Consider the following 114,086-nt stretch of genomic DNA (forward strand, 5'->3'; position numbering starts at 1 on the left):
TTGTAAGATTTATTTCATTAACTAATTATTTAAAGGTTATTGTAATGATCGGGGAGCCTCAACTCAAAAGAATTAAGCGAACACGTTAAAATATACTGTACGTTTGATCACAAATGAAACATTTAAGTTATAAATCTTTACTTATATACATGGTGTAATTTGTTGAAAATAAAATGATGTGACAATGGTCTAATAAAGTATGGAAATTAAAGCAAAATCTAAATTACATGAAATTCATGATGGCAACTTATCATGGAAGTCAGTAGTATGTATGGCCACCATGCTGTACGTACTTCTGACAACTTCTGGGCATGCTACTAATCATGCGGCGGAGCTGGTTCAAGTCATCAGTGAGCTCCTGTACAGTCTGTGGTACTTCCGATAATCTGATGCATAACCTCACCGAGATTCTCAGTTGGATTCTGGACAGCTGGGGAACGTGAGGACCAGTCAATGGCATCAATGACTTAGTCATCCAGAAACTGCCTCCGCAGTCTGGCTACATGAGGCCAGGCATTCTCATACACCAGCACAAGGTCTGACAATAGCTCTGAGGATATTTGTCTCAGAGGATCTTTACACCGTCAGCAGTAAGGGTATGTTGGCTAACATGTGGAGCTCTGTGCAACCTTCCAAGGATATTCCTCCCCAGACCCTCACTGACCCACCACTCAATGATGTTGCAGGCAGCATAAAGTTCCCCACAACATCTCTAGACTCATTCACGTCTGCTCATTGTGAACCTGCTCTCATCTGTGACAAGAACAGGGAGCCAGTGATGGATCTGCTAATTCTGCTGTTCTCTGTAAAAGGCTAATTGAGCTGTATGGTGCTGGGTTGTGACCACGGGTCCCAATAGGACATGCCACCCTCATGAAGTCAATATCTGACAGTTTGGTCAGAAACATGCACACCAGTAGCTTGCTGGAGGTCATTTTGTAGGGCACTGGCAGTGTTTCTCCTGCTTCTTGATAAACAAAGTGGGAGACTAGTCCTGCTGATGAGTTGTTGTCCTTCCTCAACCGCGTCCAGCCCTCCTCCTGTAATAGCCTGTCTCTTAGTACCTCCTCCATGCTCTTAAAACTGTAGTGTGAGACACACCAAACCTCCTTGTGATGGTAATAGATGTGACATCCTGGAGGAGCTGGACTACTAGTACTAAGACTACTTGGGTAAAAATCCAAACAAAATTAGACTAGAGACAATCAGTCAGGAAGGACAAAGAAAGACAACTGTCAAGGGCCACCACCTGCAAAATCATTCCCTCATTGGGAAAAGATGTAGAAGATTAATAATCCTAGACTAAGTGAACAGTGAAACGTGTACATATCTTGGACACATAGACACAAAATGCTATCGTATGTACCGTATAATGTTTGTATGGTATGTTTTGTGTGTGTGTAGTTTTTATGCGTCACTATATGCTGAGACACTCTTCCACATCAACTGTCACACAACAGCTGGACTGGTGAATGTGAAAACTGCCTTTTCAAGGGACTGAAAAATAGTGTGTTCTCCTGAGCAGCAAATGAAATAAAGGCAACAAAAGGGCTGGTGACTTGAGTAAATTCAACACCATTAAATCACAAAAGGCTTTCAATTTGGACTCATTTATCTGCGGCTGGAGGGGTTGGAGATGAATGGTTCCCTCTCAGCCGAGGGGAAAAGATGTAGAAATTGAAGTGTGATACGGCAGGACGACTGCAGGACAGAAGGTCATGACACTCTCAGAGCTGTGCAGTAGATTAGGTCTGATGGCAGTCTGTAGACCTCTTTCTGTTGCTCGAAGAAATTTCCTTTGGCTTCAGGGTCAGAAGTAAATGATATTATTGCAGGGAAAGTCTGCGTGTACAGAGCTGTGCTCAAAACCTTATCTTATACATTCCATTGAGATCCAGTATTCTGGAGCCAAGGAATGGGCTAAAAGAGCACAGTGGTTTAAAAGAATGTGAGAAATCTACTCTATGGTACAGGACAAGAACTTGAGGAAAATTGGGTCATTTTTAGACAGTTTAAGACACTTATTAAAAGAATCAAAATTCAGATAATGTGGACAGAATTCAGATTATATGTTCACTGGACTAACGATACATCGTCTGATAATGAATGAAAGAATCACAGGTAAACCATCTTGTAAGTAACTGATTCAGTACAGTCTACTGGAAGCAATGCAGTCTAGCCTAGCGTTAGCAAATAATCAAGCTATTATTCATTCATTCATTCATTCATCTTCTACCGCTTATCCGAACTACCTCGGGTCACAGGGAGCCTGTGCCTATCTCAGGCGTCATTAGGCATCAAGGCAGGATACACCCTGGACGGAGTGCCAACCCATCGCAGGGCACACACACACTCATTCACTCACACAATCACACACTACGGACAATTTTTCCAGAGATTCCAATCAACCTACCATGCATGTCTTTGGACCGGGGAAAGAAACCGGAGTACCCGGAGGAAACCGCCAAGGCACGGGGAGAACATGCAAACTCCACACACACAAGGTGGAGGCGGGAATCGAACCCCCAACCCTGGAGGTGTGAGGCGAACGTGCTAACCACTAAGCCACCGTGCCCCCCTAATCAAGCTATTATACTGTAGATAAATATAGCCAGTTACAATTGGCAAATTAGCAAAACTTACCTAGCTTTGACATATTGGATAGAGTTAATGGCTTTTAATCACATTATTTCATCGTATTATAAGTCTTTGCCCATGCCAGCATATTGAAACACTTTACTGAGACATGAGAAGGTCATCAACATTCACAATTGACATTTTTCTTGAGAGTTTTTTCTGCATTCATTAACTAAACTGAAAACAACTGCCATTGTTAGAGGGATAGACCATAAGTAGTTAAGTAGTTTTGGCTAAAATCTACAGAGCTGCTGAGGTGACCTGGTGAATATTTTTACTAAGGTGTAGCCACAAGTTAACATTTGGAGAAGACAAGCTAAATATCTTCTAGTCATGAATTATTAGGTTGTGGCTAGGTAAAGGTGCAGCCATGAATGTGAGATTGGCCATGAGACGGTTATATTGGCTAGAAATAGGTGAAAATCTTGTCTACTGCTTTATAATTATAGCTAATACACTGCAACATGTCTTCATACGTTATTTCAAGACCGTAAATGTGAAGTTTAATATCATCAATCATCTTCATGCTTAGCTTCCTGAGCTAATTCAGTTGATTTCTGCTTTCTATCTGACTCCGGTTATAGAAAGAAAATCGCTATCAGGAAAGAGAAATCTCTAACACATACTGTACTGTTCTTTATGTGTTCATCGGTGCATAAACAGGCACGTCAAAGGTCTAGTTCGACTTGTAGCACTCCGAGTGCATGAGAAGCTGTTAGAACGACAGAGTCTGCATTCTGCATGGAAGGAGAAGCAGCTGGGCCTGATCGCCTTAGAAAGCAGCAGCCTGCAGAAAAACAGCTTGGCTCTGCACTCGGCCCATGAGAGGTGACACTGGCGATTTCCAGCCCATTAGGCAATGAGGGTAGAATGAGGCTGAGCAAGCAGGTGGAGCGTGTGTGAAGGCAGCAGTCAGGGGAGGACAGCCCAAGCTGGGAGAAAATCTGCTCACAGTAAACAGTGTAAATGACAGCTAAACTCAGTCAACGTCAGGCCTCAGTGGTGAAACTATTAGTTTTGTATTAATAGCAAAAGTCACAGGAGGCTATGTTGGAGGTTCTGTAGTGTGTGTGTGTGTCATTCACCACACATACTGTATGATTCAAAGGGTTCTTAGCTAGTGATTCCTTTCTTGCTGAAGAGATATTTTGAATTTTTTCAGATGGCAAAACACTCTGTTGTAAGGTTTGACAAGGAACCTTCTAGAAATTCACCAGAAGCACAAACCAAATCTTTCAGGCTTCTAAATTTACCACTTAAAGGCAAAACAAACCAAAACAGTGTGTATTTATAGATCATGTGCCAAAACTCTAATAAGGCAAGAAATAAAACCAACGGTGAAGGGAAAAATGTAATTTCATTCATCCGTCCATCCATCAATCCACCCATCCATCCATCCATCCATCCATCCATCCATCCATCCATCCATCCATTCATTTATCCATCCATCCATCCATCCATTCATCCATCCATCCATTCATCTATCCATCCATTCATTTATCCATCCATCAATCCACCCATCCATCCATCCATCCATCCATCCATTCATTTATCCATTCATCCATTCATCCATTCATCCATTCATCCATCCATTCATCTATCCATCCATTCATTTATCCATCCATCCATTCATCCATTCATCCATCCATCCATCCATCCATCCATTCGTCTATCCATCCTTCCATCGATCCCTTCATCCATCCATTCCTTCATCCATCCATGTCACTAACTACTTTCTCAGAGTTTCGTGGTCAGAGTTGCAGTGGTTTTGGGGCCTATCCTGCAAACACTAGGCATGCCAGAGAAATACATCCTCAAGGGACATCTGTCCATCTACAGCAGGTATGTGTGTGTGTGTGTGTGTGTGTGTGTGCGTGTGTGTGTGTGTCTGTGTCTGTTGTGTGTGTATAAAACTCGATGCTCCTGGTACCACAGCTGAATGCAGACATCCCATAATAAACCCATGGAGATGTCCTTCCAAAGAGACAAAGCCTAACTGAGGAGTAATGAACAGCAAACCTGAGGCTGTGAAGAAAAGGACGTCCTGACGTTTCCTCATTCCTCTAACCGCTCATTTATTTACGCTCCGTAAACTGAAACCTAAGCCTTGTCTCTAGTGTTTGTTATTAGAATATCCTACTGTATGTTGAAAGTCATTCCCATATCTTCTGTTTCAGTAATAATGAACCTTCATGCAGTTCAGATGATTCAGTCACAGGTTAATTCTCATGACTGATGTTCAGCACTAGATGAGTTTTTTTAGTATTAGATGATTTTAAGTACATGATATTTTTCAGTTGTAGTTGATTTTTCCTTGAGTACTTTTCAGTACTAGTTTATTTTCAGTACTAGACAAATTAGATGATTTTTCAGAACTCTGTGATTATGCAGCACAGACTTCTCAATGTAAGATTATTATTCAGTTCTAGATGATTTTTCATTCATTTTTCATTAGTGAATTCTTAGTACAAGATGATTTTCCAGTACTTCAGTACTAGATGAGTTATAACTCATTTAACTAAATGATTTTATAGCACTAGATTATTTTTTCAATACCAGATGGCTATTCAGTATTAGATGATTTTTCAGTACCAGTACCAAATTGTATTAAATTATTTTTCAGTACTATTACAGAGTGAATTACAGTATGTTTTTAATACTAGATGAATTTTCATAGAAATAACTGATTTTATAGTATTAGAATATGTTTTTTTAATGCAAAAGTTTGCACACCCCAATGTAAAATAAAAATACAAAAACTATAAGAAATAAAAATATTTAGGGTTCCTTCATAATTTCAAGTATACCAATATAACAAAAGTGGCCATGTAAGATGTTTTCTTCTTGTTCTTGTTCTTGTTCTTCTTCTTCTTTTATTATTATTATTAAATTGCTATCTTGATGCATGACATTTCACGTGATGTTCAAAAAAACCCCAAGGGATAAAAACATTTGCACTTGATGACTAGCCAATAAGAAGGTCTCATAGACAGTGACAGTACTGAGGCAATCAGTTTTATTGTTTGTCTGTTTCCAGTTTAATAAAGAACAAAACACAGCAACGAGGAGTCATAAGAACACCAAATAGTGGACACATTAAATATCTCAGAGACCAAATCCAACCTCTCACATTCATCTCACCATCATCCTCAATTACTCGACAGTACATTCAAAAAATATCTCACAATGTAGCCTGCTTTAAATGAATTTATTTAAAGAAAACATTCCACAAGGCAAGCCTTTGTCAGGTGGTACTGAGACATTGGTTTAAAACTTTCCACCCAATTCATTAGGGAGAGTTTTTCAGATTGTGAGCTCTGAGGTCGGCACAAAAAAGTTCCTTCAGAACGAAAGTACAAGAAGAGATCACGTTGTACAAACCAAAAGTCAGTCTGAGGAATTAAAAACGCAACATGGATCAATAACAGCTCTAATATGTCGTTTTTTTGTCTAACATGTTATAAAGAAACACATAGAATCCAAGAAAAAAGACAACAAGCTAATTTTAGAGAATAAATCACTCACATGTAGAGTTTATGAACAGATACTCGGAAACAGAACATCCACAATGTGTTAGGTTATGAAGTTACTATCTGATGAATGCTAATGTTATAAAGTGTGGGTTTAAATGAGTTAAGTCGAAAACACACACACACGCACACTCGCACACACACACACACACACACAGGGTAGCATGAACCCAAATGAAACACAACACACACAAACTGGTGCATGCTAAAAGCAAACTGTTAAAATTTCATAGGAAAAAAAAGGATACAAAAGTGAAAAAGTGTAAAAGTGTTTTCTAATATCTTTTAGTACGAGATTAGAATAAATGAATTCTGTTCCCAGATTTGCTGCTCTCTAGCATGTGTGTCTAGAAAGTGGCAAATTTTATCTGACAACGCTGTACCATTCTGTATTACAATTTCAAGCTTGATTAGTCAATAAGTCTAGAAATGGCTTCAATGCGCTTCTAATTTCTTCTGATAATCTCTGAAGAAGAAACGTTATAGAAGTTCACCGATATTTAAGATGTTTTCATGTTTTTTATCCGCAGTAAGCATGGCCAATATACACTGCCACTATCTACTTTAACAACGGTCTGGAATCGCACACTTCTAATTACACACTGCCTCAATCCCATATGGCTCACAAATACACATATGCTGCACAACATAAGGTGGAATAAGAAATGCACCTCTATGGTTGGAATTTAAACATGTACCCATTGGTAGTTTTAGGCTGGATGAGTATTTTAGAAATCTCTTGGAATTTCCACGCATAAAGATCTCAAGAAGTTATATAAATGATGCAAAAAAACAAAACACCAAAAAAAACACCCAGCGAACGTCCGTTCTTCTGGTGCAGATGAATTGTTAGCGACAGACGGAGGCTACGGTAACTCAAATAAGCACAAGCGTGGTGAGCTGAAAAGCATCTCATGATATATGATATGAGGCGGATGTGCTACGACATGCAGAAAACCATATCGTTTTCCAGAAATCTGGAAGTCTGACGCTATAGTGAAATCTACAGTCACTAGAAAAAACTGGACTGTCTTCCACTGAAACTTGACTTGTCTCTGCATGAGATTAGGTTTTGTGCTGCAAGCCATGTGATTGGCTGATTAAACAGCTGCAGGAATAAGAATGCATAAACTACATATACAGTAGAGTGACTAAATACCAGCTGGCTATTAGACAAAGGTGTAGAAGCTGTTATTTCACACAATAAGAGAGAATAAGGAACCATCTGTGATTCAGCATGTGCTGTAATGATCAAACAGGAAGGCATCTATTTCCAAGAAAGCTCCTTTAATCTAAGTCTGGCTCACATATCTGGAAAATCACCATGCTCATTACATCCCTTGGAGGTTAGTTTGCATAATGTCTACACTGTCAAATCATACGATAGACTAAGTAAGTAAGTAAGTAAGTAAGTGAAAGTCTCAATATAGCTGCAGGATATGCAAAAAATGATTAAAGCACTGTCAAAATTTTGACTTACCTCAAAGGTATACAATCTGCCAAGACGAGACTAGCGCTCAGATTTAGATTAAGTGTAAATGTACTAAGAGAATAAAACCACCGAATGATGGAGTGTATGAAGAAGATGTACCTTATATGTGGAGATTTTTATATAAGATCAGGATTATTCAACCCTCTATCTAAACCGGTCCTAAAACTATGACATGATTCTGGGTTTAAAACGTCTGAGATAAATTTTAGTCAAATGGCTCACTCTGGCTCATCAGCTTTTGTCGCACAATCAGGTCAACCTCCACATTTATCACAACGTTGGTCATACAACGTCAAAATCCTCATGTAAACGGTGGCCATAAGCGCCCACTACGTGTTAGCTACATTAGTCTCACAGCAAAACTAAAGCGTCGCCGAGACTAGCTGAGAGAATATGTACAGTTTCCCATGGTACAGGTGGTGGACAAATCATAAATTCAGTAGCTAGCCCACTAGAGAAGATAAATGTTCAGGCTTGAATGTAATAGTGTATGGAGAGATAGTTAGCTAGATACGTGCATTAATACCTAGGAAAGGAATATGGCAAGGCTATTAATTGAGTCATATTTTCGAGATTAGCTTTACAATGGAGTCCAAAAGTCTGAGAAGCTCGAGTGAAAATGATCCTGTTTCGCACTCGTTTCTAATTGAATGACTCCCTTCAGGATTTCACAGAGTTTTTATGTGAATGTTTAAGCCAAACGTGCTTGATTTTGCCGCAGTTTTTTCTAAATTTGTGTTTTTTTTTTCTTTTTGTTTTGTTTTTCTACTTAAAATTGGTACAACTGCGAGCACAGGATTCTTCTTTAAAACTCCTACCAGTGAAGACACATACTGTATACTGTATGTAACGGCTTCCTATGATATCTGCACTCATGTGAATCAAAGACGGATGTGGCCGAATGCGTGTTGCGATGACGTCACACGACACGTCTCGGCTCAATTCTGCGGAATATTTTGAAAAAATCGCAATTTTAAAATACCACAGAGTTTGCTTGATACGTTACAAATGATATCCCTGACTCCAATTTAAGTGGTAAGTAGAACATTCTTCAAGTTTTTTAGTATTCAGTACGTCACTTTTTTGCTTTCATGACAACCAGCACTCAAGCTGGTAAAACCGGAAGATCCATTTTAGATCAAATTAATAGTTTGATTTGATTTTCAGACTAAATATCGTATGAACACACGCTTCAACACAAGAGATCAGACATGAGGAAAGTCTGACCTTTTGTACACAACTGTTTAAACACTGAAACGTTTCATATCTAAATAGGGACCAAGAAATAGTGCAGAATCCTGATATTTAGGAGACTGAACACTTTTTTTTGTTTTTTTTTTTAATTTTCAGGACAAAAATCCTAGATATTCAGTGTAGTTTCAGACTTTTGGACTCTAGAAGGATTTAAACCTGTACTTATCATCCTTGATTTTCCTCATTTTTGAAGCTTTTATTCATTCATTCATTTTCTACCGCTTATCCGAACTACCTCGGGTCACGGGGAGCCTGTGCCTATCTCAGGCGTCATTGGGCATCAAGGACGGAGTGCCAACCCAGGACACACACACACACTCTCATTCACTCACGCAATCACACACTACGGACAATTTTCCAGAGATGCCAATCAACCTACCATGCATGTCTTTGGACCGGGGGAGGAAACCGGAGTACCCGGAGGAAACCCCCCGAGGCACGGGGAGAACATGCAAACTCCACACACACAAGGTGGAGGCGGGAATCGAACCCCGACCCTGGAGGTGTGAGGCGAACGTGCTAACCACTAAGCCACCGTGCCCTTGAAGCTTTTAAATCTTTTGAAACAAGAAGGTCATTCCTCGCTATGCCTTTATCCATAAAACAAAGTGCTAACTCATAAAAAATACATGCCAGGATACATTCATTATATGTAATGTGCTAAACTGATGTGCCTTCTTTTCTTTAAGTTAACGACTTTTTAATTAACACATGAAGTTGAAAGAAAGGGTGTTAAATACTGCGATTCCAAAAGAGGAACTTAAAATAATCGTGTATTTATAGAGCTTCCTTTCTGTCTGTTGTTTCTTTTTTTTTATTTTACAAATTTCTGAATACTTCTCCATCTGTTTGGGGGCAGTTCTAAAAAAAAGGGGGAAAAAAAAAAGAAACAACCAAAAAGCATTAGAAAAAAAAAAAAGAGCAAAAGCAATATCTTTTTTTTCTTCTTTTCTTCTTTACACCTATGCAGCTTTACACCCACAAGTTCTTGTTGAAAAACTCAAAAGAGAAATCATTTTATTGTGCCATAACAGGGACTGATTATGTTTACTGTAATATGTACAGACGTGACCGATAGTGTAATATGATGTGAGTGTGTCATTTTTGGGAAGTTTTAGACCACATTCATTAAAGAATTTATTATTGCACTACGAAGTGGATATAGAGAAGTCTAATCAAACAGATACTCAGCAAGACCTATGAGAACATTCTGCCCCTACAACAATAATGAATACAAACGTCCTATCAAAGCATAAACCTGCTTCTTCAAATCCACAGGTTAATGACTTTCTCAGGAGAACCTGACCTGCGCTCATCATCTCATCATCCAGAACTTTTCTTAAACACCCACAGTTAGGTTGTATAGTGGCACTGAAGCTAGAAGAACCAGTTTACTTTTTGAAACGGGATGGAAATGAAAATCCGAAGCGGAGAAAAACACGTACAGAGAAAGGATGAGTCAGAACACACTCTTTGAAAGAAGAGAAAGACTCTAGATTAAGAAATGAGGGAAAAACAAAAAGGATGTATGACCATTTCTGTCCTTGAAGGCTCTCTCACTTCCAGCAAAGGAAGTGATATCACACAGGGACCTGTGGGAGGAGAATGGCGGCTCTAATCCCGCCCCCTGTGGCCCAAGCCGTGTCTGCGGTGTCGCCGGTGCTCGTGGTGATATCTGTGATGTTGCCGGCGGTAACGGTGAGACCTCCGTGCTGGGGTGGGAGAGAGAGAGAGAGAAAGGTGGTGAGTGTAATGAGAACACTCTGCTGAAGATAAACAGCAGTAACAGTAACAGTGTGCAGTGGAGCGTAGGAGATGAAGTGAAATTTTTCAGGAAGGGACTATTACCTGTCAAAGCGGTTCTGAACCCTGACTCATCTTCTGGTTAGGTTTTATAAGAAATATTAACAGGAAATGATATGAAGAATTAGGAAAAAAATATTACAGGCAATATTACAGGCAATGGGATGTGGTAGCTCAGTGGTTAAGGTGTTGGGCTACTGATCGGAAGGTCATGGGTTCGAACCCCAGGTCCACCAAGCTGCCAATGCTGGGCCCCTGAGCAAGGCCCTTAACCCTCAGTTGCTCAGTTGTAAGTCACTCTGGATAAGGGTGTCTGCTAAATGCCATAAATGTAAATGTATTAGACTAAAAATGGACCAGATTTCAGAGTAAATATTTACTACTAAATGATATGGCTGTGGATGTGAGAGGAATAAACCTCTGCAGGGTCGGGTGTGCTGTTTCAGGATAATAATCAAGCACTACAGGGAGATGTGATGGATTCTGACTCATACTCACACTTAGTGCAGACGATCTTGGGTCTCTCCCAGGTGCCGTTGGGTCGGCAGTGCACCGTTGGGACGTGTCTCTGGAAGAAGCCATCAGCGCACTGGTAACGCACCACTGAGTGGATGTCGTAGTGCGCCCGCCTCCGACCCACAAGATACGTGTTTCTCACAGCAGGAGGAGTGCCACACATCACTGATAACACACACACAAGTTATACTTTAATTGTAGTTTAATAATAGTAAATAGTAATAATATAATAATAATAATAATAATAATAATAATAATAATAATAATAATAACAACAACAATAATAATAATAATAACAACAACAACAACAACAACAACAATAATAATAATAATAATAATAATAATAATAATAATAATAATAATAATTCTAACATGACACATGCCTCTCGGATGACATTAATCAGCATCAAAGTCAAGAAAAAAGATTTGTTACTGTTCTTTCAGAAGCTACTGAAATTCTGTTACACTCTATGGAAATTGAAAAAAGTGTGCAAGGCATTCCAATGATTTTTCTAAAGAATAATATTGGGAATATTGGACACTTCATGCACACAAGTCACATATTTGCTTATGTAGTGAAAGAGGGGGGTGGACAACCAGGTGCTGTCAATGGACGAGAAAACATCTTCAAGATGGCCGACGACACTCTGGTGGACAAGACGTCTTACAAACGTCTTTGCTATTAGCCCACATTATTCTGTTAGCGTTGCCACTTTACGTGCATTTGACATTGGTCATTGGTTAGACATTGGTTAGTGTTCCACTTGAGAAGATACGACCCTTCCATGCTAGATGACAGAATACGTAGTTCATATTGTAAGTGCATAGTGTGTGGTATGTCATTTGGGACGCAACTTCTGATCCTGAAAACCTCCCAGGATGTTACGCCTACACTCGACTAAAAGTATGTTTGCTACTAAAAGTATGTTTGTAGAATAAAAAGATTGTAGTATCATAGTAAGAACACAGGGAAACTTGAGTTATAATGTATCACCAAAATGTTTGTTCCAAATATACACTGTACTGTCCCAGTGGAACTTTAAAGCAGAAACTAGTTCAGCATGATCAGACAGTGTCTCACCTGTGCCCTTCTTGCAGATGTAGGGCAGGTTGTAGTTACAAGGCACATCGTTCCACTTGCCGTCCTCTCGAGAGATCATCACCACACAATCTTCTCCACCTGCAAAGAAATTATCCGGCTGGTTCTCACGCCAGTTCTCATAAACCTGTTACAGCAGAGAGACACAGACGTCTAATGGTCAGAGATTACACTGTGACTGGACAGGGTTTGGAGAGATCTGATCTTTTCTAATCTGATCTGTCAGTGTAACGGGCAGTGAGACGCAGGATGCAAGGGAGTAAACTTTGAGCGTATCTGAGTATTAAAATTAAGGTCTATATACTGTAGGGTCAAACACAGGCAGGCTTGGACATAAAGTAACAATAATGCATGCAATGTTTTGGTACAACAGGGACCAGAGTATACAGTGACTAAATATCAAGGTGAACACAAACCACAAACCGATAACAAACCAATGACAGGACTGGTGTAGAGTCAGGAATAGATCAAAAACCAAAACAAATAAAAGCACAAATAAAAGGAAGAAACTATGACAGTCAGAGTGAGCGTAGACAAATTAGACTCTGGTCACAGTGAGGATGGAAACAGACTCTAGACTCTAGTTTAGAATAAGCATGGACAAATCCGAGTCTGACTGCTAAGTATGAGCATGGAGAAATCAGTCTGATTGGTTAGTATGAGCATGGAGAAATTAGTCTGATTGGTTAGTATGAGCATGGAGAAATTAGTCTGATTGGTTAGTATGAGCATGGAGAAATTAGTCTGATTGGTTAGTATGAGCATGGAGAAATTAGTCTGATTGATTAGTATGAGATTGGACAAATCCGAGTCTGACTGCTAAGTATGAGCATGGAGAAATCAGTCTGATTGGTTAGTATGAGCATGGGGAAATTAGTCTGATTGGTTAGTATGAGCATGGAGAAATTAGTCTGATTGGTTAGTATGAGCATGGAGAAATTAGTCTGATTGATTAGTATGAGATTGGACAAATCCGAGTCTGACTGCTAAGTATGAGCATGGAGAAATCAGTCTGATTGGTTAGTATGAGCATGGGGAAATTAGTCTGATTGGTTAGTATGAGCATGGAGAAATTAGTCTGATTGATTAGTATGAGATTGGACAAATCAGAGTCTGACTGCTAAGTATGAGCATGGACAAATCAGTCTGATTTGGTAAAATGAGATTGGAGAAATCAGAGTCTGATACAGTAAGTATGTGTTTAAAGAGAAATCAGAGTCTGATACAGTAAGTATGTGTTTAATGAGAAATCAGAGTCTGATACAGTAAGTATGTGTTTAAAGAGAAATCAGAGTCTGATACAGTAAGTATGTGTTTAAAGAGAAATCAGAGTCTGGTACAGTAAGTATGTGTTTAAAGAGAAATCAGAGTCTGGTACAGTAAGTATGTGTTTAATGAGAAATCAGAGTCTGGTACAGTAAGTATGTGTTTAATGAGAAATCAGAGTCTGATACAGTAAGTATGTGTTTAAAGAGAAATCAGAGTCTGATTTGTTAGAATGAGATTGGAGAAATTTGAGTCTAGTTTAGATTGGTCAGATAAAATCAATGATTTTATGATAATGATAAGATCAGAGTCTGATTGGCCAAAGTGACTCAATCAGACTGCAATGGGTAAGTCATGAGAGATCAGACTTTGACTTGTGAGAATGACTCCAGTTCAGACATCAATATCAATAGAATTCAGCTAAAGCTAAAAGCAAGCTTGTTCTCAAAGCACTCACCAGGTCCATGTTGTCAGTCCACTGAAAATCTTCCTCCACTGTTCTGTCGTTCAGCCCAATCCACACGTTTTCATGACCCAGGCCTGCCAGATGGAGATTAACATGTTAGCCATCATCAAGCACAGTAATAATCCATGAGACACAAGCAGTCTGTATCCGGCATCGATGCTAGCTTGACGTATTAAAGGCCTCACCGTTGAGGAAGTCCTGCTCCATGCTGGATGTGACGCTGGTCAGATGGCCGCTGAGCTCTCTACAGTCCTTCTCAGCATCCTCCCAGGTGTGCCGGCGGCTGAAAAGTTTGTAGCAGTGACCGTGGAACTTCTTCCAGCCATGGTCACAACCTTCAGTGTCTACAAAAGAGAGAAACACAGAGGTAGAGACTAAGAGAGTGGTTTAAAACACGCTACAGCACAATAAAGTGTTTTTCTTTGCGTTAAACGACAAGAACAGATTTGATTCACTGGACTAATCTGGAACATTCACAGAGGTAAGACGGAAAGCTATCGAATCCTAATTACAGTCTGTTGCAATTTATTATTTGCACTTGTATTGCTCTTAAACAATGCTAAATGTAAAGTTACAATTTAGTGTTGCTTTATGTTTATGATCATTTGTTGTTTACCTCAACATTTGTTTAAACAACTACATTTCCCATGAGCATCAGCTCGAGAGATGTCGGCAGTGAATGCTGGGGATTGAGGGGACTCGCGCGCTAATATTATTATTCGGTTTTTTTCTGCCTGAAAACTTGCGCAGCTTTTTTGTCTCTTATGCAAATTTGTTCAATAAAGGTTCACGCAAAGGATGAGATGCCTCCCGTCTCTTTATTTTAACCCAAACTATTTCACAGTGAGAGTTAAAGTGAGTACAATATTTTAAGAAATCATGACAATAAAGTTCTTTGACAACAAATTAAAAATAAAAATAAATAAATAATCATTTAAATGTCGTTGTATGAACCTGAACTATTCTGGTGAAAAGATGCAACAACAACAACATCATAACGACATTATCACCACACTTGCCACTTTTCTACAGTCGAACAAAAGCTGTCTGTCTGTTTCTGTTTCTTTGAGTGTTCGTTTGAATGATGATGTCTCATGTCACAAATATGCCGGATCACTAACACACACTGCTAGCTCTAGTTGATCCCAACATGTGAGGGAAGTCGTGGCCTAATGGTTAGAGAGTTTGACACCTAACACTAAGGTTGTGGGTTCGAGTCTCGGTCCGGCCACGGCTGAGGTGCCCTTGAGCAAGGCACCAAACCCCCCCCCAACTGCTCCCCGGGCGCCGCAGCATAAATGGCTGCCCACTGCTCCGGGTGTGTGTTCACTGCTCCGGGTGTGTGTTCACTGCTGTGTGTGTGTTCACTGCTGTGTGTGTGTGTTCACTGCTGTGTGTGTGTGTTCACTGCTGTGTGTGTGTTCACTGCTGTGTGTGTGTGTTCACTGCTGTGTGTGTGTGTTCTCTGCTGTGTGTGTGTGTTCACTGCTGTGTGTGTGCACTTTGGATGGGTTAAACACAGAGAACAAATTCTGAGTATGGGTCACCATACTTATCCGTATGTCACATCACTTTCACATTCAGATTTCAGCTTCCACTACTGAACGCATGTAACTAGAACATCTGGAAACATCAGATGCTCCTGCTACTTGATGAGATGGAGAGGTTCTAGATCGTGTCTTCTGCTGCTGTGACTCGGCTTTCCTTTCGGTTCTGTCTGATTCATCCTGATGCTCAGAGCTTTAAACTTTTGCCCTCTTATATAAAAAAGTATCTTAAATATACTTGTCCAGTACATCCTTCTAGAAAAATGGTTTTATGTCGAACTCTTGGAGAGCGATGAACCTCTTAGATGAAAACACTTCTTTATCTCGATGTAGATAATGCTGTGAGATGATTGGAAGTGTCATGTTTAGAATTTAGACAATTTAGAAAAGAAGAAATAGTTCATGAAATACTTCAAAACGAAAGGAAAGAAACACTTCAGTAAGAGGGAGAAGTTTCGCTGATATTTACTATAAACAATATTTTCATAATATTTTTTAGGGTAGCTTTTAATTTGACTAATTGTAATTTTACATAGTGCTTGTTTTATTGTCTATTTTTGTTGCTTTAATTGTAATCTTTATATTATGTGTGTAATTTTGTTGCTTTTATTTTGCATTTGTAAAGCGCTTTGAGATGTTCTTTTAAAGGCGCTATAGAAAATAAAGGTTATTATTATTATTATTATATTATTATTATTATTATTATTATTATTATTATTATTATTATTATTATTATTATTATTATAACACAATGTAGTATTTGTTGAAATAAATGTATAGTGTCTTTTTTCTAAAAAAAAAAGAATAATTTATTATTATTATTATTAATTCTACTACTATTACTACTACTAATAATGATAATTATAATAAATTATAATAAATAAAAAAGATACACTCAGATACAAAGAAGCCCATTCGATTCTTGCCAATGAAAACAGCCCTATATACAGAACCAATTTTAGGTTCCATACACTTTGGGAATTTTTTCACATTCATGCCATAGCAGAACTATTTTAATTTCCCCCAAAAGAACTTTTTAGTAAATGGTTTTTCAAATAAGCCTTTTTATCTTAGTGCCATAAAAAATAGAATAAAGAATCTTTTTCCACTACGAAGAACAATGGATCCATGGATGTTAATTAAAGATTCTTCAGAGAACCATAGACCCTGAGAAAGAACCATTGAAGAACCTATCTGTTTAAGAATGGGTTGAATCCAGTCAAACATGGAAACCCTAAAACATTTGCACTTCGGTGAAGCGGTTCATTCGCAATCTCAGCCTGGCTTCAGTGGATAATCTGTTCTGCACTCTGTAGCATTGTACTGTAAATGTCTACTGTAATGATTTATAATCCTACAGTCTTCTATCATCCACAAGAGTTTCCTTTGGTGTCTGGTTCTTCTCAAGGTTTCTTTGCGATACGAAACTGAATGTTGGATCTGTGTCCATTAAAAAAAAAAAGCACAATTCCAGTTTGATGCTGAAAAGTCCAGGACATGTTGCCTACAGTTTCCAAAATGTCATTGTCCTAAGAGTGTTATAACATAGTCCTAACATTGTCCAGTCAAGTGAGGAACTTTTTAAAGCAGCAAGTTCTAGCAGCATTTTAATATCTACTGTAAGGTCTGAATTGTCCAAGCAATAAATCTCCTTATAAATGTGCTGACATCGATCAGTCACGCAACGGGGCTAATAGGATTCCCATTGACAAAAATGCGTTTCCGTGACATTCTGCTTTCTTTGCTAGCCTTTTGTAATCAATCACCTTAACCGAGTTAGAGCAGGATGCTTTAACAGAGTTACAGCAACATGAAACCTTTATGTGTGAAATCGTGTGCGTGTGAGACAGACACAGAAACAGGAAAACGGCATGTGCAACGCTCAAACGCTAACCACACGGTCACCGGTTTCTGCTGTACGTCGTGTGAGTGCAATGAGGGACCTGCGATTAGAAGCGCACCGGGTGCTAATTAAGACCCCATCAGTACAAAGGCACGCTGTGAATTCTAATGAAGCTCTGCATCATTTCGTCTTCACCACCCCGATGCAGCTCGAGACACTCACGCTACTAACTCACATCACTGGACTCCCAGCTCAATGTTTCAGTATCATTTGTTAAATGGACCTTTGTAGAAAAAAATATCCAGGACACCGGAATGAGCGAAGGGATAAAAGATCGATGTGTTTTGTTTCTTTCGTATCACCGCAATTTATAGACGTTAACGGTGTTTATTTATTAAACACTAACCTCCTAAGTAAGTAAATAAATAAGTAATAGTTACGCTTAACATTGTGGAACATCTCTGAGAAAGGTTAGTACTTTATAGCAGTTAGAAGAACTTGTTCTCTGTCATGGAGAATTTCCTGTATCAGAACACTAAGCACATTAACCACCGACACTGGAGACTCCTTCTAAAAAAGCTTTTGTTTCCTCCTCACCAAATCACATATTTTGATAAAAATCCATTCCTGTAGATATTCCACCATACATGTTTTTATAAAACAGCTCTTACTATAGAAACGATAAAGGATTTGAACAAACGCATTATTATAAATTTGTTTGAGAGCTGATGTTATAGAGTTTTATTAAACACCCATTGACCAATCAGATTTGAGAACTGATTCAACAGCGCTGTATACAGTTTCATCCCCTTTATCATAGATAAAGCCTTTACATTACAGCACAGTGAAATTCTTTCTTTACATATCCCATCGTTGGAGGTTGGGTTCAGACATGATACAGCACCCTGGAGCAGAGAGGGTTAAGGGCCTTGCTCAAGGGCCCAACAGTGACAGCTTGGCAGTGCTGGGGCTTGAACACCAATCCTTTAATCAACAACCCAGAGCCATAACCACTCGATCCAACACAGCCTTCTGATCACTACAAAGATCAGTTCATAGAGATTAAAAAAAGTGTACCATCACAAGGTCGTGCCCAAGTGTGTGATCTCCCTCAAACTCTCCTGTTAGCATCGTTACATCATCTTTATCCTGTTCCACAGCAGCTGCATTATTACAATTCATAAATCATCGTTTTATGCATATGTTTGTGTGTGTGTGTGTGTTCCTATACGTATATGTATATATGTGTGTACATGTGCCTCCCGAGGATTCAAAAATTGAATTGTTGCGAGAGTGTAAAGCTGTTGAGATTAATGGCAGTGTGGACGGTGGGGAGCTGGAGATGAATGTCACACAGACTACAGAGTCAGCCAGCCCTGTAACAGCCACGACCCTAGCAAGCGTTTCAGATTAATACCATCCCCGAAATGTTTCCATAATGCAGAGAGCGGGTATTAAAATTCTGGATAATGCATTATCGTGCGTCAACCCTATTGACTCATGCGAGGTGCTGTTAAGTGCAGTGGCCCAGAGGTGCACGAAACAACATTAGCCCGAATGAAACACTTCTGAGTGTGCGGCGTTTGAGGAAACAATCAAGCGCTTACAGCTATGCAATTAAATGAGAACACGGCAACATAAATCAAAAGAAAACACCACCAAAGTTGCTTAGAACAAAAGTAATCCAGACCACTAGGGGCAGCGCAGTGAAGCGGTGGTGCTTTTTTTAAATGTTTTTTTTTTCTTGTCATGTTTGTGTTTCGTCAAGTTTGCGTTGTCTGCTAATATTATGCTATTGAGCACTGTATGATCACTGGGTTTTTTTTTGGACTTTGAAGCTTTGAAAAAATGTATTTATTTATTTATAGAAATATTGAGAGATTTCACTGTGAAATATTACATATTCATTTTTTTAAAACTTTTTTGTGGTAAAATATTGTAACTAGCACAAAGAAATGAAAAGTCCATATAAATTTCTATTTCTATTTCTTATCCTTTCTAAAAATAAAGAAATAAATATAGATTTGAAATAAAGTGTACAAACAAAACAGATTCTCGCATCATAATTTTTATTTATTTATTTAAATGAATATATTCATTTCCCCTTATTTTGGACCACTTCTGGAACCAGATCATATGTACAGTAGATCATACATCTTCCAGCTCTGAAGGCTAACACCTGCAACCACTGAGACACCTGAAGCAAACCTCCTGCTGCATCACAGGCAGAATAAAACACTCCAATGTAACACTTTCTTTAGTTTTCATTATAACCACTAACACTGACGTTCATTTTCATCTCAAAATGCAACCTTTCTTATGGCGTTTCATCAGACCTCGCTGAAGGAGGTGGGAAATAATGTTTGACTGCACATGCTGAGACACCAAGGAGTGTCAGTAGTTCATAAATTGCATAACTGACTACAGCTGCATTGCTAAAGCCTTAAACCGAGCATTCTGAGGTAAAATCCTACAATATACATGGATAAAAGAATACAGTTTACTGTTTTTACCAGTACACTGGCGTTCCATTCTACTGGCATAATGGAAATCGACTTTTTCAATCAGTATAAACAAATAAATTATTTTATCAATATAAAATGAGCCAGGACTCAGTGTGAGACGTGCGTTTTCCCTCTGTTGATAATCTTACACAGAATTTTAATGGTTGAAGATAAACGCCTTCAGATTTTAACTGTTTATGAACAAGTCATTGGGACTCAGAGAGCAGAAATGAATTTAAGATCAGTTTACTTTGAAGGTTAGCAAAAAAACGAACAATTTTTGGCCTTTTTTGGAACTTTTCTATGAATATATTGCCCCTCGTTGGATAGGAGAAAAACAGAAATACTGCTGAAAAACTATAAGTTTTAAAGTCCGGAGTGTCTACTATGATATGAGTCATTAAGCAGCACTGTGCAGTGAGACATAACAAAGATATTAAATGCCGAACACAGACACAACAAAGACAGGCATAAATTCTATTTATTGTTATCATTGGTGTCTGAGAAAATAAAGAAAACCTGCACATTTTCTGATTTGCGTATGTATAATGAGATCTTCATGGTGCTCTCTTATGGTTGTGACTGCACTATTTTGTGTGTGTGTATGTGTGTGTGTGTGTGTGTGTGTGTGTGTGTGTGTGTGTGTGTGTGAGAGATAATAGATTCAGCTCTGATCTTCTACCTTTCTCACACATGTCTCCACTGTAGCTGGGTAAACACAGGCAGATGAAGGAGTCCACTTTATCGATGCAGGTTCCTCCGTTCTCACATGGGTTGGACAGACAGTCATCTACATCTACAAGAAAACAGAAGTAACAGTGTTAGTCTTAGTATAAGTGTTAGTGTGTGTTAACATCAGTACTGGAATCCTGTGAGATCGAACAAAACAGCTGCAGACACGGGATGTTTTACTCATCAGTACAACAACACAACATCTACTTCTGGCTTCCAAGGTTAATAAATCTGCAGAGGCAATTTTAATTTTCCATTCAAGACCTTTTTTTATATGCATGTATGATTTGACCATTCCAGTGCTTGCAGAGTGAGATTGAATTGCATGAGCTGCAGTTTTTACTAACATTGATTTTATAACTTGGCAAGAAATCTCATCGCTTTAGGGAAGATACTTTACTACCAACTTGTGAGATTTATACCCAGACCCCAGTAACTTGCCTCCTGGTTCCTGGCTGTTCAGTCGAGCATGAACGAGAGTCTTTCTTCCTTAAACTCATAAACCATTTAATCGTTATCATTAACACACACAATGTAAAGTCTTTAACTCTTTAATCAACCACATACCCCAAGGGGAACCATGTTGCTTTTGGAGACAAAAAAAAACAAGCCAGGTGAAAATTGTGAGTTTTTTTTTAAAAAGCATGTCTTAATTGACATTTTAGAGCCATTTTAATTAAACTTTTAGCCAGAATTAACACCTGTACCCAGATTGAATCAGTGAATTAATTATTCCCCCATACAGGTCCAAGGCAATTATTTCAGCAAAGGCGCTTTCTGCTGCATGAATATGTCGCATAATAGCCTCCTGCAAGCTTGTTTAAACTGTCGTAGTGTTTCGCCCGAAGACACTTTAATTACAAAGCAAGCTGAAGTGAATGCCAACACAGACAGTGAGCCTTTGTGTAGCCCATAATGCACAAATGCTACTTTAGTTACGCTTCACGTCTTAATCACTGGTGTTGAAAGGTATAATAATGCTTGTAATGCCTTATTACATTCAAAACAATCATTTATTAGCTGTTTAGTTGGGGATTAGGGCAAAAAGTAGTTAAAAATGGAAAACACACACAAGCACACACACAGTAACCTCAGGAGGACGTTTTTTTTATTTTTTTTATCAACACCAATCTGCTGTTGTTTACCATGATGTCAGCTCCTGCAGGGGGCAAATAATTTATCACATTCATGGAGGATATTAAAATGACTAGGATAAAGGTTCATTGCACTAATGCTACAGTTCCTAGCAACACAACTCACCACAATTCCCATAACGGGAATTTATGAGCCTCCTCTATCCGTCGCTTTAACAGAGTGCTGCTTTGGAAATGAACAGCGAGGTAAACACAGTGACTTCCCAGCAGCTCTGAGCAGAAAGACAGATTTATGGCTTCTATTGGTCTGCTGCCAATCACAGCCAGAGGGTTTAAATCTCTGCTAAATGGAGCTCACGTCTATAAGAAAAGCAAAGCAACCAGAGCTGCAGCGTGAGGATCTCATCCAGGAGGAAGATGATATTAAAAGGGTTTGGAGATGATGAAGTCCTGAATGCAGATATTTAAGTCTGAAGAAATGTCCGGATTTGTGACGAATGATGAGGAGCGATGAGGAGCGATGAGGAGCGATGAGGAGCGACGAGGAGCAAGTTTCAGCTGCAACAATGAAGAGATATTAATCTTCACTAGCATAGAAAAGGTTGCTGTTTGAACAATATATAAGTTATGCTAGTTATATATAATATTAGTTGGGACTGATCGATCTGCCTGTATTCATTCATTCATTCATTCATTCATTCATTCATACTGAGAAACACTTTGTGGTCAGCATCAGTGTGGATCCAAAACCGATCCTAGAAACAGCGGGTGTGGAAGAACATTTTGGATGTGACACCAGTTCATCAAACATTCACACACCTTCGGGAAATTTAGCGGGAAGCACAGTGGCTTAGCGGAGAGCGTGGTTCCCTCACATGTACAGGTTTGGGGTTTTGATTTCTGCTTCTGTGCTGTGTGTGGAGTTTGCATCTTCTCCGTGTTCTTTAGGGATTTCCTCAGGGTTCTTTGATTTCCTTCTCGGTCCAATAGGCTGACTGGCATTTCTAAACTGTCTCTAGTGTTCTAGAGAGTCCCTAGTGATAGACTCAGAGATAGACTGTCATGGTGCTGTGAATGCTAGTGAAATGGTGGTGTGTCCAGGAACTTGCTAGAAGTTTAATATTTCTCAATGACGGTACTTCTCATAATGTTTCAGTTCCCTTTATAAGGTGACAATTTGCAAGCGATTTGCAACCTATTTATTAATTAAAGAATGACCAAATAGTTTTTTATCTATTACGAAACTATTTTGTTCGTTATCACTTACATTATAACAGCTATAAACAGTCTTTTATAAACATTCTTTTCCTTATCAGCATTGTTCCTCATTGTTCATGACAATTCTGTCATAACTCGTGCTTTTTCAGAGTCTGACAGGGTCACGGCAAAACTTTTTAATCCTTGAGGATTCAAACTATTTTTTTCGGAACGTATTTGGCAACAAAGTCTGTTTAAAATTTCTAAGCTGTGCCGGCAGTTTACGGAGGCAGAAGGTCAAAGTGTTAAAGCTGAAAACGTTGTCCAAGCAACACTAAACATATGGTACCATGAATGTAAGACAAATAACTTTACAGTACATTACAAATGTCAAAACACTTCTGTACCGTTTATCCTACACAGCGTCGCAGGGAACCTGGAGTCTATTCTGGACAAGGTCCCAACCCATCACAGGACACAATCGCACACACACTCAATCACAAGCACACGCAATATGGGCATCTTAGAGATGTTAATCCGCTTATAACACATGTTCGTTTTTTAGTGGGGGGGAGATAACCGAAGAACCCAGATGAAACGCTGAAGCATGGGTGTTTGTGCAGAACTAAGCCATCGTCTCCATGCCTTAAAGCGTATATGTAAGGATTTATACATGACAGGGCGTGCGGTTATAGGAAAATAATCACGCAAGGGGTTAGAAGCTAACACTGTGAGGCTATTATCCTGTAAGCCAACAGTGTTTAATTCCTCAAAAACCATGGTTTTTCTCCAAATCTGTTATAACAGCTTGTTATTTATTAAGGGCAGACTATAGATTTATGTCTCATGTTGTTTGTGAGGTAAACATGCTCACCACTAAGTCACCTGTAAAAAAATCATTCACTTACTGTAACTTTCCATCGCCAAGACTTAAGACTTTAAGACGGCAAAATCGCATACAGGACATCGTCTGATGAAAAGCCTAGGAGTAAAGCTGTTGTGTCTCCAGATGGATTTTTCTTTGAGATCACCTCTGGACTTTAAAATGCCAGTTTTTTGTTTATAAAATTGTAAAATTAGCAGCACATTTTTCCTTTTTATCGCCGTAAAATTACACCGAATGCAGATTTCTTTCTCTTTTTTTTTGCACTCTACTGCATTCTAACCCAAAAATGACTCCCAGGGCAAACAGCGCTCTTTTAAATGGGGCATCAATGATCTCTCACGCTGTGCCTCAATCACTGTTTCTGCAAATCTGCTGAAGCATGGCTTGGAAAGAGGGCTAGATTAAGCAAAGAGGTCTTCAGTGCCCTTCTCAGTCCACTGAGCAAGCAATTTTACGTCAGCCAGTCCACGCTGTTGATTAGTACCTATTATTTGTGTGTCTCCAAGCTCCACTATAGCTTAACACTCTAAATATGATGGCCCTCTGAAACGGTCCCTGCTATGAGCAAAGAGATTAGAGCAGCAGGTACAATTTTCCTAATACGAACGCTCAGTGCTGGAATTAGTCTGCCGGGGTGTGTGAGCAGCATGGCGAAATGTTTACTGAAGCAAGCAACGCTGTCACATTATATTAGAACCTCGACACAGCAGGAGCACAAAAAAAAAAAAAACATCACATGCTTTCCGTTCTATATATAGATCAGATTATGTTGTTGATTCACGTCAAACGCTGACCGACTCTGAATGTTCATTCGTAGCCTTATTGGCAAAGGATTAATTTTGCTATAAGAACTGAAATAGTTCCATGATTTCCCTCCCATTCCTGACAAAACTACACACCAAATGATCTTTGTTATTCTTTCAGTGAACTCTCTGTTCATCTGATAACAAATCCATATAATAATAATGAACGTTACGTTTCTAACATCCCATCTGAAGCTCTGGCGTAAAATCCTCTACATACTGAATTAATGCCCAAGGATTCGAATCATTAAATCGTAACCGTAAATTACGTCGCGCTGTCCATGGAATATGCTTCTTCATTTGTGTTCGTTATGTTGCCTAGCAACCAAAGCTTTCTCTTGAGAGACTAGCTTTCAAAGGCAGAAGAGCTGTTTATAGGCAATATTGTTAATAATAAATGATTTCTTAAACACTGGAAAGCAATAATCTAAAAAAAAGAAAACGAAAAGAGAAAATACACAAAAATATGTGGATACAAATATTAGCAGGAAAATGTAAAAATAAATAAATAAATAAATAAATAAATAAAAAACCCCTTTAACTACAGTCACAAAATTGGTTGATTTATTTTGCAAAAGAAAATTATTTTATAAAGTGCAGAACCAACAACCTGTGAAGAACAAGAACCATAAACAAAAATCACAGACTATGAGCACACACACACACACACACACACACACACACACACACACAACAGCAGGTGAAAGTGATCAGTGGGACATGTGACATGTTCAGGCTGATGGCTAACAGAGTTCAGTTTCAGTTCCAGCATAACCAGGACACAGATATAACACAGCCAGTTTATATTCACGCATCATGCAGCCTGTTAATAGAAATAATGAAATATCAACTAATGTTAAATCCTGCCAAATAAATACACATCTGTAAATGCTTTGACTGCTGTTTCTTTCCCAAGGCGGAACGGAAATTGACATAGCAGACATTTTCAATCAGTGTAAACGAACGAATTATTGTACAGCCGCAACGTATCAACTTCTGAGGCATTTTCAATCAGTATGAATAAATAAATAAATAAATAAATAAATAAATAAATAAATAAATAATTTTATCACCAATCACGAGTCTGATATGAAATAGCTTTCGGTCTGAGACGTGCATCTTTTCCTCTGTTGATAATCTTACACAGAATTTTAGTGGTTGAACATAAACACCTTCAGATTTCAGATGATTATGAACAAGCACTTGGGCGTCTCAGGGAGAAGAAATGGGTTTGATATCAACATTTACTTTGAAGATACAAACATCTGTGTAGAAAAATGAGGTATTTCACAACCCCCAGTGCATGTGTTATACTCTAAAAAACAATCTATCAACCAACCAAATATAAAACACAACATTTTCTTAACCAGTTCCCAACTGACATTAAGAGCCGTTTTATTATTTATGACTGTTCAAATCAAGAAAAGTACAAAATACTGAACAAAATAAGGGAATAAAAAAGTTTGTGTTCAGTCTTGTTTAGGGGCGACTTTAAGGACATTCGTGGCATGATAAATAGTAGATATTTCCATAGAGAACACGAGGAATTGAATTGTTCTTGATGCCAGCTGAGATTAAGGGAAAAAGAGTGGAAAAGTGTTGTGTGGTCGTGAGTCGGGAAGTTTTCATTTCAGCACAAAACAAAACAAACAAGTGGAGAAAAAAAAAGTGAAAGCAGTTTAAATCAGTTTAAAAGTCTGATCTGAGACGCCGAAGCCGTACACACGATCCTGCCGGGAAGCCGTATAAGAAGAAAAGATGGATTTGATCAGCGGGATTCTGAACCTGTTCCTGCCTAAGTCACATTTTAGCCTCCCGTGTCAAGGAAGCTAAGATCATTTTCCTGGATTTTCTTAAAAGTATGATTGACGGCTTCTGTCACATCTGTTTCTGAATGTGTGTGTGTGTGTTGCTGGGATTACTACAACACAGGGAGGCTTGCAGCTGTAAACAGCTTTCTTTACCACCTGCTCCTGTCACCAGTGATGCTCTGTAAAAGGATATCTCAGCTACAGAGACCCGATGCCATTAATCAAACATAGAGAAAGGAGAAAAAGACATTTCTGGAATTAATTTGCCATTTTTTGAACCGACTAAGACAGTTAATTGTTTGCTCTGGTAAAGGAAGCTGTGAGAAGATACATCGAGATGTGTGTGTGTGTGTGTGTGTGTACGTGTGTGTGTGTTGGATATAATATAAATGTTCTGCATTTTATGTTGTAAAGCTGCTTTGAGGCGATGTTCATTATTAAAAGCGCTTTACAAATAAATTTTTATAGAATTGAATTGATTTGAGGGGGGCACGGTGGCTTAGTGGTTAGCACGTTCGCCTCACACCTCCAGGGTTGGGGGCTCGATTCCCGCCTCCGCCTTGTGTGTGTGGAGTTTGCATGTTCTCCCCGTGCCGCGGGGGTTTCCTCCGGGTACTCCGGTTTCCTCCCCCGGTCCAAAGACATGCATGGTAGGTTGATTGGCATCTCTAGAAAATTGTCCGTAGTGTGTGATTGCGTGAGTGAATGAGAGTGTGTGTGTGTGCCCTGCGATGGGTTGGCACTCCGTCCAGGGTGTATCCTGCCTTGATGCCCAATGACGCCTGAGACGCCTCCCTGTGACCCGAGGTAGTTCGGATAAGCGGTAGAAGATGAATGAATGAATTCATTTGAATTTTGAATTCTGTTTTGATTTGTCCAACGAATAATAGTAAAACTACAGTTTATGTTTAAATCGATGGCCCATGGTTTTGAAGGATAAAGCTCAGTAGCTCATCAAGCTACAGCTCATCTAAAGTTCATTCGTAACTTCTCAGGTTAAGACGCTCCTCCTCTGATGTCCTCCATGCGACAGGAAGTAAAAGGTTCTCTGTAATCTCTTTACTCGTCTCTATATTTAGATAGATCCCTAAGCTGCCGTCAGGTTTGTGTAGATGGGGACTCAGTGTGGAGTGACTATTGGGTTTTTGTGTGAGTCGGTCATGCAGTTCAACATGATGTCACTCCGAATTCCTGTTTCAAAAGGAAATAGGTCAAGATACGGAAATAAATCGCAGGTATAAAGCCTTTCTTGTGTGTCTAAAATTTCAGTTTTGGTATTAAATCCTCATGAGCTCATGACTCAAATCTGCTTAGAGCCAAGAAGAGAAAAAGAAGTATTGGTATATGGTTGGAGTAGAGAGAGAGAGAGAGAGAGAGAGAGAGAGAGAGAGAGAGAGAGAGAGAGAGAGAGAGAGAGAGAGAGAGACATCGAGAGAGAAAGAGAGAAAAAGAGAGAGAGACAGACAGATAGAGAGAGAGAGGGGGAGAGAGAGAGAGAAAGAGAGAGAGAGAGAGAGGGAGAGAGAGACAGAGAGAGAGAGACAGACAGACAGACAGAGAGAAAGAGAGAAAAAGAGAGAGAGACAGACAGATAGAGAGAGGGGGAGGGAGAGAGAGAGAGAGAGAGAGAGAGAGAGAGAGAGAGAGAGAGAGGGGGGAGAGAGAGACAGACAGACAGACAGACAGACAGAAAGAGAGAGAAAGAGAGAAAAAGAGAGAGACAGACAGATAGAGAGAGAGGGAGGGGGGGAGAGGGGGGGAGAGAGACAGACAGACAGACAGACAGAGAGAGAGAGAGAGAGAGAGAGAGAGAGAGAGAGAGAGAGAGAGAGAGAGAGAGAGAGAATGACAGAAAAAGAGAGAGAGACAGACAGATAGAGGGGGGGGGAGAGATAGACAGACAGACAGACAGACAGAAAGAGAGAGAAAGAGAGAAAAAGAGAGAGAGACAGACAGATAGAGAGAGAGGGAGGGGAGAGAGAGAGAGGGGAGAGAGAGAGAGAGAGAGAGAGAGGTTTCCAGTGATGTTATTGAGACCCAAATTGCGAGAAGAATTTTTCAGTACTCTTATCTTTTATCTGTCAGTGAAGCAGAGACTCATGGGAAACCCTGTGCGATGCTGCCTTGAGGTCTTGTGTTGACTTTCTCATGAAACCCGATGAGGCCTTTCCTTCACACGCTGCTCACACACTGCTCTTACAAATGACAATGGCTTAAAAAAAACCTAATGGTGAGGCTTGTCAAAACATTTCAACCTTCCAGCACCCCATCACTGGCTTTGCCCCTCTGTATCTTCACCTCTCCTCTCTCTCTATCAGGCTGTCATGCTGCACAGAGCTTTTGCTTTCACTTGCTTCCATGTGCCGTGCTCAAAACAGCGCGTACGTGCCGAGAACCTCGCCGGGGTCTGTCTTTCTCCTGTCAATCTATCAATCGCGGGGTGTCTGAGCACCAGGTGGTACATGGAGCTCAGTGTCGGAATGTTCTGGACCCCCGCCAAGAGCATCAGCGACACACACAACCTGTCAGAGCGGACCAGTACGGCCTCCTTTACAAGGTCTCGACCCTCTGAGCATGAACACAGTGTATACTGCGCTATAAATGCTTCGTAGATAGTTTAACAACGATCCCGCACTCATTTTAACAGGTCTCAAATAAAATATGTGCCAAGAACGTCTCCGCTGCCAGTTACGAGACTTAATACGGCTGTAATGTCAACAGGATGGACGCTACGGCTATCGATAAACTTTCCTCTTCCATTCACAGAGTAAAGGGGAAGCACTGTGAGGGTGAGTTCGACCTGACCCGGGGCCCCGACAGAGCTCAGAAAGCCATCTCACTGTCTGTCTTTCTGCCTGTGTGTGCACAGGCTGAATCATTAATGCCAAAGTGTTTTCAGTCTCAGAACAAACAGCCCGAGGCAACAGAGCTCTGGATACCAGAGTACAACGTGCACAGAAATGAAGACTTTTAATGGTTTATGTTTTCATTCAGATTTTTGTCTGTTCGAATAAATATCTGTTTAGACGCCGGTCAAGTCAGCATTGTTGGATTGTTTTTATCGACGCTGCTTCGGATCCGCATTTGCTGTTCTTCTTTATACCACAGCACCCTTGTGCTCTGTCATCTGATTGGTCAGAAGATTCAGTCATAAAAGTTTTTATATGTGTTTAAAACAGTGGCGGTTCTAGGATTTTTCTGTAACAGGGGCCATTAAGGGGCCACATGTTACATTCAGGGGCCAAGTACAGGGTACATTCAAGCACACAAAATAATTTATTCAGTAAGGTGCAAATACATTTCGGCAGTCATTCCATTTCTAAAGCTCAAGCGCCACCAATTGTTTGGGGGTGGAATTGCACTTGTGATCATTGTGAAAAATTCTCCGGTTGCTCTTTTCATTGACGATTGATAGAACGGGGGGCCAATCAGGGGCCAATCAGGGGCCCCGCCTCTAGAACCGCCCCTGGTTTAAAAGTAGTTGATGGATTACAGATCAGAAGCTTGCGAGTGCAAATCCCAAGACAACTTTACCTGGGGGCCAAAGTGCTAGACTCTTGAGCAAGGCCCTTAACAATCAAACCCTCGGGTTGTATAAATGAGATAAATGTGAGACGCTCTGAATAAGAGCCTGTGCCAAATGATGGAAATGTTAACATAATGTAATCTCACAAAGCACTGCTTTTGTTCTTTAATACGTGCGACGAGTTTTAAAACGTGTTGAGATTTAGCGAATGTCTACTCAGTGATATGGTGACTTTTACCTGTTTAAATAAAGAAAAGCATCTCTATTGTTTTTTGTTATTTTTAACATTTAAGGAAGGAGTCTCCAATCTAGCCATGTGGGTCACAGTCCAGTGACTTCTGTGCCGGTCCCAAGCCCGGATAAATAGAGAGGGTTGAATCAGGAAGGGCATCCGGCGTAAAACATTGCCAAATTTAACCATGCAAATCTTCAGTACGAGAGATGATTCGCTGTGGCGACCCCTGAAAGGAAAAGCCAAAAGAAGAAGAAGAAGCAGAGGAAGAAGAAGGAAGGAGTCTCCAGTGTCAGCCCAAGACTAGCTGAGATTTTTGATATAAAAGCCTGATATAAAATGTAAGACTCTGTTGATAAACTTACACAGAAGCTTAGTGGCTAAACATAAAACCATAACACCTTCAGATTTTAGATTTCCCTTTTTTGTAGAACATTTCTATAAATATACTGCCACAGTACACTGATGGAAAACAGAAATACTTATGAAAAACTACAAATTCTTAAAGCCGTGAGTGTCTACTTTATTATAAACCATTAAACACCGGTATGGAGATGGACATGACAAAAGCCCTATTCGGACGGGATTAGTTTTACGTGGGGGTAAAGTAATTATTACCAGAGCTTCTCGGTGATATTAGTCCCGTCCGAATGTGCCATCTCGGTAATCATTACGGACAATGTCAGTAAAGATTACAGCGACTTTTACCTTCTGTAAAAAGGTCCAGAAAAATTACCTCAGGTAATACTAATCCCGTCCGAATAGACCCGCTGTAAATATGTACGGTAAAATTCCGTCATTTCCTGTTTAAAAGTAGTTTTTGGCTCGTTTTGCAAGCATGGAGGTGCCATGTTGTCTGTTTGCACACGTGATAACAGGAAGCAACGTCATACGCACATGACGACAAGGAGGTTACTGTGGGGCATAAAGCGATATACCCCTCCCACTTCTGCTAGTTTTACTGAGATGTCTTGTCCCGTGCAAATTGGCCAATTAAAATTACAGACGTCCTGAGGTAAAATTGCATTACTCCACGTCCCCACGTAAAACTAATCCCGTCCGAATAGGGCTTTAGACATTCAATGATAAAAATGGAAACAACAAAAACAGGCACAATTCCCATTTTTTGGCCTGTTTCCTAAACACCACATTCAACAATATCTCTTAATGCTTATTGACTCTAAGCTCCTCATGTGTTCGATAAACATCTCCAGAATTCCATTCACGTTTCTAGATTTTTTCCAGAAAGGAATCACGAGTCATTCACGTTCACTTAATATGAGTCTTTGAGTCAGAAAAAACGAGTAACCCAAATGAAGATTTAAGTTTAAATGATGACTGTGCGTTCAGTGCTGCCCAGGTCTGTGTGCATAAAAATAACATCTCTATATGTCACTAGAAGTCAAAAGAAAAAGAGAAACAAGGGATGATTCAGGCCTAGAATCAAGGTTTTCTTGTGAATCTGCATCAAAATTCACCAAAATTCACCAAAGATAATGACTCCAGAGAAAGATAGAACTGCCATATCATGGCCCAGCAGACCAAAACTGACCATCGCGCATAATGTCTGGATTGTTGCCATGGTGATGATGTAAAAATAGAGAGACGGACTGGATATTGGGATTATTTAATTTATTTTTATTTCTCATGCTGAAGTAACTGATCCATCGCAAGTAATCCTACTTAATTAAATCATTTCCTTTTACAAGCTGTATACAGTAACACTGTGAAAACTTTGCGTGACTTTGCGTGACACTTTACGCCACGTGGTTTCCGTGTCCCTAACAAGCCGCATATGCTGTACTTCGCTCCAGTTTCTCCGTAGGAGACGCCAGCTTAGGAGTGGGTCACCCGAGACGGCGACAGTACAGAGGTCATTTTCCATTCCCTCAGCCTCGACGTACTTTTTCTCCTCATGAATATTGATCCGCTTATGCATTATGCAAACAGGTTGGATTCAGTCAGACCGCACAGCTGCAACTCTTTCGACAGGAGCCATAAAGACGCAGCCCTTTTCTGCTTGACGCTCAAAACTCAACACCACATCCAACCATTTCCCTTAATGCTTGACTCTACGCTCCTCCAGAACACCATTCAGTCTGCTAGATGAATGGTTCTCGATCTACAGGCTTCATCATCATCCTGAGATTTTGGGATTGTGTCCCAGATATTTGATTACAACTGTAATATTATTGTACTGTGAAGTCTGTAACCTTAAACAGAGATCTTTTTGTTCCCGGTGGGTTTCTATTTTATCTGAAGTGCAGAAACTTCTAGAAAAGATGCCTTTTATAAAAGGCACCATGATAAAAATGATTTAGGATCAAAACATCATTTCTTTTGTCGTGTCAAAACGGCTTGCATTAAATGGACACGGATGAGTATCCGTGTCCATTTAATGCAAGTCGTTTTGACAGATTCCATTTGTACCACAGCAGTTTTCCACTGTTACAGTTTCCGATTTCTGGTTAAATATGTCATAATGTGTATCCATTTACAGTTACAGTCAAACCTGTTGAATGTCCATGACATGTTCGTAGATTCACTGGATACATAGCTTGTTACAGAGAAACCATCTCGTTCTCCGTGTCGATGCTTTCCAATGACACTGGAGATTCCTTCCAAAAATCCAGAATGGAAAACATTTACTCGAGGAAATTATCGGTGCATTTTTCTTTTTTTAGATTGTTTTATTACCTTTTTTTCTACAGTACTGTGCAAACGTTTTAGGCAGGTGTGAAAAAATGCTGTAAACAAAGAATGCTTTCAGAAATATAAATAATGAGTGTTTATTTCTGTCAATTTACAAAATGCAAAGTGAGCAAACAAAAGAAAAATCTAAATCAAATCAATATTTGGTGTTACTACGTTTTGCCTTCAAACCAGCATGAAGTGATGGCACGACCCCCACAGAGCCCTGATCTCAACATCATCCAGTGTGTCTGGGATTACGTGAAGAGACAGAAGGATGTGAGAAAGCCGACATCCACAGAAGATCTGTGGTTAGTTCTCCAAGATGTTTGGAACAACCTACCGGCCGAGTTCCTTCAAAAACAAGTGTGCAAGTGTTTGCTAGAAGAATTGCTGCTGTTTTTTGAAGGCAAAGGGAGGTCACACCAAATATTGATTTGATTTAGATTTCTCTTTTGTTCATTCACTGCATTTTGTTCATTTTTGAAAGCATTCTTTGTTTACAGCAAAATACAGCATTTTTTTCACACCTGCCTAAAACTTTTGCACAGTACTGTATATACTTTTTTATTTAACTACCTTTGCATTAGAGATCCTTTTTAAAACATCTCTAGACTTGGAATAATCAAAAAACCCTATATATATATATTTTTTAAATGCATATTAAAAGATCCCAACACCAGAATAACTTTATGATGTTTTTATCTTGCTAGATATAAATGAACTGTAGAACCAACACTAATTCATCAGCATTAATACTTCTGTTTGGAGTCTCATCACATGGAGGCTCCTCCTCACTTCTGCTTGTCACTTAGAGACCATAAAGCTGGCTTTAGTCTCTCAAATCTAGATCGTTGAACAGCTGAAAACTTCAAGAAGATAGACTTCATTTTTTAACTAGAATTCGTTCAGAAATTGTGCTGAAGCTCAGGTTAACATGTTCAAAAGCTCCTTGTTACACAACTACACTTGAAAAATATATTTTAGAATTAAAGTAAATGATATAAAACCTCTCTCTGATGTCACCAGATGAGTCTGGTTTCTTCCTCATATCATATCAGGGACATTTTTCCTCACCACCGTCACCTCTGGCTTGCTCCTTTGGGATACATTTAAAGTCACAATTATATCAATTACGTTCTGAATATTTATTTTCCTACTGCTTTTTCTGCTCGTGTCTATTGCTAAAAGTGCTATTAAAATAAAACCGAATTGAACTGAATAATAATATAAACCTGTGATTTGAATCACAGTCAGCTTTACAGTTTAGTCAAAGTGACCTGATCAGAATCAACAATTCAGCTGCGGCATCGCGGTCTTTTCCTGAGGGCTCGAATCAAATTTTCTCTCCAAGATAAGCTGAATAAATTCCGACCAAACAAATGCATCAGCTCGCGTCTGTCCATGCAGCCTGGTGACGCATCAGATCACATGACCAGCAGAGATGAATCATGCTCAGATCTCAACCCTGACCTCTCCACATCCATCATTCATGTCTCTCTCATGATGATCTACTTGAGCTTTGACCTCTGTGATTCAGCGCACGTTGAGCCTTTTCTCTTCCGCTCGCTTAATATATGACCGCGTTAACGGACGACACAGAGATCATCGGTGTCGCATTGACTGCTGTGATTGAAATGCTTTCCAGCTCACGCTACTCGTTAATGCAGAATCTACCGAGGACACAGAAGCGATGGACGGACGCGTGCGGATTTCTGGAACAGACGCTTGATGTTGTGGTGTTGTGCAGCGCGCGCTGCAAATCTCTTTATTTCAGCTGAGGCTTTACTGAAGGCTGTAAGTGTTCAGGATCTGAGGCTGATTTATTCCTGCTGCTGCAGGAGCTCCGACTGAGCTGTAAATAAGCTTCAGCGAGGTGCAAACAGCTGAAGAATCCGACATGGCATCCCTGCTAGGTTAGGCTAACAGAGTAGAGAACTGCAGGCTGATGGAGGTGATGGTATTGTTGTGACGGCTAGTGGAAAGGCTAATGGAATGGATAGATTACACAATACAGCAGATAGCATCATGTTGATAGGCTTATAAACACAGCTATTGTCTTAATAACACAATGGAAAAATCAGCAGAAGGTCAGCTAGCGTAAACATGACTTTTAATGACAACCAAAAACTAGCAGGCGACAGATCCAATCACTGAGGGGTTAAAATCTCAGTGCTGGGTCCAAGCAAAGCAAAATGTTTATAGATGTTATAATTTTAGTTGTGTCACAATGACAATTTTTTCTTAATGTTTTTTCTCATAGTTGCTCACAAAATGACAGAAAAACTTGGACAATTGACAATTGGACAACTCTCCTGAAACGCATAAACTATCCTGTTAGCTGTTTAGCATCATAATGAAAAGCAGGATTGCTCTATACAGATTTCCTGTTTGATTTCTTGCTAGATAAAGAATACACGGTGCATACCTTGAATCAGGAAGCACAGTTTTATTACCAATGCCAACCGTGTCATTTATCCTCTTCAAATACAAACACACACTCAGTCAATGTGGAGAGACGATGAAGCAGTGGGCAATGCAGGGGCCTTAGGAGATTCTGTGAGCCCTGAGCAATGTACATGGTTGTAAAGTGTGTGCTCGTGTGTGTGTGAGTGAGTGTGTGTGTGTGTGTGTGTGTATGTGTGTGGGTGAGTGTGTGTTTGTTTGTGAGTATCTGTGTGTAGGTGAGTGTCTGTGTGTGAGTATCAGTGTGTGAGTGTGTGTGTGTGTGCACGTGTGTGTGTGTTTGAGTGAGTGTAAGTGTGTGTGGTACGACTCACCAATCTCACAGCTCTCTCCTGTATATCCCTGTGGGCAGAAACACTGGAAGCCCTCGTCATGAGGGAGACACGTTCCTCCATGCAAGCAACTGCATCTGTCCATAGCTGTAGAGTCTAAAAACACACACACATACATACACACACACACACACAAACAAATGCATTGCTCATTAAGTGTAGTATCTCCCAGACAACACTATAAACACTGTCATGACCCGGTGCTCATAGCAATAAAGACAAAATGGGACGCCGTTAAAACAAACAACGCTTTAAAGGGGCCTCTGACTTCAGCTCATGGACGTCTTTTTTATAATACTGAGCTGTGTGGAAAAGCAGCCATCAGCCATAACATTAAAAGCACTGAGAGGTGAAGTGAATAGTGTTGATTATCTTGTTACAGTGCATGAGGTGGGAGATATCACACAAGTGAACAATCTTTCTGTGTTAAGTCGTTAATTTGTTCATGTTTTGGTCTAGTTGATTTGTTCAGGTCTTGCCACTGTTCCTTGTTTTTTAGAATAGAAATCTCACCAGCTTGATGAGCTTCTCGGCACGAAGCCGAGTGAATTTTGCGGCTTTACTTTAGCTCTCAACGCCGAGGTAAAATAAAGAGGTTAATTGTATCTGGCATGGTGTTTGACTCTCTGCCTCTGTGTATGGAGACGGGTAGGTTTTAGAGAAATAATGTGAACATGGTGCTGTTATCCTAGCAGCCACCGCTAACTGCTCTAAAGTCCAAATGAGTTGATTTCTCGAGAAAAGCAGAGAGTACTTTCTGTCTCAGCGACTGGGTAAGAGCACACACACACACACACACAAACACACATACACAAAACAAGCACACACCAGAGCAGGTCTGGCAGCAGTGCTTACTGGGGCTTGTAATGGCTTTCCAGAGGTTCAGTGCTCTGCTCTCTCTAATGTACCTCTGCGTGTTGGATGAGCTCTGCCTTTGACCTGCGCTGTGACAAACCTGTCTAAACAACTTGAAGTGCAACTACGCAGTTTCTCAGATGCTCTGCTGTACTCTGCACTCTCTACACACATTATTTGTGTGTGTGTGTTTGTGAGAGAGAAAGAGAGAGAGAGAGAGAGAGAGAGAGAGAGAGAGAGAAAGCTTCTTTCAAAACAACTTGCTTTTGAACCAGAAGAACATCTATTCCACTGTCTCTGAGAGGGTTATTTATGGTAGACCACAGATACTGTGGTCACACACACACACACACACACACACACACACACACACACACAAACCCTTCCCCCTTGCACTGCTATTAGATAAACAGCATTTTGAGACACACTCAATGGCAGCAGTGCGCTTTGACTAAATTGCACCAAAACACATTTGCAGATTTTTATAACAACAAAAACACAGTCCACTTTCCTAGCTAACACAAATGACTTTGTTCACAAATGACTTTGAAAAGATTTTGACACAAAAACACACTCCTAAGTCTGGAGCTCACTTTACACTCAAACACACAACATCATCAAATGTGTGTGTGAGTGAGAGAGAGAGAGAGAGAGAGAGAGAGAGAGAGAGAGAGAGAGAGAGAGAGAGAGAGAGAGAGAGAGAGAGAGAGAGAGAGTCAGTATTCAATATTGTATTGTGAAGTAGATAAATAGATACGAAGTAGACAGTAAACTGCAGTGAGGAACACTATATTGAACTGCGATCCTTAAATGAACAATTCATTCCCTCACACTTCCACCTTATGGATCCATGCATTGATGAATCGAGTCTGTTCTCAGAGTAATGACAGCATCCTGACTAGTAACCTGAATGGTCACAGTCTAAAATGTTCAGTAGAGTGAAGGCTGTTATTGTAGCAAGTGAAGGATCTAGCTGAGATGCTCCAAGTGCTTGCTCATAATCATCTAAAATCTGAAGGAGTTTACCTTTAACCACTAACATTCTGTGTAAGGTTATCAACAGAGGGAAAACACATGTCTCACTCTCAAAAGCTAACAGAGTCCTGACTCTTATGTTTATATCAGATTTGTGACTGCCGATAAAATTATTTATTTGTTTACACTGATTGGAAATGTCCGATAAGTCGATTTCTGTGGGAAAGGAACGCCAATGTACTGGTTCGTAGGGTTAAATAATGGTCTGTTGGTGCTTAGTTAAATGAAATGACAAGAAGAGAATAGGATCTTCTTTACATTGCGCTCTGTACAGTAACTGATACACCAGGGATGTTTGAAACGATGATGTGGAAGTGCTAAGTGCTGTGAATCGGTGATGTAATGCCGCACGCTGAGCTCAGCTGTGTTCTGACGATTCACTTTAATGAACACCTCGACCCTTGTTCTCTTCAGAGAGATGAATAGCTCACTGCTTAATTGCCTTTCTCTTTCTATCTGTTCATCTATTTCTCAGGGTTAGTCTGTGTTTCATCTCACAACCCATACTTGCCTCCATATAGTGAATTCAACTGAGGAGGACCAGATCTGGTTGGAATTATGGAAAACAATAAGGCAATAATTAGGCAAATGCCTGCGTGCTAATTTTCCGCTGTTAGCTTAGCCATGTTAACAGGTTTCATTGAGATGGGAAGTTTAAAATAAAAATGTGCGATATTTTTAATCCATAGTACTGGGAAAGCTATTTAATCTAATGGTCACATTTCAGTGAAGGCAACCCGCGCACAAAAAATATATTAGCACCGGAATCAGGCATTTAAAGCAACAGCACGCGTAGTGCGATGTGATGGAGAGATGTTTTATACCAAGCTTTTAGCTGTAAAGACCCTTTTGAAGAACAGGCTTTCTGTCAGCTCAGTCACTAATCACACACACATTATTTATTCATGCAAATGCTTTTCTATCGCAATGAATAACTATTATTTTAATTAGTTTCGCTTCAAAATCTGGACTTTTCACATTTTATCACTGATGCTCTCATCTGGCAGGACCATTTGAAATGAAAATCGCTTGGAATGGCACATTTGAACATGGCTGTATTTTTCTCCCCTTTTATAATCCCATCGTCTGTTTCTCATTCTCTTGCTGTGCTTTACAAACTCTCCACACCACATTCGATGCTCTGCGGCTCCATCGCCATAGAAACCGCACCGAAAGTGGCTGCGTATGAGCCTTGAACCCCCCCGCCCTCATGTGCCTCTTTCTTCCGCACACCCCTTCCTCATCCTCACACGTTTTTTTTCTCTCGACTGGTCACCTCCCGGCGTTAATTAGAAGCCCCTCATTGCTTTAAGAGGCAAGCGGCACCCCAAGCCTTAATTGGCTCGTTAGGTGCTCTCGTCACATCCTCTAATAAGCCTGCCAGCCTCAATACATGCGCATTCGCACATCACTGGCACTGGGCATAATTATTAGCCCACTAATGGATTTGCAGACATCCCAGTGAATGGACTTTGTTGTTTTGTTTTTTGTCAGCGGGTGAGAGGGATAGGCAGAAACACCAGATACACACAGTGCTAGACATCAGTTAAGTTCAGCGGGGTTTAGAGGTGTGTTTTTGTCAACATGCTTAATATTGTGTCAGGCTGGCATTATACCTGACACCAAGAAATTTAGCAGTCAATAGAGAAAGGAATGTGTGGTGGCCTGGGAAAACACTTCAGATGGTGAAATCATATTATCATTTTTTTTATTATTATTAAATATAGTCTTGAAATTTAAAAATGTTGTGTAACGTGAAAAGAAAGAAAAATTATTTTAAAGACTCCATACCAACTGACCCGATTAGGCTTAGAATCGATTGTGTACATGGATGTATGCATGTAGGGATGGATGGATACATAGATTGATGGATAGATGAATGGATAAATGGATGGATTTATGAATGGATGGATGGATGGATGGATGGATGGATGGTTTCATAGAGATATTAATGGATAGATGGATTGATGGATGGATGTATGGATAGTTGGACGGATTGATGGATGAATGGATGAATGTATGGATTTATGGATGGATGGATGGTTTCATAGAGATATTAATGGATAGATGGATTGATGGATGGATGTATGGATAGTTGGACGGATTGATGGATGAATGGATGAATGTATGGATTTATGGATGGATAGATGGTTTCATAGAGATATTAATGGATAGATGGATAGATGGATTGATGGATGAATGTATGGATATTTGGATGGATTGATGGATGGATGGATGGATGATTGAATGAATAGATAGTTGGATATGTGGTTTCATAGATAGATAGATAGATAGATAGATAGATAGATAGATAGATAGATAGATAGATAGATAGATAGATAGATAGATAGATAGATAGATAGGTGGATGAACATATGGATAGATGAACATATGGATGAATGAACGGATGGATAGATAGATGGATAGATAGGTGGATGGATAGATGGATAGATGAACATATGGATGAATGAACGGATGGATAGATAGATAGTTCATAGAGATATTAATGGCTTGATGGCTGGATGGATGAATAGATAGTTGAATAGATAGTTGGATAAGTGGTTTCATCAATAGATTAATTATTTTGATTTTATGTAGATGTCATATAGGTATCTGCAGGTTCCCAAAAAGCATGAGCATGTCACAGTTATCAGTAGAATTGTACGAATCACGTGATGACTTTATTACATTTCCTCCCAAGTTTTGAAACAAATTCCTGCCTACGCCTCTGACGTACGGTCAGAAGGATGTTTTTGGGCCATTATATTTTTATATTTATTTCAATTATATTTATGGAGGCACATATAAATCTGGTTCTGCTCTCGTTGACCAAGTTATTCCAGGTAGTGAAACTGAACTGGAGTAGGCCACACACATCACACAGACGCACTTAATCAAAACTCCAACTCAATCGACAATCGGCCCAATCACCGGGAGGGAAGAAGTGAAGTGGACGGCGGCGATAGATTTATGGACTTCTCTGAAGCTGATGTCACCACATGGCTTTTAGAGACAATGCAGAGAGTCAGCTTAGACAGATCAACAATGGGCAATGTGTGTGTGTGTGAGTGAGAGAGAGAGAGAGAGAGAGAGAGAGAGACCGAGAGAGAGACCGAGAGAGAGAGAGAGAGAGCTCTGTCCCTCTTTTCAGGATCTGACGAGCGCCCCAGCCACCAGAGCACATTGGCTGAAGTGTGATGTAACACACAAGGTCAAAGCAGGCCTTATAAACAGGGCTGACAGTTGTGAGAGAGAGCGGCTCGACCTCATTCGGCCTGAATTTCTCTAAACCGAACCGACAGAGAATCAATCAACTGCCGCACAAGCCCACACTCCTAGCCAAAATATCCTCGCGATAAGTTTCCACACAAAGTAGTAGGAGCAGGTCATGACAGGAGCTGCCATGGTTGGCTGAAAATGATGATATGTAGGATTTGTCATTGTAGCCTCCAGCCATTGTTTTATCTCAGGACTGACCTTTAGGATGTTTATGAGAGGAAAATTCCCATTTGGAGGACATTTAGGAGTCAGAGGCTTATACGTGTGTGCATAGAGCTTACAGAGATGGACAGAGGAGCTCTAGAGAGATGATCTGAGAGGGATGGTATTAGTGTGTGTGCATGTGTGTGTGTGTATAAAAAGAAGAGACACTGAAGGGGTTGAAAAGGAAAAGATACAGTTGGATGGCAGCACTATAAAGTCTTTGGAGAAATATTCTTCCTTAATGGATGCTTTTGTGCAACTCGTTTTGGATTCAGCTCATGACTTTGACACAGAGGACAGAATCTGTTGGCGTGTGTGTGCCTGCACTCAGTCTTTTCGCTGAATGAGGAAACTGTTGGATATCTCCAATATCTAAGATTTGGTTTTCACTAATGGCCCTAGCAAAATCTTTAACCACTAACTATTCATCAGACTGAAAGGAACGATTACTCACCAGTGTTCATCTCTAAGCGCAACTCACTCTGCAGCTGCTCAGTGAAAATTACGCAGCCTTTGAGAAGTGCTGTTATTAATTAACCTGTGTTAATCATTTTTACACATACAGTACCGTATATGAACAGGAGTAAATCAAAAATAAAAGAAGAAATGAACGATCGGATCCATATTGCCATTAAACTGAGACCATATATATATATATATATATATATATATATATATATATATATATATATATATATATATATATATATATATATGTGGATGTGGTGGTCCAGATACATTCCAAGGGGCAATGTAGACAAAATAAAACAAACGTACACAGCAACAGAGTCTATGTATAAGACAAACATACATCAGTTTTATTTTGTCTACTTTGGTTTTCTATAAGCCTCGCTGAACTGTTGTATGCTATAAAAATGCTAATATGATATTCCTCAGACATAATTCGGATTGATTCCCAATCAGAACGGCAGATCTGCAAAATTCCATTGCACCCTGCGTCTAATCAGTTGATTCGCTCTCTATATTCTGCTAGCGTTGATAGCTTTTGATCCTTTTAACAGCTCAAGTTGAAGTCTTTTGTTGTTGCTGTAATACAACCTGGCCTGGGAGACTTAAAGAGTTCTAATTTAGGCTTTATGGATGACTATTAGTACCGAATGTTGCTGCCGTTGGGTCTGGCGGGAGTAATGAAGAGAGTTCTGTTTCCTCAGAAACTTTCCGTCCATATTGAAGAGTTCTGAGTGCCTTTCGGGCTCTGAGAGCTGCTAATTTGGCCCAGTAAGTGTTTCTTGTCTGCATATGCATATTTAGTTCTCTGCCATGTTCTGTTAATATAATATCCAATATTCAAGCTGTATTATGGAGTGTTTCATAAGAGCTGCCTTATCAACAGTAATTACTCTGGATCTAATGAGATATTTATCCCTTTGGGGTTTTAGTTCATTTTTTTGCCCACGTGGTTGACAGCTAATAGCTGCCAACACCCCATCAATATTGCTGGCTTTTTAATGCCCAAAAGCAGGCAGATGTTCTGAAAAAGGGAATGTGGAAGAAAATATGAAATGGGGTGTTTCAGCTGTCAAACATAATGATATTGCCAATAATGTATTCGGCGGATGTATTCCGGCTATCTGTATTTTGTAGAGATCTAACACTCAAGTGCACATGCCCCATTAACTCAGACATTTTGGGCAAATCAAGGTCCAATTGAATGCGAAAAGATTGAGACAGAAAGAAAGCCAGACATACCTTCAGATCCATTGTTCCTGCTGGAATCAGAGTTACCAAGGCCGCTCTCTGGGTTGCCAGGCAACAGGGTACCAAAGATTGACAGATGGTACTCATCAGAAGTCATGGGAGAGATGACTCCTCTTTCTGTCAGACTTTGAGGAGACGAAGTGGGTAGATCAGAAACCAAGGTGGTCTGGGCTCCTTCTTCCTTTTCAGAAGCAGCCAAAGTTGAGGAGGCAGAGACGGTGGTTATTTTTTGGTTGGCTTGGCTTGCTGTTGTCATCAGTTCATACTGGATCTCTCCTCGAGCCTCAGCAGCAGTTATCTCTTCCGCTTGCTGTGTAGTAGTCACTACAGTACCCTTCGCGCTAGGAGACGTACTAGTCAGGACTTGCCCTGTTGTAAGTGATGTGCTTGTACTTTCTGATAGATCCACTTCCCCCCAGGAGCTACCCTCCGTCTCTGTCCTCGTCCCCTCTCTAAGTTCCTCTTGCATTAGGCCAGTCCCTTTCTCCTTGTCTTCTTCTACTTCTTCTTCTTTCTTGTTTGAAACTGCAGAGGGCACAACCTCCTTCTCCATGTCAGGCGTCATGCTTCCAAGCTGGAGAACCTCAGTCACCACTGCCCAATCTGCTGTAGCTGTGGACATGACTTGGTCCAGGTCGTCTATTGTAGTCTCAAGCAAGACTTCCGATGAGGCTTCTGTGTTCTCTAGTTGAGGGGATGCGGTCATTTTATCTCCAGTTGCGGAAAATTTGTTGAACCATGAACGAGACCACCAAGAAACTGGTAATATAGAGAAACAAGCAAATAGAAATGAACATTAGCCAGATGCGGAGACAAAACTTCTTTGGAAGGAAGGTATCTGAGAAGGAAAAAGAGCAAGATATCACAATATCATGGAATCACATCAATCTAAAGACCGAATGTATTAATAAGTCATCAACGTTAGCTGGTTTGGTAATTAGCATGCATATGTGTTTGTGTTCCCTTTCTCTCCGTTGTCTCTCAGCGGAGTTGAAGGGGGGAGACTGACTTGAGAAATGTATGCCAGACAGTTTCATCATGTAATCGCTTGTCACATCCCTCCTCTTTATTTATTCAGGCCGAGACATCAGGAGCTGCGGGCTCTTTGAGTTTCGTCTCTGTGGGTGTGCATGTATCTAATAACTATGTGTATGTGTATGTTTGCAAATGTGTTTCATAAAAACAAGTAAACTGAATATTAAAATAATTGAATACAATTAACGCTAAATGATGCACACAAATTAATTTTGTAGAATCTGTTCATAGTGATTAATACCATTTCTAAGCCAATAAACTTTTAACAAAACTTTTTTACTTTTATTTAAATTAACTTACAATAGCTTAGCTGTAAGCATAATTTTTTTTTTTTACCTGGGTTTACATCTAAAGCCACAATATGTGGATGCACACAGCTCTGTATTGGAATTACAATATAATTATATAACAACATTCAATATATACTGTACTGTACATAAAATTATTTTTCTGTTCTTATACGGTGGAATTCCAATGACCTCTTCTTGTGAAAGAAAATAGTCCTTAGCAAAGAAATCTGCCGTGTAAGACTCAGAAACTCTAATCAATCTGTAGATGCCTAAAGACTAGTAAGAAAATGTAATTATTTCTACCATGCTGCTTCTTGCTTCCCTATGACTGGAACACATTAGCAACCAACTTCAGCCTTTCCAACCACTTAAATCATTCAATTATTACTTCCATTTGCAACTAATCATTGCAGCGCCCTGCCTTCAATTAGCAAGTTTATAAATTAAACATGCATTACATGAGGAGACGTCCTTGCCAGCATGCAGAGCAAAATTTGTTTGTGAGCTCCCTTGCGCTCTAGATTCCACCCAATTAAATCTAATTGCTATCAATTCACCAGGCAGGTCAATATTTCAACAACAGCACTAATTGATGATTCAATCAGATGCCTAAAGTAAAATTAATGCTTGAACTGAAATATTAACTTCATTATTAATGGACTTTTTGGAACAAACAAACCACTCCGAACATCAGAGTCTATAAACTCACTGACCGACTGTTTATGAGATAACTGGAGGGTGTATTTCTGTTAGTTCTCACGCCAAGTTTTTATCTCACCAAGCCAGAGAGAGCAAGCGCTCGCATCCATTATTGAATCTGACTTCAATAATGTACACAACATGGTTGGATTTCTACTTGCTTTGAAACATTGATGGTTGAAGTTTGGGCCAAGTTTGAAACATGTACTGAAATCCAAACCTATAGACTAAACCCGATCGCGGAAAGCTCTAGTTCTCTCGTCTAGAGGGTAGAGTAGGTCTGTAGAGGTCACCAACCCATTCTAATGACCTCCACTGACACTGAAACTCAATCTCACTATTCCATTCAATACATATTTTATTTGTATAGTGATTTTCACAATACACATTGCCGAATCCTGGAGAGAGATTTAGATCTCTGATGAGAGCATCAGTGGTAAGCATCATACAGTATGTTACTGTGAAATTTATTTTATTTTCCATTTGCCAGTAAATACACAGATTGATGCCAGTAAAAATAAAGATTAATAATATAGGACACTACTAATGAATCTTTACTGAGGAGTTTTTTCTTTCAGCATTTCTTTACTTCTTTCAGCATGATTTTCTTCATATTTTTTTTTTTAAGAGACTGCATTACACTTTGGTTTTATTTTATTAATTCGATGAGCTATTGACTATCAAATTACTGAATAACAGGGGTGGAAGCCAGATTGATAGATCGTTAGTGATTAATGTGATTAGTGCAACTGGGACTGTCCAGGCAGCATTACATAGCCAATATACATTGTCGTGTTTATGTATTATCCATTAGAACTGCCTTTAGTCTGCATTTTCTATCCCAGATTTTTTCATGTTTAAACGCTGGTGTTAATTTTACATCTGTTGATTTTACATCTGTTACATCTGTTGCAAGAATATCTGGCAACCTCACAGGCATGAAGTACACACAAGGAAACTGTATAATATGAATAAACAGCCCTGAAAATCTATTTGATGAGCTGAGTAACAAATCTCTGAATAAGTGTAACTTTCCCCACATAACGTTTGTCTTCAATTTGCCAGCTCTGGATGCAGGACATGACTCACATGATTTAAAGCAAACCTAAATAATCATCTAACTGAGGGATGCAAGGTCTTTCTCTTACGGCCTCTGGCCTGGATCTGGCCTGGAAGTGGAACAAGCTTGCAGGGAGCAGTGACTTTGCTTAGTTTGCTCTAGAGAGAAGTGCTCAGGCACTGGGTTTAATTTGAAGTAGCAGTACTGACAAGGCAACATCCATTACAATAACCTAGGCTGGCTCAGACTTCTTGCCCAACCATTTCTCTCTTCTTTATTTCTCCCTGAGGCACAAACTCATATTTATCTAGCACACAATTCTCTCTCAAAACCCCCCGCAATCATTCAGATAAAACAGTAACCAGTAATCCTCATTGATAAAAACAAAGCAACAAACTCTTAATGTTTATGTACTGACACTATGTTTAATGCAAACTGATTAATCTGCATTGAAAAACACAGAGGATGAAGCTAATGGGTTGTAATCATAAAAATGTTCTGGCAAAAGTATCAGTACTCACTGCTTTTAACTGCTAGTCATACATCTTTGTTTGGAAATATTAATGCCAGAAGGGGTAGGAACAATTATGGTTTAAAAAAAAAAAAAAAAAGCATTAAACTATCATGAATTATGGAGAACATATTGCTGTGGGTTTGTGAACATTTATGAATAATATCTCAGCAATTATATCTATTATAATATTTACCACAGTGGCCCAAGGTTTCACAGATTTTCTAAACTGCCTCTTGTAAAATTAATATAAATAACAAGCCTGTCCTTAGAATTTGGACTCGTTTTTCAAGGTGGAAATTTTGGCAGCGTGTAAATTTAAAGACACGACTAAAAACCTCCATCTAGTCCATTTAGTAATTTTTTTTTATTATTCAGTTATTGATATTTTAATTCCATCTACATTTAACACTGTATCAGATGTTCTTTGGTCAAACCAACATCATCGATCATCAGATATTATGACCATGTAAGTGGCTATGTGGAAAAACGTGGCTTCTTTAGAAACAGCGATGGCTGTAAGCCATCCAAAAAAGTATTAGGTGTAACACGCAGAGTGAAAATATAAGTTTATGATCTGTAGCCATTTATGATCTTCTGCGATTTACATAAAGGACCAGAGCCAAAAAGTCTTGGACCTCCTTACTTTCAGAAGGTTTTGTTTTTTTGCAGGTTTCTTCAGGAAACAGGTTTAGAGATAGACTTAGACATCCATTATGTACGTTCTAATTCATTAACGCTATCCGTCAAATCAGCCGTTCAGCTGCAATAAAGTTTGCTGTCAAAAACAAACATGAAATGAAATATTACATCAAACTGACCTGGCTGAAGCATTAAAGTTATTCATTAATAGCATACTACAAGCATTATAAAGTCTATTATTAATTATTGTGTTGCTGCCATAGTTCCACATTACAGAATTGAGAAATCAACAGCAAGCTCAGGCATGGAAACTCAATATGGAAGCACGAGGAATAACATAACAGAGCTAAAAAATGATCAGTTGATGTATTACACGTTCAGCATTGTCATATTTCTGTAATGTGGATTTCACCAACAATTCGATCCTGGTGATGCCCCTGTAACTGGTGTAAAAGCACTGGTGTTTGAAACCAGCATTTCCATAGGATTACAATACGATCATTGCTCATAAACAATCATAACTCACATGTTCTACCTCAGTGATATTTGACCTGCAGTACTCAAGAGACTGTAAATTAGGAGCTGGATATTCAGCATATTGAATATGTTGACACATGAACCACCTGGTGACTCAAACTGAGGAATTAATTACCAGTGATTGGCTGAATGGTTCAGGTTAGGAACAAGGGTCAGATTTATATACCAGTGCCACAAATTAACCCCAGGGGCAGCTTGTATACCACACTAGCTACTCCTGGCATATCAACTTAATCATAACGCAATTACAATGCCTATTTGTATCTGTTTAATGCCCTTGTTGTTGTTTTCTTGAAACAGAGATTTTATTGATCTAATTTGCATAATAATAGTATTGTTTTTGTTTGTTGCATTTTTCAACAAATGTAGTTATGCTGATAAACTTTGAGTCCGGTTCGTGTCAAGGTTTCTTCCTCATATAATCTCGGGGAGTTTATCCTTACCACCGTCGCAGCAGGCTTACTCATTAGGGATAGATGTTAAAGATAAATAGTATTTAATTTAGTAGTATTAAGTTAATTAATTCTGTTTCTATGCTTATGTAATGCTGCTTTGAGACAATGTCAATTGTTAAAAGTGCTATACAAATAAATTGAATTGAATTGAATTGAATAAACCGATAGCTTATTTATACCACAGTGACGCTGTCCAGGCCGTTACTAAGAATGAATGAACAAACACTATTAAGGCATTTCTGTAAACACATCACACACACGTTCATAAATATGGTCAATCTTTGTTCCACAGTCTTCATATCTGACCACTCGTTCATGCCCAAAGCTTAACATCTCACTGCTTGTCCGAATGAAAGCAATACCCTCCGTCTTGCATCACTCTATGTGATCCCAGTCCCAATTCAAGACACTGTTCTCAACAAGCTATCTTAAAAAAACAAACAAAAAAAAAACCCACTTCAGTTCAAACAAAGATCGGAGTGTCTCCTGTTTCGTATCTGTATTTGTATCTATTTAGAACCATTATCTATTTAGTATCATTATCTGTTTATTCCGAGTAATGTATTCATACTCATTTGCATCCTGAGTACCCATGTATTCTTTAGCTCATGACAATATCTTCACAACCAAAAGTCTGCATTAAAGGTAAGAGACTGTATGTGTCGACTTCTTTTCTCGTTTTGAAGAAGAAAAAAAGGTATACGGGACAGATGAAGAAAAAGAGATGCCACTTCAATAACAGCCCTTTGAAAACAGATCTAAAGGTTGCTTTAGGATAAAAGAAAGGAAACAATAACAGAGAGAATAAAGTCTGCATCAAGTAAAAGAGGTTTTTGATACTTAATGATTGGAGCACTGGCTCAGAGACAGGTTTAATTCCGTTAAGAATTTTCAATAAAATAATTTGGATTTTCTTAAACGTCAAATACTTAATATATATATATATCATTCGTACCTGATGCAGTAGAAGCAGTAGACTTTGTGTTTGAAATGGTGTCCACTTCGAGGATCATCACACCTGGCACTGTGGTCAGAGGACTTGCAGTGGTGTCCTTCTTCTCCTGATTGTTTCCTGTCAGGAAGTTCCAAGGTTTCCACCAGGAGCTCATGCTCATGACATTTCTGAACGACTCTTTGTTCTGAGTCGTGGTTGGTGTTGGCAAGAGCACTGTTGTAACTTCATCGCCTTTATTTCCCTCTTTGGGGCTCTCAGTGGTGATGTCAGACATTGAGGTAGAGACATCCTGCTGGGTATTTTGGGTGGAATCTTCCTGGTTGCTCCAGTCCAGGGAGCCGTCCTCTATACAGAGACTTGCCATAATATAATCATCAGAGATGGAGTCGCTGGCCTTGATGGAATCGGTGCCCAGATCCACTTGACCGGTCCAGTTTGATGTCTGGGGTGCAGGTGGCTCGGTAGAGGAACTTTGTGTTTCTGGAAGATAGAGACATGTTAGATTTCATGAGAATTGCGTCAATCATGCCAAAATCATACTCAAGTATTTGGATGAAAGATTTTAATGAACAGCTTTGAGAATTCAGGGCTTCATCCCAAACCACACAGTATGTACCAAACAGGATGCATAAATACCATCAGTTTTCCATCATACCGTCATAGTTCGTGATTAATGGTAATGCACAACACAAAGCCAATAATAATGCGCTGGCAACCTATGCTGGGTACTGTAGCTAGCTCAAAAACAAGGCCTTGTTAATGGAAAAGACTTATCTGTTAGGATCCATCAAAACACTTTTTAAAAAGGTAATGGGCTCTGTTTTGGTAAAATTAGCTAGCTCGGTAAAACAAGGCTTTTTTCAAGGGAAAATACTTCTCTGTTATGATGAATGAGCATGCTGTATGATGGTAGTGAGCTAGCTGAGGAACACTAGCAAACTAAATCAAGCTAGTCAAAGACTTGTTGAAGAGAAAAGGAGTTTCATGTTATGATGCCTCCAATCTAGAAATTTCTGAGTGTTTCTTTTGAGTTTGATGATGTTGGGTGTATCTAAGCTAGTCTGTGAAATGTGTATTTGATATTTGCTACCAGTTTGAACCTAAATGACTTTAAATTGCTTTTACAGGTTATCAAGAGTCATTCACAGCACCTAAGAAAGAAAATAAGGTTTTTAAAATTATAATTCTGTGACTGTTATAAATATAAAACGGTTACTGTTTAAATAAACGCTATAGAAAAGTGTGTGTGTGTGTGTGTGTGTGTGTATGAAGAGCATAGTGTTCACTTTTAGCATTGGATATTTTTACGAAAATACTTTAAGCACCAATTTAAGGCCGTTGTAAGTTTAGGTGCACTTGGGTTTTTATAGATGAAGTGGTTGCCCTCGCATTGACTGATAATACACAAGACAGTTGTAAATGTGTACTCGTGGCTTTAGTTTCAGATTTCGTCTTTGGCACAGGCCTGTTGAGTCACTGGGCAAAAACAAACAGAGACTCAATAACTGTCTCTGTAAGATCAACAAGGAAATCGGGAGAAAATAAAATTCAACAGGAATCACAAACTGTGTAAAATAACTCACAAAATATGTATAACTGATAAAAGCTAGAGACGAGTAAATAAATCTCTATTTTAAAAAGCTGAACCGCTGAGAGTGTGCGTGCTGAAGGCATCTCTCAGGCTCTCCTCTGGGTTCAGCCTCTATTAAATACATCAGTGGTCTCAGGAGGGACTTCATAATGTTAGTGAAACCTCCTGTGGATTCTTGGCTGGCTGACTATCAGGTGCAGCCATTTTCAAATAAAAACTCAGATTCCCAAGCATCTATTTCCTCCTTATTTACTCTGTCAGAGTGTTTCACATTACAGCCTACCCTCCTGCTGTGATCCGCACTGAAATGTCAAACAAAAAAGTCCCCAATTGTGGTCCATGCCATGTGGGCCTCTAGCAGTCTTTTTCACAAGAGCATGGCTCATTACTCAGCAACAAACATTAAAAAATGTTCAAATATTAAGTCCATTCCAAATTTCTGTCTTACTTTATTTTACAACTCATAAAGGACAGTGCGAAAGACAAACAGTATACGATACGAAGGTTAGAGATAAGAAATAAAACTGAATGAAACGCAACCCTGTCACGCTTATTTTAGAAAACGTGGCTAGTTTGAAGCACGTGATGAATTTAAGCATCTATTAATGTTGTAACAAAATATTTCACATCGCAAAGAGACAATTTGAAAAAGAATTTGTAATTCTTGAGTAAACGATACTCAAAACTAATATTCAGCTACAATAAACGTTCATGTGAGTATTTCTTCAACACTGATACAGTTTGGTCAGTTTTTATAAAAAGAACAAAGTAGAGCTGTGATTTTTAAAATTCAACTCAATTCAATTCAAGTTTATTTGTATAGCGCTTTTTACAATGGACATTGTCTCAAAGCAGCTTTACACAACATAAACATAGAGCAGAAGGTAAACATAAGGAGAAGTATAAAGAATTAATATAATAAAAATTCAAGATATATATAGTTCACAGTATGTATGTATGTGTGTATGTATGTATGTATGTATGTATGTATGTGTGTATGTATGTGTGTATGTATGTATGTATGTATGTACGTATGTATGTATGTATGTGTGTATGTATGTATGTATGTATGTATGTATGTATGTATGTATGTATGTATGTATGTATGTATGTATGTATGTATGTATGTATGTATGTATGTATGTATGTATGTATGTGTGTATGTATGTGTGTATGTATGTATGTATGTGTGTATGTATGTATGTATGTATGTATGTATGTATGTATGTGTGTATGTATGTATGTATGTATGTGTGTATGTATGTGTGTATGTATGTATGTATGTGTGTATGTATGTATGTATGTATGTATGTATGTATGTATGTGTGTATGTATGTATGTATGTGTGTATGTATGTATGTATGTATGTATGTGTGTATGTATGTGTGTATGTATGTATGTATGTATGTATGTATGTATGTATGTATGTATGTATGTATGTATGTATGTATGTATGTATGTATGTATGTATGTGTGTATGTATGTATGTGTGTATGTATGTGTGTATGTATGTATGTATGTATGTACGTATGTATGTATGTATGTGTGTATGTATGTGTGTATGTATGTATGTATGTATGTATGTGTGTATGTATGTGTGTATGTATGTGTGTATGTATGTATGTATGTATGTATGTACGTATGTATGTACGTATGTATGTATGTATGTATGTATGTATGTACGTACGTACGTACGTACGTACGTATGTATGTATGTACGTATGTATGTATGTATGTATGTATGTATGTATGTATGTATGTATGTATGTGTGTATGTATGTATGTATATGTATTTATCCCCAATGAGCAAGTCTGAGGTGACTCAGGCAGCAATGGCAAGGAAAAACTCCCTTAAATTGGTAAAGGAAGAAACCTTGAGAAGAACCAGACTCAAAGGGGAACCTCATCCTCATATGGGTGACACTAGAGGGTGTGATTACAAATATACAGTCAAACAAATGCTGTATTGGTGTAAGGATCACATGGAGTTCAGATCTCCTCTTAGTATCCCAGAGTCCAACTGGAGCTGGTAGATCTGTAATCTGTAAATCCCTTCCGTGATGTTTTACTAATGAGTTCTGTTTGTCCATTTCCGTTTGTGTTAACCTGTACTGTGTTTCGTTCTGATTACTCTGATGGCCTGTTGTCTTAGTACAAAATTAAACCCAAGCCTTGTTTTCCTGTGAGGAATCCTGAATATTTACCTCTGTAGCAGTATGCACTGAACATGGCAGTCCCGTTGGCCAGCTCTATGGATGAATCAGAGTGGACTCCCGGATCTCGGCTCCTACACTCAGGACGGGGTTTAATCACCGAGTACCTCACACTGCCATCTGCTAGCCATCCGGGTTCACAGTGCTCCAGGCCAGAGCGCCATGCCAGATGGAGCTGACCCACTGTGGCAAGCTGAGCACCCAGAACAGCGCACTGAGCCACGGCCTCAGCCAGGGTGAGATTCCCCGGAGCCGACAGAGGGAACACTTCACCTGATGAAAAAGTGCAAAAGCTAAAAAATTTTTTCGTCATTCCATATAAAAGGTCTCAGTATATACTCTTATTTTTATTCCGCTCTCGCATTTTGTAGCTTTTTACAGCAATAAAGATCCATCTTGTGTATTTGATGTACAGTAAATGTCAAACATTCCCGGAATCTTCCTGAAGGCTAAAATAAATTTAGTCTCACAATTCAGAATAGCAAAATAAACAAGCATATAATAATAAATTAAACAACGTCATACAGCTTCCTGTGTTTGTCATTTCACCTTGCATGCCACTGGCGAAGCAGTACACGTCAAACAGTTCAGAGGTGTCTCGGTTCCCATAGTTCCTCACCCCTCGTGTGTTTTCGGTGTGTCCGTAGCAGCCCAGCTCTGGTTTCTGAATCGAGTACCTGTGAAGAGCTGAACTAAGCATCAAATCCTCCCAGCATTCCCCAGGATGCGTTCCCGAGTATTATTATGCAAACGATGCAGGGCTGAAGTCGGTGTCATTAATGAATAATTGCTTTGATCCATTAATGGAGGATCCTGTAAGGCTACGGGGACTCTGGGGAGGAGAGTGAGCGGCGGTGCGTACTGCCACAAGTCGGATGCTCGGGGATTGCTTTGTTGCTAATGAACAGCTTAATATGGCTTGCAAATGATAAGGCAATGACACAGAAATCACTGCACACCTGCCACAAAGAGGACCGTCAGGCATGTTTTTTGTGCCTATTTCCATAAGTATTGTTTGTATTTATTTCTAATATATATACTGTTAAAATACCCGATTCTGATTGGCTAGCATCTGAGCGTTAATTCCTCACATCAGGATGCCTTTATCAGAGCTTTTTTATAATAAAGCTTAAGTAAATTTACAGCACTTTCCTCTCAAAGAGAATAAGGTCCAGGTACTCGCTCTTGGGCCGTTATTATTAATGTTATTGTAGATATTATTCATTCGTTCATTCATTTTCTACCGCTTATCCATACTACCTCGGGTCACGGGGAGCCTGTGCCTATCTCAGGCGTCATTGGGCATCAAGGCAGGAATCGAACCCCCAACCCTGGAGGTGTGAGGCGAACGTGCTAACCACTAAGCCACCGTGCCCCCTTGTAGATATTAAATAAGAGTAAAAGTCATAAAGTATTTGCCTTTTTTAGTTTTTGAGCTTAAATTTAAATGTTTTGCATCAATAACAAAAGAGGTAACTTTGGTTAAGTAGTGAATAAAAGTGCTATAAGGGTTAAAGGTTAGTGTTTACATCCCCTTTGAATCTCAGTAGCTGAGACATTTGGCTGAACTTTTCCTTGTACATGTACAAATTAAATCTTAGTCCAATTTTCTTCTATTTCTTCTCTTTTCTATTAACCAATTAAGTTGTCAGACTGAATTTAGTCACCTTTTATATGCGTGACCTCAGAATCAGGTGGCAACGTTTTTGAAAAGTTGCAAATCTTTCCTTTAATATGAAATGATATACAGTAACACACACACACACTCACACACTCACTCACAGCTTAAAGTAAGTGTAAGCACGGCTAACCTGACGGTCTGATCTCTGAGCCAGCCGGCTGAGCACTCGTCCAGGCCCGAGTGGAAAGCAGCCCAGAGTTGTTCTGCAGACGCTATCTGAGCCGAGTTCTGCTCACACGCCCGCTCAGCGTCCACAAACGACAAGGAGTAGGACTCAGTCAGCGCGCGGTAATGAAACACAACCCCTAAACACATCCATCACACACAACCACACACTGAGTCAGAGAATTAATAAAATCAAAGGCAGCAAATTACTACACAATATTTTATCCTGTCAAATATTTCTCGTGACTCATCAGCTGTTTGATCAATAACGCTTGCTGTATTTTATTAATGAACTGCGCAGCATTATAGGTAATCAATCCCAAAGATTTTAATTAAAGAGTAATGGGTAATTGACCAATTAACCATAGACTTTAATGAAAATAAGAATAAAACTAAACTAAACAGCACTATAGGCAAAAACCTGATATTACTTTGACAGAATAAATCGATCACGATTAGGAAGTAATTAATTCACTACAGCTTTGAGGACTCATTAATGAGGCAGCATCTTCCTGGCACACTTCAGCAGCCTAAATTAAAGACAGACCTTTGGGCTCGCTTATCGACTTCTGTTTCCCTGGAGGTTTGTAATTGATGGTCCTCACAGCAAAGCCCCTGGCAGATAGCTAGTTAACATTGGTCAAAGTTCTAAGCGAAGATGGCTGGAGTAAGAAGTCAAATTTAATAAGGTTATAATTTGATCGCTGAATTGACGCTGTTGTTTATAATAATTGGGATAATATTGGATTGTACTCTATTCCAATGAAACCATTAGCAGTGTTTAATGGGTTCCTCTGATTCCATCCATCAATTCTCAGCGACTTTTCTACACAGGGTTCACAGGGAACCTTGAGATTATCCCAGGACTCAGGGCACAAGGAGAGAGACAACCCTTTACGGGACACAATAAACTAACACACATGCTTATTCATACGTGACGGACAATTTAGAGATGCTATTATCAGATTGCTACAAAGATCAGGCTACAAAGCATCTTTGGACAGGTGGAAGAATTCAGAGAACCCGAAAGAAACTCCTAATGCATGGGGAGAACACACAAAACAGGATGGAGACTGGAATCATCCCCCAACCCCAGTGGTAATGATCTAATCACTAAGCCACACTGCCCCATCCTCTCCGGTTCATTATTACAAAATCCCACCTGTAACCTCCAGTGTGATGGTGTCCTGCTCGTAAGTGTCCCCGAGGATCACATGGCAGCGAAAAATCCCAGAGTCGTTGGTGCGGAGCTGGGAGACAGCCAGTGAGAAGTTCAGGCTGTTTGAGTGGTACCCTGGCACACTGACCCGGCCTTGGTAGGCCCTATGTACACGAGCATCCCTGTTCTCCAGCAAGAGCACAGTCGTCTCTGTGTCACCCTGAAGGCGGGTCCATCGCACACGAGGAGTCCAGCCTTGTTGGGAGGAGGCAAGCTGGAGGGTGTGAAAGCAGGGAAGGAGGGCGGAGCCTGCGAGAGGCTCTTGCACTGCAAGGTGTGTTACTTTGCGTACAGTAACGAGAGTTTCTGCTTCAGTCAAACCTGTAGCGAAAGAAAAAACATAAACACCTAAAATTATTATGAAGAACTTAGGCAAAAAAAACACACAGAGATTCACAGAGATCTGGACAAAGGGGTCCACAATTTCTCAGCATTTGGGTCTGAATTTGCGAGTTTCGCCACACGTCGTGAACAAAAGCTGTACTTCAACAAATAGACTGTGCTCCTTACTGTACGTACTTTCCCCAGAACCCTGAAAACTTATGCTTAATGCTTACATCACAGTGATATGCTTCCATTTTCACCAACATTTTAATCCATATCCATTCCATAAGACGAGTGAGTCACATCCATCACATGCACTCGCAACATTTTCTTTCTTCTCGCAGCCTAATTTTTTGCACGATTCAAGCATAAACTCCATAGAGCTCTATTCAAATCATACACTTGCTCTTTATACGAGCTGTTTTAAAATCATAATCTACAGAAACGTTCTGGCTGTTCTGAAGAAAGTGTTTGTAGAATAATCATACTCATTACCTGCTGTTCAAACTGGAAGTGGGTGGAAGTTATTCATTTTCCTGAGATTGTGAAGCCAGCAAAATGAGCAAAGAGGAAATAGTCGAGCGGACTTTAATTTTAACTTTAATATAAACAAGAAAAAAATCGGGGAAATGAGGGATGATGGGAATCAAAACATCAGACATATTTGTTTCTAGTCATTCTTCAGTCCGTATTTTCTATCCTTTAGCTATTTTCTATCCTTTAGCTGTAGTTTTATGATCATTTCTATATAAATATACATTTAATTTTAGCCCATAACCTGCTGCATTGACCGGGATTTATACCAGAATTTATACTCGCCAGTTAAATGATCATCAGTGCATGTATATTTACGTCAACAGTGATATACAAAAAATGTAGGACGTCCCTAAGAAAGCACAATTAGTGAAAATCACTTGCTAAATTGAGTAACAGCTGGTTTACTCATTGCTCATTTTCTCTGAGTCTTCCCATAGACCTGCACTGGCTTAAGAGCAGCTTCGGCAAAAGAAAAGAGCTTCGGGAAAAGAGCTTTTGACCTAAGAAAGCCGTTATGCATAAAATGGCTAATGAGGTAAACAGAAAAAGTAGAATGTCTTTATGTGTGTGTTTCTAAAGACAGGATGTATCGGCAGCCGAGAGTGATGGCTGTTTCTATAGCGATGTGTTCGTTCCTGTCCCTGCTTTTGAAAAATATTCTAATTAACTAAATAACTGTGTGTGTGTGTGTGTGTGTGTGTGTGTGTGTGTGTGTATGTTGTGTCTGGTAATGAAAGCGAGGTTACTGATTGATGTCAGCACCATTATACACACTCGGCAGGAGACCGATGGCCTGATCATGGTAAGAGAGAGAGGAGTCAGTGGAAAGGGCAACAGTTTGGTCGCCGTCGCATTAATCAGAGTTTTTCAGTGGAGTGTGTGTGTGTGTGTCTGTGTGTGTATTTGTGTGTGTATTAAAGCTTAATAAATAGATTCAGAACCATACCACTTTTGTTTAAGTTACTATAACTGACAATGGGTTACTTGTGAATTTGTGCATTTAAAATTAAAAGGTGACAATAGTTTAAACTGTTTTTTTTTTTTAGCAGTCATAAAATACTGTTGCTGGGCAACTAGGAAACTATGCAAGGAAGCAGAAACAAACTTATAATAAAAGCTAACAATTCAGCTAGCTAGCGTTTTTTCCAAACAGAGAAATGAGTAGAAATTGTACTGTGCTGTAGAAACGAGTCAAAAATTTGACATACTCATTTCCAGTGTTGGGCAGTAACACGTTACTGTAACGCAGTTACTTTTGACAGTAACTAATACTAATTACTTTTTAAATAAAGTAACGCAGTTACCGTTACCATATGTTGCGTTTGTCCGTTACTTTTTTTAAATGAATTCATTATGGCTGAAGTGTAGCCTACAGCCTAATCTGTTTACAGCAGTGACGCATTGTAGGATTGGTGGATGCCAACCCCTGTAAACATGAAGAACGCACCGTGGACGTGTTTCCGTTTATTCAAGTACTGTATGTGCGGCAGTAATGGCGAGTCAAGGCGAGAGCAAGACGAGTTTCTCTAAGTGGAAATATGCTCATTATTTCACTTTAGTTGAGCATAAAGACAAAAACATTTTAGTCAAATGTAAGCTGTGTCTTTCTGGTTCGAAGCCTTGACGAAGCTAGAATCTAGCCCGGTGTCTGTGGACACACTCGAAGTGAGTCAAGCCCCACCAGCCAAACAACAGCGACTAGATTTTAACCGGACCGTTAGCCAGGGACAGATCAACACACAGTATTGTGTTTGTATAGACCATAACGCATAAAAGGGCATTAATGGGAACATTAAAGAACGTTCTTTAAAAAAGTAATTAAAAAGTCACTTTTAACAGTAACGTGTTACTTTTTGGTGTAAATAATCAACAAAGTAATTGAGTTACTTTTTGAATAACGTAACTAGTAACTGTAACTAGTTACGTTTTCTTAGTAACTAGCACAACACTGCTCATTTCTCATTTACATAAGGTTTTGTATACTCAGCCCACTTCTGTTCACTTTGCTGACTTCCGACTGTGTAGCAATTCACAGTTCGAATCACAGTTCATCGATGATTGATATGATGATCACCGATGATATGATGATGGTCTCATCAGCATACAGAGAGGAGGTACGACTGATAACTGCATGGTATAGAGCCAACAACCTGTCTCTGAATGTTAAAACTAAAGAGATGGTTGTTGACTTTAGGAGAACACAGAGCAACCGCTATCTGCTGAACAACGACGGATCCTCCGTAGAGATCATCAAGAGAACCAAATTCCTTGCTGTTCATCTGGTGGAGAATTTCACCTGGTCACTTAACACCAGCTCCAGAAGTAAGAAAGCTGAGACTGTACTTCCTATGAAGGTTGAGGAAAGCACATCTCCCTCCACCTATCGTGATTACTGTATGTTTTACAGAGGGACGATTGAGAGCATCCTGAGCAGCTGCATCACTGTCTGGTTTGGGAATTGCACCGTCTCGGATCACTTTACTTGACTCATTCAGCCACATGATCCGAGAACAAACTTGACTCTGAGATTTCATCTGACTCTTCTGCCTTCTTCTATCTGTCTCCTGAATCCATTTGTGACTGTGAAAGCAAACTAAACTGCTGATATTTAATACAATCGGCTTTTAAGGAAAACGGATAAGGGCGATGCTTGTGTGCGTGGGTGGTTGTGGTGTGTGTGTGTTGTTTGAATAACGGATATAAGGCGTGTTAACCCGTGGTATATAAAGACAAAAAAAAAAAACCTCAAATCTGCATTTAGATAGAAGAGCTTTCACAGTGCAGACCCCCTAGAGCCTCACTATTGTTCAAAAATCCACTCGTTTTATTCCTCTGAATGGGTTGTAACACACGCAGGTGCGAGAACATGCTGTTCTCACATGTGGTACATCTCACATCATGTCTTGTCAGTTCTATCATTTCACTAGAACAGTCACAAATAGTGTTTTGAGTATCGACTCTGCTTCTTCTTCATCTATTCTTTCCCCAACCTGCCTCTCTCTCTCTCTCTCTCTCTCTCTCTCTCTCTATCTATCTATCTCTCTCAGGGGGGGTATGCATTAATACTCCCATGCCAGTGAAAGCACAGCTTATCCTCATTCCTCCCCCTATCTTCAAAAAAATCTATGTTTCTTTCTCTTTCTTTCTCTCTCTCTCTCTCTCTCTCTCTCTCACACACACACACAAACACACCAACACACACACACAAACACACAAACACCCACACATACACACATAGCTGCACATCTGCACCCACACACAGACCTCAGCCATCACTAGGCAAAACCATGGCAACAGCTGCTTGGTAAGTGGGAGAAAAGAATTGGTCAAACTGCTCAATATGGCTCTTATAGAGGGAGGAGAGAGAGAAAGAGGGGGAAAGAGAAAGGGGTAGTAACAGAGAGAGAAAGGCAGTAACAGAGAAGGGGTAAGACATTAAGACAGAGAGACAGTGAGATAGTAACACACACAGAGGAAGACAGTTAGAGAGAGGGTAAGACAGAGAGACAGTGAGACAGTAACACACACACACACACACACACACACACACACACACACACACACACACACACACAGTAAGACAGTTACACAGAGAGAGAGACATATGGTAGGAAATCATGTAGACACCCAGCCATCAATCCCTGAGTGAATAATTAAAACGCCACTTCTAGTGTTTCAGCCAGTGGTGAAGCTGAAGTGCTTTTCAAACCTACTTCAAAGGTGTGTGTGTATATACGTGTGTATGTGGTTGTGTGTATATATGTGTGTGCGTACACGTGTGTGTTAGTGCATGTGTGTGAACAGATGTGTCAGATTATGACTGCTGAGCACAAAGGAAGGAAGCGGCAACTTTATTTTCCCTTGTGCTTTTATTTCCACAGACACTGTGAGCATGCGTGCACACACACACACACACACACACACACACACACACACACACACACACACACACACAGTGCTTTTCCACCCAAAAGCATACTTGGGCTAATATCTGTATTCTGTTTGAATGTGTGCCAGAGATATAAAACTGGACATGTCTCATTTGGTGTTAAAATCATCACTACATGGTGAATCATTGAACAGGAGACACAGTGATGTTTTATATGTTTTTATGGTGATCCCAACACAGTCGGAGAGGGCAAAATTCTTTAACACTCAGAAGTGCTTGAGTGAGAGTGAAAGAGCAACAGCTTTAGGTGGCTGCATGGTGTGCACTAGTGTACAGAGCCATTATGTATCGACACACGCAGTCACTACAATTATTTTTGAAGCCACATTTCACATGTGCTACCTCACAGCACTCGAAAAATCCCTGAACAATAAACTTCTCCCATAGTCCATCTGTGAGCTTTAACCTAACGTTCTATAAACTGCTGCTCCAGACTTTCAGGAGCTTAAATGTAGCCTGGCAGGGAACTTACTTTCCCATCAGCCCCTCTGTGACGCCTAACACTGCTATGGGGCATTTAATGAAATGCCTGGCCGAGTGAGTGAGGCTGCCCTGAGACTGGGACAGTAACGGACTTTACCATCGTCTATTCGAACCGACGGAGCAGGAAACTCTACACTCACTCACTCACTCATTTTCTACCGCTTATCCGAACTACCTCGGGTCACGGGGAGCCTGTGCCTATCTCAGGCGTCATCGGGCATCAAGGCAGGATACACCCTGGACGGAGTGCCAACCCATCGCAGGGCACACACACACACTCTCATTCAATCACACACTACGGACAATTTTCCAGAGATGCCAATCAACCTACCATGCATGTCTTTGGACCGGGGGAAGAAACCGGAGTACCCTGAGGAAACCCCCGAGGCACGGGGAGAACATGCAAACTCCACACATGCAAGGCGGAGGCGGGAATCGAACCCCCAACCCTGGAGGTGTGAGGCGAACGTGCTAACCACTAAGCCACCGTTCCCCCCGGAAACTCTACATAACTCATACATATACAGACAACTCAGGTTTCAAGCACTCACTGTGATATACAAGGTTTTATGTGTTTGTCTTGTGAACCAGTTATGTTGAATGAGAAGCTTTTAAAATGCACCAATAGGCCCTTATCACTAACACCGGGCCTCGTTTATCAACCTTTTAATAAAGTTGCGTGTAAATATTTTCGCAGACTAAACCGAACTAAAAATACGTATCAGACTCACAAAATACTTGGTAAGGCCTGTTCCTCATAATTATGTAAACATGACAATCATTTCCAGATAAATTACCAGTGAATTACATTTAGTCACTACAAAACTACATAAAAAGTAAAAAAGCTGCTAACTAAATGATAACTAAATGAATAAATGCACCCTAATCTTGATGCTGTTCTAATCTTCCACTGATGCAGCTTGGCCAATGCACAGCCTCTGCTACTGAGTTTTCAGGTTTTTTAAAAAAATCAATGCAAAAATGTGACTATTCGAAACCAATGGCATGAGCAAGCGAAAGCAATTAGGCTGCATTCTTCTGCTCAGTTCTAGAGGTCGGATCTCACAATTCATCACCTCTGACAAAAAAAAAAAAAAAAAAGAAAAAAGAAAATACCCTCTCTGCTACTCAGGGGGTGTCCAAGTGGTGCAACAGAGAAGCGCTTGCCCTATCATGTGCAGAGTGTACGGTGGAATCCAGATGGTGCCACAACCATCTCTCTCTCTCTCTCTCTTTCTCTCTCTCTCTCTCTTTCTCTCTCTCTCTCTATTAATCACAGTAACACTAACCACCTCTGGGAGCTGACGCACGAGGAAGTGATCGGATAACGCTTTCCTCTCTATCCGATCACTGATGTCAATTGAACCAGGCTGCACACAGCGTTAACAATAAACAAACTATCACTTTTAATGATATTATACTGAATATTTCTTTTATTTCCATTAACATGCAAACTATAACACTGACTATCCATCACGTGTCACAGGTTTCACTGGCTAACTTGAGGACAAGTTAATATGGAGACATCCATGTTTTTTCCCCCACTTGAACTCCAAAACCTCAATTAATTCAAATCTCTGATTTCCCACTTCTAAAATACACTACAGATTCAAACATTTGATCTAACGGTGGACGATAAAAAAAAATTATAAAAAAACAAATAATAAATTCCTGCGGCAGGTCAGACTCTCGCCTTGGTGCCTTGTGAGACGCCTCGACTCAGTCTCGCTAGTCTCTCATTTTCCTACAACTAAGTTAATGTAGCCCGAACAACCAAACCTTGTTCAAGTATGCAGACGTCTGACAGAATCGATACGATATGATACCGTATTATACTTCAGATATGAAATACGACCGTGTTTCGTTAAATGTTACAATTTGTGCTTGAAATTGAACAAAGCAAATATACACTTTATATTGGAAGCTTATATGAATTGACTCTAATTAATAAAAAGTGAGCATCTTTATACAGAATTCTACACAAGTTCAGGACATATGAAGCGAGACACATCTTTGACTTACCACATCCACTGGAGAGACAGAGGAGCACTAATAGTGCCTGCAGCCCGCTGGGACCACACACACCCTCCATCCTGTCGAGGAAAAACAGAGAGAATACTGTAAGGTAGCAAGTCAAGAAAGCGAAGACAGAAGAAACACCGCTGTGATTTGAATCTGAAATGAAGCTTTATTGGCTGTTTGAGGGTCAGACAAAGACATTCATTAAAAAAAGATTCCACCAAAATATCTCTCTCTCTCTCTCTCTCTCTCTTTCACATTCTCCATCTAAGCCTGTGTTGATAATTTATAAACCAGCACCCTGACCTTCCACCAATCTCTCATCATCAGCGAGAACACGGCCAACCTCCTTTCGCTGCCAGCTCCACAAGCATATCATTACACGCTCGCACACACACTCGCACGGGCAGATAAAGCTGAAAAGCGAGAGCCTCTTTCAACAGAGGCGACCTGTGACATTTGTCAGTAGTAAGGGCATCATGAAATCGCAAGTGCCTTCCCACCCACCCACCCACACACACACACACACACACACACACACACACCCTTGACACACACGCACATTCACGCTTAACTCATGAGGCACGCTCAGTGTCCTGATGAAAAATGAAAAACACCAGGGTTTATTAGGCTGCCTAGTTGTCCTTTATGACCAGGAGGAAGAGGAGAGATGAATGTAAATGTGTGTCCACACGTTGAAATTATGAAAAGTTTCACTTTTTTAATCAAATATAGAATAGAAATCAGGTGGCCCGGGTTGTGGCACTGTGAATGTTAATGAGCTTTGCATCCTGTTCCTTCCCTCCTGCTTTGTCTTTTCTCTTTTTCTTTCTTTCTGGCACTAACAGCCCCTTCACAGTTTTTCTGCATTTTCCTTCTTTCTCACTGCTCAAGAAATTCCTCTCTCTCTCTCTCTCTCTCTCTCTCTCTCTCTCTCTCTCTCTCTCTCTCTCTCTCTCTCTCTCTCTCTCTCTCCCTCTCTCTCTCTCTCTCGCTCTCTCTTTGTGGGTGGTCATGCTGCCTTACAGGTTCTTTTTAAAACGTATTATTTTATTGTCTCATCACATAAGCTCTTCAGCCATAAAAAAAACTTACATAGCCTTTAAAGCCTTCAGCTTTAAAGGGGCAGTTTATAAAGTTTAAAAATGTTAAAGACACCATTAAAAAACTGCAAGGTATTTATTATTTTTAACATAAGTAACATATTAATAATAATAATATCAATATAAATTTCACTGTAATGGAAACCCTAGTTTTGTTTATATCATGCTAGAATTGACATTTTTCTGGCCCTCTGCAACTTCATAAAACAGAGCTGCTTTAAACAGAGAGATGCTGTTTTATTAGTAGTATATATTTTTTATATGATTTTTTTTATATAAAGACAACTCAGAAAAATGACACACTGCTGATATGACAGATAAAAAAGAAAGAAAAGATGCAGGACACTCGACAGACAGGACATAGCTTGTTAAAAATATACATGGGAGCAGTGACTGCATGTGTGTGTGTGTGTGTGGTGGGTGTGTGTGGTTTTGGGATTGGCTTCTTGAACACATTGCTTGCCTGTTTGCGTTTCACCAGCCCAACTCTTGGCAGGGAGAAGGCAAGTGTGAAGAGAGCTTATGTAGCCCATCCATTATGCATGTGGAGAGGGCCCGGTGCTGCTGAACGGGCATCACATGGGCATCAAGCGGGCATCATGTGGCCACAGTAACCAGATGCCAGAAAGAACGAGGAGGGAGGGAGAGAATATTCTGCCAGACAGCAGGACATGAGCTACAGATGAGCTGCCAGGGAAAAAAAAATTCTCCCTCCAGGAAAACGAGAGAGAAAATCAAAGCTGAACAGTAGCACAATATATTGGTTGTTAACTGGATCTCTGTGTACCTGAAGGTCTTAGCAAAATGAATATGGTGAAGGTCTGTATGTGCCATGGATTTATTTTGTGTGCATTCACTTTCACTTCCACACACATTCACACGAACACAATTTAGCTTCGCTGATCTACTGACCCGTACATTGTGCTTTTTTTTAATGGAAACCTGGAGGAAACTCACGAGCTCGTATACTGGTACAGCGTATGGGTAATATTTCCTGAAATATTTACGTGCACATGTTTTTTCTTGTGCGGAATATTGTGATTATGATCTGTAGCAATATAGTCACAATATGCTATCTTTGTCTATATTGTGCAGTCCTAACAGGAAGGGGGCTGGACAGAGAGAGAGAGCTAGAGAGAGAAAGCGAAAGAGAGAGAGAGAGAGAGAGAGAGAGAGAGAGAGAGAGAGAATTTGGAGGACTTGGTGTGAGAAAATGTCAAATCATGGCTCGGGACTGCAGCCAAAATTTAATGGCTAATGTACAACCAGCTAGGACAGACTGAAGGGTAGACAGTGAAAAGAAAAGGAGACAGGGAAATAAATAGAGACTAAGCAAGACCAAAAGAAAAGGGAGCACTAAAGAGACTTATTTACAGGCCTGGGAAGGGCATGCTCTCTGCATTGACACCAACGGTGCCCAAGAGAGACTCTATTGAGATTGAAATAGGGAATGAGTTTCTCAAAGCCTGAAGACGATGACGCAGCTCCTGCCTCTACTGTAAATTCTCTATCAGAACCGCCCTTCTCTCTCGGACCAATCGTTTAGCTTTAGACAGCCAATCATTTAGAAAAGACGATCCTTTCAGGCTCTACAAGCATTTTCGTTAGCCGTGAATTAAATGTCTTTGGTTAGCTCGGCTCCTGAATTACACAAAGAGGCAGCTGGTTATTGAAATTAGTCTTTGGAACCAGGAGCATCCAAGCTTGTGGATATTTGTTCCCTCTGGTTGTTTTCTTGCTTGCATTTTTTCTCCTAACTCAGAGAATGATTCCTGGTCCTCATTAAAAAAGCGGTCTGGTGCTAACATCCACCAAACCATGGTTCTCGAAAGTTATCCACTCTCAGAGCTGAATCTGAGCTTGAACATCACTTGTTCAACTTTTCACATTCTTCCAGTTTAATGCTCCATGATGGCAGGGAGAGGGTTATTATGTCAAGCGGAGGTGACTGAATGCCTTATTAATATATAGGCTAAAGCCAGACAGACGTTCATAGCACTGGAGCACTATTATTAGCGAGTACTGAGAGATCTGCAAAAAATGCACGTCTCGTGTTGGCCTGGATGGCTGAAATCCAATAGCTCCTAGTAGTCTGTACATGTTTGAAGCTTAAATACAGATGAAAAGAATAAAACCCAGCAAAGGAATGAACGATTATAAGCTTTATCCTAACACTACAGCGTTAGTGTTTTTAGGCCTACTGTGTAAAAAAAAAAAAAAAATGGACCAAATCATTAAAATGAGTATTCTCAATTTCAATAACTCTTTGCTGGAAAGAAGCTTGTTGTCTTTTTTACAACTCACTTGGAAAAAAATGTCTACTAATGATGACTAATAATGTAACCATGACGCAAGCATATGCTTAAGGCTTATGGAAAACCTGGTTCTGGTTTCTTTCACATTTTTCTGATCCCTACAATCAAGGATTAGCCATAAGGAGATTATCAAATTGGCAAATCGTACACCCTAGGAAAAGCAGCCAATTGATATGTTGTCACGTCTACAGGAAGACAGTGACAGAGAAACATATTTGTCAGCATGAAGCTTTGGGGTATGTACTATAATCATGCAAGATACTGTATACATAAATCATTTCTCTCTTTGGGTGAAACAGTTGGTCCCTTTCACTCACTCACTCACTCACTCACTCACTCACTCATTCATCTTCTACCGCTTATCTGAACTACCTCGGGTCACGGGGAGCCTGTGCCTATCTCAGGCGTCATCGGGCATCAAGGCAGGATACACCCTGGACGGAGTGCCAACCCATCGCAGGGCACACACACACACTCTCATTCACTCACGCAATCACATACACAAATCACAAATCAAATACACAAATCAAATACACAAATCAAATCACACACTAGGGACAATTTTCCAGAGATGCCAATCAACCTACCATGCATGTCTTTGGACCGGGGGAGGAAACCGGAGTACCAGGAGGAAACCCCCGAGGCACGGGGAGAACATGCAAACTCCACACACACAAGGTGGAGGCGGGAATCGAACCCCGACCCTGGAGGTGTGAGGCGAACGTGCTAACCACTAAGCCACCATGCCCCCCTTGGTCCCTTTCACCTATAGTCTAAATATTACTGTCATTTTTATTCACAAACTAGTGAGTAGAGCCTAAACACTCCAGGTTTGTCCTTCTAGTTGACTTTAGGATACAGTTAAAGGAATATTGAAGGATTTATTTCACCTATTATCTATTTACTGCATCTGTAGTGTTAGAAATTCAGCAGAACACAAGAGACTTTTTCTCCAGATTCTCTGTGTACATAGAAACTTAATTACACATCTGACCAATCAGATTTGACAATTCAACAGCGCTGTGGGATAAAAATAGACATCAATTTAGTTTTAAATGTCTTTGACTGGGATATAACCAGCTCCCTCTAGCTACTGCAGAAACAAGACATCATCCCTGACTCTAAATCACACTTGTGGGCATAAAGAAAACACTCCGCCTTCCTGGCCCTATTCCCCCAGCACGCCTGGCTGCGTATCATTACATAGCATGAGGAAGTGTCCCTTCAGGGCCTGATCATAAATCCCCAAGGCGAGGACAAGGCCCTGTTAGGACCCTTAGCTTAATCAAACATCTTGTGGCAGCAGTGATGGATGAGCCCCATAGTACAGGCAGCCATATTGGAAGCGCTGTGGTGCCGTAACCCTCATCGATCCGGTGGTCTCCTGCACTCTGGACCTTTTGGAAAGGACAAACACTGCGGTAAAGTCTGCGACTCACATTTAAATGCTGCCAGACGAATAGGATCGGATTGGAATTACGGATGACAGTCTTGCTGAGAGCATCAATCTCTAGATTTAAAAAAAAAAAAAAAAAAAAAAATCAGCTCATCTTGATACACAATGTCCTTGCTTTTGAGAGAGGGAAAAGAATGATCTGTGTATGTGTGTAAAAGCACACATAATACACAGATATACAACAGCCTAACGATTTTGTAGTTTTTTCAAGAGATTGATGAGATCTCCATCTTTAAATGGAGATATTTTGGTGTTGTTCATGTTCTATCAATTCAGCTCTGGTATTAGCTCATCTTTAGTTAGATGGTTATTGTACATTTTAGGGATGGAGTCTTCAGTGTCAGTGCTTTGTTACAGTAAGTTTTCCATCATGGGAAAGTCTTCAGAACACTGGTTCTGAAGGTTTATTGTGATTAGAGCTGCTCCTACCTCAGAAATAACAGGAACTATACTGTTTTATAAATATTCCTTAACATCTAATGTAATTATGCATTAAGAGATTAACGTATGATGTATCATATGCTGTTAAGAAGTGCTATTATGGAAGATAATATGGGTCGCCATCAGCCCTCAGAATTAACTTGGTGGACAGCCCTCAGAATTAACACCAGCACATATAACAAGAATCGAGATCAAGAAACGCAACAATGCAGTTATCACAGGTTGTACCAGGATAGCTTTTTATCACTAGTATGATTTAGCAAAATCTCAGGTTTAGGATCCCTGAGGTTTAAAATGATTTGCTAGCTTCCATACTAATTGGCATTGCATTGCTCAGCAGTGCTGTAGGGAATCTCCGTCTTGCTTCAAGGGTGCGGGGTGATTACTGATTCCTGGAGATTAAAACGCACACAAAGTCAATCAAACATACACCCTCCAGATAATTAAAATAGACCAGGGACTAGGAGTAGGAAATAATGAAGCCTTTGAATTTAAAGCAAAGCCAGCAACTGCAAACTGGTTTGTGTGGATTACGGCTGTGGAACCACCTGCACGTGTGCGATCCTGCTTTTTAATCAGTATTATTGTGTGATTGCATCTTCCCAATTATATAATAGTTGATGGAGAGAAATGATGAGAAAGAGAATTAGTTAGATGTCACAGTCAGTGTGCCAGTTTACCCCAGAGGTAATAGTGGGTGGAAAGTGAGGGAACATCTTTCAATTAGAGGTGGGAGAAACGGAGACAAGTGTGTCTCATGATTCAGCCTGTGGCTGAGAGTTTTGGACGGGCTGTCAGTCCCTGTGTGAACTCTTCACAGCCTCTGTCAGAGCTGCCAACTGAAGGAACCCTTATTATACTATAATTATATTTTAGCAAAACAACTATCCAGTCTTTCTATCTCTGCCAGAGAGAGTATATTTAAAATTCCAAATATTATCATTCACGCTTGTATCTAAATCTATCTTACCGACTACACCATTAAATAAGAATATAACATAAAGCTGGTTTTAATGGAATACTTCAGCTACATAAGCTAAGCTTGCCAGGTACATGTTTAGTTTAGCTAACATTTAAGTCACATTTTCAGCAGTAGCTATCTGATACTAATAAGCTAGCAACATTAACCATGAAACTAACCAACATTCGGTTACATTTTGCCTCGTGTAATAAACACCAGGAGCAAAGCTACTTGAGCTAAGCTAGCCAGATAGATATTTGTTTTGAGAGTGAAACAACAAAATACAAAGTGTTTAAAATATAAACTGTCATAAAGACAGAAACAATTACAATCACTCATATAAGCTCCATCCCATAAAAGGACACAGAAACATAAAACTATAGAAAAAATCAAACTGTATGTCAAGAAAATCTAGACTTTATTTTTACTAAACAGCAGCCTTCCTAACCAGCAAGTCCTCTACACAATAAACAGCTTGTCGGAGATCTACATGTCTGCCGATGATGCCTGCTGTGTCGCAACACATTTAGAAAAATGACAATTCAAAAATATCCTAGACACACTGGACTCCAGCAGGTTAAATATTAAAACAATAAGAAAAGGGATAAAAAAAAAGGGAGAGAAGGACAGATGTAAGAACAGACCTCTCTCTTTTTATATATCTGCTGCTGTCTCTCTCACACATAGATTTAATTGGTAAATATCAGGATCTCTGGGACGTCAGGTCAGTAACGTAAGGCTCCATAAGGTGATTCAGTTCTCTAATGACCACGAAATAAAAACCAGATCGATGATACGGCCAAGGCCATCTCGCTCATTTATAACAGTCTGTGTAGTAAGAGTGGGATCATTAGGCTCTTATCCGGTCATACTAGCGAGAGACGAAGTGACAAGCGACAGGTTGGTTTTCTATGTATGTGCGCAACATAAAGGTATAAATTCAGCCAGCGCAACAAGTGACATGTGAAATGACATTTCCTCAGATAACTACATCTGGAGAGCTGACTAGCTTAGCTAATGTAGCTGAACTGTTATGTTGAGTCATTAAAACCAGTGTTATGTTAAACAGTACATTAAGGGATAGTGAAAGATTACATCTATCCATTTTTTTCAATCATTTTATTGTTTAAGCTTATTTGGTGGTCTGATATTGTTTCAGTTGCTATTTACTGTTTGACATGCAATGGAAGAACAACTTTGTATTCAACGTCTCATTTAAATGTGTATAGAAGAGCAATAAAGTTTGGAAGAAGGGAGCAGAGATTGTTGGTGGCTCTTGAGAGTCTTTAAATTATATGGACGAATCCATGGGCATTAATATTGATTTGTTCCTGCTTTGTTGCAATAAATTAAACAACACATTTTTAAAACTGATGAGTGCGTTATTTAATAAAGCAATAAGCCATGATAGGGTGGGCATTAAAGTGGGATTAAAGCGGAGTTCTTAACCAAGTAACTTCCAAATTCTATATGCTGTAGCTACTAGTGCTTCTCATCTGAATTAAACAATGCTGGACATGTGCCTGCCCTCAAGCGACAACAGCAGCAGTCACTACCAAGCTCACAAGAGACAAACTGCTCATGTGCCAGTGGCTAGGTGGTTAATACTGTAGCCTCACACCTCCAGGATTGGGGTACTTTCAATTTCCTCCTCCACCTTGTGAGTATGTTCTCCCTTCTTTCCTCTGGGTACTCTGGTTTCCTCCCCAAGCCCAAAGTCATGTGTTTAAGGCTGACTGGCATCTAAATTGTCCATGGAGTGCAAATAGTTTTGTGAGTGTGTGTGTGTGAGGCTTTGTTAAAATCTTTATTTCTTTGGAGTCTTGCTACTTTTCTCCGTGATCACACAGAAACCGAGGTACAAGAACACTTGTGCCACATGTACTGTACCTTGTCCAAGGGTTCAGCTCAAAATCCTCAGTACTGACTGTGATGTGACCAAACCGGGATCAAACCAGGACAGAGCTACTGTACCTTCCCGACATCTCCTTTAAAAGAAAAAATCCCTGTCTTTAACTTTGTAAAAAGCTCAAAACAAAAAGCTCTGTGAATGCCACTTGGGACTTGAATAGCCTTTCTAGCCATTTCGGAGGGTTTGGGTAATCCAAATTCCCCTTGGCATTTTGGCTTGGCTATAGCGTTGCCTGGCTCTGAAGCTAGACCTCCTCTTTCCCTCTCTTTAACAATCCCCTGCTATGCCAAATCTCTCAATGCCAGTGTCTGAACACAGTGCCAGACCACTTCCTGTTCTCCACGGCCATCAAAGTGAAACACATTTGACACTGATGCCATCAACACAGGGTCTGTGCTAGTATGGATGCTGTAAATGGCAACCATTTGGCCACTTTAACCGCAAGCTTCCTGTTTCTCATAGCGTGTGGGTTGAGGGATAAAATATTTTGCAGTCACAAGGTGGCAGAGCAAAGGTGATCCAAGGGCACACTATTCATGAAAGATACCCTGGATGGAAGATCAAGAAGGGGTATGTAGAATTTTGAGAGTCCTGGTATACTGGTAATTTCATGGCCACTGGGTAAAGAGGGGTGGTAAAGGGGAAACCAATGGACTACGTTATTTACAGGTGTTGTTAAGTAATGTCCAATCAAATCAAACCCCACAAATCTGACCACTTTGTGAATGTCATGACGCGGGATAGAAACGGACCCAAACGCAGGATAGCAAAACAAACAGGGTTTAATAACAAAGGAAACACTAAACAACACACGGACTAAAGACAGGACAAGACAACGGTAGATTCCGCGCTGCACAAGGCAACGTGGCACAGTTAAATACACAGGGTAATCACAATAGGCAACAGGTGTGTAGACAGGGAGGAGCAGACGAGGGCAGGGCAGACACGTGACGAAGAACGTAAACAGATGCACGTGGCCAAAGTCCGGGCTGAGTCCTGACAGTAAAAACATAAAGTAGCAACATTTTTATAATTACATGTGATTAGCCGTCATGTTGATATTTAAGTAGAAGTAAAAATAGTATGCTAAAGGTCATTATGTATTTAGTATTTAACTCTAGCTTAGCTAAGAGACATGGAGCAAAAAAGATTTTAAAAGGATGCCTTGATCAGACCAGACACCTTCATTTCTGGCCACTAAAATTGTTAAGCTAGTGCATGCAAAATAAATAGTCCTGTAGCCGGTGTGGATGATTACATCATGGTTCTGTTAGATTAAATTGCTATTGTTAAACACCCATTTAAAGTCATTTACAAGCTGCACTTCCAGGAAAGAAAGTATTTTCTGTCTCTCAATATTTTCTGTTCAGGTGTTCATCAGAGCAATTAGAGGATGTCGTAGTAAATGACTTTGTTCAGGCTGGATGGAGCTGTGTGGATTTTAATGAATTAACACGGCACTTTTTGTATCATCTTTAAGATTTTACTAAGAATTATTAATAATTATGCCGCTTCATGTTCTGCAAATAGTCAGACAGGAAATTTGACTCTGAGCTGCTTGTCGTCTGCTGCGAGTCTGTATGAAGGTTGTGAATCGTAATTAGCCTCACCGAGAATCTGCGGAGCTGAAAAAAGGTAAGAAAAAAACGAACAGATTCACTCTGGATATTTAGGTGTGTGTCCACAGTGCAAGAGAAACAGATGGTCCTGAGAATAACTGACCTTTTAGGTGTCAGTCAGTGGAGTAGCAGTTGAACACCTCATTGTTTAACCTGATACGGATGTTTCAGTAGGAGAGGAGCTGTGGAGATTGTCATAAATGCTACTTTTGGTAAAAAAAAATGATGTACCAAAATGAAGAGAAATTCTTGCTACCAATTTTACTGTCTACAGACAGAGAGAGAATTCAAAGCAATTTAAACATATACAGTACACAGCAGGTGTTGATCCAGAAAAGGTCCATACATAAAGTTATAAAGAAAATTCACGTGCATGTTAAACGCCACCTTCAAACGCCAAGCGCAAAGGGGGAGAGTTTCGTCAAAATGTGGCCTTTCATTAAGTTAGCATGGAACATTCCTTATCCATCAGGTCCTGCTGAGTTCAAGACTGTTTTAACTCGTTTTATCTGTCAGACCGAAGACACACACACACATACACATTCCTATAATGTTCACATATTCATAGTCATATAAAATGTGGAATAAAATCTCATTAACGAAACATCTTCTTCACTCTACTCTTTTCCATGATGTAACACATGTAATCTTAGCACAGGCTAATCAAGTTCAAAATCACAAAGTACCATGAATAAGTGCTAGCTGATAAAAATCATTATGAAGATGGTGACTATGCTGTTTGAGGTTTAGCACTTGCTGCTGGTGTGTGTTTCAGTTTTCAATACTTACTAGTGTGCAATTTTCATGAGCAACACCACTTTGTACATTGTTGCTGTGATCTCTAACAGACATTGTACTAAGGCTATTGGATGTGTTTGTTAAACTCATGTATTCACGTATTAAGCTTAAAATACTCTACAAATACATACATACTCTATATACACACATACACTACATGTCGATCTAGTATTTTATAAATGGATTTTTTTTTTTTTACTAAGCTACGTAAGTTCCATCCATCCATTCATCCGATCTCTACACCGCTTTTCCTGATAGGTTAGCATCCTGGGGCCTATTTGGATAAGTTGCTATGTGCTAACCTTGCACTTGCACATCTTTAACTAACAAGACTATAAAGAACCTACATGGTTAAGTCCAGATTTAGACTTAATCAAATCTCTGCTATATATCGTCGCTGTCGGGAGGAAACCTCGTATGTCCAAATTTGGTCAATCTCATATTTTTTCACATATCGATGCTATTGGTCAGTCCCCACGTGGGTCTGTTATTTTTACAAGTTATTAACCAATCTAAAGTCTTGAAAAAAGCTTGAACGCAAATCTCATAACTCCATTGGACACTTCAACTGTCCACCTCTTCCTCACTCCGTGGGAGAGATTCGCGGCATATTTCTCCTTAATAAGAGTCACAACGAATCAAAACGTCTTCTGAGGTAAATGTCTTCTTGACCCCCGCTAGTTCTGGTGCTCGTCTGAGGACAGGAATTTAGCACAAGACAATCCACTGCAACGCGGACTAAACCCTGTGCATTGCAGATAAGGTACGGCGTTTTTTTTAATTTCCTGAAAAATAACGGTTTTGGAGATACGAGGATTCCACCTGACAGCGACGATATACAGTAATTAATAAACAGCTCTATTTTAGAGCAAGGTATTAGTATTAGTGAGCTCTTATCTTTTGTAACAATGATGATCTTCCCTTTAATCTATGGCTTTAATCTATGCCCAGGAGCAGTAAAGCTGGACTGACAGCTCGTGGCGATTCTAAAACCTATTAAGACGTTAGGTTTTTCTTTTCTTCGTCATCCATTTGTCAGGTGGGGATGTGGTAGCTCAGTGGTTAAGCTGCTGGTCAGAAGGTTGTGTGTTTAAATCCAATACTTTTGGGCCCTTGAGCAAGGTCCTTAACTCTTAACTGTTCAGTTGTATTAAAAAATGTGATAAATGGATAAGGCTGTGGGCCAAATGCCATAAATCATTCGGGTCTATAAGCATTTCCAGACAGTTTTCTGGTAATCTTCTGGTACCTGAGTAGGTTATATGACAAAGTTAATACCGGGAATAAATGAAACTCAAGTAAGAGTTAGGATTAAATCTCTTGAGATATCAACAAGAACCAGTTCAGTGAGCCACTCGCCAACTAGCTTTATTTAATATCTCATTTTATAGATTTATTAGCTAGCTTGCCTTACCTAACTTGTTTGGTGTAAAATGACAAATTAAGCCCTGGTTCATACCAGTCTATGAAGCGAACATAATACCACTATAAAGAATTCTACACATATTCAGATTCTCTGAGGCTTTATAATCCACCATGTTGCACCTATAAAAACAGGTTCACACACCTGAGACAACCAAGACACTCTTCCTTAGCATATCTGGAGTATAATCCCTTTGTTTGGAGCTACTTTCCATGCTGATTTTTGTGCTTAGCAGCGTCTAGTAGAATCAAGACATCTCCACAGTCACCTCTAGCATACATTCTCTGAGCCACAACAATGTTATCTGAGTGTTTTATACAACAAAGCTTCGGTCATTCGGATCCCTTTTAATCTTTGCACTTTTGTCAAAGACGCTGGTGTATGACTGCAGGTCAGCGATGTGCTTCTGGGGCTTTTTGGGGTTAGATTAAAGGACAAACCTTTTTATGTGAAAAGAAAACAACGTCCCAAAGAGCCAAATTTATACAAAAGACTTTTGCTTTGGTATCTGTATAGCTCTGACTCTTAAGGTGTGCTGGGTCATTAATCTTCCACACAGTCCTTCTAAACAGTCAAAGGTCAAGAATCAATGCTGATCAGATAGTCCGATTGACTGCAGCTACGGAAAATATATTCAATAAAATAATCAATATAAAGCAGGTGTGTGTATTTCAGTGTTTTATAATGAACGAGGTTGTCTTGGGCACATAAATCAGGTGCAGTGTACATGTCTTTGTCTCTCACAAGTTAATCACTGTTACATGTCAGGAATAAAACACAACAGAGCAAACAGTTATAGTAAAATAATCAATGATGCAGTGCTGTGATGTGATGTGGATCAATGAGGTTACTGTTACCACCCAAAGCTTACTATTAATAAATGTCATATTTTTTTATGCATTTAGAGATACATTTAATGTTGTGGAACATCTGCGTGACAAGTTAGATCCTGTTATAGTGAGCAGCTATAAATATTTGTTAACGAGGCAATAAAACGCAGCTGGTCATGAAACTGCAAGAAGCAAAACCTTCTGTGCCTTCGTGGAAAAATGTCTGAAACTGGAGACTCCTTCCATAAATCGTAAATAAAGATCTCAATACAGAATTGCATCATCGTTATTATTTGGCATCTGCCATAAAAGTCCATATGAATGAGCTGAAAATGATCAAATTAGAGCAAGTGCATTAATATAGAGCAAGTGCATTAATATAAACCTACAAATGGTAACTAAAGACAGGTTATTTAGGGACAAAATAGGAACGATTGTCCAAAAATGGACAAACAATGACGTCTTCTTGCATGAATTAATGCCAGGCCAGGCTATATGGTATAAATTTCAATTGATCACGCATAGACCAGACACACACAGTAACCTTGAGAGGGAGATGCAGCTTACAGAAAGCAGTCGTTCATTATACCAAGTGGTTTTATTTTTACAACCAACATCGATGTCTATTTGCGGTTTCATGCTTTCTCATCTAAAAATACTTAAGCCTTTTGCCTTTGCTTTGTATTGCTGGCTACTAAGCTGTTTTTATTCATATTGCTTTATCTCATATTGAGAATTTCTAGCACTTTCTGTTGAAATATAAATCAACTTGATCACAATATCTGCTGACAACGTAGGAATGTGCTATAAATATTTTACCTGTTCTGCATGGTTATTGAATCAAAATACAATATAGGGACGAGCAGGCTTGTTGCTGGTTTGAAACAAAATATGCTACGAATCCTTTGGCATCAATATTCTCTTTATAAACTATATTTATATTAACAAGCCTACAATGAGTGCATCAGCCAGCAGAGAGAAAATAGAATTACAGAATCGATACAGGCGTTTCTAGGTAGCTCAGTAAAATCCAATACCACACGCCTTTCTCTTCTTTATTACTCGTGTTCTATCATTTTGAAATGTAGTGGGCGTGGCTTCTGCACCTGTCAGATGTAGAGTAGGAGGTGTGGCCTCTGTGCAAGCCACCCCCATAAGAGGTTTCTTTGATGGATAGTCACAATGAAGGCAGTGTGCCATCTTTGCCTCTCAGATCTAGTGAAGGAGATGAGGTCTCAGCAATCATCACTTCAAAGTGAAAGTGGGAATGGCGTGTTTACCTGCTAGTCCACCAGAAGGAGGCGAGGCTGCTTTGTCTGTCAGACACTGTGAAGATGGTGTGGCTTCGTTGACTGACAGACCCAGTGAAAGCTGGCACAGAATTTGTGTCTGCTAGAGCTAGTGAAAGAGGCATGGACTCTGCGCCTGCCAGTCCTAGTAAAGGAGGCATGGCCTTGAAACCTGGCAGTCCTACTGACCGAGCTATGGCCTCTGTGCCTACTAGGTACATTAAAAGAAGTTCTGTCTCTGTGCTTGCCAGTCCTGTTGAAACAGTCCTAATGAATAAGGCATGGCCTTTATCCTGCCAATCACAAGAATAGAGGTATGGCCTCTGTGCCTGGCAGTCCTAACAAACATGGAATGGCATCAATCCTGCCAATCGCAAGAAACTTGGTGTTGCCTTTGCGCTATAGTCCTAGTGTAGTAGGTGTCGTCTTAAAACCACTGACAAAGGTGTGGCTACTGTGCCTGCCATTCAGAACAAATAAGGTTTGGCCTCTGTGTTTCTCAGATCTAGTGAGGAAAGTCTGAGTGAATGTATTCAGGGTATCTTTGCCAGAAGGAGGCTTGGCTGCTATGACTGTCAGTTGTAGTCAAGGAGGTATGGCTCATCACTCTCAGCACAACAGAGGTGTGGCTTCACCAAGCACCAGTTCCAGTGAAAGCCGCCTGCCAGAGCTAGTAAAGAAGGCATGGCTCTGATGTCTGTCTGTTGTCTGGAAGTTGTCTTCTTGAAGGAAGTGTGGCCCCTGAATCTGTCAGCCCTACTGAAGGTCTTCATGTAAGTAGCAGTGACAGGGAGAGGCCTTTGTATCTGTTACATTGATAGCACCCTGAACACTAAAGAATCCTATTATTTTCATTGTTGGCTGTTTTAAATCTATACTGCATAGATTAGTTTGCTGATTACACATTAAAATGTACATTGATTCAGCTTAGATGGAGAGAATCACATCCCTAAGTTATACCGACAGAAGGACAGGTTGATGTCTTCCACAAACACTAGTCCCCTGCATTAGCTGAACTAATCATGCCAGTCACTCAAAGAGTCGAATGCAGAGTCTGAGAGTGTAAGTAATTAATTAGTACCCTGGGGATGAGTGAGTGGTTTAACAGAAGAGAAGTAGCCTGGGAAGCATAGTGTTACAGCTGAGTGCATAGACCCTTAGGATAAAATGGAAAAGAGAAAGATATTTAATTTATAGCAGCAAAGCGTTTAGTGTTTAGTTTCATAGATTTTTGAGACAAAATAAAAAAGTTTGCATGAACCTGTAATTCTAACCCTTGCCTCCAAGCTTTTTTTTGTCATCACTACCTGTATCTGTATCTGTATTTTGATGTAAAGCCAAAGTAGGTGTGGCTTAAAAAAAAAGGAGTAGCGGTAAAGCCCGCGAGTCAGCATGTTGTGACACAGTCAGTTCCTTGAACTCAGCTACATCACTGAAGTTCATACCTGCATCCATATTCAGTGACGTCCTAAAACCAAGCAGTTAGCTGTAATATTCACTTCGTTTTCCTAATATACTTACACTTCCTTCTTTAAATTCAATCTGGAGACTGAACGAGTCTTGGTTAGATACCCATTTAATTTTAAGCGATTCTTTCTTACTTCTATTTTTATACATAAACTGGCACTTTTGTTCACTCAGAAACCCTGGGGTAGGATTCAAAATATTGAACATCACTCTAGCTGCTGGTCTGGTTGCCAGGGAGATTTGATCCAAGCAACTTTTTCTCCCTGCCTAGGGATTTCACATCTCACCTTAGACTGTGAAGCTAAGCATATGCTATCACTTCTGCATGTGTTAACAACTCTGCAATGTAGCAGTAACACTCTGTTGTGAAATGAACTGTGCAGACAATAAGCTCTATGGATTTATCCTCCATATGAAACAGGATTTGGGATAATAAAGAATTCAGTTGGTGGATTCTTCTTCTTAAGAAATCATTTAGCTAAATCTGAACTCTAATGCTGCTGAGTGACTCGGCATAATTCTGCAACTGCTGGAGCACCACATCAGATCATTCTAAATGAATCTTATATAAATAAATAATAACCAATTAATCTGACTCCATTGTGCATGGCAATGTTCTCAGGATTCATAGCTGGAAGTAAATTCCTTTTAATTATTACATTTCTCGTTGAGGTTCTCTTATTTAATGACTTCTTTACTCACAGAGATGCCTTTAGTACTGGAAACTTTACTACAAAAATATCTTTAAAATTTTTTGGAATTTCTTCCAGGCAAATAAATAATTAAATTAAAAAATGAAATAGATTTCAACAGAATCTCAACCTGGATCTGTCTCATTTGTGTAATCGGATAATATTAAACATTTAAGCTTCTGTAATCTGAGCCTCAATCAGGCTCAGCTTTATAACACCGTCTATGTGTGTACGTATATCATTTAGAAGCAGGGGAATATTGAATTGTTAATGAAGCCAGCGAGATGGTGCATTAAGTGCATTAGCTATGAAATCTATTCAAAGTTCTTCTTCGCAATTACAATATTTAAACATCAAAAACACACAGTTTTTAAAAATGTCTTCGAACGGCAAGATCACCTTTTCACTGAGGCATATGCAAATTAAAAAGAAAAAAATCGAATCGCGTTTAAATTGTAGGGCATAAAATGCTCCAGGTGTCCAATCAGAGATAAGTGCAAAAGAAAAAGGTAAAAAAACTAAATTTTTTGTTTTATCCCTCCAATTTCTCTCTGTGACTGTCAGTGGCAAAGAGGCAAAAAGATGCACAGTGTCACTGACGGTTACAGTGATGATAAAATAATGCAGGATAGCCATCACTGTACTGTCACTACTTAAAATATTAGATGTTGTAAAATGTATGAAACTCACTTCAGTCAGGTTTATAAAATACAGACAGTCGTGCCAGTTTGTACAATTTTTGTTGACAGATTTAATGATGATGTCATACGTACGTATCCTTCTAAATGAACTGAGCACCAAGTAATTCAAAAAAAGTGTTTAAAGAGTACAGCAGTCCAAGTGCAGAACAGGTTAGCAAACAGAAATGGTAAGAACAAATCACAAAAGCAAACACAATATGTGTGATATGACAAAGCACAATAGATAAGATGAAAACAGAATAACAAAAGTAAAAACAGAATAAAAAAGTTTCCACTGGTCGATTTTTTTGCAAGCTGAAAATTTAGCATTTAGTTTTTCTTATAATAGTTCGATCAAAGTATTTTACATTTTCTTATGCGTTATTAGTTTTGTTACAGAGTTAGTTGTCCGCTTTTGAAATTTGCTGTGGTGTTTCCGAATTATTTTCAAAATTTGCTGTTCTGTTTTAAATTTGCTGTTGAGTTCCCAAATTGGTGGTTTTCTCTAGTGTATTTCCAAATTTGCTTTTTTTCCTGAATTTGCTCGTCTTTTTGAATTTCTGTTGTATTTCCGAATTTGTTGTTTTTTTTAGACTTACTGTTTCAATTTTTTAGCATTTTAACAATGCACATTGTCTTAAAGCAGCTTTACAGGAAATATAGTAAAAAAAAAGTTTAAGATTAATATTATACTTAAATTTAAATGTGTTTGTATTTGTCCCCAATGAACAAGCCTGAGGTGACTGTGGTAAAACTCCCTTGGGTCAAAGGAACCAGACTCAAAAGGTAACCTCATCCTCCTTTGGGTGACACTGGAGGGTGTGATTATAAACTGTTATAAACACTGGAAAGTGTTATAATGAACAATGTTCATGATTACCAAATTGAATTTACCAGATTTGCTGTCATATTCCTTGATTTGCCGAATTTGCTTCATTAAACTGTACAATACTTAAGTATTTTAAGGATGCTTTAAAATATGTAAAGAAGATGATTTTTCTTGCAAAGATGTAATTTTAGAGACATGATTTCCTTATGGGTTGCTTCCCAGACCCATTTGCTCCAAATGTTGTTATTTTTTTCTCCTTAAATTTTTTCCACAATGTAAATATAATCTGCTATGTTTTTACTCAGCTTGAATATTTTTCAGACCTAAATTCAAAAGAAATCAATTTGGAAAGAACTCATTAAAAAATTGAAGAATCCCAAGAAAATGATTCATTTACATCAAATTATGCATGTCTTGCCTTATATGCCATGTGGTACAGACCTCATCTATATTCTTCTACGATGAAGCTGAGAAGCTGTGACCACATCAGCCTCAGGCTGTCAGAAACACAAAATGGATGATGGAGCCTGGCCAAAGACAAAGGAACAGACTCAAGCCTTTGTTTAAGCTGATTTTTTTTTCTTATTGGTTATACCACCGCCTCTGGTGATTGGCTGAGGGAGACGGCCCTCCTGCAGAATGCAGAGCTGATGGATCGGCCTGTGAGTCGCCCGCGGAAAAAAAGCAGACGAAAAGGGGGAGCTGGGGGTGCAGAGAGGGGGGGGACCATGACTAATTCTTGGAAAGGCAAACAAGGACAAATGACATTTTACAGTATCCCCAGCAGAGCAAATACCTACTTAGATCTATGTAAACACAAATATAAACACTATCCGTATCTCTAATGACTGGCACAGACAGTTAACCTTCCGTCAGAATGTAAAAAAACATCCCACAGTCAACTAGGGAAACAAAACAGTTGGGAAAGTAAAAAGTAAACCCAGGAGAATGTTGGACAATTTTTGGAAATGTATGCAAGTGGAACAAATAAGTAACTAACCTATTCCCAGCTGGCTGACTCATGGCCTCCTCACCAACAGTCAGCTTTGATTTGCTGGCACTCACTTATCTCTACTTTCGAACAAAAAATAAATTCCCAGTGCACTAATCGCGATTCAGTGTGATGCGCAGGATTGATTAGGTGCCATGAGCTCATTTGTATACGCAATGTCAGGCATAATGTTCTTCTGATTACCTTAGCATGAGAAGAGAAAATGGGATGGAGATAAATAAATGCTTGTGTCCTCACATCCACGCTGAGCTGGATAAATGACACGAGCTTTTATTCTACGATGTATTACTCCACATCTGTGCTATAATGCATGCGTGTTATAATCAGACAGCAGCAAATGGAGAGATTGTGCTCTAGGGTAGGAACATGGGAGCTGTCCGGTGCTGAATCCCTCCACAGAGACAAAGTAATTGCACTGAAAAACTCAAAGACATTTTACAAGCATGAAAAATTGGATTTGGAAGGCACTGGGGACGACGAATAGAACTTTATATGAGTAAAACAAAGCAAGCTCCATGAAGGCATGGTTTTCCAAGGTGAACACCTTCATGATGAACTGGAACACTGACTGCACCCCAGATCTCCTCACCATCCCAACAACAGTGAATGAACGACTGAATGAACACCAATCCCCACAGCCACGCTCAAATATCTTGGGGAAAGCCTTCCAGATGTAACATTCCATCATAACGACATAAAGGGGCCTAACTATGGAATGGAAATGGGTTTAAAATTCACAAATGGGTGTGATGGTCAGGTGTCCAGAAACCTGTTAGCCATATAGATTACCTTCTTTTATACATATGTGTGAATTAGTTACCTAGTTGACTATCCTAATCTGTTGCCTGTTCTGTGTCTCATCTTGATTAGTGCCTTGCTGATCCTAAGTCCTATCATGTATAGTATACGGTATGTATTGACACTTCAAGGACATGATTTTTCTGACTGGTTTGGCTGTTTTCTGTTTTCCTTTTCTTTCTGTTTTCAGATTTGACTTATGTGATACGTATTGCCATCTGTGTTCTCAACCACACGTAGTTGATTTTTTACACTTACGCCCTACCTTCATTCACTGCATGCTATCCTTGCATTATTGTACTGGTCGAGTATCTTTTTTGGACCATTCTTAAGATGCAAAATTTCAATGCAAATCATTAATTGTTATTAATGTCCTATATATTTTTGAGCCTAAATGTTTCAGATGAAATCCCAGACCTACTCACCTTGAATTCCACAGACTTGCATTTTTTTTTTTTTAATTTGTGGCACAGTATGAGACAGTTCTGGAATACCAATTGACCTTAAAATGACTCATGCTGTTAAATCCCTGGTTCAAGACCAAGAAATCACACTTTTATTACAATACAAACAAATTCTACATAATCAAACCTGTGAGCATGAACTAAATCTTGGGTTCACATTGGAAAAAAATAAATATGTACTCTTCGACAATTACCCAATCAAACCAGATCTCATTCAAATCAAACCACATTCATGTCTATGGAAACAAAATAATAATTACGCCTTCGTCATCAAGCACTCAGGTACTATACATGGATTAATTGCTGTAACCTCATGGTCATTGTTCAGATAAATATTTAGGGAGGAAAATAGGCAGGTAGCTTATATTCTTAATATAAATAAAGTAACCGACTCCTCATGTAATGTGTGGACAACTCCATGGTCACGGTTTTGATAGTGGTTTTCTGTTTCAGTGTAGGTTTCAACTTCACAGTACTTCGGTTTCCTCCAACCCCTGAAATACACGTCAGTAGATGGACAGGACATGAGACATTGCTCATGGAATTAATGGTTTTATGGACTAACATCCAATCCAGGCTGTTGCCTCATCTTACACCGAGTGTTCCTGGCTGTTCGTCTTCACCAATTACCTATCCCAGAAGACTCAGAGTCACAAGGCAGTGTACACCCTGTAAAGGATGCCAGTCTATCACAGGGCACACTCTCATTCACACAATTCAACAATTTAGAGATGCTAATCAGCCTGTCTTTGGACTGGGGAGGAAACCAGTGTATCAGGAAGAAACCCCTGAAGATGTGCATAGGGAGAACATGCAAACTCTGCACCAAATGCTTCTGTTACAACACAAAAAAACATCTTTTCTACAATCTGGAAGCTGTTTCTCGAGCATTCTTTGGGTAATTAAAGGTCATGCAAAAGGTTCTAAATGGCTATTTGTACAAAATAGTGCTGTTTTGCTTCAGGTGTAAATCGAGTGAGCGCAACACTTTCTGGCTGCGTTTTAGTTTAGCGATACAGTTCAGAGGATTTTTCATATAATCATTTCAGATATCCATTTCTTCAGTAGATTACTACAAAAGTAATGAAGAAGTGAAGCTGACACCAGTAGATGCAGAGAGAACAGCAGGGCTACTTATGACAGGTCAGTAAGGAAACACATCAAAACTCACTGAAACCTGATGAAATTTAGAGATATATTGGGAATTAAGTGTGGCAAGACTCTATAATATTAGATTTCAAATGACAAACCTGATTCAACTACTTCCCTGTGCAGATTTCGAGCAATCATATAGCAGCGGTGATGTGACAAGGAAGGTGAAATCTATTACTAGCCTTAAGAATCCCCAGTAACTGGTTGTGACATGATTTAAAAACTCTATTTAAAAGGAGTATATGGTAAGATGGGTTTAGAAATATGGAGTGTCATTTTCTTTTACACTGTTGGTTGAAAAAAACAAAAACAAAAAAAAAACAAGAAAAGCATTAGAGGGTTTTTTGTTTTAGTAGCTAAGTGCTGGCTTTCTCGACTGGCTTATTATTTCCTCTTGTTCTTTTTGTGTGAAAATGACATGCTATAGTAATAGCAAGGAATAATTTATTTTTTTTTTCGTTTGTTCATTCTATTTTTTAAACACCTCCCTGATGTAAATGTTAAACAGAAGCTTTATGTATTTGCCCATAGGGAGAATCCAAAAACCTTAACAGTACCAATTTAAACACTGTTTCTGAGATGGTTTGAACCCTGCATTATTTAAACTACCTTGACTACCTCCTTGACTGCAGATGGTTTGAACCCTGCATTATTGGCTCAACCTGGTCTGACTTACTTTGCTTAAAAAAATATATTAAGTTAATCTCACCTTTTTAAAAAAAACACCTTTTTTAGTTCCATAATATGTGTCTTGACCATAATGGTATTCTTATAAAAAAAATAGATATCCTTTAAAATGTATTGAAAAGGTATCTTTTTTCTTTGTCTTTTAAATCCCTTTTTCCATGCTGAAGGATGATACCCATTTTGTAGAGTACTGAAAAGATGGCTTAATTTCAGTAGATCTAAGAATCATTTTCGAGATAGAATCTAATTCATCAAATGTTTGTGCTCCATAACAATAACTAGATATATTACTAAAAACAATACATTTTCCTTTCCACCATCTTCTATCTCCAGTCCAGTGACTCTAGAGGATCATCACCTTTAATGTCATCCATAAGGTCAGTCTGGAGCTTATCTCTCTCTATTTTTCTCTTTCCCCCATTTCTCCTTCACTGAATCGGGAAGGAACAGGCTTCTGATCTGATACAGAGCTGTCATGTGACTGGCGAGGAGCCAGAGACCCTCCTGTGAACCTCCACACATCTAGACGCAATTAAATATGCATGCGTGCCACTAAAGAACCTTGAGCAGTCTACTTGGCCACCTTTCTGGTGCCTGTGTGTGTGTGTGTGTGTGTGTGTGTGTGTGTTTGTGTTAACATGTCTGAATGTAATTGCTTCGCTGAAAGGTGGAAAATGGGGAAAATAAGCTCTGATTTTTAAATGTATTACGCTTCGTATCCCGTTTGTTTGTTCTTTTTTCCCTGTCCGTCTGTCCATCTATCCATCTGTCTGTCCCAGCTTGCAGAAAGCGGAGTTTCGAGATGGTCAGCAGTATTGAGCAATCAATAGCGCAAAGCTTATTTCTCCTGCATGTCTAACGCAGCTACTCAAAACCAAACACAACCGATTCAGAGTGTTTATTCGGTTAACATCTCATCTCCACCACGTTTGTAAAAATCCTAAATGGAAAAAAATGCTGCTTAGGCATAGAAGTGGCACAAATAAAGCCTAAACCCCAGCCACTGGCTGTTTCATCTGCATTGTATTATCCTTCACACAAAAAAAGCAGTGAACACACTTATGAGGGAAAATCTGGATCACGGCCACACACCAAGGCCTCTTGCCTTTCTTGAAAATGGACATTAATTGGTCGAGCGCTCCTTTGTACATGAATATGTAAAAGGCTGATTGGCATTAAGTGGATATTCTGGCAGACGAGAGGCTTCAACGGTGTGAGGTGATGCATTCTGGGTAGACCCTTGAGTCCATTGAAGAGGACAAAGAAGCTTGCAGCTGTAGGTTTGCTGTTGGACAAGGCACTGTGGAAGAACAAAGAGCTGCAAGCTCAATTACAACAGCAAGCTCTCCTAAACCTGACCTTCACCTCTGACCCTTATCAAGCAGCTTGCCCAGCACTCGATTTCAGACGGGATGCAGGCAGAAGCTTTTCATCTGATTAAAACAAACTCCACTGGAAAACTGCCCTCCATTTTGCATTTCCATCAGGTTTGTAATGTTATGCCACAAAATCACTACATCAATAAAGACATACAGTTTACTATCAATATATCAATTCAATTCATATAACTGAATTCAGATCAATTTCTTGGTTCTTCATACACCTTAAGTATAAACACGCACTATCCTATTTTCATGCAAATAACCGTAGATACCTCTTGCATGAGAAACATAACAAGAAGTCCTGTAGACTTTTTTTAAATCAATGTTAATTAGAGAAATATCTCCAGAACTAATCAAACAATTCTAATCATATCTGACCACTGAACAAACTGTGTCTGCTTAGCAACGTCCTGACCTCTATTCATCATATCATTTCCTAGTGTTATTCTGAACTGAAAAACATGATCCAACACACAATGCTAACACTAAATAATCACTATAACACTATATAACACTCATCCCTTACCCTTCAGTACTGACCCAAGCTTCTAACACAATGAGCAAATCTTTGGTCATTGGTCATTGATTCACTTCTTTGTGAATCAATATGAATCGATATTACAAAGAAAACACTCAGTCCCGTGTGTGTGCTTCACGACAGAAGAAGCAGAAAGCTTTTCTTTTTGAATACCTAAGTGCTTGATTGAATATGTTTAGTACAAAAAGAGTTTGAATAGCAATTAGTCGTTAGTTCTGCCACAGAACAAACAACAGCAATAACACAACACTTTGCATTCATATTACATAAAATACACAAGGTACTAACTGCCATTTATTAAGCAAAGCCAATCATAAGACGGCAACATTACAATGTTATCAAAGACTTTATTGCTTCTGGTTTGTTTTTTGTGACTAGTTTTCAGCATGGTTATACATTTCTGAAGTCATCATCATGTAGAAGTATTTTACTTGTAACCCTTCACTAGGCTTTACAAAGGCTTTATAGACCTACATAGTGCACTATAGAATACAATTTGACATTTACACAGCAGGTATATATTGTCATAAGGGCTATGAACCTCACTGTTCTCTCTACTTTGACAAAATGTTTGACACAACTATTGGTACCACATGACTCCCTTTAGGTCTCTAAATGTTACTTCTGCAGACCAACAAACTCGACTCAACTGAAAGCAGACACAAATCTGCCCTGCATAATGCCCTGGGTTCATATTGCTAGGCCACTCTTTTGAATTTTTTTTAATCTTTTGCACATTTGCATTTTTCTATGCTGTAAATAATCGCATTCCTATTTTTATCTTATATATTATGTCATAAAACTGGTATCATCATTTTGTCATCGTTGTAGAACCGTTGAAGCTTCTCATGCTTGGTAAGCCGGTGAAGAGGTGTCGGCATAAATAATGCATACTGCAGCTGCCGGGGAGTTTTTCGATCTCTCTCAACTTCACAGCAGCTGCCACTGGAGGAGAGAGTCGAGCCTAACGCCTGCTCTCGACACAGCTGCCTGTCGAGGGCACTTACTGAGATTTGCCAGCACAGACATCTTCCTTCTGTCTGCTGGAGTGAGGCAGGGTGGAGGGGTGGGGGCATGCATGAGTGGATCGATACTCACGTAAAAAGGTGTTTACTGTAGCCGGTGCAATATTGCACTATATTAACACACACACAGACACAAACACACACATACAAGCAGTGCAATTAAGCGAAGACTGACCAGATTTAGTCGGAAAACCTTTGTGGTCTGAATGAAAGTGCAACTCCTCAGCCAGTAACTGCATCTTTCCAGGAAAACTGACGAAGCCCAAACATGTGACATGCAATTCATTACGGCAAACAGAAACAGCTTGAGGTCGGTCTAACCACACACACACCCACACACACACTTTCATCGAGACCAACAGAGTGTTAGAGACTTTGGAAGACCTCAGATGGAGTTTCCTGCTGTTAACCAGGCAGAATCCAACCATTACCATTACCCACATGCTGTCCAAGTGAACTGTCCAGCACGCGCACATGCAAAGAAAAGAAATAAGATAAGAAGATGCAGCTGATAATAAGCCATACATTATTCTCAACACCACCTCTGTTCAGCTTGTTAAATCTGAATTTCGTCTTCATTTGTAGACCTCACAGATTACGGACAAGGATTTTTCATTTCCAGTTCAGTTCATCATGTTAAATATTTTATGTTAAAGTGATAAAGTCATGGAGAATAATAAGTTACAGCATGCATATGCGTGCAGTTGGACATTGTATGTTTTCATGGATTCAGTCAGCAATTCTGTTCTAAAGGAAGGAAGTTTCTTGCCTCTTGCAGAAATATCGCAGTTTCCAGCTGGCAGTCGGTCGGAACGTTGGTGAAGCGCCGCCGTTAAGCGCCGGTAAGCCGTTAAAGCGCAGGAGCGCGCCGGTGCCTCAGGCTGTGCGGCGCCTGGACGCTTCTCTTCACCGCGATACAAATAACTCACCTCAAAGAAATGACCTGAACCCAAACGCACACCCGCGCGCGTGCCTACACACTTACACGTTTTTCGACAGTGTGAACACGCTCTGCTGTCGTCCCTTTTACCGGCGCAGAAGAGAGAGAAAGAGCGCAGATTTCCGGGGCTCGTGCACCGTTAGAGGCGCAGATCTCAAACAAAGAGGTGCTGCTGACAGGAGGCACAAAACCCCTCCCCCGTTCATATAAACCACGCCCACACACCAGAGGCCACTCCTCCAATGAGATGTAATAAACCCTAATGACTGATTATAACGCCAGTTTCTGTGATTAAACACTGGTCATTTGCAAGTCATTACAACTGGTTAAATGCATAGAATGCTGACTTCTAGAAATTGTGTGTAAGAAAACGATCTTGTACATATATATACTTGTGTGTGTGTGTGTATATATATATATACCTGTGTGTGTGTGTGTATATATATATATGCAATATATATGTGCAATGATATGCCATGATATATATATATATATATTAAGTTCGTTTTCTTACACACAATTTCTAGAAGTCAGCATTCTATGCATTTAACCAGTTGTAATGACTTGCAAATGACCAGTGTTTAATCACAGTGTTTAATCACAAATATATATATATATATTTCACTTATTTGTCTAAAAGGAAATTTCCAAAAATTACAAATGTCTGTTTTTGCATTGCATCCGAGCTCCAGGATCAATCCTGTTTATTCTTACATAGCTCACTAACTTGTGTGTTTCATGCTCCAAGGAGAAACAGATAGTGGACAGATGGAAATTCAAGGACTCACCCATCAAAAAGGCTTAGACACATTTTTTCGAATATGCTGATGATGTAACATGGTGCAAGAACAATGACCTCGAGAACTAAGGGACTAATGATAGAACTTTGGGAATCATACATTCACAGATTTCCAAGGATCCCTATCCAGACAACAACCAACACAGATCTCATTGAAATTCACAGCAAGGCAGCTGACATAAACAGGTTGTGAATACACGCATCATCATCCAGTCCAGGATTAAAGCTTTAAAGCTTTCCTTCAGACAACTAAATAGTTAAGTAGATGCAATTTATTCAATTTTATTCATCGGTCATTCTGATGCCGTCTGTATGTGTCTGATATGAAAGGAATCTTCAGTAGATACACTGCAGAAAATTATATCTAAACAAGGGAAAATATCATGAATATGGGCAAATGTATGTAATATTTCTTATTATTAGATTATTATAAATCAAATATAAGATTATGTAGCTGGTTTGTAGATGATTTGATTCATTTCATGCATCTATTGGCAGATAATTTCACCATATGATAAACTATTTTCAATCACTTGATTTTTTCAATTTTCTTGATTGTCTGTCTAATTTAGTCTTGGCCAGTTCCCTTCCACCACATAGGTCTCTGCTGTAGTATGATTCTTCACATGGTCCATGAAGGCTTGTACATGAAAACAGCCAACCATTATTTCAAACACACTTTTTCAGTAACCCACTCAAAAGGTGCTATCTGCCCTCTTGTGAGCTCAGAGAAAGTGTGAATGTATAGGTGTGAATACGTGTGTTAATGGTGCCCAGCGCTGGACTCCCATCTCATGCAGCATGTATTCCAGATGCTCCAGGTCCACCTTGACCCTGAGCACAAGAAACCACTTTCTAAAGATGAATGATGAAATACATTATGAGAAGGATGAAAAGAAATCACCTTTAACATCTTGTATTCTGGTGCGTTCGCTTTAAAAACTGAAAGATGAATGAACTATAGAAAAGTCTGCACCTTTTCTACCATTGCATTTTGCTGCAATCCCCAGCAGTTTACTTTTGCTCCATTATTCTCTATCATTCATAATTTCTATGATGTTACTGCTTTTTTTCCACTGTTTTGAGAAAATAAAAGCCTGTACTGATTTTCCATTAATTATCCGAAGCTAAGGGTTAAATGTAGAGCTAACCTCAACACAAATCACAGGTTTAATGTAATTTGCTTGATTGATACATTATGGTTCTATAACAACAATGAATTCACTCATATGAGAGTTTTTCCACATGACACAACATCAGCAGCAGATTGAAACGATGTGGTTGGTTGGATTTATGCGTCTCAAAGGAAGAAGTTGTCAGTGTTCACCCACCTCAGGCGGTAGTTGGAGTCTGATAGGGCAGAGCTGGCTGTTGGGAAATTGGCAAAAAAAAAAAAAAAACAGTGAAAAAAATTGGGATAAATTTGTAATTGCTGTCAAAGGTTTGGATGTTTGGGATGCATGCTGTCTGGGGAAAATAATAGTATATGTAACTTTTCTGTTATTCAGCCTCCTAAACGAATTCTACTTGATACCTTTTCTGATCATGAACCATTTGTAGGGTTCTACACAGAATATGGTCTAGCAGAGGAAAAACATTAGTATCTAAGAGTCTAGACAGACAGAAAGAAGAACAAGAGACAGATCGACAAACAGACAGACTGTCAGAAAGACAGACAAGAAACAAGACAGACAGGCAAACTAGCATAAAGACAGACAGAAATATGGAATGACAGAAAGACATACAGACAGAAATAGAGACTGATACATAGGACATTTCTATATATATATTAACAGCTTTGTGCTTCTCTAAGAGGATTTAGAGAGCGTTCAGATGCTTTTATGTAGACTGTCAGGAAGAATTTGGCACACGTTGTTACATATTTCAATCTGGTCTTGAGAACTGGGTCTCAGGGGCCCGAATATCCATCAGTCATGAGAAGCGTAATGGGGGTAATGGCCTCTGAATTTACTGGAAATGAGGCTTATGATGGGAGAGGCATTACTAAAGGCTGATGTGTGCTCGCAACACTCTGAGCACCCGTGAGGAGGGTTATTTAAACCGAATGTGTTTCATGTTTTTTCAGAAAGCTTTCCACACTCCAGATGGTTCCGGCTTAATCATTTTGAAATACTCTACATATCTCCAAGCAGGAGGATCAAATCCTGGTAGCCTGAAGAAGTTACTGCATTGATTCTGATATACATGTCTGATTATTTTGTGCTAACTACTACTGTACATACTTGTGTGTGAAGCCAAGTGAGCTGTAAAAATGCAACACTAGAGCATTTTTACCAGGAGCCACTTTGGTTAATTAGCATCAGAAGAAAATTGCTGGATCAGATTGTGTGTTTGAGTGTTACGCTCTATGTGCTGTCCTAATTTTGCAGCATTACGATGCTGCTGTAAGATTTCACGTAGTAATGTCTATCAGCCAAATTAGAACAGGCCAATTAGTAATGACTATGTATATGTATATGACACATCTCACTGCATAAACAGGGGAAGGCACACAATACATCACTATCCAAAAACAACACTGGATTTGTGTCATCCAATTTAGTAGATATTCCACTTTGTCTGGAGTGGTATTAGCGTTTATTTAATAACTCCAGATCAAATACACCGGGCCGTTCTTTGGTAACAACATTACATGCCATAAAAACCACTCAAGATGAAATGCAGTGATGCCCCATGGCTTTGTCCCACTGCGCTCCCTGTCTCAGCCTGCACTCCAACACAGTGTGGAACTCCAAACAATAATCTCACATGGAGCTTGCCTGTGGTGTGTGTCCTGCTAAGAAGATACAAGCTGAAATACATTCTCTGTTTCCTTGACTAGTTTAATAGGAAATGTTCATTTGATGGGAGTTTTTTCACAGAGGAATACAGTCTTGGTCCTGTTTTTTGAGGCTTATCATAAAGTTGCTGAAGTTATTGCTGGAAAACCACAGTACAAGTTGAGAACTGCTGACTGCTAGAAGACTTAAAACATAATCCTCCCACTGCTGCCCAGTGCATACACACACAGAGAGAAAGAGAGAGAGAGAGAGAGAAAGAGAGAGAGAGAGAGAGAGAGAGAGAGAGAGAGAGAGAGAGAGAGAGAGAGAGAGAGAGAGAGAGAGAGAGAGAGAGAGAGAGAGAGAGAGAGAGAGAGAGAGAGAGAGATGGAGAGAGGGGGGGATATTGGAGATAGATAGATAGATAGATAGATAGATAGATAGATAGATAGATAGATAGATAGATAGATAGACGGATGGATGGACAGACAGACAGACAGTCAGGCAGACAGACAGACAGATAATAGATAGATAATAGATAGATAGATAGATAGATAGATAGATAGATAGATAGATAGATAGATAGATAGATAGATAGATAGATAGATAAACAGATGGATGAACAGACAGACAGACAGACAGACAGACAGATAATAGATAGATAGATAGATAGATAGATAGATAGATAGATAGATAGATAGATAGATAGATAGATAGATAGATAGACGGATGGATGGACAGACAGACAGACAGTCAGACAGACAGACAGATAATAGATAGATAGATAGATAGATAGATAGATAGATAGATAGATAGATAGATAGATAGATAGATGGATGGACAGACAGACAGACAGTCAGACAGACAGACAGATAATAGATAGATAGATAGATAGATAGATAGATAGATAGATAGATAGATAGATAGATAGATAGATAGATAGATAGATAGATGGATGGACAGACAGACAGACAGTCAGACAGACAGACAGATAATAGATAGATAGATAGATAGATAGATAGATAGATAGATAGATAGATAGATAGATAGATAGATAGATAGATAGATAGACGGATGGATGGACAGACATACAGACAGTCAGACAGACAGACAGATAATAGATAGATAGATAGATAGATAGATAGATAGATATCCTAAGGGCAATCAATTTTTATCCAGGGACAGTTCTCTGTATTTGCTGAATGTTGAATTCCTTTGCGGATTTTGTGGATTATTGATGTGACCTGCCAACAGTTCATGCATTCGAGCTTGCCAGATTATTTATTGTTTAGTGTTTTCTTGGCAGAAAAATGTAGACCATTCCTATGAAAGCTCCAGTGATAGAAAATGCAAACTGATTACATTTGCTGCCTTCAACTGACATGATTTGCAGCATACAAGCAAGAGAGAAAGAGATAATTTATATATATACTGTGTATATATGACAACTAATAGCAAATGAATCTTTTAAAGCTGACATATAACAATGATTACAGCAACGATTTGTAATCACAGAAATTTAACATAGGATTCACCCACAGTTGGCCGTCATCATATTTATTTGTTTTGGTTGGTTGGATATTTAATTTTATTTCATGCTCCATTTGTCTAAAGTCACCATGAAGTCCATGAGAGAATTTTAATCCTCATATCATACATCATTGTTCTTTGTTTCTCAGTGTTTTTTTTCCTTCTGCCCGCTTGTTGTCATTTTATTTTAAACATATCATAAAGTTCAATTCATCCAGCATGTGTTTCTGAAATGTTTTCACTTGCACCAAAATAGGGAATCAAAGCATTTCTTTATCCTAACAAGCCTCAGAAAAGTATTTCATTAATGCATGAGTGCTGCTAAAGTCTGCAGTTAATTCTCAGGTCTGATAATGATATGATATGCACAATTTCAACATTAACTCGATCTCGAAATATGGCCCTAAGCCAGAAGGTAGTCTGTCTGTTCCAGCCACAGCTGCTTCACTGACAGCTCAATATGTTTTAATATCCAATTCATCTTCCATTAACAGCATGGACTTAACTGGCAGTAAAATAAGGTCTAGCCACTAAATTGCACTTTAATATACTGTATAGCACTGTATACACTTTGTGTTAGAGATAATATAATATATAATAATGTTAGAATATATTAAGCCTTTGTGAATCCAGAAAATCTTCCAATCCAGAAGAGTATCCGTGATCTGCTAGGTGAGAAGGATCTATATTACATCAGTGAACCTCTAGAGGTACAATTCACACTCCCATCCCTCAGCTAAGTGGGCTGTGTGCTAATTAATCTGTTAATGGATGTTATTAGTCTTTCTCCTGGACGCCCAACAGCTGTTTATTAATATGTACAATGCATCTGGATATAGCCCCGAAGAACCTGAGAGAAAAAGAGAGAGGTACATGTTAAATCAAATAAACAAGTGTAAAGAGAGAGCAACAGATATTTATATCAGGATCATGTTAATACAACAGTCTTAAAAAATGAATACTTCATTTGACTTCTGTCTAGTTGCAGCAATCAACAGCTATGCTTTTAGACCAGTCAGATAATCACCTGTTTTTAGCATCCTGTTTTAAGATAAGACAAAATTTGAACCTAACAGTGTGAAACTGAAGCATATCCAACCACATGCTTGTCACTTGTTTAGAATTCATGTGATTTTCTCTTGTGGTTACTTTTTCTCCATCAGATAGCCCTCTGAAATGGTGCTCCAGTGACCCAAAAGTTCACATTATGGATTTTTATTGGTGCTGTAGATCACATATAATTTCATCTCTCTCACACACACAGCCAGAGGACTGTTTTTGTTATCTGAGGTACCTGCTCCGAGCGCTACATATTTCACCAACATAGAACTAAAAGTCGGCATCGGCTTTTGGCTCGAACGATTTTGCTCGGAGTTATGATTAAGCCAGAGGAGTTTCTATAGAACAATCAATAATTCTTTGGATGTTTACTGCGTTAAAAATGCTGTTTGAGTTGTCAAAAACAGCTGTTTTTTTTTCAAAGGCAAATTAATAAGCTAATGAAAACAACAATTGAAGAACAATTATTTACTACACTATACATGAATGTATTATGATTATATTGTTATTTAATCACTGATGATTCCTACTAGGGATGAGCGAGTACAGCATTATCTGTATCTGTATCTGTATCTGTTAACCATATGAATTATCTGTATCTGTATCTGTACCCGGAAGTAGGCGGGGTGTGTCTTTGAAATGGGCGGGGCTTTAACCGGTATGTTATTTTAAGCATGCAATTGATATGGGTTGATCAGAAATTGTTATATTTATTGCTGATTAGAAAAATATTTACAGGACAGCATCAGGATTGAGCGAACTATATTACAGAACAAGTTTTGCAACAATGAAAACAAAACAATGCAGTGCAATTATGAAGTAAAATGTAATGAACAACATAACTTTCTTTTTTAACTTTTAATTTTTTTATGATCAGTGTGATTTTTTTTTTTTTTTTTTGGTTCTTTTTTATTTTTTTATTTCCACACCAGGTGTGTGTGTGTGTAGCTTAATAATTAATTTGTAATATTTATAACACAAGCTTACTACCTTTATGTTTTTATGAAATACAGCAAAAACGTGTCAGACACTCTGTCTGGTTACTGGTTAGAGACAGCTGAAGGTTTAAAAAAGAAAAAAAATCTCCGACAGGCAGAGACGCAATGCGAGTCGCATTCTACCGAGCAAGTACCACGTCTGAACGAACCCACGTTTACCAGAACTCTACTGGTTAGTAAGTACGTATTATTAACGTTACAACCCGAAGTAAAAAGCTGAAGAAACCCTAAACGTTAACAGAAAAGACCCGCGAACCCGAGTGAGTGAGGGAGAGACAGAGAGCTGTTGTGTGTGTGACTGTGAGTGAGCAGAGCGAGACACAGCAACACAATACATCTGTATGTGTGTAGGGGAGGGGCGCTGTAACTAGCCTATCACTGTAGGGGAGGGGCGCTGTGACTAGCCTATCACTGTAGGGGAGGGGCGCTGTGACTAGCCTATCACTGTAGAGGAGGGGCGCTGTGACTAGCCTATCACAGAATGCTGACACAATCAGCTACCCAATGATGATTTTCATTCAATCCGAGCACAGATATTGACTCGTATTACTCGTATAATACTCGTACTCGGCAGAAGTGCTTTATCCGTACCGGATACTCGTTTCAGCCGAGTTTCAGCCGAGTATCCGGCTCATCTCTAATTCCTACGCAGCCTTCTTTAATATTTATTAAACCGCAAAACAGACCATCATCCTGAGAAACACCATCCACTACAGTAAAGCATGGTGGTGGCAGCATCTTAATGAATGCAACTTTGGCCACTTGTTGGATTCTCTGATTAATGCTATCCATACCCAGATACATAAAATGGACATAAGATAAGGAATGATACTTTCCCAAGAGTTTGTTCCAGACATATTTGATATTTATGAATGTCTTTGACAATTCCCTGCCGGAACGCCCCCTGGTTTGTTTATATTCTGTGTCTATGTGTCTTAGTTTATGTTCTGTGCTCTAACATGTGTTTGCCCCATTGAATCCTTAGTCCATTCCTGCCCCTGCACACACCTGTTCCCATCTCTCAAAAATCAATTTCCACATTTATACCTGTTGTGTTGCATGAGTTTTGTCCTTGTGGAGTCCTGGGTGTAGTTGGGTGTCTCTTGTGTTTTTGATCTCTGTATTATATTCCTAGTTTCTGTATATTGTTTTGTATCTCGTTGTCTAGTTTTTCCCTGGTGTTTCCTGAATGTGTCGGTCTTGTTATTTTTTATTAAACCCCTGTCTTTGCTATTTGTTCCCATTGAGACACCTGTTTCTGACATCATAAGATTTGTTTAAGTATGGAAACCTCCGCATCCTTCCAGGAACAGGTATGTTTATTCTGAGATTATGTGACTCATTAAATGCACACAAGTCAACTCCAGTTAATTCATTGTGTTTACACTTTTGAATAAACAGTTCAACTAATTTAATTTAATTCCACTGAATTCAATATTGTATGCTATTTTGTACAGATTCATGACTTATAATCCCAATGAAGTCTGTTTCAATTCCAGGTAGGAACACTATAACATGCAGAAAGGAAAAGTTATGGTGAGTGAATACTTGAATACAAGGTATTATATATTGTGTATATTATAATAAAAGCCTTTTTCTGTCATTTTTGTTTGTTTGTTTCTGCCCCATCACACGGCGATTCTCCTGACACTGTGTGACTGGCCACCTTTTCAAAATGTCAAAATCTCTCTCTCCATCTCCAATCACAGAAACAACAGTAAGTAAACCCATGAGCTGGAGGAGGCAGCAAGTCACCCACAAATGACCTGAGCGAGACGGAGAGACTTGGAAAATGAGTTCAAATCCAAATGTCAGAGAATATACCTTAAACGAATCGTTTAAAATTAATGAAAGCAAAGAGGTTTCAGAATGTAATTAATGTTTTTAGATAAAATAGTGCACAATGCTCTAGATGATATGTCTGCTTCAAGCTCTAAAATGCTGTCTAACATTAATTAAATTGCCTGCTTTTAGTTTGTCTGTCTTCTCAAGTTTCGGCATCAAGTGACATCCCTGAAGGAGGTTGTTTGCTAACTCAGAGATCACATTAATTGGTCTTTCTGACCTAATAAGCTGTATATCTCGCTGTTGTAAATCTCATTAGCACCAGGTCTGAGTGTCCATGCCATGTTTCAGTCATTAAGTCTCCGATAACCTATCATTTCATTCCAGTTCTTGTCATTAAAATGAAAACGATGGGCCAATTTTTGCATTTAGAGACCAATAAGTACTATCTGCAGTGGAAAAAAGTGAGTTCTCATGTCCATTAATGGGAATTTGGGGGTTTTCAGTGCCATAGTTCTCAAAGCATTTGTTCATTGCTCTAAGTATGAAGCTAACACGAGCAAAGTCCTTGAAACATTGTTAATTTATTGTACATACAAGACCAGCTAGCACACATAGTAAATTCTCTCTGAAATCTATAAAATGGAGATCGGGAATGAGAAAAGAAGGCATTTGTGCACAAAGAAACAGCATGTTTGGGCATGTACGCATTTTGTCTTTTCACTTAGCAGATTAAAAACAACAACGACGACAAATGTCTGATTTATGCGACAAGTTTCAGATTCATTTGATTTTGCTCGGTTGGTTTGTCAGCGACAGAGGAAACGTTTAGGAGACGAATGAGAATGGGTTTGAACCAGGGCTCTCCAGCATGCAATCCAGGCTGGGGCTTAAACAAATGGCAAATGTTAATTAGATTTTAATTTGGGCTTCATCTGCATGAGGTGTGGGCCTGCATGAGTAATAGCTCAGGGGAGAGAAGCCTGTGAGAAAATGGCTTGGCTGTGAGAAACTACAAAAGAAGAAAAGATCTCAAACGGCTGAAAGAAAAGTGCAAGACTGTTTTGAAGTCCCATTTGAAGTTTATCAGTGTGTGAATCCAAGTTGTATACAGTAAGGGAGTAAGCATTATTTTCTTTGGGTTTTTTGTTTTTCGAATGTTACTTCCGCTAGGCTTGTTCGTTATTTTCTTATCTTTTGGTTTATACAAAAAGGTTGGTTTTAAAAAAAACAAACAAACAAAAAAATTCACCCCAAAGGTTATTTTTTACCTCCAAGGAGCAGCTGTGTAAGCTTCTGTAACTGAATGCAACTGTATGTAAATGCACTTTGTCATAGATAATAAAATGCTTTGGATCTCTATTAAGATACAGACATAATTATCTAAATTAAGAATCTATGTGATCTGATAACACTGAGTGTATCTGTTTAGCGAGTGTGTGTTTGTGTGTGTGTGTGTGTGTGTGTGTGTGTGTGTGTGTGTGTGTGTGTGTGCGTGCATTGGGGGCCCCTACACATACAGCGCACACACACTTTACACCCTGCACAACAAAACCTTCAATTAGTCTCTGAGGTACAGGGGAGTTTAGTATTCACATCATGAGCCGCTCTTGTGAGAGTACGTTTCAGTTGATTCACAGTGTGTGTGAAGGTCCCCTCAATGGCAGCTGGGCCCTTTAATGCATGACCTATCTTTGTACAGTTGTAATACTCATCATCATCTGGGACTACCACTGATACACAAACAGAATCCATAGTGGGAGAAATTTGGGATGGAGAAAGAGATGCAGAGGAGACAAATGCTTATTAAGTGGAACATACAGTAAGTCAACGACTGGTGCTGTGTAAACACAGAAGTTAGCATGAGTGCAGGACTGCAGTGTAATAACCCAGATTTAACTTGGAGAAATCACTTATAAAAGAAGACACTTACGGGCGATATTTCTATTTAAGTACTTATCTGACATCCTTCTCTATTTTTAAACTGACCCTACTGCAATTCTGCTGGAAGTTAACATAGCTTTTTGACTAGACATCCTTTTGCAGCACTATTACAACTAACTAAAAAACTAGCGCCTTCTCTTCTCTATGTTATTAGCATGACAGAGCATGACATGTTATTAACATGTCATAAGATTATATTCTTTATTGTTTATAATATTTTTCATTATCAGACTCAGACGAGCTGAATATTACCAAGGCAGCAGCTAAAGTTGCTCGGAGTCTCTCTGATTAGCATAAAAGAAAGCTATAAAAGCAGATATACAAACAGAGAAGTAGGGACTCAGTGGGTAGACGTTGGCCTACTGAGTTCCTTTTACCACCTAGAAGTACATCTTTTTAATCTTATGATTTTAATTTTATTTCTCTTGTATAGCAGCAAGAGAAATGTTATCATTTATTAAAGAACAACAAATATGCTGTCTGATGCTTCTCAGTTTCAGTGTATTTCTGTGGTTGCTATGGTAACATGGACAACATCTTAAAGGTCTCACATGCACTCTGTGATAAAGTTTAAAATAAGCTTTTCTGCTGTATTGTTTATTTATATTTAGATCGTTTGTATTATATACTAAAAGATGTACATAACTATATATTGATGTATTTCTGTCACCATCTATTTCTTCTACCTATTTCTTTTTTTATATTGTGTATGTATGTAGAAGCTGTTACCCAAATAGGCCTAGATATTGCACTTTTGCCCTCAAATCCTTTTTAATACATTTCCATTTTGTGAAAAACACTGCAAATATGCTGCAATACTTGTGTGCATGTGTTTATACTTTCCCAGGTCTGTGTGTGATGCTCATCATAACTGAGGTTTCTGTCGTGTTGCATCACCTTTCCATCAGCAAGAGTAAAGTATGAGCTCATCGCTAGCTTCTGTGGGAAACTCCACTACTCCATCTCGGAGGTAGTGTGAACAGAATGGCGAGGGCTACATCAGCCCTCCCCACACACCTTTGATTAAAAACCTTGGTTGAGCCTGTCAGTGTGCTGAAAAGCTGGCAGCCTCGCGCTGGTTAAGAGGCCAATTAATGCTTGTTTGATCCCTTTCATCTCCCTGGTCTCCATTTACTCTCTTTAACAACATCTTGTCTCTCAGCTGCTCTCCAAAGCATGATGTCATGACGTCTGTTACAATATGCTCGCAACTGCATCATCTACATAGGTTATTGTAGAGAAATGTTTTGAACTGGACTCTCTGTATTATTCCTACTGTATGCCTGTCAGTCTCCAGGTACAAATTCGATTACAAGGGACTATACTGTATGTACCACCAACTGTGAAGGACTGCTGGTTTACATTTATGTCTGGAACGTATTTCATAACCTTCATGTAGTAGCTTGGAAATATTTTGCAATATAATCTGTTCCATTGTTATGTCTTGGCATCTGAGTGTCTTGCGTGTGTTTGTATTTTAACTCAAGTCTGTCAAAAATATTGGATTATCTGACTGACAGATGTTTCTTGTTGTCCAGGTTTGTCCTATTAGTGTCCTAAATGATTAATAGAAGACTTTACAAACAGAAATATAGATGCCATACAAGAGGTTACATAAGCAGTAAGAAATCAAACTCATTTGATAAGATGCTCATTTTGATAAGTTGCTTGTTAGCTCATAAGTTCCAGCTTATACAGTTGCCATTTTTGACTAATTGCTATATGTTACATGATGTAAATAATTTACAGTGGAAATTAGTTATTATCACACCATCCAGTGTCATCCAAGGGAGTCTATTATATATTGCTGTAAAGCTGATTTGTGAAAATGTCCAGTGTTAATGCTCCATGATCCAAATAATATTGAATTGAACTGAATACAGAGATAAATCACAAAAGTTCTGGAACCATGATAAAAAGGCCAAAAGTGTAGAGAAAGAAAGGAGCTTCTTATGCAGTTCATCAGTGAAGCATGGTGGTGGTAGTGACATGGCTTGGGCTTGCGTGGCTGCTTCTGGAACGGAGTCGCTAACCTTTATGGATGATGGAATTTGTGATCGTAGCAGCAGAATTAATTCAGAAGTGGTTGCTGGCCAATGACACACCAAAACTTCACACCAAAATGTACAAAGCAGGGGACTGAAAATGGCTCACCACCAGAAAGGCTGTAGGCCAAGGATTCATGTCAATCGTCATGCAGTACCTGCTTCCACGAAGATGAAAAGAGAAAAATATGAAAAAATTTAAAGAAAAATGTGAGCTAATAAACAGCCTTAAGTGTTGGTAGAGTCAAAACAGAAAATGAAAGCTGAACCATTAAATAAATGAAACCCTTTAATAGTCTTTGTTTTTAAACCGTAACAAACCGACGCAGGTGAGATGCGGGTGAGGGCAAAAAAAAACCACACAGAAACGGCATGAAAAGCAAATGATACTTTAACAATTGCTTTTGCTAACCGAAAAACACCATGCTTACTGATGGGAGTGACTCTTCTCTTAATGAGTGGTGTGATTTATACCAATCAGATGATTGAGTTACAAAACTTTTACCTCATAAATTAGCGTAGAAGTGGGCATTCAGAAGCAGCCTGGCTGTCCTTCGACTGAACTGTACTGGTCTGGCCACCCTACCGATTCTCTGTCTGCATTGCTTGTAGGTGTGTGTGTTAGCACACCTGAGTCATTTGATTTTTTCTTTCAGGCTGACTGGTTTAATTAAACACCATATGTAGTGCTCTGCTGGTGACACAGCATGAATCAAAACTGATTGACTTCACACACACATCTCTTGTCTTCCATAGGACTAGAAACCTGAACCAAATTTAAAGATGTGTTAACCCTATATGGCCTGACAACTGAAAGAAAATTCTGTTAATTTTAACTTGAAGCATTTTCAGGTGCCAAAAATTTGGATAAGCATTTACAAATATGAATTTGTTCACAAACAAATTCAGTTCATTGTATTTGGAAGATTTCAAACATTCATTTTGGTTTGATTTATTTTTCCAACCAAGAAAATTTTTAAAGCATTTTTATTTCGCCTCGAGGCAAAGAAAACAGTTTCTGTACTTGTTCAGGTTAAGATGGACTTTACGTTTTTCACGTATTTTCAGGAACGTATGGATAATGTGGGTGGTTCAGATGTCTCAGAAAGGTGTGTAGCAAATATGATACAATTGGTGTTATAAGATAAAGTGAGATCTTTAAAAATTGGCAGAACATTAACATCTCAATACTCTATAGAAATTCCAAATGTAACAAATTAGCAAACTATTCACACACAACCATCACTGTCATCACTGAGGTTTTCCAGTGGCCAAGCAGGAAGGTATTTTCTATCCAGCTCAAAGGGCGACTTTGGGGCATGGATGGCACAAGGCTCTAGGTTTTTGATCCGAGGGTTAGGGATGAACCCCCAGCACTGCCAACTTGCCAATGTTGGGCACTTGATCAATTCCCTTAACCGTGTCTGCTCCAGGGGCGCTGTATAATGGCTGACCATGTGCTCTGACCTCAACCTCCAAAGTTGGGATATGTGAAGAAAGAATTTCACTGTTCTATAATGAATATGTGACAAAAATAAAGGCTTCTATGAACAATGTTAATCTGTATGTTAGAAGGCTTGGTGGTACCATCCTTCCCGTTCCTGATCATCCTTCCCCCACCAGCTATCCAAACACAAGTTTGGACAATAGTGCTAGATTGAAAGCGAGATTTGACAAAAGAATAGCAATCACAGAGCATTCAGAGACTTTGCTGCCCCACAGGGCCCCTTGGAATGTGCAAACACGCTTACAAAAGATATGAAGAGTAATTTTATGAAGAATTTTTTCCCAAAAAAAAAAAAGCATATATGTATGTTTGGCCTACGATACAGGTCTTAAAGGGAAATTGAAAAAACCCCAAAAACAATTAGGGCCATGCATGCACTATGTCAGTCCTGTTTAGAAAGCCAATGAATAGTCACAAAACAGAGCTTTATATTCCAGGAAAACAGATGGTGTAGACTCTAATGTTTCATGGGACATGTGGCATCATTAGTATGCAATAGCGGTGTGATTTATGGAGGAGTGCAACCGCCCCGACTGTGACGCTCCAACAGAAAGCAAAGAAGCACGAATAGTCTGTAAATTTGGTCTGTTTTTCTACTGATATAAAACTCAGTATAATATCATACCACCCAAAAAAAAAAGAAGATTAGAAAATTATTTCCAAGCTGCAATAATAAGAACTGTAATAAAGAGATTTATATTGCACACATACACACACAAAAATTTCCTTTCCAAAAGCTATAAGTGCTATTATCCCAAGCCTAGTCATTACACACTCCTTCCCCAGTTTTTTTTAAATATTACACAGCACCATAACTTTAATGAAACAAACAATATACTACAACACAGAGCCCAGCAGGGTAAACACTACAGGTTCCAATGCATATAATATTACTGATTATTGCTGATGAATTAAATAAATGTATCAATAAAATCATTTCATTGATCTTTAATAAAATGAAAAAATCTAAATTTTTCTAATAATTCACTTTAGTAAATATACTAATCATAGCTATAGTAATGCAAGTAAATAAGTCATTAAAATACTTTTGAGTATTTTTTAATCCAAAAATGTTTTGGCTAACTTGTATATGGTAACATATATAAATTAACATGATCTGGCTAGCGAGCTAAACATTCTAGCAAGCTACTAAACCACAAAAACACTTGGATAAATTACCTAGCCAACTAACAAATAGTTATCTTTCACATGGTGGTGTTCTTGTTAGCATTGCTTACTTAGTTGGCTACAATTGACACAATGAAACTAAAAATATTATAATTTCTATTCTGTTAACTAGCCAGTGAAGTGAGTAACACCACAGTTAGCAGTGATATATAAAGAAATGCAACATTAGCCTAAATTAACAATATGCTAAATTAGCAAAATGCTGTTGGGGATTTGGTATCTAGCTAGCTGATCTTAACTTAACTCTAGCAAATATGACCCTTACATATGCTGAGAATTATTAATCTATCTGACATCACAAACAATTGTTATAAATCTCTCTCACTCACTCACTCATTTTCTACCGCTTATCCGAACTACCTCGGGTCACGGGATCTCAGGTGTCATCGGGCATCAAGGCAGGATACACCCTGGACGGAGTGCCAACCCATCGCAGGGCACACACACAATCTCATTCACTCACGCAATCACACACTACGGACAATTTTCCAGAGATGCCAATCAACCTACCATGCATGTCTTTGGACCAGGGAGGAAACCGGAGTACCCGGAGGAAACCCCCAAGGCACGGGGAGAACATGCAAACTCCACACACACAAGGTGGAGGGGGAATCGAACCCTCAACCCAGGAGGTGTGAGGCGAACGTGCTAACCACTAAGCCACCGTGCCCCCCTGTTATAAAGCTGAATTAATAAAATGATGTGGTTAGTTGATTTAGCTCTCTAAGCTAGCTAACAGCTGATCTGTGCATGTTTATGCAGGTTGGAGCTTTACCTATGACATTTTTGTTGTCTGAAGTTCTTAGAAACTAAGATACATAACTGATCAATTGAGGAGGAGGAGGATGCTTATCTGTCTTCACTGTGTCAAACATTGCTGCTACTAAGTAAAGCATTTGGCACCTGATGTGTAAACTTCTGACAGGACACTGATGAATTTAGACTTGGTGTTGACATTGTATTGTATAAAATTAGCTCATAGTGCTTTATAATTGGATTACAGTCTCCCAGTGTTAAATGCAGTATTTTTTTTATAGTTTACTCGGTAACAGTGAACAGAAACAATGTATTGAAGACAAAAAATTGTGACAGTCACATTTTCTGTTTTATATATAGACCATTGAGTAGAATTAGCTCTCTTTAAACAAATTGTGCCTGGCCAGAAATGTCAATTTTATTATTATTTAAAGTTTAAAGCTGCACAAAACTGATAATAGCACTTCTGGAGAACACACACACACACACACACACACACACACACACACACACAATTCCTTGTGCATATGAATTCAGAAGTCATAGATAATGGTCACGGTTAGATCTTCATCTCATTCCTATTTCTGCCTGTTTAAATATGCAGTTGGCAGTGTGTGTGTGTGTGTGTGTTTGTGTCCAAACTGCTCAGTGGGATATGTGAACTATTGAATTCATTGTTCATCGTTATCCTGTTTGTTATTGTGTAAGAGAAAAAGAGAGTAGATGTCTCAAGGGCATTTACTTTTATTATTATATCCTATTCTTTATTTTATTTTTTTTAATCTTTTTTAATCACAACCTGTATGTACTGTATGTGTGTGTGAATACGTGTGTGTCCTGTGAAACAGAACAGCTATTTGAATTCTGTGACCAAAAAACAGGTGATGCTACTAATTATTGCACATCTTGTCACTATGCACACAAACACATAAACAAACACACAACTCCTCCTGTATCTCTGCACGCATGTGGTGTCTCTGCACGCATGTGGTGGCAGGTTCTGAAGGTTATTCAGTGTTCAGGGGAAAAGGTTACAAAACTAAGCGTTTTCTTTACTCAGACTATACGATCTATAGTGTCTACACAAACTAAGGACAATGCAGACAGAAACAGTCGTGGGTGTCTATAAGCTCATGTATATGGAAGAGGGCAGTCAGAATGCCCTCCAACGGTTTTCTGCTACTCTGAAACTTTCCATGAGCAACAGCTCAAAACACACAGGCAGTATTAATGTTTCTAGGGTAAAACATATGCGTCCCCATTTTGTAGCTATGTACTGTATGGGATCGGAAATGACACGGTGGCTCATAGGCATTGAGTTCCATCAAAACACATGAGCAAATCAATAATCACCAACCAAACAAGCAAAGAAATACAAATACAATGATCAACTAGAAAGTTAGGGAGTTTTATCTAAAATATGTCTAAGATATACCTATATCTCTATATACCTACATGTCTAAAATATTCCTATTTATGTTTATAAAGATACCTCTAGGTCATGATCTCTAGAGACATTAAATTCAGTTCAGATTTATTTGTCTGATGCTTTTAACAATGGACATTGAGTCAAAGCAGCTTTACACAGAAATATAAAAATTCAGAATAAAAATGAACAAACCAGAGGTGAGGGTGATGAGGAGAAACTCCCTGAGACGATATGAGGAAGAAACCTTCAGAGGAATCAGACTCAAAGAGAACCCATCTTGATCTGGGTGACATTTTGGACACAATATCTTCAGCTAGCAGAAATAGATCAAGAAGAAGCTACACTCATGTTGTCTCAATGGCTAGCTCATGTTCATTTCTACATTCCTGTTTTAGGTACTCTAGGTGTAATTGTCTTCCTTTCTTCCTTTTTATTTTCATCAGATGAGCTTTCAGAAATTTCAAGTCAAAAGTTATATACAAGAAAAAGGTATCATTTGCCAGGTCCGCTGATGATATCGCTAACACTAATAAAGTACCAGGTTTAAACTAGCACTAGAATTCAGAGTTTTATCTGGTGATACAAAGAGTGGAACGTCCCAATTATCAGTGAGTGAACTCAGATTGGATATGTCTGTGAAATAATATTCGAACCAGAAAAGAAAATTCTCGCCACCGAGGTCTGGGTTTGATTCCCAGACAGAGAACCAACCCAGCCACTTAGGGTTTAAGTCTCAGTGCTGATCCCAAACCTGGATAAACTGAGGAGGTTTGTGGTTTGTTGTTATCTGGTGTAAAACCTTTATTTTCTTTGACAAAATAAAACCCCAAAAAAGAACCAGCTAAATAACAAGATTAACGTGATTTTGATGATTACTACAGTGATCATGGAGGCTTATAAACAAACATGTACAGCTAGCATTAACTAGTACTTATCAACTTGTGTGCCATTGCATAACAGTAAACATTTGACCATGATGGTGGCAAATAGGTCCGAGTGCAGAGCCCTGAGGGACGCCCCTGAATAACCGGGGCAAAAGATTTTGATGTTTTGTGTTCACTGATGTAATGAGATGTTTTTTTGCTCAGACAGAGCACAATCTTGAAGCCACAACATCAATATGTGATTTACACCCACAGGAATGTTCTGAAGTTAATACAGTGTGTAATCACTTGGTGTAGAGCAGATCTGATTGTGTTCAGTGGCAGGTGAAGCGACTGTGCACCAAATCCTCAATAAGTGCTTCAGTGAACAAGGATGTCTCATTTAGCAAACATGTTTGGTGTCAGTTACTCTAGCAAGAAAAAGAGGAAACATTAAGAAATGCGGAGCCCTCTGTGTGACAATCTCATTTTCTTCACTCTCTCTCTCTCTCTCTCTCTCTCTCTCTCTCGCTGTATCCACAGGTGAATACTATAAAAAATAGCTCTAGATATCTATAACTAGATATTTAAATATCATTATCATTATCATTTAAATAACATTATATTTAAATAATGCACCTGGGGGCACGGTGGCTTAGTGGTTAGCACGTTTCCCGCCTCCGCCTTGTGTGTGTGGAGTTTGCATGTTCTCCCCGTGCCTCGGGGGTTTCCTCCGGGTACTCCGGTTTCCTCCCCCGGTCCAAGGACATGCATGGTAGGTTGATTGGCATCTCTGGAAAATTGTCCGTAGTGCGTGAGTGAATGAGAGTGTGTGTGTGTGTGCCCTGTGGGATAAGTGGTTAAGCTGTCTTATTCTTATGAAGTATTATGTCTTCAGTCTGATTGCTGATCAGACATCACAACAGTCAAATTACTCATTCATTCATTCATCTTCAGCATGTTTCACTGATCAGGGTTTTGGTGAGTTACAAAGCCACGTTATGAACGAGGGAATGAGCCAGAAATACAACCAATATGAAACCAACCTGGACATTGGAGGGTGCCCCCCCACCACAGACACATGCATGCGCACACACACACACACACACACACACACACACACACACCATCTGTAAGCCTAATTGCTGAGTCAGTTAAAGAATATATAACCTGTTAAAAATAATAACAAAAGTGTTTGGCTGTAAAATAAATAATGTACACATTTACAACAGGTTTGTACTTGTGGCAAGTAACTACACCTGCTTATGATGACCCAAAATCATTCACACAGATACAGATAATGCCATTTGCACACACTGCCCAAGTTAAACTCTTAAGGATTATGCACAAATACTGACACAGCAGCCACAAGCAAACAGAAACAAATCCATGGTAGGCTTTCATTTAATGGCCATTTATCTAATCATGGGATCTTTGCTTTGTCCAATTCTTTTTGTTTCACAACCACTTTCGTGCTCCACTTTTATGTTTATGAATCAAAACGCATTCATACTCCTTTCTTCCATTCTGTAGGGTGTTGGACTGCTATGAAAAGAATAACTTCAAATAAGCAAAACAATGTAATTGGCTTCTTTATCACTTCATGACTTTAGTTGAATCCTAAGAAATATAATTTGCTTATCAAATCTGCCAGATCTCTACAACTCTGTGAAAACTATTGATTACCTTTCAAATTCCACATTGAGATGAGAGCGGAGCAAGATGAGATGTACCTTTAATCCTTTGTAAGGGAAAATCAAGTCGACATAGCAGCAGAAGTAAAAGAAGTAACATCAAATAAAACCTGTATATCACAAATAGTGTGAAATCAAAATAATATAAAAGAAATAAAAATTATTCATTTATTCATCTTCTACCACTTATCCGAACTACCTCGGGTCACGGGGAGCCTGTGCCTATCTCAGGCGTCATCGGGCATTAAGGCAGGATACACCCTGGACGGAGTGCCAACCCATCACAGGGCACACACACACTCTCATTCACTCACACAATCACACACTAGGGACAATTTTCCAGAGATGCCAATCAACCTATCATGCATGTCTTTGGCCCGGGGAGGAAACCGGAGTACCCGGAGGAAACCCCCGAGGCACGGGGAAAACGGAGGCAAACTCCACACACACAAGGTGGAGGCGGGAATCGAACCCTGACCCTGGAGGTGTGAGGCGAACGTGCTAACCACTAAGCCACCGTGCCCCCGAAATAAAAATCAATGCAATATTAAAAAGAGACAAAATACTCAGTTGAGCATAAAGTTCTAATGCGTTAGCTATAACAGAAAACTAAAGCGTAATAATGAAGTAGATTTATTTGTCTTTCTGTCTTTGTCTAAATGGAGTGAGTTAAATGGTGTAATTTAGTTGTTTGATAGTGCTGTTAATCACGCTTCAGCAGTTTGGAGTAAATAATCAGCCACACAGTTTGGAGTAAATAATCAGCCACACAATCATCCTCAAGGTAAAGAGATATTAAACTAATAAACTGACAATTTTTTGGAGCTTAACACAGCTGGATTTCTCCTACTATACATGAGATATTGTACATTTTAAAGCTGTGCATTTCATTTTGATGAGAGCGAGGCCTGTTTTGACAAGTGCTGAACGAGTGTCTGAATATCTGGACATAAGGCCCTCAGATTTATGCTTTTCTGTCAAATGCATAAATATAAGAAAGGGCTGATGAGTCAGAAAAGTGTAAAAAAGGCCCACAAGCAAAGCACGCTCTGCTCACCTCCAGACATAGCCTCAGCAAGGTTTGTTTCGTGGGTTCATTTTGCGGTCCACTTGCTTCATGTCTTGTGAATACAAAGTGGTCTCAGTCTCCTTCATGCTTGCTTTAGGCCTAAAGAGCTTGCTTGTGCATATGTAGCTGCAGCACTACTGTATGTCGCATCATAGAAAAAACAAAACAAGCAAATTAAATATTCTGTGGTTGTAGCAGTGCATCTTGAGACGATTTACTGTACACTACGGTTGTTAAGAGTGTTAAGAGTGGTTATTAAGAGTTACCCAAAACCTCCAAATGCAGGGATAGAAGACAGACAGGGGTTTTATTAACAAAACAGCAATTCCAACAGACACAGAAAAACACTAGGGGAAGAAAAACAAAAAAACATAAAACAGAGAACACCAGGAAACAAACAACAAGGACTCAGCAAACACACACAATAAAACAGGTGTAAATAGGGAGGGTAATTAGCAAGACATGATGAACAGGTGTATGAAGGCAGGAACAGGATAAAGATTGGGTGGGGCGTCAATAAATTAAATAAGGAAAGGAAATTAAAACAATACCATGTCACCAAGATCTCCATCCTGATGTTTATCTGAAGCTTTTGATCTGTACCTGTGTCTGCTATAATACTCTCACCTGATTGGACAATTGCATGAGCATGCGGGTGTACAGGTGTTTCCTGAGCCTCTGTAACACTGAGAACTATTGTGCTTTGTATTCTGTTCGAGTCTCTGTTTTGTTAGTCGCTTTGAATAAAGGTGTTTGCCAGAAGAATATAAAATGTAAATGCAATGGTACAGAACGATTCTGCAAAAACGGAGCCTCACATCCAACAAAATCATCTCTGCACACTAAAACCTGTTCTTCGTGAGAAAAATCACGACAAAGACAAAACACGACCCACCTGCGAATGCCGTGAACGAATAAATTATCCGCCCACTCATTACTGAGATGCTCAGGTAGCCTACATTTTGGGTGAGGATGATGTTTTGCTAAGGGTTTATGTCATTTCCTTCCTCTTCTTTATGTATAAGAGTGTTTGAATATTTGAATATATTTGAGTTTATCTCTTTCAATAAGATCTTTATCCCACTGTTTGTTGTTTTGATGAAGCTCAGAGCGATGGTTCTTCTTCTCCCAGCAGAGCAGCACTGACCACTGCAGAGTTATATCAGAACAAATCCTGTCTAACCCTAACCACACCCCCAATATTATCACACCAGTGCCTTTATGTCTTATTATGTCTCATCATTTTTATAAACTGCTTTGTTATGTTGTCATTTTGAGCAATGAACACTGGACCTTGCATTCTACATTCTTGGGAGAAAAGAATAAACCTAGAGCGTTAAAAGACTTTTTCTGTGACCCCAAGCTTTGACTTCCCAACTTTTTTTTACTCCAGATCTATCTTTTAAGATCTTAATCTATATTTAATAAATGTGTATTTCGGTGTATTTTCTAGTTCATTTTCTTGACCTTTAAAGTTTCACTGAGTCAGAGTCACTTGATGTTATGCGTAGAAGTGGATGAAGCAATATGTCTATTTTTTTTAAATATGTCTATTTCAAGCACATATAAAACAACAGGACCTCACTTAATGACAATAATAGCAATAATGAGAGTCCATTTGTAAATCAAGTACGATCCGTACCTTGGAAATCCTTGCTTTATAGAACCTTACAACTTTATAGAACCTTACAACTGTGTAATTAGATTAATGTTATTACATTATATTGTATTTTATAAGCCATCTTTTAGTTAGAAAAAAGTCCTTGTATACTTGTAGTACACTCTTCCAAATAACAATTATAAAAGGTTCCTCAGAGCAATGACATGAATCCTTCCGCACATCGTTTAACACAAATTTCTTTTGGTGCCACAAAGAACTACAAATTCATTCATTGTGGTAATGAATGAATTTATATATATATATATATATATATATATATATATATATATATATATATATATATATATATATATGTATATATATATATATATATATATATATATATATATATATATATATATATATATATATATATATATATATATATATACATATACATATATATATATATAAATTTATATTATATATATAGGGACTGCTTTTGATTAATCCCAGCTTTATTGTCATTAATAAAAGCAAATATGTCCTCATATGATAAATTTCTGAAATAATCAATTTGACCACTAAATACAGGTAAAGGGACAATGTTTACACCATATTCTACAGAAGCATAGAAGCCCTTTTGTCAAGAAAGTCTGAAAGTACATTTTAATTACTAATTTGTTCACTTGGGGTCACATGACAAGAGATATGTCTGGAAATTTTAACAGTGTGTTTGTGACTTAAGGTGTTTGGTTGAGTAGGACATAATGTTTGGAAATTAATATTTGGGACATATATCTTAGATGAATTTGGCTTTTATTTTTATCCTCAGTGGCACCTATAAAAACAATATTTATTTGTCGTATTTGTAGCATCAAGCATAACATTTCGGAAACAAATCTAGACTAAGTAACATGTATATATGTATACGACAATATATTAATATTCTAATCTAAAATTTGTCCCAATCTGTTCAACTCAATTGAGACGTACTCAGAAACTACAAGTGAGTATTTGTCTCCATCCTCAGGTGGTCGCAGGAATTACATCAATGATAATGAAAATCTAAGACTTTTTTCAAATGATATTGTCCATCTACCTCATCTCATTTTTGATAGAACAGCATTTTAAGACTATAATGACTGGTAGTACAAAACATTCAGTGTGTCCTTGTAGCACTTTATTCAGTCTCTAATAAACACGTGTGGTATAGTTCTATTTCCTACAGGAATAATCAGCTGATCAGCTACTGGCAGCCAGATCTCAGGCTAAGATAGTGGAAATGGTAGATCATCTTTGAAAGCTTTGTAAGTTCTGTTAGAAAGGAAACACTTTTAGAATTGCTGCTATGAATGTTACACGAAAGAAAGGTTATTTTCAGGACCTAATACAACAGTAAGGCAATTAGAAAACCTCAGGGATTATTGATGTTTATTTAAGTGTTAATAAAGCTGGAAAAGTGTTAGCAAACCAAACTGTACTTTTCAGTAAAAAATGAAAAAAAACAAAAGATAGATTTGAACAGAAGTGGAGAACTTTCCTTGAAGCTGAAAGCTATTATTCAACAAGGATTCAGTCAAAAATATATAACTGAGAAAGTTTAAAAGGTTGCTACTTTTAAATGTACTCAATTTTTAAAAGTAAATCTTTTTATATGATGAAATTAAATTAGTCAAGTTCTCATATGTAATCAGTATTTAGCATTAATTATTAAATCTTATTGAATAAAACAGTTAATTTGTTAAAAATAGACAGAAGATTTGGCTAAATGTACCTCAGCGGCTTTCATGCTTTCTAGCTAGGTAAATTAAAGTCTTTTAATTCATGTGCAAAAACTCAAAATTATTATTATTATTATTATTATTATTATTATTATTATTATTATTATTATTATTAGTAGTAGTAGTAGTAGTAGTAGTAGTAGTAGTAGTAGTAGTAAAAATATTATTATTATTATTATTATTGTTATTATTAATATTCATAATAATAACAACAACAACAATAATAATAATAATAATAATAATAATAATAATAATAATA

General features: G+C 39.1%; 1 protein-coding gene across 1 annotated transcript; it reads right to left on the bottom strand.

The window, feature by feature from the left end:
- Nucleotides 1-9,257: 9,257 nt before the first annotated feature.
- On the bottom strand, nt 9,258-89,133 carry ncana (neurocan a). Its single transcript, XM_060869512.1, has 15 exons — nt 88,827-89,133; nt 63,188-63,258; nt 55,816-56,193; nt 54,619-54,793; nt 53,357-53,484; nt 52,799-53,080; nt 49,004-49,483; nt 42,811-43,578; nt 35,710-35,823; nt 20,640-20,753; nt 14,249-14,407; nt 14,055-14,137; nt 12,314-12,458; nt 11,215-11,397; nt 9,258-10,625 (listed from the first exon to the last, which is right to left on the bottom strand). The coding sequence occupies exons 2-15, from the start codon at nt 63,255-63,257 to the stop codon at nt 10,528-10,530; spliced, it is 3,177 nt and encodes a 1,058-aa protein (XP_060725495.1). The 5' UTR covers nt 63,258; nt 88,827-89,133; the 3' UTR covers nt 9,258-10,527.
- Nucleotides 89,134-114,086: the final 24,953 nt, after the last annotated feature.

This window comes from Tachysurus vachellii, chromosome 1 (assembly GCF_030014155.1).
Source record: "Tachysurus vachellii isolate PV-2020 chromosome 1, HZAU_Pvac_v1, whole genome shotgun sequence".
In the NCBI taxonomy this organism is placed as follows: Eukaryota; Metazoa; Chordata; class Actinopteri; order Siluriformes; family Bagridae; genus Tachysurus; species Tachysurus vachellii.

Excerpts from the sequence above, each read along its gene's own strand:
- ncana (XM_060869512.1), bottom strand. The coding sequence starts at position 63,257 with ATGGAGGGTGTGTGTGGTCCCAGCGGGCTGCAGGCACTATTAGTGCTC. Across the intron at positions 43,579-49,003 it reads TACTGCTTCTACTGCATCAG|TTTCTTGGTGGTCTCGTTCA; the intron begins GTACGAATGATA and ends CTATATTACCAG. Across the intron at positions 12,459-14,054 it reads GGACTGACAACATGGACCTG|GTTTATGAGAACTGGCGTGA; the intron begins GTGAGTGCTTTG and ends CTGCTGTAACAG.